Source organism: Arachis hypogaea, chromosome 6 (assembly GCF_003086295.3).
Source record: "Arachis hypogaea cultivar Tifrunner chromosome 6, arahy.Tifrunner.gnm2.J5K5, whole genome shotgun sequence".
In the NCBI taxonomy this organism is placed as follows: Eukaryota; Viridiplantae; Streptophyta; class Magnoliopsida; order Fabales; family Fabaceae; genus Arachis; species Arachis hypogaea.
The window spans coordinates 104,559,426-104,700,243 of NC_092041.1; the positions used below are offsets into that span (position 1 = coordinate 104,559,426).

Consider the following 140,818-nt stretch of genomic DNA (forward strand, 5'->3'; position numbering starts at 1 on the left):
CATCAGCAGAATGTGTAACAACCCAACTTCCAGCATGTCATGACTAATGCTAGCCGTCAGGCGCTACTTCACGGCTTTTCTTAAAGACTCTAGCCCTTATATTACATATAAACATATGAGTCTGTAGCGCTAGTCGAGATCACGTGTCAGATATATAGATATAGTGAAATAGGTATTAGATAAATAGATAAGATATACATGAAGCATAGAAAATACAGAGAACATAGTAATATCATACATATATGCTCGAAGGCTCATTTAGTACATCATAATTCACATTGTGTTACGTCGTTACTTATTCATAAAAATATTTACAAACACCATATTTATACTAATAGGCCTCAACTCACAAGAATCACTTTAGTCTGAGACCCGTTCTAACTTGTTTATATAGGTGTTTACAAAAGTACCTAGCCCTCTAAAAGTCTATACAAAGTGAGGGCAAAGACTACTACCACTACTGCTACTATTATAACTATCGTTGGTGATTCTTGGCAGCTGAAGAAACACGGAAGTGCTGTGTGAAGTAAAAGAAGTCGCTCTGACTCTCCGGTAATGCTACTGCTGCTCGCTAGTCCCAAGGCTGGAAACTTAAAGAAGATCTCGTGGGTTTGCATCTCTTATGTAATTCAGTTATTAAACCTTTTACACACTAGAAAATATGCACACAATGGCAGAAGCACAGCTGGTGATGGTGCAGTTTTGTTTTGGCCGAAAATGTCGCAAAAATATCGAAATTCAATCACTTTGAGCTCGAATCTCTCTAACTCCTTAGGCGTGCTCCATGAGTGCTTCGAGAGGAGTCATCTATACATGGAGGAGAAGAATTCATCATGGCTACTATTTTTAAAAAAAGAAAAGAAAAGGAGAAAAAACAAGAGTTTATCTAGCCGAAATTTCGATATAAACGCAAGGATTAGCGAAAACGGGCAAGAGTTTGTGCTTGTATGGTTTGAGTTCTTGAAGAACATACGAAGAAAAATGGAAGAAGAGTTGAAATATGGGCTGGGGCATAGAGAATAGGTGAAATAATTTTCTCTCTTTCTCTCTCAAGAATTCGGTCAAAAGAGTGTAAAAATTTTAAAGTATTTTGTGAATTTTGTGGCCAATGCTTCTTAAAAAAAAAAATCAAAGTCTTGCTGAATTTATGATGGTAAAAGTGGCTGAAATTTTTGTGGTCAAGGGCTGGGCTTCAATGAATAAGGGGCGTGAAAACGAGGAAGCTTGGTCAGCACTTGCTTGTCGAGCTTATCCATAGTTAACCGCAGTTAGTTACTCGAGGTTAAAAACACAACAGAGAGGGGTGAAAGGGTGAGATAGTTTTAGTCCATAGGCTGAGAAGGAGAGACAAGTTACTTGAGTGGCAAGTAAGAAGATTTTGGACCTCTAGGAGTCGTTTACGGAATACTAGTCAGAAATTCAGTTTGGAGTAAATTTTACCGTGTGGTAAAATAATTCATGGCTAAGATTTATTCTTAAAAAAAGAAATCATAAATGGATGGCTAATATTAATCTTGGGACATAATTACCAAAGTAGAAATTATTTTTGCCACTGGTTTTGAAGTTTTCTGTTACAAGAGTTTTTCTCGGCACACACAAAACCGTCACAAAAGAGTGAATTTCCGACTCAAAAAGTCTCTAGTGAGAAAAATAAACTAATGGTAAACTAATATTTATTATTTACTAGTCAAACTTGACTTAGGGGGATTAATTACCCTCATAAAGTCAATTTTGACCTTATTAATGTTCTTTTTATATTTAATTTTTTATTTTTTCTTTAATTTTATTTTTTTTACCATTAGGCCAGCCTCATTATTTCTTATTGGGCCGTGGTTTAGAATTTTGCAAAATAAATTTTAAAATAGCCAATAAAAGTCTGTTTACCAAAAATCGGGTTCTTACATTCTTCCATCCTTAAAGAAAATTTTGCCCTCAAAATTTTATCTATGCACAAGGAATTACAAGAACATCTATGTCTTGTGTTATGTTTAAGGTTCTTAATTAGCGTAACACTCACCTCAAGCGCAGTGATCGGGTCTAGTGGCACTTGTGAGTAGTCACGGTAAAATTCCGCCCTATTAATGAGGTCTAGAGGCCCTATCTGTAATCCTCTTGCGGCAGTCCTTTGCTAGATGTCACTCCTTATTGCAATAGTAACATATATTTGTACCAAACCGACAAGGCTACCACCATGACTTTTTCCACACTTCGGGAATATGAGGCCATCTTGAATTTGCTGAGGTTGTTCTCCCTTTACCCATCATAGGTCATGATTATTTTTACTACTATTGAAACGAATGGGAAGGTCGCCTCCAGCTCGGTTTCAGTGTTGTTGCTGCCATTTAGATTTGAAATCTCTACCCCGAGGGGCTAGTCTCCTATCGAAACTTTGTTGTGCAGCCTCTCGATGATTTACTCGTGCAACTGCTAACTTCTTTGAATATTCCTCCGCCAGTTGACTCTTATTGACTAATTCAGCAAAGTTCCTGATCTCCATTTGACCCATTAAGGCTAATAGCTCCTCCCTGAGATCTCTCTCATAGTTAATACACTTTCACTCCTCATATTCTACAAGATTTCTATGGCACAATTTTGAAAATAGGCACAAATCCTCGAATATCCGGGAGTACTCAGCCACCGTCATGCTTTCCTGCCTCAACTGAAGCAATTCCAACTCCTTGGCAGTGCAGGCGGACGGAGAAAAATACTTCTTGTAGAACTTAGTGCGAAAGTCAGCCCAAGTGATCTCAGCGCCTCCTTGTCCCAACAACTGGCTTACTCCCTGCCACCAATATTGTGCATTGATGCGTGAGCATCTTTTCTATCTTTTCCTAGTAAATTTGCATCTAATTTGTTGAGTTTAATCAAGAATTAATTATATTTTAGCCACTATGGATGCTATTTTGAGTTTTGTGCAATACTGTTTATTTTAGGTAACATTCAGCTAGATTTGATAGAGTTTCTGCAGTACAAGAATAAAATGAGATGGCTGCGAGGATTGACACACAAGCGTGCCTGACGCGTGCGCATGAATTGGAGGTATCCATGGTGACGCGTGTGCGTGACTGACGCGCACGCGTGAATTAAAGATTTGCTCAGCGACGCGTTCGCGTGACCGACGCGTCTGCGTGACTCGCAAAAAAGACCATCGACGCGTCCGCGTGACTGACACATACGCGTGACATGAGCTACGTGCAGAAAATACAAAAAAACGCTGGGAGAGATTTCTGGGCTGTTTTGACCCAGTTTCCAGCCTAAAAAACACATATTAGAAGCTACAGAATGGACAAATCAAGTGGTCCCCACCCATCAGCTGAAGACTTGTTAATTAATTCGAATTTAAATTCAAATCTTATTTTTAGGAAAAGATATTATTTTTAATTTTAGATAATTAGATTTTAAATTTATTAGGATTAGTTATAAATAGGAATTTAGATGCCATCAGATGGAACACTATACATTTTACCAGAATCCTAGTTTTCTTCTCTGAACCATGAGCAACTAAACCTTCATTGTTAAGGTTAGGAGCTCTGTCTATTTGTATGGATTGATTCGTTTGATCTTTCTAATTTAATCCATGTTTTGATTTATATTTCAATAATTGTTTTCGTTCTTTATTTTTTGAACTTGGGTGGAACGGAAGTATGACCCATATTCTAATTGAGTTCTTGTAAAACTTGGAAAAACTCTTTACTTGAACAACAACTTGAAAACATATTATCCTGAATTTCTAATTGTTTGTATTTAACAAGATACGTGACATATAATCCCCTTATTTTTGGATAATTAGGATTTTTGTGGCATATAAACTGGAATTTGATCATTACCTTCTAATTGGATTTAATTGACCAAGGAATTGGCAGTTAATGAATTTTAGAGGAGATTAGGAAGGTCTAAGGAATTAGGGTCTAGTCACATATAGTTTTCCATGAATTAAATCATACATGATTAAATTAGTTAGTAAGAAAAGTTAATCCGGAAAAATAGATAACTCTGAAGCCTTAACAGTTTTCTCCATATTTTATTCCCAACTCATTGCTGCTTGTTTTTTGAAATTCTTAATTTACTATTTAATGCTCTTTGAATACCAAAACACTCTTTTTCTGTTTGTCTAACTAATCCTATCAAACACTATTGCTGCTTAATCCATCAATTCTCGTGGGATCGACCCTTACTCACGTAAGGTATTACTTGGTACGACCCGGTGCACTTGCCGGTTAGTTTGTGGTTGTAAAACACCGCACCATGCATCCCCCTTTAGCATGTAAGTGGCGAAGTCCACTTATTGTACTTCAGGGACATGTTACACCTACAGAGTCCGTTCTATGGCAGGAAACCAATCATCTGTCCTAGTCAGGTTGGTGGTTCTAAAGAAATTGGGAGGATTAACTTTAAGGAAAGATGCCAAAGTCATTGGCCTATCCCCCTCGAGTACGCTATTTTCCAATACATTTCCATTTTTATGGCCATTCTCATTACGGTTCCTTGCTGTCTTCCATTCTTTCCACCACTCTGTTGGTTGCAGCGACGGAATCGTGCACAGCTGTATCCATTGCGTTCATGGATTCTAACAAGGCGGCCGAGTCAAATGCTGGCTCGGAACTCAGACTCAATTGATGGGGGCTATGCTTGTTTGCAGACATTGAGGTCCTGTTAACACCAAACGATCAACGTTAAGGTGATCAGTCTTAACATATCCAATTTAAGTGCTAATATTTTCTAAATGAATGCTCACAGACCATCATGAAAAATGTATCATTAGAGATACCCTAGTAGCATGGAAATACACAAGTAAAGCATGCGGTGAAGCATGGTCAGTCCATCCCCAGGCTCTACCAAAGACAAACTGCTTTAATACAATTTGTAACGACCCAGCTTCCAACATGTCATGACTGATGTAAGCCACCAGGCACTACTTCAGGGTTTTTCTTAGAGACTCTAGACCTTATATTAAATATATACATATGAGCCTATAGCACTAGTCGAGATCGCGCGTCAGATATATAGATATAACGAAATAGGTATTAGATAAATAGATAATATATACATGAAGCATAGAAAATACAGAGAACATAGTAATATCATACATATATGCCCGAAAGCTCATTTAGTACATCATAATTCACATCGTTTTACCTCATTGCTTACATGAAAACATTTACAGACTCCATATTTATACTAATAGGCCTCGACTCACAAGAGTCACTTTAGTCTGGGACCCGTTCTAACTTGTTTATATAGGTATTTACAAAAGCACCTAACCCTCTAAAAGTCTATACAAAGTGAGGACAAAGACTACTACCACTACTGCTACTATTATAACTACTGGTGGTGATCCTTGGCAACTGAGGAAATACGGAAGTGCAGTGTGGAAGTAAAAGAAGCCGCTCTGACCCTCCGGTAATGCTACTACTGCTCGCTAGTCCCAAGGCTAGAAATTCAAAGAAGATCTCGCCAGTTTGCATCTCTTATGTAATTTAGTAATTAAACCATTCACATACTAGAAAATATGCACATTATGTCAGAAGCATAGCTGGTGATAGTGCAGTTTTGTTTTGGCCGAAAGTGTAGCAAAAACGTTGAAATTCAATCACTTTGAGTTCGAATCTCTCTAACTCCTTAGGCGTGCTCCATGAGTGCTTTTAGAGGAGTTCTCTATACATGGAGGAGAGTAAGAATTTATCATGGCTACCATTTTTAAAAAAGAAAACAAAAGGAGAAAGAACAAGAGTTTACCTAGCCGAAATTTCAATATAAACACAAGGATTAGCGAAAACGGGCAAGAATTTGTGCTTGTATAGTTTGAGTCCTTAAAGAACACATGAAGAAAAATGGAATCAGATTTGAAATATAGGTTGGAGCACAGAGAATAGGTGCAAGAATTTTCTCTCTTTCTCTCTCAAGAATTCGGTCAAAAGAGTGTAAAAATGTGTAAAGTATTTTGTGAATTTTGTGGCTAATGCTTCCTTAAATAAAAAATCAAAGTCTTGCTAAATTTATGATGATAAAAGTGGCTGAAATTTTCATGGTCAAGCGCTGGGCTTCAATGAATAAGGGGCGTGAAAACGAAGAAGCTTGGTCAGCACTTGCGTGTCGAACTTATCCACAGTTAACCGCAGTTAGTTACTCAAGGTTAAAAATATAGCAGAGAGGGATGAAAGGATGAGATAGTCTCGGTCCAGATGTTGAGAAGGACAGACAAGTTACTTGGGTGGCAAGTAAGAATATTTTGGACCTCTAGGAGTCGTTTGCGGAATACTAGTCAAAAATTCGGTTTGGAGTAAATTTTACCGTGTGGTAAAATAATTAATGACTAAGATTTATTATTAAAGAAATAAATCATGAATGGATAGCTAATATTAATCATGGGATACAATTACCAAGGTAGAAATTATTTTTGCCATTGGTTTCGAAGTTTTTTGTTACAAGAATTTTTCTTGGCGCACGCAAAACCGTCACTAAAGGTCAATTTTGACCTTATTAATGTTCTTTTTCTATTTAATTTTTTATTTTTTCTTTAATTTTGTTTTTTTTAACCATTGGGCCAGCCTCACTATTTCTTATTAGGCCGTGGTTTAAAATTTTGCGAAATAAATTTTAAAATAGTCAAAAAAGTATGTTTACCGAAAATCGAGTTCTTATAGAACGGCATATTAGAGCACAAACATAAGCATATTACCACAATAGGGTTGACACTTTTGGCTGAAGCTGGTCTTTCCATGAAATTTTGGGGAGGGGCATTTGTGATAGCTGCTCAGCTTATTAATTTACTTCCCACTTCAGTTCTGAATTTTGACTCACCATCTCAGAGACTATTTGGAAAAGCTCTATCTTATTCAATGCTTAAGGTATTCGGTTGCCTATGCTTCTCTCACACGAGGCCGTACAACAAAGACAAGTTGGAATTCCGATCAGAGGCCTATGTTTACCTAGGACCATCCCCACATTATAAGGGATTCAAGCGCCTCACTAAGTTGGGCAAGATCATCATCACGAGAAATGTTGTGTTTGAAGAAAGAGTATTTTCCTTCAAAGACGAGAGTTATGGCTTCACATCTGCAACAACTACTCCGACAGTTCCAATACAACATCATTCAGTGCCTTCAATTCTATTAATACAACCCTTACCTCTAATTCTTACACCAACTACACAACTCTATCCACCTACACCTACACTACTATCCAAACCAGCAACAACCATTGTAGACCAGCCACAAACCCATGAAACTCCAACATTAGATCCATCCACAATCAACCCTGATCCAATTACTACTTCTTTTCCTCTAATTTTTCAGCCCACAACCAACGCACACCCAATGCGAACAAGGTGAAAGACTAGGAACAACAAACCCAACACCTTCACTTGCATCAAAAAACCTCTTAAACCAAAGTTACCAAAGGAAGAACTGACCATTCCTCGTTGAAAACAAGTCATGGATGAAGAATATGCAGCATTGACGAGAAATAACACTTGGGACATTGTTAAGTTTCCTCCAAACTGTCGAGCAATCAGAAATAAGTGGGTGTTTAAAATGAAAGATCACCCGGATGACTTTATTAACAAGTACAAAGCAAGGCTCGTGCTCTTTGCTGTCACCAAACGCCTGGTTTCGACTTCAAAGAGACATTCAGTCCTGTGATTCATCTAATGACAATTAGAATTTTGTTGACTTTCGCCTTGTCGAAGGGTTGGCTAATTAAGCAAATTGATGTTAACAATGTATTTTTGAATGGGGAGTTGCAGGAAGAAGTTTACATGAAGCAGCTATTTGGATATGAAGCTGGAAATGATAAAATGGTGTACAAACTAACTTGATCCCTATATGGGTTGAAGCAGGCACCCAGAGCATGGTTCACTAAGCTCACTAGCTCTCTTCTCAGCCTTGGTTTTGCAGCTACCAAATCAGATGTTTCTCTTTTTCACAGAACCAAAGGTAACTCCACAATTTTCTTATTTGTCTACGTGGATGACATTATCGTAATGGATAGCTTAGCTGCTGTGATTTCAGACTTGGTTAAGAGCTTAAATGCTTGCTTTTCACTCAAAGATTTAGGGGATCTTCATTATTTCTTATGGATTGAAGTGAGGCCAAACCTTGATGGTCTCTTACTTACACAATCTAAGTATATTTTTGATGTGATAAAGAAAAATGATTGAGAAGATTGCAAGCCATTACCAACACCTATGACATTAAATCTTAGATTAACCTCCACCAATAGTGCATCTTTTGAGAATCCTAACCTCTATAGATCCATCGTTGGTAGTCTGTAATATATCACTATTACTCAGCCCGAATTGGCTTTTGTAATTAACAACTTAAAGTGTGTCAATTTATGCAAGCGCTAACTGAAGTTCATTGGAAAGCTGTCAAGCGCATTCTACGGTATTTATAGGGCACCAGTACCTTAGAACTACATCTCCAAAAGGTCTCAGATTTTATCATTTCAGGGTATACCGACTCGGACTGTGCGTCTAATATGGAAGACAAAAAATTCACGGCAGGTTTCTGTGTCTATATGGGTCCGAGTCTCATTTCTTGGTCATCAAAAAGCAAATTTCGGTCTTTCACTCTAACACGGAAGTTAAATACTGAGGAATTTTTAGCCTTGTCACTGAATTATTGGCAATCAAGAAGCTTTTGCTTGAAATCAACATAAGCCTACCAGTACTAATGATTCACTATGACAATCAGGAAGCAGTACTCTTGGCAGCCAATCTGGTTCAGCATTCTCATTCAAAACACTTTGAAGTGGATTTCTATTTCCTTAAGGACCATGTCGCCAAGGGGACTCTTTAAGTGGAACATATTCCAGGTGATTTGCAAGTTACAGATATTATGACCAAAGTTATTTCTTCGAATAAATTTTGAAATTTAGAGACAAACTCAGGTTGCAAAGTTTTAGCGGCCTGAGTTTGAGGGAGGATGAAAAAGAATTAGCTAAAAACTAATTATTATTAATAAGGATAATAGATGTCAGTGTCAGTTGTAACTAATAGTAATTAGTGTTGTGATTAGTACAACATGTAAACCAAATCCAACTATATACACTCATGTAATTGATTCTTTGGCAATGAAATCATTTTTTCACTCTCTGAATTATGATTCCTATTCTTTCTAATCTCAAGCTCTCAAATGTGAAATCTAGTACCTTTCATTAATAAAATTTAAGAGTTTTTATTACTATTTGAATAAGTGTACGAATAGATTTTTTTTAAGTGTTCCAAATTAAATATTGATTTAAATTTGATCATACACTAACTTAAAAATCTTAGATATTATGTCTTTGAATGTTTTCAAGACTACGAGACTCAAAGCACATACCAACTTAATAATTATTTCAGTCGAATATTATGTAAAATCCGATGATTTTGAGTAATTTTCTATAGTGTTTATAGTTATATAAGGACAATTTACGTATTTAAATAAAATCAGAGAAACCTTTACTCAAATACACAAATCAAAAAGTTGTTACGTATTTGTGCAAAATGCATTATTACATAAACCGTGGCTGGCAGGAACGGATTACGTGTTAAAACAAAATGATCATAAACCGTGGTATGCTACCACGGTTTATGAATGCAAGAAAATCTTCATAAAACCTTGCTGCCAGCAACGGTTTATGAAGGAATGGTAATTGGCATAAACCCTTGTAGCCTACAACGGTTTATAAGGAGAGAATATCTATATATATGTGGGTGAGATTCAACCTGCATGAGAGATACATTTTTACATATATTTTTAAAATATAATATAGATACATTTTTAATTATATTAATAAGACGATTAATTTACGTCTGAATTCACAATATAAGAGTAACACACGTTGAAGAGGATAAAAGTGTGTTTCAGTACTTTAAACGATGTTCTTTGATGTTTGACAACTTTTTTTTTGAACGCCAACTTGATTTTGCATCCCAAAAGCTCGTTCATTAGAAGCAAAAAATTATAGCTTCTGCATTTACTCAATCCACGTTTAGGTTGTTGCTTGTTATTATTGGATTTTTCATAATTTTTTCTAAATAAATGCTAAGAATATTAAAATAATTATTCTAATTTTTATGCACTGTTTACTATTTTAATTTTTTATAATCTGTATTATTGCTCCTATTAGAAATAATAAATTAAATAAAAAATTAATTATAAATAATAATAAAAATCTAACTTGTAAAAAATTAGAACCTAAAATAATAATAAAAATAAAATTATTAAGAATACTTGAAAAGATTACTAAAATATGTTATTTTATATATTATTTTTAATTTAATAAATAAATATTACTTTTTACTATAAAAAAAATACTTAAAACGTTGTCCATTTTTATATGTTATTTTTAATTTTATCAATAAATATTAATTTTTATTATAAGAATAAAAAATTATAATATACTAAAATAGAGTACTATAAAAAATACTATATAAAAGATACTAAAAAATATAAAAAAATTAAATATATTTAAAAAAATAATATTATAATTTAATATTATATTTTTTTAGTAATTAATTAATTATTTATCTAGAAGTGATTTTAACTAATATTATCCAAACAATATTTATTTTATCAAAATTAATTTTAGTAAAATTTGCCAAACATAAATCATGTTGGCACAAACTCACTTCTACCCAAAATCAATTCTACAAAATCACTTCCATTCAAACTCCAGTTTTCCCAACGTGAATCCAAACACACACTTAAAAGTTACTGTTGATAGGAAAATATTTTTGATGAAAATAAATTGATTCGGAGTAAGTCAGAAAGAAATTTTAATGCATTTTGAAAATATTTTTAAAGCAAACGTGGGTTGAGTAAATACAGAAGCTAAACGTGGGTTGAGTAAATGTAAAAGCTATAATTATTTTAATTATTTTAATATTCTTAGCATTTATTTAGAAAAAATTATAAAAAACCAATAATAACAAGCAACAACCTAAACGTGGGTTGAGTAAATGCAGAAATTATAATTTTTCGCTTCTAATGAACGAGCTTTTGGGATGCAGAATCAAGTTGGAGTTCAAAAAAAAGTTGTCAAACATCAAAGAACATCGTTCAAAGTATGAAACACACTTTTATCCTCTTCAACGTGTTTCACAAAAGTTACTCTTATATTGTGAATTCAGATGTAAATTAATTGTCTTATTAATATAATTAAAAATGTATCTATATTATATTTTAAAAATATATGTAAAATCCTCCGTGACTCCACCACTCAAACATGAGTAAATCCTCCCACCCTCTCTCTCAAACTCTCTCAACTATGAAGGTTTCAAAAATTTTTATTGCTTCCAAATGATCCGTGTTGAGTATCACCAGATTATGTATATATATACATATAAACGTAAACCGTGGAAGCCTAGGAGGTTTTACGTTTAACGCAAAATTTCTCATAAACCGTGGTAGCCACCCACGGTTTATGCCTAACACTTTTCCTTCCTAATCCGTGGTTGGTGGCCACGGTTTACAGCCAAACTTTTCCTTCCATAAAACCTCTTTGCCAGCCACGGTTTATGTACAAATCAGAAACCGTAGTTGACTCTCACGGTTTACATAATAATGCATTTGATTTGTGTATTTGGGTAAATGTTTCTCTGATTTTATTTAAATATGTAAATTGCCCGTTATATAATGTATATAATAAGTTAATAACTTCTCTCTAACTCTAAGTAAAGGAAAAAGAAAAAAAGAAAGAGCGAAATTATATAATTGGTCATTAATTTCACCATTAAATCACTAGTTTTTTATCTGATCATAGTCTTATTAAAATCCCTAAGAGAGTAGATGTTGAGGAACGAAGGCGAGAAGAGGAGCCATAATTAAATAATCATATAATTATATAAATTTCTATTTTTTCTTTTTTTTCGTAAGTGTTTTTTTAAGTTTTGTTTTTATAGTTTTGTATCTAATTAAACTTTTGCACTTCAAGTTTTTATTGTACGGAGATTTAGAGATTATAATAATGGATGAAAAAATATATTGTAATTATTAAAAAAATATTTTTACTAAAATTTATTAAATTTACATTTGAGAGAGAGAGAAGGACGGTAAGCTTATCACTCTCATCCCATGAGGTGCTAGTTTTTTTTTTTTTTTTGTTGACTTCATGAGGTGCTAGTTTAATGCCTATTAGCACTATTTTATAAATTATTTTGTAATAACTGTCGATTTGGTTAATAAAAAAGCGACACAGTATCATTTGAGTTATAACTTAATCTTTTATCTTTTAGAAGTTGAGACAATTTAATCTCTTGAATATACTATTTTTTAAGAAAAATTAAAGACTATTTTTTTATTTTAAAAGAAAGTAATTAAAAGATTGGGGACCATTGTGGTAGTGTTAGGGGCCAAAATTTTCCTATCCCATAATTTGAAAGGCGAACAAAGTAAGCCATATCCATATAATGAGATAATAATTAATATTGTGAATTTCAATTGAGTTAGGCGGGGCCTATTGTTGTAGTGTTGGCCCACCCTAAAAAGGGTTCAACTCCATAACATACTACGTTCCATTTGATCCATAAACTGATAAAAGCGCGCACACACTCTTCTCACGTTACATTATTTTCTATCTTCGGCCTCATCGACTAAGCATTCGTTCATGCACGCCGACACTGTCCACTGTGAGAAACAAAAACAATGAAAGCAAGCATTTTTGCGTCTCGAACCAATCCCAATCACCTGCAACCCCTCAAATCACCATATAATCCTAACTGCATTGTTAATTAGCCATTTAGAACACTCCTTCTTTATTTTATCCTTTTCTTAATTCTCTCTCCACGTAGCTTTCGTGGCAACACCAAATTACGTGCAAGAATCCCTTGCGGTATGTTGCATTTCGCTTATGTTTGTGTGTGTGTGTGTTTCTTTTTTATATATTCATATATATGATCATAATTTCTTTTCTGTCATCACGTGTATGATCTATGCAACAATTTTATTTTAATTTATTTATTTTCAATTTTTTTTTTCAATTCAAGCAATGTGACTAGTGTATGGTTTCTTTTGATATCTGTGATCAAAGTCATGCATATATATCGCTTACCCTACTCGTGTACCGTGTTTTGCACTTTTAAATTCTTCAGCGAAGTCTAAGAAAGAGGGTTTTTTCCCATGCACATGCTATTTATGTATGAACAATAATGTTCACAATTTTCTTTTACACACAATAATAGAATACTCATCATAATAACAGTACTACACTTTATAATAACAAATGTATTAGTATTCTAAATATTTAGCTATTCAATGTTTAATTTGTCCTTGCTACCGTGAAGAGCTACTAGTAATTGAGAATTTTTTTGTCGTTTTAATAATTTTGGAGCACTATAAATGTTCTAGCTTAGTAGATTCAGGTGAGGGATTAATGCTGCAAATTCATCAGCAGCTTCTCTGTGTTATAGATATCATATGGCTATGGATGTCATGAGTGATAATCAAGTTGGTTTCTCATGTTTTTGACATGTATTTTAATTTCAAGGGTATATAAGACACCATATACAGATTCAACCCCAAAATGAGAGATACTTAATGTGTAGATGCCATAGAAGACAGTGAATGATAATATGGGAACTCCCATGAGAAGGTAAGACTTCCATTATTTGTCACATGGAATGAATATTCTTTGTAATTTTTTTTCTGTCTTAACAATTTGAATTGTCTGTGTAACTTTAATGTCACGAGTTCAGGTTATACTGTCTGCATTATATTTTTTGGGTGTAAATTCTGTATTAACGTGATATGATATGCTTATATATGTAATGGATTTTTTTTCCTTGAAAGGGTAAAAGAGAAAAGAGGGAGGAGAAATTAAACATGATTGGAATAGTACCTTGCGTTATATATATATATGTATGATTTTTTTCTTTTGCTTTTTTTTTTTGGTGGTAGTGGAAATATTAACGAGACAATGAGGCTTACTTTAGCAGCTTTAGTTGGAATTGTTTTTGGATTTTCTCTAGGAGTATCTTTTCCAACTGTATCATTAGTTAAGGTGACTCCCACTCTGTCTCTCTCTCACTCTCTCTCTCTCTTTTCCTATACGAGCAATGCTAGGGGGCAGCAATTTTTGTGATTGTTAGCCATCAACTAGCCATCAATGATGATTTGATGGTGCGAGATTGGTATGAGATTTCATCCAATGGCTCACCTTCCCCTGCTGGTTACATGCTGGCTAAAATTCAATAAAACTGCTGGCCCCCTAGACTTTTCCTATATATATATATACAAACTATATTATTAAATTAATGTAATGAATTTTGCACATAAGTTCTAAATTTTATTAGATGATTTTTGTCACCTATGTACTCTCTTTCCATGCCTTGATCTTACATATGTTAATGATAAGTACACGGGATTTCCAACCAAATCAATCTGGGATGCATGGGCTTCATTGAAGGGAAACAAAAGCATGTTGCATGCGCATCACAACATAAGTGATACAAAGGTATGGTTCTACTGATGATGGTACACTTATGTTGGAAACTATAGGCACCAGCATTGCACTGATAAGGTAAATAATTTTGACTCTGATGCAGATCTGGGTAGCTACAAATCCTCGAGGAGCTGAAAGGCTTCCTCCTGGTATAATCAAACCTCAGTCAGATTTCTTTCTTCGTCGATTATGGGGCCAACCCAGTGAGGTGTGTATACTTATATGCACATTTTGTGAAAAACAAAAGGAAAATGCTTCACACTCATATATATGACAATATGAGCTATTGACAGTTTTATCTTCGCCTATCTGACTCTCTTTTTGATGGAGGTGGCACTTGCAGGACCTAATTGTCAAGCCAAAGTATCTTGTAACCTTCACTGTTGGATATAATCAAAGATACAACATTAATGCTGCAGTGCAAAAGGTAATTTCAGTTTCTCCCTTCCATCATCAATATGTATTGTAATCTGTGTTCATCCACTAACCATTGCTTTTGGTGCCTCTCTTTGATTATCACAGTTCTCTTCAAACTTCACGATTGTATTGTTTCACTATGATGGGCGGGCTAGTGAGTGGGATGAATTTGAATGGGCAAAGAGAGCTGTCCATATCTCTGCAATCAAGCAAACTAAATGGTTGGTAAAGGATGCATTATGGATCTTTACCTCTTATAAACTCATTTTTGATATGAACAACCTTAAAATTTGTTTCAAGGTGGTATGCAAAACGTTTTTTGCATCCTCACATCGTGGCTCCTTATGAATATATCTTTATTTGGGATGAGGACTTAGGTTTGGAACATTTTGATGCAGAGGAGTAAGTCTCAAGAAACTCATCTTGTATGTTACTATAGGTATTAGTGACAATTTCGTAAATTTGAGTTTCATTATTGCTCCAGGTACTTAAAAATGGTTAAGAAACATAACTTGGAGATATCACAGCCCGGTCTAGATCCAATTAGTAGTTTTACATGGCAGATGACAAAGAAAAAGGATGAAGGTGAAGTCCACAAGTAAGTGGAAAATCTTTTTATTATGTGTTTTAATAAAATGTGGATTTTGATTTGAATAAAACTAGTAAAACTACCTCAATGATTTTTCTTACTCTTTCATTTCTTTACCTTTGGTTCATTTAGCATGATGCTAAACTATCAATTATTCTTTCTCCCCTGAAACTATATTTTATTAACTTGGTGTAGGATGGTTGATGATGGCGGGTGGTGGCAATGTAGTGATCCACACTTGCCACCTTGTGCTGGGTAAGCAAAGCCAATACGCAACTTTTCTTCTCTTCCATTCTCCATCTTACATATATCCTTCATTCTTTCTTTTGATTCTTTAAATGCTTATCAGATTTGTGGAGATTATGGCTCCTGTCTTTTCTTCAGATGCATGGCGTTGTGTATGGCATATGATACAGGTTTATGTCTAAGTTTTGTATCTATATGAGCATAGATTATATTACTTACTTATTATCATTATATAATTATATCAATAATGATAATTACGCTTTTAACAGTGGTAGTACTAGTACTTATTATCTGTTATTCTCCGTGTATTATGTGCCGCAGAATGATCTAATTCATGGATGGGGCCTCGATTTTGCTCTAAGACGATGCGTTAAGGTTATTATTGCTAGCAAGCTAGTTTGTCTTTGTTTGATATGAATTTTTGGGTGAAAATTAAGTATTGTTGTGCTTGGTTGCAGATTCCTCATGAGAATATTGGAGTTGTTGATACTCAGTGGATTGTCCATCAAAGTGTTCCATCTCTAGGGAACCAGGTGAATGAAGCTTTAAAATGTTTCTTCCAAATCACAACACTTGCTTTTACATGGATTAAGTAGTCCTTTCTTTGTTTTCTTCAATAGGGGCACGCAGAAGATGGTAGAGCACCATGGGAAGGGGTATGTATGCATTTCTTCCTACCACAATTGGATTATGATTATTCATGTTTTATTTTTATTATTATTAATATTATTTTGCATCAGGTGAGAGAAAGGTGTCATAAAGAATGGACATTGTTTCAAGATCGTATGGCTAATGCAGAGAGAGATTATTTTCAAGCAATGGGAATTATTCCACGGAACACGACAGGTAGTTAGGGACAGGGGATGACTGTGCAAAAGAAAAGTAGCTTCGAAAATTACAATATTACATTACATAGAACTAGAAGTCACGTTTTTATTCCATTCTTTTTATTAAATACCTTTTTACGAGACAATTCCTGCATGCTCCATAGATGTATCACTGCGTTCTTTCATGTAAATAGGACGCAACATTTTGGTATACATTCGCGCTTTTCAAGACTTCGTTTATCGTTTCACGCATTATATTCCAAAGAATTAATGATACATTGTAGATAGAAAAGCAAATTTCATAATGTATTCTACAAAGCCAGTAAAAATCGCATTTAGTTATATATTGTTAAAATTTTATAAAATTGTGACTAACATAAATTAGCCACTAATATAGGAGTATAGGACTATGATTAATCGGATCGTTAGTTTTATAGTTTGTGACGGTTATTTTTTTAGCAACGATTTTTAAAATTGTGGAGGCTTTTAGCTAGACACAATATAGTAGTAATTAGCACAGTTAAAATTATGGCTAAAATTTGCAAATGAAAAAAAAAAAAGAATTCATTGACTACCGTTAAATTTTGGTTAAAATTTATAAATTTGTCATAATTTCAATTGGGGTTAACTATGAAGATTAAACTATATATATTACATATATTCTTGTTACATTAGATTTGACAATGACAAAATAGCTTTTCGTATATATACGAAACAAAAAAAAAATAAACAAAAAAAGTTTATTAATCACAATTTTTTTTTATAATTATATGATATCTATTAATATTATTTTTTAATAAATACTTGTAGTATATAATAATAGATAAAGATTTACATGTAGTTGTCTTTATATGAAGTTAATAAGTTAAAAAATTTTAGATGATATAAGTCAAACTTATCAAATCATCTAATCGTTTTTAAATATCAACTTCACATGAAAACAACTGTATGTGAATTTTCACCAATAATAATATAATAATACAATAAATATAAACTAATTAATAAAATATTAAAATTTAAAAATGATAATTATTTTTATAAAAACAAAATAAAAGTACTTATAATAAAAAAATAATTAAATTTTATATAATTATTTAATTATATCAGATTAATCGGTTCGACCAGTGACTCACCGATTGACCCAGTGACCTAGTAACCTTATACCGGTTTAGTTCTGATGTCCATTAGACTAGTGTGGAGCGCAATAATTTGCATGAGTTTAATGCAGAGTAGACTTACAATTACGTTGTTCAAAAAATATTTTTTATGTTTAGGCCTTACAAGTAAGTGGACAAACTTCAATAAATTATTATGGTTTCTATTTTTTCTTTTTCTAATACCATCCAATATAAATGGTTATAAATGTGTGAAACAAAACATCTTCATTTATTGAAATCAACTATCTTTTGTGAAAAAAAAATGATCTATTTAAAAAAAAATTATAATTTAATTCTAATAAATAAAAATCTCAATCTGAAAATACAACGATTGAATTTTGTATAATATTTATTATTCAATACTAAATATTTTTTCTATAATATTTGTATAATAACTAATAGATAAAAAAAGAGTATGATACATATCAAATTGTTTTAATGTTTAAATTAAATAAATTGTATTTTTAACTGCGAAACAAATTTTTATTTTATTTTGCGAGAATATCATTCTTTTATAATAGATAATAGATCATTATATAATGATTTCTTTAATTACATCTAAGTGAATTATTTTTAATTATTCTTAAAATTAATAATAAATTATCTAATATAATTTAGATACATTAATTTATAATTTAAAATTATACACTATTTTATTTACACTAATAGATTCTAAATATCAATATTAAAATTTAAAAATTATTAGTTCAAACTACGTCTAACTATTACATTTAAAATAAATCTAAATAGATCCAAAATAATAATCAATTGTTATTGTGTTTTTAAATTGAAATTTTTTATTTATTAGAATTAAATTATAAACTTTTTTTTTAAACAAATCATTTTTTTTGCACAAAAGATAGCTGATTTTAATAAATAGAAAAGATGTTTTGTTTCACAAATTCATAACTATTTATATTGGACTAGTATTAAAAAAAGAAAAATTAGAAACCAGAATAATTTATCGAAGTTTGTCCACTTACTTGTAAGGTCTAAACATAAAAAATATCTTTTGGGTAGCGTAATTGCAAGTCTACTCTACATTAAACTCATGCAAATTATTGCGCTCTACACTAGTCTAATGAACGTTAGAACCGAACTGGTATAAGGTTACTCGGTCACTAGTCGAACTGGTTAACTCGGTATAAATAAATAATTATATAAAATTTAATTATTTTTTATTATAAGTACTTTTATTTTGTTTTTATAAAAATAATGATTATTTTCAAATTTTAATACTTTATTAACTAGTTTATATTTGTTGTATTATTATATTATTATAGGTTAAAACTCACATATAATTATTTTTATGTGAAGTTGATATTTAAAAACTGTTAGACGATTTGACAAGTTTGACTAAATATCATCTAAAATTTTTCAACTATTAACTTCATATGAAGACAGTTGTGAGTCTTTACCTATTATTATATACTACAAGTATTTATTGAAAAATAAAATAATATTAATAGATATCATATAATCATAAAAAGAAAAAATAAATTGTGATTAATAAATTTTTTTGTTTATCTTTTTAATTTGTATATATTTAATAAAATTTATAGTTAAATAAAATATCATTAATTTTAAAATGAGTGACTTTAAAATTAAAATAATTTGAATATAAATAAAATAAAAGATTATTATATATATTATAATTTGTATATATAATAGTAAGAAGCATCTTAGCTTAGTGGAGAGAGCTGGAGCGTCCTAGTTTCGTCGAGCAGTTCAGTCCGATCAGAATCTATTGTATCACTACCTGTGCGGTTCAGTTCGATCAAAACCCATTGTATCACCACCTGTTCTCTTTTTATTAAGCTGGAGCATATGAAGTACGGTAGATTTGAAAAGAGCTAAAACGTAACAGAGCAGTTCGATTCGATCCGGTCTAATTAACCATTAGTCAAAGCAAAATTATTGTATTATCATCTATCCTCTTTCTATAGGTTAATTAATTTTTGGTCATTTTTAGCTACCATAAAACTTTTCAATAACAATATATATAAAAGATAACTAAGGTAATGCTCAATTTTCCAACACTATAAAAAAGTCTTTCATTTTTTTAAATAATAAAATTAGTTCCTGAATTTATAAATTGTTTCGACTCTAATCAATTGTTGCTAATATAATATTGACATAGAGTGTCATTACAAACTCGAATTCCACAGCCTTAAATGCTTAATAATGACTCGATAAAGTGTTCATAATAACTCCACGAAGGCCCAAGGCCTATAGCCTCTTACTATCACTCAATTCAGCGCATATCTAAAGTTTTGTTTGGTTGGAAAGAAAAAAATAAAAAATAAAAAATAAAAAATAAAAAGAACAAAAGAAAAAAAATAAATTGAGTAAAATTTTATTTTTTTAAATATCTTTAGATGAAAGAAAAATAAAGAGAAAAAAATAATATATAATATTATAAAAAAATAATTTTATTTTTAAATATTTTAAAATATATTAAAAAATAGAAGATAATATTAGAATATTAATATTAAATACATTTTTTTTATTTTTCATCTATTATTGACGAGAAAAAATTTTCAGTAAATTCTACTTATTTTTTTACATTATTTATTATTTTTTTAAGTTTTTCGTTCAACCAAATAAAAATAATAACTATTTTTCTTTCAATTTTTTTTCTTTCATTTTTTTTTCTATTTTCACCTCAAACAAACAAACCTAATAGATTTTTGAATTTGAAAGCCTAGAGATGTGCTAATCACTTAGGCGATATGATAAATCACGAACTTATAAAATCGGTTTCTCCAAGTATGATCTATCTGAACATTTACAAACCCTATCTCTTACGTATCCAATGACTTAGGTTTTATTTGCACCTCATTTTTTAAAAAGATTTTTTTAAATGATAATTTTTATAAAAAAATTTATAAAAATAAAAATAATTTTATATTTAAATATTTTATATAAAAAATATTTTTATTTATCAATTATATTTAAGTTAAATAAGATAAAAATATTTATTTATTTATTTATTACGTAAAAAATATATTTTTAAAAAAATTAAAATATAAATTATAGCTTTTAAAATTTTTTTTTAATTTTTATAATGTTTTTAGTTTTATTATTAAAAATTTACTAAAATATAAAAAATATCTTTTTTATTAATTTTTTTTTATCAATTTAATAACGTTCAACCAAACATTTAATGTTAAAATATCTTTGTAAATCACCTCTACCATTCACACATCAAGAGTCCGAAGGCCGGAAGAAATCTTGCATCCATAATTGACGATCCCAAATATCTGAGGTAACTCACAAACAAGTGTTAAAGTATTATCGTAGCATCTTATAATAATAAGGTGACATATTTAGAACTTCAGTATCATTAAACTAGTGTTTGTGATGAAGATGTCTTTGAAATTTTATAAAAAAAAGCAAAAATAAAAAAATAAATCAATAAATTAGTTAATTAACAAACTAATTAAAAGCGTAAATTTTATAATTAACACTAAATTATCTGTTAATAAATTGGATTTTTTTATTTAAATGATTTAAATATAATATTTATAAAAATATGTAATTTGAAACATATTTATCTATATACATAATATTTCATATTTCGAATACAATATCTAAAAATCATGTGTTTAGACATATTGATCTCTAAGATAAAGAATATTATTTTATCAATTTTTTACTCTAAAAGAACTTAATCCTTATTTTGTAATGCAACTTAAAAGCTTTTAGCCTTTGGTCATTAAGTAGGGTCTATGATATACCGACTATGGATACTAATACAAATACACAAATTTTAAATTTTTATAAGATACAAGAATATACATATATATAAAATTTGAAATATTTTTTAAAAGAAAGGTAATTATATTAAAATATAAATTAAATTTTTAATATTTTATTTTATTTATATAAAGTATTTAAAATATTTTTTTGTTTTAATAAATAATAATATATATTATTCTTAAATTTATTACAATAATATACATGTTAAGAATAAAGTTGGATACATCGACATATGATGGTAATTAAATGTGTCTAAATATGTTCAACGAAGAATTTTTTATTTTTTATTAAGATACTATTGGATACGACAGATACGTGTGTCAGATAAATGTCTTGTTCAAAATATATCCGACACGCAGATACGACAATTTAGCGACATATCCGTGTTTCATAGAATATGAATGTTAAACGGATTAGTCTAGCCATTTTAAGTTTAGTCGCTAAATCTATTTATTTACGAGTCATAATTTTTGGACTATTTATAATCAATTCAATAGTCCGTTTAATCTTTTAATTTATTTTTTAAAAAATATTTTTCTTAAAAATATAATTTTTAAGTGAAAAATTTTAAATAAATAATGTTTTGTTAGTTGATTGAATAAAAAAATATTGGCTAAAAATATTTTTTTAAATACAAATAAATTAAATAAATCGCGTGTTTAATCTACAGACTAACCTATTATCTTTTTTTGAATTAACTAAACTCAATTCATTTAACCCAAAATCCTTTTAACCCAAAATTTAGATGAAGTTAGTTTTAGAAGTAAGTTTGCCTTTTTTTTTATTTTTTTTCCTTAAATTTGTCGCGTAAATAAATAAACTATAGTATTGAGTTATAACATCAATTTTAACAGTCCTACCCAAGGTTCTGAAAACCGAACCGGTCATTGAACCGCTCTAAGCACTAGTTCATTGGTTTATAGGTTTAATCGGTTTGATCGTAGTTGAACTGTAAAAACCGTTTTATAATAAAATAATAATTAAAATATAAATAAGCACATAAAAATATAATTATAGTCTAATCTAAACTTTAAAATATCATTCAAATTAAAAGTACTACATAAACCAAATGTTATAATCTTATTCAAATACAAATTCAAAGTTCAAAAGTCAACAAACAACCAATCAAACATAACATAGCAGCATCAAAATGATCCAAGTTTGTCATCAATCATCAAAATCCTCCATAATTTGCTGCAGATTTGCCTCATTGATTTCATCACCTTCATTTCCACTACTTGGACCAAAAAAAGCAAGTGGTGCAGCATAAAATGTACTAGTACTACCACCACCACCACCTTGATCTAAATCAGCATCAATCTCATCTAAATATTACCAAGTAGGTCTTGGTTGATACTTTCTTCCATACCTAAATATTACCAGCAATCCAACCCAATAATCTCAACTCTCAAGTTCACAATAAATGAACAAACAACATCCAAATTTCAAAATCAGAGTATACAAACAACTGAACAAGTACAACATCTCAGGTTCAAAAAATTCTTATAAAAGAAATGTCACAAGTGCAAATAAATAAATAGAGATGCTCAACAACAACTGGCACACAATTAAAAAAGAAGACTCAATGAATTGAAGAACTGAACATAATATAATGTAGCCATTCTTATCTTTAATTTGTCGATCCAACCACAATTTTAATTTTCTCTTAGTCCTCACTCTGTTGTACACTGAGAAAATGAGAAGCATTATTTCAAAACTTGTTCTTATTATTTTTGTAACTGTAACACTTGATCATCATGTTGTGAAATGCCGCACTCTTAAGTCTTAACACTCTGAACAAGTACAACATCTCAGGTTCAAAAAATTCTTTGTTCACAAAAGCATCACAAAATCAGTTCATATTTTATCACAGTTTCATGACTTTCATCACAGTTCACAGAGTTCACAGTTTCATGACTTTCATCACAGTTCACAGTTCACAGTTCATCAGAATCAATGAAATCATAAAATCAGTTCATAACACCTTCAGAGAGTAGAGACTCAGAGTTCAGTTCATCAGAGTTCAGTTCATCGGAATCAATGAAATCACAAAATCAGTTCATAACAGTTTCAGTTTTCAGAGAGTAGAGACTCAGTGTTCAGTTCATCAGAGCACAGTTTCATCAGAATCAGATTGCATCACAAAATCATGTTCATAACTAAATTAAAAATTATCTGGAAATGAGGAAATCTGTTGCTTTCTCTCAGAGCTCGAAGGACAACGCTTCAACGCTTCAACGCTTCTCTACTGCTTTCTCAGAGGCAGAGCTCGACGGAGGTGACATGCGAAGTGGCTGAGGGCGCGACAGAGCTGAGCGTGCGGCGGAGCTGACGGCGGGAAGGTGCTGACTGCGCGAGGTATCGGAAGGCGCGACGGACCCAACGGCGCTAGGGAGCTGACGGCGCGACGCTGGTGACGGCGTCACTGTGTTGAAGGCGCGACGGAGGTGAGTGCGTTGAGGTGAGTGCGACGACGGTGAGTGCGTTGAGGGCCTCCTGGAGTCGTGGGTAACTGGGTGGTGTTCTGTTCTGTGGGAGGCTGGAGTTGAGAACTGAGAAGATGGAGGAACGAGGAAGTGGAGGCTGACGAAGGAGAAAACTCAGAAAAGGGAATTAGGGTTCCCTCAGCACAAAACAGCAGCGTATTGAGGCAATGTTAAAAAACCGGCCAGGTCCCGGTTCGGTTCGACCGACCGGTAACCGGCCGGTTCGTCGGTTCAAGTCTGGTTTTCAAATCCTGCGATTTTTCTTATTATCCAAACCGCTACAGCGACCGGTTCACGGTTCGACCGGTTCGACCGGCCGGTTCGAACCGGTTTTCAGAACATTGGTCCTACCCCTGCCATTAAGTACTCCATATGAAAAGTGATTGGGGTAAACAATGCAAGAATCTGTAACGTTACTTTACATTTACTGATTTGCCCTTTTTTAGCTTGGCGACCAAGGATGCAAGGTTAAACTTGTAATTCTGGCCCTTACACGGTTTGCGTCTTTACTCTTTACGAAACTCGACTTTCTCTTTCCGTCTCAATATCCGAACCAATAGGCTCGGTTTTGCTTTGGCTCATTTGTTCGACAGAACAGCACTGACGAAGCACAGGTTCGAATGCACAGTCTCTTCCCATTACCAACAAAAACCCCAGGCTACAATTTCCCGCTCACTCTACCGACTGTCGCTTTCTTTGTCTCTCTGTCGATTGAAAATGGGAAACCGATGCTGAGGCTCAATACTCTCCACAGTTCTGCTTCAGCTCAAGCTTCTTCCTCTTCCTCTCTGCAATGGCTAGGTGAGGTTTAGAATCAGATTCAGATATGGCCACATTGCATAATGTGATACACGTTTTCTTCCTTAGTAACTTTTGTGTGTGTGTGTGTTACGCTTTCATTTTTTTTTCTTAAAAAATCATTTTTGATTTTTGATTTTAACTTAATTGTGGTTTGGATACATTTTGTGGCATTTTATTTTCCTATTTTGGGGTTATTGACATGGACGTGCTTCAGTTTTGGGAAAGCAAACTGTAGTCTGTAGTGTAGGGTTTGACATGCTTGAGTTTGGTAAATAGCTGCTGCTACTTTTTTCTCTTGTTCCAATTAAAGTAAACAAAGTGTTTCTTGAAGTGGTCCTGATTGCTAAACATGATTACATGAATCCTTATTGGAATATTTCAAATGACATTATGATAGTGTTAGTCACAGTATACTATGTTCTTACACAAGAAGTTACATTTTGTGCTTTGGCTTTGTATGAGTCCTTTTTTCTACCCTGATTGAAGCTGTTGGTGAAGAAAAAGCTTTCTGAAGGGAATTTCATGGTGAAAATCTCACTATGTTGTAAATGATTAATAATGAGTATCCTGGTATCTTGCCCTTCTAATTTACTCCTTGCCATGCATTTCTAATTTTGATTACAATCTGTAATATGCTGTGTTTTTGTGGTTATGGAATCTTTAAGCTGTGTTTGTGAATTGAGGTTTAGAAGGGGAAGGGAAAGAAGTGAAAGGTTTGAAGAGTAAAAGGTAATTGAATCATAATTATATGACTCTGTTTCACTCTACAAGCCCTTCTCATTACTCTTCAAATCTTCCTATCCCTTCTTTCGGTAGAAAACCTCATATTGACATTACTGCCTTCTGGCCTCCGGATTCTGTGCAGTACAGAATTCCCTGTGACTGTTTCTTTTTTTCATTTGACTTCATTTCTACTTCTCTTTAACTGTATTGGACCTAGAAATTCGCCATTGTTATTCCTAATTATTTATTCCATTTTCGTATTTATCATGTAAAGAAGCTGAATTTTCACACTTTTATTTAAATCTAGCTATGCTTTTAAAGTTCTTCAGCTAACAATCTCTTCTTCTTTATCTTCCAATGGTATGATGAACTTAGGAATGTTTGCTATTTTATTTGGCAGGAGCTGGCTTATTGACATAGGTGGATTTGCAAAGAAAGTGAAAAGCACTAATTTATCTCCAGCTGATCAAATCAAAGATTGTGGGGCATATCGTGATTGTCCAAACTGCCATTACCGTATTGATAACCGTGATGTACGTTAAAATTCATCATAATATTCATTCTCATTTTATAGTTGTTAGGTAAATTGACACACACAACTCAACATAGAGTCAACATAGAGGCAATGAACTGGCTTTTATATAATAAAGCCTTCAATGATCATTTGTAGTTTCGTTATGGTCCATTCTCTTTTCCCTATATTTTACTTTTAACTTTGGATTTAGCTAACAAGGGCACATGTTAAAGTTACGAATTAAGAAAGTTATTATAGAAAATGTGTAGAGTTTAGTTTTCAATGCAAATGTTGTGCATCTATTAAAATAAAACATTTAACACTTTCTACTAATACTAATCTTAACTTGTGCCCTTTAGTAAAACCCTTTAACTTTTGGCTAATACAATTCCTTCATTTATTTGATGTTGTGCTTGTGTGAGTTTGCAAACTTAACCATCATACCAGGATTGAAGAATTTTGGCATGGGTTTGAATGATTGCAGATGTTTAGTTATGAATATTTCTTCTTCTTCTTCCTTTTATTTTTTTAAATAGGTTTCTACTGAGTGGCCTGGCTTTCCTCTTGGTGTGAAGTTTGATCCTTCTGATGTAGAACTCCTAGAACATTTAGCAGGAAAATGTGGCATTGGAAATGCTCAGCTGCATATGTTTATTAATGAGTTCATTCCAACAATAGAAGAAGAAGAAGGTATTTGCTATACACATCCAGAAAATCTTCCAGGTGAGGTTTCTCTATGCTTTTGCTTCCAAAAATTTAAACATTAAACATGTGAAAGGATTCTTTTCTGTATGCTCTTCACCTTGATACAGAAAAGAATTCTTTCACATTGACCTTATGAGACTTGTGTTTTGCACTATAAAGCAAAACCCAATCAATGTTCAGATCATGTTAATTGAAAGCCATGTTGGAAATACATTACATGTTGCTTTTACTGTTATATGTTGAGGGTTAGGGAACAACAGGTTTTATGATTGCCGAACTTAATGATGTTGCTTTTATGAATGATAATCATTTCATAATCCCTTATGTGTTCTGAATATTGAGTTTTTCTTGTGGACTTACATTGGCCCACTTTTCTGGAGCTATGTCTCTAATCATCATGACTGTTTTATTTCAGGTGTCAAGAAAGATGGGAGCAGTGCCCATTTCTTTCACAGAACAACCAATGCCTATACTACTGGTCAACGGAAGCGTCGAAAGATTCATCATGAATGTTTGACTGAAGAGCATGTACGGTGGCATAAGACTGGTAAGACAAAAGCTATATTGGAGGATGGAGTGCATAAGGGCTTTAAGAAGATCATGGTTCTTTATATAAGACCTAAGAAAGGGTCCAAACCTGATAAAACGAATTGGGTGATGCACCAATACCATTTAGGAACTGATGAAGAGGAGAAGAACGGTGAATATGTGGTTTCAAAGATTTTTCAGAAGCAAACTGAGAAAAATGAGGAGAATCCAGGGGTCGAAGATTCTGACCAGACTGAGAAAAATGAGAATCGATTGGCTGATGATTCCAACTGTATAGCATCCCGAACCAGTCCTAGAACTCCGAAACCAAATCCCCCAAATCCACCTCGAGCTGGAAATTTTGTTGACAATGATGATAATATTGACGAAACTGAACTTCCATTCACTCAGGTAGTAGCTGTATTTCATAATTATTAATACAACTGTTAAATCATCTTCTAGAAACATCAAATGGAAAAGAGAAGTCAAATCTGATATATTTCCTCCCTAACTAGTTCGCACATAATCTAAGGATTAACTTGGCTTTCAACATGTATTTATGTATGACTGATGGAACAAGTTCTACGCTTTGTTTTTTCTTAAACTTGTCCACGTTTAGTTTCTAAAATTTGAACTTTTTGAACTAGGATGTGAAATGTGTCCCACTATGTGATGTTCTGGATCAGAACAGTGCTGGTGACCCTGCATGGCTGGCAGGTGAATCGCAGGCTGTGGAAAACTTCGACTTTGATGGCTTGGATGACATCTTGTTCTGCAATGAAATATTTGATTCATCATCTCTACTAGATGTTTCTGGAACGGAAACCATGATAAATGGATCTGCTTCAAACGATATGCTTGGGAATGATAGTTTATCATACGGAACTTCCGTTCTTGATACCCTTGACTTGGGTACTCCCCCAGATTTTGATCTTTCAGTAAGCATCCAGTTACCCTGCTCCCTGTATCTTTGATTTTGAGTTTGTAAATTTACTAACAAGCTCTACTATTCTCACTTTGGATGCAGAATCTGAATTTTTACTCTCAAGATAGTATTTTCGACTGGGTCGACAGATTATGAAGTGATTTCTGAAGTTTGAGTCCATCTGAATGCATGTTTGTTCAGCTCTTAGATGCTTCAGATTCAAATATAGTAAGTGAAACATAGGTTCTCACGTGATGATTTGCAAGCAGAAATAACAGTATTTGTTTGTCCCTGGTTCTTGAAATTCTGCAAATTTTGTAATCCCATGTAAACACATTTGGGCATTGTTCAGGTGGGTGTATTTTGGTGTTCATGTGGATTTTAGGCATTATTCACGTGGGTTGTATTTGTGTGTCAAATAGCTTTTGTGGTATATGTTGTTTCCATAGCCATCTAAACTTGGTTGCCTCATTCTGTTGTGGTAGATACATCTCTGGTAGCAAAGTCCAAACTTATATAAGTACTTGATATTTGACTGTTTTTATGTCAATACTAGAATAACTATCCGCGGATTCAAATAAATGAGAAGCAATTAATAAATATTATGAAATAATTTTAAATACATAATTATAAATATAAATAAAAAACATTTTTTAAAATAATAAAAGTTTAATTACATGAAAAAATACATTATAAATTTTTGAAAATTCTAAGAGTCGCTAATTATTTATAAAATGTTTAAGATTGTCTTTGTTAAAAACGTTTTATATATATATATATATATATATATATATATATATATATATATATATATATATATATATAGTTTTATTTTCAATGTGTATCTTATATTTTAATAAGTATTTTATGCACATGATTGTTTTTTTTATGTATATAGTATGGTTGTATTTTTATTAATTTTTATTTCAAAAATTAAAGTTTCATATATATATATATATATAATATTCATTCTTTTGATAAGTATAAATATATTGTATGTTTTATTGGATAAAATTAAAACACAAATATTAACATAAAATAAAATAATGTTGAATGACTATTTGAATCAGTTCAAAGGTTAGATTTTTAAACTAGTAATTATTATTTTTAATGATTTTTTAATTATGAATTATTTTTTTAAGTATCTTTGATAGTAATTTTAGGTTTAAATACGATTTTAGTTTATAAGATATAGATCAAAAATTTTTTTGTCTCTAATATTTTTTTTTATACAAATCATCCCTAAAGTTTAAAATAGTTATTTTTACTTAAATATTAAAATTTTTGGATCAAATTACGCATAATAAAAAATAATAAAAAAGAAAAAAAAAGAGAAAAAGAGAGTGTTTCTGTTAAGAGAGAAAGGAAGAAGAAGAAGGGAAAGAAAAGAAGAAGTTGTCCACGAATCCACCTCTTCCTCCGCTTTCGTCACCACTTTTGTACGATTTTGGTTCCTAAGGTAGGAACGATTTAAAACTAAGATAAACCTTAGCGACGATTTTGTATGCAAAAAGAGGTTGAAAAATGAAACAAATTTTCAATCTTTTATCTTAGAAACCAAATTTGTACTTAACCATAATTTTATATAACATTTTTTGTTCTCTTATTTTAAATATCTTATAATATGCAATGCTTTATATTATAATATTAATTTTATAACTCTTTCTCTTTATCACTATTTTCTTGACAAATTTTAATACAATATTTATATCATTATTATGACTTTAAATATTATTTTTAAGGTTATGTTTGTTTTTTAGAATAAGATAAGACAAAACACTAAAAATAAGATATAAAAAATAAAAACACAGAATTTAGTGTTCTTATATTTATTTGGTAATAAAATATAATAAAGTATGAAAATTTAATTTATTCTATTTTTTATTCAAAAAATTTGAGAAGAAAAATATAATAATAAAAAGTATAATTATGAAAAATTAACAAAAATAATGAAAGAAAAATGAAAAATAAGTTGTGTTTCTTATTAGTGTCTCTTTTTTGTTAGAATGGATACAAAATACACTAATTCAATCTCTAAACACAATATTTCTATTCATATTTTATCTACCAAATATGATTTTATATCTCTGTATCTCTATTTTAATGTTCCGATTTTATAAAAAAATGCAGCCTAATGTACGAAAATATATATAAAGTTACTTTGTTAATTATTATAAGAACTGTTATAAAATATTAATTAAGAGGACATTAATATTGTTAAAAAAAATCTAATAGCATAAACTAGTTAATTATTATGAAAATTGTTACAAGAATTTAATATTGAGATTGAAAGGAAGGATCTATTTAGTTTTATAATAGAATGATATATACAATAATATATTTATATAGTAAAAATGTAAAGAATTTATGTATCATGGCTTGAATATAAAATACTTTATTATCAATTTTTCTAAAATATAAATAGATAAATAAATTCTCCATAAATATAGACACAGCATGGTTATATACTTATATTTATATTTATATATATAAAAAGAAAACTATTACTATTATAATAAAGTTATGTTTAAAGCGTAGAATACAGTGTGACACATCCAACATTGACAAATCTAGTTGCTTCCAAAACAATTTAATATTAATCACATTTTATATCAGTATTGTAACTTGTAAGTTTATTATTATTATTATTATTATTATTATTATTATTATTATTATTGTAATTTGTAAGTTTTTTCTTTAAATAAAAAATAGAGAGACTCAAATCCACAATTTTATAGATAAATATGAGGAGATAATACTATTTAAATAATAATAATAATAATAATAATTATTATTATTATTATTATTATTATTATTATTATTATATTTAAAAAATAATAAAATAAAAATGAACTGAGATGAAATAAAAGAACAACATTAGTTTACGTCGCTTTTTATTTTTAATATTAAAGAAAAAAATGTATTTTATTGTATCATGAAGATATGAGATATATTACAAAATTATAAAACAAATATAAAAAAATAAAAAGATCAAATTTAAAAATAAAAATATTTAAAAATTAGATTTATATTTATAATATTTTTATTTTTTTAAAATTATAAAATTAAATCTCAAATTTATATATTCGTAAAATTTTATTTTCAACCTTAATTTTTTTTATCTCCACATGAAAAAATACTCAATTTATTTATATCAATGAATAACGCAAACGCATCATATTTGTCCATTTAAAAACAAAATAGCCTTTCAGAGCGCACAAAACATCTGAGAGAGACATACAGTGACAGTGTGACACAATTACACACGTCACAGTTAGGGGCATAAGCATGGGGCATAATTATTTTGTTTACCGTTCGTCTCCGGTTCCTCCTTCTCCTTCCTCCCTCACTGTTGTTCTCTGTTGCGTTTTCTCTGTCTTCTCCCGAAGCCGCTACTGCCGTTGCGTGAGGCTTAGTCTCTGTTCGGGTCTCAACTTCACAATCGCAGGGAAATACCGCCGCCAGGAGTAGTGGTGGCTTGGCCACGATTGAGGGAACACGACGGAACAGAACGCCTCCTCTCATCTTCGCCGCTTCGTTAACTCGGGTCGTTGCGAGCTTTCCCTTTGTGGAGGCGCCGCTTGCTGCCACCGGGTCGTTCGTCGCGGTCTTTCTCGCAGCTGCTTCGCCTACGACCGGCGCGTCCGTGAACCAGCAAGGCGGCTTTGGGGTCGGTTCCAGATCCAATAGATCTGCCGCCGCTGTTCCGAGTGGTTCTGCGGTTGTGGACGTCGTCGCCTTCCTCAGCTGGTTCTGTTCCCCACTACGTACGATCGCCGGTGTTCAGAGGTCGTGTTTTGGCATTCAGGTAGGTCGATTCCTGAATCAGAATCTCCCATTGCAGATATGGAATTGTTGTTTTGATGCTAAAAACTTATGTAAGGTGTTGAATTAGATTGTTGAATTCTTGAGGTTGTAATTTCTGTATCCGCAGTCTGTAATTTCGTTTGCTCTTGAATTTCGATTGATGATTCAGCTTCTAATTTTCTGATTTCGTGTTCTGTTGATGGCTTTTCTGTTGTGTCTACTATGGAACACTGGATTTGAATTTTTGCTTGAAATTCTGAATCTGGAATTTGATATTGTGATTGATATGTAATTTCGGTTGATGAATTTTTTTTTGAATCTGGTTCTGGTGTTGATATGATAATTTTGGCTTTGAAAATTCTGAAAAAGGATTTTTCTATCTTTCTTCATAAAATTTTGCTAAATAAAATGCATCCCAAAGAGTTTTAGGATCATCAAAGATAATTTCTCTATGGATATAATTGTTCAATCCATTGAGAAAATTCTTCAATATTTCAGCATCATTCAAATCCGATTTTTGAACCTAAGATAAAAAGGCAGTAAAATACTCAACTACACTTCCAATTTGCTCCATTAGAGGTAAGATTGCCAAACCACCATGAAAATGGAAAATGGTGGCCAATGAAAGCCCCAATGTAAGGAGGAAGAATTTAAGAGATAGGAATCAATCACTAAAATCATTCATTGCAATTACATTCTTACTAATTACTATATCTATTTATTTATAGTAGATTAATAACTAGTAAAACTATCTTAATTGGACTATTGGGCTCATTTTTATTCGTTACAATTTTTCATCTAGCCGCAGTAGTATAATTACAGCTTCAATCTTATGTTTTGAGCTGTGTAGCTCAGGCCCGTTGTTTTCGAATCGCACGTCGTGGAGGAGACGCCTCTGCTGTTATGTTGAACCTGCAGCAGAAGAAAAGCAAGGCTGACGGTAAGTAACACTAGAACTAGAAATAGTTATGTTTTGAAATCAGCAGAAATGGTGCATCAATGTGTTCGCCTTTTCTTGTTTTGAATATAAGCTATTCCAATGGCCGCTCAAGATGATCCCATGCTGCTTCCCACCCTCTCTCCTCCCAACACCTACCAAGCTGTGGTCAACGGCGGCACCTTTGACCGATTGCACGATGGCCACCGCCTCTTCCTCACCGTCTCTCTCTCTCTCTCTCTCTCTCTCTCTCTCTCTCTCTCTCTCTCTCTCTCTCTCTCTCATTTAGAAAGTTCCAGATTATATGTCTATGTAATGTGAAATGTTGAAACTTTTTTAGCAGGCTTCAGCAAAATTGGCAAGGCAGCGGATTGTGATCGGAGTTTGCGACGGACCTATGCTTGCAAAGAAGCAGGTTAGCCTTTTTTGTATGTTACACTTTACATATAACAGGTTCAACCAAATCTTGATTTGGATGTGTTTATATAACATTTAACTTTTTTGAACCGGCTGATTTGTTGCAAGGTGGATTTTTTTTTACTCTCTTAGTTCAATTGAAAATGTGAACCTTTTTTATTTGCTCCACGCGGTTGTATCTTTAAATTTAATCAGGTAAGGTTTGTGTTATGGAAAGTCATGGCTAAAGAGCCTGTTACTCCAGGACATGATCATTCATTAGTTGAGACTTGAGAGTTAGCACAAGAAAGAAACGATCAGCCTTTGATTGTTTCATTTTTTCCCCTTTCGGTGTCATCTTCTCTCACTGAACTCTTGTAACTTACTATTGGTGTCTGAGTCAAATTATTTTCGGATTGATCAAATTAATTAGAAAAGTATGCTTGAATTCAAATTATAGAGTAATTTCAGTAGTCAATGTGCAAAATTTCAAGCAGTGGAACTGAGTATCATGCTTAAACTGACGAAACTGTTAAGCACTTAAATTTTTTGTCTCTTGAAATTTTTTTGGTAGAGAATTCAGTTTTGAAATTTGGGGATTATTTTTTTATTTTTACAAAAGCTTCTCTATTAAATTGTATAGGAGCTCATTAATTTAAACATTGTATGATTGAGCTTGTTAAGTGGTAACTATAAGATGAAAGATCACCTTATTACCAAGTTATAATTTTTGGTCTGTGGATTATACTCACAAAAGAGCCTCTTATCTTCATCTCTTCAGGTTTTGCTTTTGCTTTTAGATTTGAAATTTCCTTATATGATCCTTCTCCACTTTGCAGTTTGCTGAACTGATACAACCCATTGAGGAAAGGATACGCAATGTTGAAACCTTCATAAAGGTACAGAGGCAATGGCAGTTTTCCTTACGCTCTTACATATAATTATTAACCAAGAAAAGTTTACCCTCTTCATGAAGGGTGAAGTTATTTTATTATTTTGTTGACATATGCATGTCTATTTTAAGTGGTGTGCCTTTGTATTGTTCTGAGGGTGGATGGGCAAGAAAATGAATGATGTCCTAATCTGCATCCATACGTCAATTGCATAGTATAATTAGTATTTAAGATTAATGTGAAAGAGAAAAAAACAGTTATATAAATTTTTATTTGAAATTGGTTTGCAAAAACATGCAGTCTATCAAGCCAGAACTGGAAGTGCAAGCTGTACCAATCACAGATCCTTATGGACCTTCTGTCGTGGATAGGGATTTGGAGGCTGTGGTTGTAAGGTTTGTAATTTGCAAGCTTGTGTTATGCCATTTTTATTTGTTGTTTCCTGATGTTACTGATCATGATAATTAGAGTGTTGCTCTGATAGATAACTGAGCAGGTTCATAAACAGAAGTGATTTTATGACTTTCAAGTTGTCATTACTGATTTTTTCATACCTGACTCGACTTGGTTATCTTACAGCAAAGAGACAGTGCCCGGTGGACTAGCAGTAAACAGGAAAAGAGCTGAAAGAGGCCTTTCACAGTTAAAGGTATAGCTGTTTATTTTATTTTATTTTCTATGACATATTATAAATTGTTTATGTGGATCTTATGCAGATTGAAGTTGTAGATTTGGTCTCTGGAGGTTTGGGTGAAGTTAAGCTGAGTTCATCGATGTTAAGGAAGCTTGAGGCTGAAAAAGCCAACCAGCAAAGCACAATATCACATACTTAGCAACGAAGACTTTGTTGAGCTTATACATATATTATTTTTCAAACGTAGTTTACACTTCACACTGCCCACGATTGCAACATGCAAGTTTTTGTTTCATCAGAGTTCAGAAAATGGAACTAACAACATTTTAGGAGGGGGGAAAATAGGGAGAAACTTGCAAGTCCTTGAGATGGAAGAACTTTTCTCCCTGCAGATAATAATATTTGTATCATTGAACTTATTTAATGAAATGTTATTTCAAGCGAACGTTGATTTTACCCATTTTAAGTTTTTAACTGAGTGAATTTTTTCTACGAGAATTAATTAAGTATCTTATAACGTAAAATTATTTAAATGTTAATGGCGTAATAACAATTAACTCTAGTAAAAAATTTTTATCCTTTTTCCTTCTCTCGTTTACTGGGTTTTCGAAATCAATTTGGAGAATATTTTTCTACTTCTAAGTTGATCAAATTACAATAGAGTTTAATCTCTACACAAGATATTAAATCAAGTATGTCACGATGTAGACATTAGTATTTAGTTATAGTATAATCACTCTTGCAAATAATTGTTTTTTATCTAAGAAACATTTGATTAGATGTAAATTTAGAAAAATTTCAAATGTACCTAAACCCGAGTAATAAAATTAGACCATGATGTGCAAATAATGGTTTTAAATTTTTTTAAATCAACGGTATTGACTGCTTGGCGGTTGAAATTGTAACAGTTACGGGAAGAGTGAACAGGAGAGTATACAAGGCAACGAATACTTTAATTTTGAAATTGTAATTCTGAAACTTATTCACATATGCATGCGTTTGTGTTTGTTTCACGGAACTGACTCTCAGTTTGAAAATTGCATTCGAAGTGATTTTTTAAAGGTTTGATCTTCAACTTCTTCTTCAAAGTGCATGCCTTTTTTGGACACTGCTTCTTAAGTTCTTTTTTTTTTTTCATACGTGGTGTACAAAGTCTTTCTGGAACCGCATTTCTCCATGCATGGCGCTAAAGATTTGATTTTTTTATTATCCATTTCCTTAATTATTCTTGGCTCTTTGTGCATTGAAGTGGCGGTTGTTTCTCATGTCTATTTTTTATAACTTTGTTTTTCGTAGATCACTTTGGGCCCATACATTGAAGGACAGTAAAGAGAGAACTCTCGCCTCATGTGAATTTCAATTAATTCTAAATTTAAAATGTAATCGGTTATTTAAATTTTAAAGTTAATTAACTGTCATTCTAATCACAACGTGTATTATATAGGAGGACTACACTAATAGACTGGAGGCTGCGACCCAGAAATCTCAAACTAGCGGAACAACCCCGGCTCCAATGTCTCGGTCATTAATCTTGATAAGGTTTGGCGCGAGACCGCCTCTGAGTTCTACAAGAATCACGTTTATATTTTAGGGTCGTTATTCACCAATAGCCTTCGCACCTCCACATTGACGGCTTCATCTGCCTTTATCTCTGCCACCAGCTCTGCCAATTTCGAAGAAGTTATTGATTTAAGGGAGAAGGTGCAGAAACTTACACAAGAGCTTCACCAACAAGCTTAGCAATCTGAGGAGTGGGAGACATTGTTGCCATTAGGTCGGAGCTAACAGAGAAGTTGAAGCGGCTAGAGCGCTTGAGAGACCTGATGGAGGTGTTCAACGAACGGATACGCATTGCTAGTGGGGTATCGGCATCAGCACCTAGTCCACCGCCTCAGCAAAGAAAGACAACAACGACGCCGATTATCGAGATTCGTAAAATTTAAGGATTTAATTTTTTTCAGGTACCGTTGAGGTACCAACCTCCAAGACCTCAAAAAGAAAAGCTGAACCATTAGAACATCAGAGAAAGAAAAAGACACAAAAAGCTTCACCAAAAGTCAAGCAAACCAGCAAGATAACTCGAAGCACTTTTATTTTATCTTCTTTAGTATGAGTTTTCATACATTCCTTTTTAAACATATATTTTATATATAGGAGGACTCTCCATGTCAAGAACCTACGAATAAGCCTGCTGACTTATCTATAGAGGACACTCCCACAATTCAAGCAATTTCTCTATCTCTTCGAACACTTCGAGTTCTAACAAAATTGCCACAGATTCTATGCACTCTCCGAGCTCACCAACTCAAGAAATTGAGGTATTTCGATAACCTTTAACTATTTTATTTCACTAAATTATGTTACCAAATATTAACACGACTTTCAACACTTATAACTTAACTATTACAGGTAAAAAAATCCACTAAAGAGCCACCCTTAGTTTCAAACATAACGCCTACCAAAAACAAATCTCCTGACAAGAAGAACAAAAAACCTTCACCATCCTCCTCATCAAACGGACATGTCTTGTCGCATTATTTGCATGATGAAAATGAAATCAATCAGCCTGTCAAAGAGGTAGATTCTAAAAACCAATAGGAACAAGGGAATTTTCTGAAAGCTCAGATCATAAAAATGAAGCTTCTCCTAAAAGAATTGATGTCGATGTTATAGCCCCTTCTTCTCTTTTCATTGAAAACAGTCCAACGAGAAAATCAAAAGAAGATATTAATCCTGCCTCCCATGTTGATCCTCAGGCTAATGAGACATCAAACCTTGGTGATGAAGCTAATCCTGGTGTTGACACACACCAATAATGCAAACAATCTGCACCGAACCAAGCTCTTCGCCTTTAAAAAGCTTATTTAAAAGAACTTCTTTCTGTTGTTTCTAATTTATCCCACAAAATGAAAGTGACTCTTCAATCTTTATCCATCAACAAGTCACCAGAATTTTAATTTCCAAAAGAGTTAACTCCCTAAGATCTTGAAAGTTTAAAGAGGCTTCTTCATCTATCGAAACACACTGTTGATGAGTGGTTGAATCAGAATGATCTAAATAATTTGTTCTCTAACATTCTGAGCTCAACTCTCGAGTATCGAGTACCTATCAACTTCTCCGAACAAGTGAAAAAATTCAAGAAAATTATTCACAATTTGCTCATCTCTCACAACAAGCTTACTGACTACAAGAAAGTCATTATAGAGATCGAGACAGAATCTGCACAACTTGAAACTTTGTATGCGTCATCACAAAAGACTTATCACAAATACGAAACAAATGTTGCTCAAGCAGCCTATACTCTTGAACAGCTGGTTTGACGAAGAGAGAAACTTGAAAAAGAATTTGTTCAAGTTCGCATAGACAAAGCTCTATTGCGAGGTCTTTTCCTCAAAGCAAAGCTGATAAGAGAAAAAAAAGACTTTAATTGAGAACTATGCGAAATGAAAATCACTCGAGCTGAGATCAAAAGAAAATACGAAAGTTGTAGATCAAAAGAAAATACGAAATGTTACAACTGAAAGAACATGAAAAAATTCTTGTCTATACCTCGATTGATGAGAAAAGAGTGTGTTTCAAATTCGACCTGGAAGAGCTTTTGGAGCCCTATCTATGAACAAATCAAAGCCAAATTGCTTTGTATTTATTTTCATTTACACTTATGTTATCTTTATGCTATCAACATTTTGTCTTTTATTTCAAATATTATCTTCTAGAGATCGATATTGTTTTAAATATTTTTCATTAATTGATTCAACTTCAACACCAATATTAACATATTTAATTTTATAAGCATTTTCTAAATACAAATTGATCACTTGATAAGGTCCTTCCCAATTAGGGGACCACTTTTCATAAACCCTCAATTTCTTTTATATGGTAAAATAGCCTTTAAGACTAATTCACCAATATAAAAAATTTTTTCCTTCACCCGTCGATTATAAACATGAGCTATACTCTTTTTTTGACAGATAAGATTATCGAATGTTAGAATACGCTCACCATCCAAATTATTTAGTTCATCAAACATTGTATTCCAATAGTCTTCGATTGAAAAATCATCTTGCCTCATCACTCGCATATTATTGAAATTAATTTTTAAAGGTAACATCGCATCATGACCATAGACCAATTTATAAGGGGACATGTTTGTTGATCCTCTTGCCGAATTTCGTGATACGAGCTCTATGGGACAAACTAAGAACTATCATATGTCAATTGGTCTAATTATAAGAACAACAATTAAGAGAATAAAAAAAGGTTTTGCAAACATGGCTAAATCATTTGTTAAGGAGATGCAATAAGAATTGGTCAATGGTTAACGATTATGAAAAACTAAACGTCTTACTATTTACAAGTTGCATTGAAAACTCTCCCTAGTCAAGTTGGATCAAATAGACATTACTTTATTAGTATTTTTTTTGGATCAAATAGACATTACTTTAAGACTTATTGTATGTTTATTTTATTTTGTTTTTGTTTATTCTAGATCCAATTATAATTTGACCCAAGTATCTTTCATAAGTACCGCACTAAATTTTTTAGTGGGAGTACGTACTCCTCACTGCGCCGCCTCCATGGTTACACCTTTCTTTGTCTTTTCTTCGTCAAACTCTTTTCCATCTTCTTCTATTTTTTATTTTTTTCTTAATTTCTTTTCCACTTAGCTCCCTAATTTTCGTTTTTTCTCCCAATTCATTGCTCTTTTAATTCATTCCATTTTCTAATTTACTCATTCCATATATATCTTATGTCTCTTTGGAATCATTGAATACCAATTCTGATTTTCTCTACACCATGAGCAACAAATCAGAGACTCAAAACCCTCATATAATTGCTATGACGGTGGAGGGTGCCAGCCTTTAACTGGCACCCAAAGAAATATGAAACTGCTCTTGTGGAATTATCAGGGTTTGGGGAGACCCTTGACAATCCACAATCTTAAAGGGATTTGTAAATCCTACTCCCCCGAGGTTGGTTTTATCTGTGAAACAAAAAATCAATCTCGACAAGTTGAAGGAAAACTAAGATCTTGTGGTTTCAAGGAATGGTTTATTGTAGATCCGGATGGATTATCAGGGGGTTTGGCAATGGCATGGAGGGATGGTTGCACTGTTCAGATTTTACAGCATGGTCGATTTTTCATTGCGGCATCAGTTCTGACAGCTGGTTCTAATGATCCATATGGTGTTCTAGGTGTTTATCTCAGTTCAAATGATCAACATAGAATGGCTCAATTTGCTGAATTAACTTCAGTCACCCAATAGTTCGATGGTAAGGTTGTGTTAATGGGGGATTTTAATGCCATTTCTAATCAATTGGACAAAGAAGGTGGGGGTGCTAAATCTCCTTCTTCTATTGAAACCTTTAATAGTTTTATTGATGATAATTTCCTGATTGATATTGGTATGGTCGGAAGACCATTCACTTGGTCAAATAGACGGAGGGGTGATGAGTTAATACAGGAAAGACTGGACCGATTCCTGGTAGGAGTTGATTGGCAGCAACTCTATCCCAATGCAACGGTTCTTAGACTGTCAGAATCAGGCTCGGATCATGCCCCTCTTCTCCTAGACTCTAATCCGAGAACTGAGAGATCTAAACGCCGATTCAAATTCCAAGAAAGATGGTGTTCCAATGATGAAATACGCCAGATTGTTAGAGAGGTTTGGCATGAACAGATTGATGGTTCAGCCATGTATATCCTAGCTCAAAAAATAAAGCGTTGTCGGCATAAGATTGTCAAATGGCAGCAAGAACACAGATCTAATTCGAAGGTGGAGATTGATTTACTACAGTCAGAATTAGAGGAACTTCGTTTAGCAGGAATTCATGGAGGCGACATCATTTCAGAAATAGAGGACAAACTTGAAAAAGCATTGCAAAATGAGGAATCTTATTGGAAAGATAAGTCTAGAGTCAAATGGCTCAAATCTGGTGATCAGAATACAGCTTTCTTCCATCAGAAATTTAGAAATCGAACCCGAAGGAATAGAATTTGGCAACCAACTGGCAATGATGGTGAAGTGGCTACTTCAAATGCTGGTAGTGCTTCTGTGGCTGAATCTTATTTCAAGGACATCTTTTCCTCCACTTGTCATGAGAACCCTGAACCTCTGTTTACTGATTTTGAACCTAAGGTTACAGCTCACATGAACCGTAGGCTTCAAAGACCAGTGACTATGGAGGAAGTGAAACGCACAACATTTAGCATTCATCCTCAAAGTGCTCCAGGAGATGATGGTATGACAGCAAAATTTTTTCAAAGCTTCTGGAACATACTTAGTGGTGATGTGTTTCGAGCAGTTAAGAGCTTCTTTTCTGGGGGCAAAATCTTGAAGGGTTTTAACCACACTCAGATCTGTCTTATTTCCAAGATTTCTGATGCTAAAGATATGACTCAGGTAAGACCAATAAGCCTATCTTCAGTCTTTTACAAGATTATCTCCAAAGTATTTGTATATAGGCTTCAGAGTATGATGAATAGACTAATTAGCCCTACGCAGAGTGCTTTTATTAAAGGCAGATTAATCTCTGATAATATCCTAATTGCTCACGAGTGTATGCATTACTTGAAGAACAAAAAAAGGGGTCTCGAAAATGAAATGGCGCTAAAATTAGATATGAGTAAGGCATATGATAGGGTGGAATGGCACTTTCTTTGGTTTATATTGGAGAAGTTTGGTTTTGACTCTCGATGGATCATGTGGATTCGAGAATTAGTGACAACTGTTTCTTATTCTGTTATTGTGGAAGGACAACCTTATGGTTTCTTCAAACCAAATAGAGGTATTCGACAAGGAGATCCTCTATCCCCCTATCTTTTTCTTTTTTTGTGCAGAAGGTCTCTCCTTCTTGCTACACAAGGCAGAACAAAATAGACTAATTCAGGGTCTTCAGATACATAGGCGATGTCCCAAGGTCAACCACCTCCTGTTTGCTGATGATTCCATTTTATTCTGTAAGGCTAATCCTGAAGCATGTTCAAATATCCTGCATTTATTGAATTCTTATGAAAGCATCAGTGGCCAGAGGGTAAATCTTAATAAATCTGCTGTATTCTTTAGCCACAACACTCCGTCCACTACTCGTACACTACTGGCTAACTCTATGAATATTAATCATATTGGGACTCAGGATAAATACCTTGGTTTGCCTTCTACAGTCTCTAAATCGAAAAAGGCTTCTTTTAGTATGATCAAAGAAAAGGTTCGGAAAAGAATCCAAGGGTGGAAGCGCAATCTTCTTTCGTCAGGTGGTAGACACATATTGCTTAAGGCAGTGGGAGAAGCTATTCCTATTTATACATTGTCTTGCTTTAAGTTGCCTGATGGTTTAATTTCGGAAATTCACTCTCTACTTTCTCAATTCTGGTGGGGACAAAAAGGTTCTGAAAAGAGGATGGCTTGGATTAGCTGGGACACTATGACTCACCCACGAAAAGAAGGAGGTCTTGGATTTAAAGATCTCAGAATCCAAAATCTGGCGCTTTTAGGTAAACAGTTTTGGCGACTTGTAACACAGCCTACTTCCTTATTATCCAAAATCTTAAGAGGTAAATACTTTAGCAATGGTAATGCTATAACGGCAGAAATTGGAGTCTTACCTTCTTGGGATGGAGGAGCATACTGGAAGGCCGAAAGATTGTTGAAAAAGGTCTTAATTGGGCTGTGGATACTGGTGAGGATATCCGAACCTTTGAGGATCCTTGGCTGCCTCCTCCGTATCCTTTAATGATTTCTAACATGCCAAATAGACAGGCTATTTCTGAGTTCTTTCCAAGAGTTAAAGATCTAATTACTGAAGATAGAAATTGGAATCAGAATCTCATTCAAGAACTATTTCCCCAAGACGTTGCAAACAGGATTTTGTCAGTTAAAATTCAGCAGAGTAGGGACAAATTGCAATGGGATTTGAACAAATCCAAGCAATATGATACAGCTTCAGGTTACAGAATTGGCTATTTATTTTACCATCCGCCTCTGGAGCTTTGCCCTAATTATATGCAACAGAAAAAGCCGTGGATTGATCTATGGAAGTTGAACTTGCCTCACAAAATTAAGCTATTTATTTGGAAAGCTCTCCATGGCCGACTTCCGGTGCTTGCTCAGATTCATCACCGCATCCCATCTATATCACCAATATGCCCTTGCTGTCATGAAGCAACGGAAACAGTCACTCATTGTTTGATCGATTGCTCTAGAATTAAAGATGTATGGTCTCAGAGTTATCTTTGTGACTGTCTTCCCCCTCAGAGTTCTAACGACTTTTGGACATGATGGACTGCATCAATAGAGATACTTAACCCGTTGAAGAATGCTGACCGTAATCCTCAATTGCTTGCCATCATTTGCTGAAACTGCTGGAAAGCTCGCAACCAGTTGATTTTTGAAGGTTCTACTTCTATGCCGTCTGCCATTCTAGCAAGTTCTGTCAAGTTGCTCCATGAAATCCAAAGAACTCCCAGTTTAGGTCGTCATCTCCATGAGACAAGCTCTTAGGTGCATTCAATTTGATTTATCATTATTTCTTCTTTAAGATTTTTATTCGTTTTTCGACCACGCACCGTTGGATGAATACCTTCAGTGTAGTGTTTTTGGAAAATCCCCACCTTTTATTATACTGTCCTGCTTTTGGACATCTTTGTATTTCATTTTTTAATAATTAATAAAATATAACCTATTATCTTTGAAAAAAAATTATAATTTGACCCATCTTGTTTTAGTGAACTTATGCATTAGGGTATTGGACGTAAAAAACATAAAAATCTCTAAATTTTGTAGCCACATTTTTTTTTTAATTTTAATAAATGAAAATTTTTTGAATTTTTTTAAAAAACTTAAGTGTGAATAGGAGAAGTAGAGTGATTCTCTTAACTATTATATCAAAAAATTAAATTAAAATAGAAGAGTCTTTTTTTTTAATTTTTTTTAATTCTAAATTTCATTCTGTATCATTTAATATCAAATTTTAGGTACTAAATTAATTTTTATTAATTTATATTTATTCTTTTTTATCCTCATAACCAAAAAAAGTTATACGTCATCATCGTTCATTTTTTTTTGGTTCTGTGTCTCTGTTTTGGTTCCTTTGAATATCACAAAAGAAAAAAAAAAGTCACGCATCGTCAATTCGTCCTTGTTAGCTTTGTTCCTTTCGTGCTGATTAGCTTGTGTATTCTTTGTTTATTTGTTTTTCCTTCTAAGACTTCTAATCTTCTTTTCTCGTTTCTGTGGTATTCTTTTTTTATTCCTTATTTTTCTTCTATTAGAACTGTACCTGTCTTTCTTTTTTGATAAAATTGTGAAAGAATAGGGAAAGCAAAGAAAGAATTTTTATTGATTATTGATTGATTGAATTGAACATGTGTTATAAACTATGAGGGTAAAACTAAATATATATAAAGTATTGTCCTATGAAAGATAAAAGTAAAGATAAGATAAGAAGAGAAGATAACATAAAGATAAGATAAGATAAAATAATAAAGACTAAAATTAGAACTGAATTTATGTATTTTGTTGGGCTGAATTTGTGGGCCACAAGACTTCTTTATTGTTGTCATGGGCTAATATAGAAGAGTAGTTTAATACGCCCCCGCAAGCTGGTGGATGGAAGATGTCAATAATCCACAGCTTGGATAAGTTCTAATGAAATTGTTGAAGAAGACGCGTCTGACGTAGTGACACGGAGGAAGATGCGTGCGGTGGAGCTTGAGCTGCCGCGGCAAAAATATAAAAGGAGATGCTGTACTTGAGCAGCGATCTTCAAAAAATGCGCGCAGCGGAGCTTGAGCTGCTGGCGGCAAAAATATAAAAGGAGATGCTGTACTTGAGCAGCGATCTTCAAAAAATGCACACAGCGGAGCTTGAGCTGCCGGCGGCAAAAATATAAAAGGAGATGCTGTGCTTGAGCAGCGATCTTCAAAAAAATGCGTACGTATGACGCAATAACTTCAAATGGCGCATAGAGCGCGATAAAAAAAGAGGGCGCGTGGAGCGCAATAAGAGTGCAGATGAAACTACTAAAACATATGCAGATTAAACTGCTGAAACAAAATGCAGATATGACTGCTGAAACAGAATGCAGACGAAATTGTCGGAAGAAAGGAGGCGTAGACGGAATTGCTGGTAAAGAACCGGGGTAACCAAAACTAGGGTAGGATTTTCACTTGGATGCCTTTAACAAAGATTGGTTGGATCTTGAACTGAATTGGAAGATTGATTATTCATTGTGAGAGGAGGTTGAAAAAGATGTAGGGTGATTTCTCACCGAAAGATGATAGCTTATGTATCCTCTTCAAGGAGGATACCAATGCTCTGATACCATGATAAAATTGTGAAAGAATAGGAAAAGCAAAGAAAATTTTTTTATTGATTATTGATTGATTAAATTGAACATGTGTTGTAAACTATGAGGGTAAAACTAAATATATATAAAGTATTGTCCTATGAAAGATAAAAGTAAAGATAAGATAAGAAGAGAAGATAACATAAAGATAAGATAAGATAAAATAATAAAGACTAAAATTAGAACTGAATTTATGTATTCTGTTGGGCTGAATTTGTGGGCCACAAGACTTCTTTATTGTTGTCTTGGGCTAATATAGAAGAGTAGTTTAATGTTGTAAACTACTAAAGTCACTGTATGGTTTACGACAATCTAGTCGTATGTGGTATGACAAACTTTCTCATCTTTTGCTATCTCATGAATATCACCAGACCTCATCTGATTATAGCCTATTTGTTAAATTCATTGGTGATCAAATTTCTATCCTTCTAGTCTATGTTGACGATATTGTTCTCACTGGTAATTCCATTTCTGAACTTGCTACCATTAAGTCTATTTTGCATCAACACTTTCGAATTAAAGACTTGGGCCCATTAAAATATTTTTTGGGTATCGAAGTTGCTCAATCAGAGAAGGGAATTTGCTTATCTCAAAGAAAATACTGTCTTGATCTTTTAGAGGATTCTGGTTTATTAGGTGCTAAACCTGCTTCTGTTCCAATGAATAATAACACAAGACTATATCAAGACAAAAGTCCCCTACTATCCGACCCTTTTGTATATCGCCGTTTGGTTGGCAATCTTCTCTATCTCACCACTACTCGACCGGACATCATGTGTCTTTCATTGTTTTTCTCCTTACTTTTTGTTCGTCATTTTAGTTAGCTTATTGTTCTTATTTTTTGTTATTTTTCTTTTTCAACAATATTCAGTTAAACAAAAAAATCTTTAAAATTTAAATAGTAACATTTTTGCAAAGTAAAAAAAAAAACAAAAAAAAGAGTTATATTATCTTAAAAAAATATAAAAAAAATCACAAATTTTTTTTAGATAATTTAATATTATTATTATTTTTATCTCTTTGTATTTTGTGTTTTTTGTCTTTTTTTCAGTCTTTTTCCTTTTATCGCTGCGTCAAATTTTTCTATTTTTCTTATTTTTATTTGATTTCTAAAGTGCAACAACCAAAGAGATTTAAGAGTGGTTAACAACAAGAGTGGTGAATTTAATAAAGGATAAAAATCAACTTTGAGAGTAAACACAAGTGTTCATCTTTGAGTGAAACACGTGAGAGAGTGATTGTGAGATCTTTTCTATAACGTTTTTATTTTTACAGATTCATTGTTATGGTAACTCACTCAAAAGATATTTTAGTTGACATAAAGATAATGCAAAGGGTCATTCAATACTTAACTAATCGTTTGAATGAATTGGAGAAATGGAGGCAGGAGATGGCATAGACATTGTCCAAGAGTATTAAACATCGAACTTTTAAGAATCAGCATCAGAATCATGTACATTCTGATGATAACTTTGATGGAGCTACAACACATCGACACAAAAGTCAAGATAGTAATATCAATGCCATTAAGATGTTAATACCACCATTCAAAGGGAGAAATGATCCTAAAGTTTATTTGGAGTGAAAACGTAAGGTGGAAAGAATTTTTACTTGTCATAATTACTCAAAGGCAACGAAGGTTCTCTTGGCAGCAATTGATTATGCCCTATTTTGGTGGGATGAACTAGGTGAAAACAAGACGGAAGAATAAAGATCACCCTATAGAGACTTGGAATCATATGAAGCACCTCATGAAAAAGAGATTTGTACCTTTGTACTACTACAGAGAAGTGCATCAAAAGTTACATCAGTTGACTCAAGACTCCAAATTTGTTGAAGACTACCATAAAAAAATGGAGATGCTTATGATCACTGCCAATATAGAAGAAGATACCAATGTTACTATGGAACAATTTATAGGTGGTTTGAATAGAGCGATTACAGATGTGGTAGAGTTACATCATTATATAGAGATAGAGGATTTAATCAGTATGGCAATGAAAGTGGAGAGGCAATAACAAAGAATAACACCAAAAGAATTGTCTCATGCTAATCCAAAGTAGCTTCACACAGATTCTTGTAGTGATGACACAACAAAGACTTAGGGTACTAAATCCAAAAGGAAGTTATTTAGTGCTACAAAGAAGAAAGGTAATTCTAACTCTTCTTCTTCTGCTACTTCTAGGCATACAGATATTAAATGATTCAAGTGTCATAATTTGTCTACCGGAGTAAAATTTTAGAGATTAATCTGTGTATTAATTTTTCTTGGGGACTAAAATGTCCATTTTTTAAATCCTTGGGACTGATGGGTAATTACTCTTTTTTCTATATTCACACTATTCTTATGACATGTAGTCTTTTCTTTTTTTTCACTCACTTTTGGATCTTTTGCTAAATTCTTTTTTTTTTCATAGTCTCTTTTCTCATAGGTTTTTCTTTACCTCACATCCCATGATTTTTTGGTATCCTATTGAAGCTTTAATTGATCAAGATAAACCTCTTTAGGTGATAATGAAAAAAGAGTGATCTTACGGCCACTAAAATAAAAAAAGAACTGATTCATGTAACCAACATGGAATGCTCGACATCCGAACTACCAAAGTCTTTCTAATAATAAATGACAAGCTTGCATTGATACGACATCACACAATACCTCATCATCATATTTTTCAATAGAGAACACAACTATCACCTGCCTGTCAACCTTTATCTCACCAGTGTTATTCAACCACAGCAATGTATATAGTTTAGAATGTTGAACACATGTCAAACCTAATTTCTCCACCATAATAAGCGTACTAGCCACATTAGTCTAACTCTCTCTATCAATAATTAAATTAGGCACATTTTCACCCACTAAATATCTAGTGTGAAAAAGATTTTGACATGTAGTGACCGACCTAGAAAATTTATATTAAGGGGACAAAAATAATATACATTACTATCAAAAGATATATTAATCCAAATTAAAAAAATAAAAGTGCACATTAATTATTTGAATATAAAAAATATAAAAAATTACATATAATAAAATAAAACGAAAGATATTTTTAAAAATATTTTTTCATTACTATTTCTAAAAATAAAAAATATATATTCTAAATTAGTAAATTGATCAATTGACTTTAGAAATTTATATACAACATAATTACATATAATAAAATAGAACGAAAGATAAACAAATTAATAATAAGGATCACTAAATTGAGAATAAAATAAAATATATAAATTTATGAAGAGAATAAAAAATTAGATTAATATCTAAACTATAATTGTTTGAATTAAAATTTACAATTGAAAATATCAAAAAGAGAAATAATAAAATTAAAAGATACATATATAGAGTCATAGAGAGTTATATAAAAAAAATAAAATATTTAAAATTTATTTTTGATAAAGAGAAGATGACCATTAAAAAAAAGAATATAAAAAAAGGTTAAAAATATGAAACTAAGAAGATAATTTAAGAAAATAAAGGAGTGGTGACTATTGGAATTTGAGAATGAAAAAAGAATAAATTTAATTAGGTTAAATAATAGTCAACATAATAGAAAGATAAAGTGAATTTGAGATTTTAAATAATTAGGCTTCATTTATTTGAAGTGAAGTTATTTAAAATTTAAAATAGAGGCATATATATATATATATATATATATATATATATATATATATATATATATAATTAAAATGGGAGTGGGGGCAAGTAACCCCATTTGTAGCATGTAGGTTTGTGCTTGATGACATGCATGATGAATTATATGGTGCATGCATATTTACTAAAATTGATTTGAGAAGTGGGTATCATTAAATTAGAATAAAACAAGGGGATGAATGCAAGACTGCATTTAAAAGAAAACATGAGTTATATGAGTAGTTAGTAATGCCTTTTGGGATAATTAATGCATTTAGTACTTTATGCGTTTCATGAACTATGTTTTGTGAGAATTTTTGAGTAAATTTGTTATTGTTTATTTTGATGATAGTCTCATTTATAACACTTGTTTGGATGATCACTTATCACATGTTTCAGCTATTTTGGTAGTGCTTCGCAAAAAAAAAATTATATACCAATCTTAAAAAGCACACTTTTTGTATTGTATTTCTTGATTTTGTTATGAGTGCGAGTGAAATTGAGGTTGATGAGAAAAAGGTGAAGGCTATTCGTGAATGGCCAACGCCTAAGAATATTTCTGAGGTAAGAAGTTTTCATAATTTAGCTGGATTTTACAGGAAATTTGTGAAAATTTTTTCTACTATTGCTACACCTCTCACAAAAGTTATAAAAAAGATGTTGAGTTTAAATGGGAAAAAATAAGAAATTGCATTTCTTACTTCAAAAAATCTTTGTCTTCTGCTCCTATTCTTGTTTTATCTAATTTTGATAAAACTTTTGAGATTGAATGCGATGCTTCTAGGATTGATATAGGCGCTGTTTTGATGCAGGAAAAGCGAGTTATTGCCTTCTTTAATGAAAAGTTGAATTTATCTCAACGTAAATATTCAACTTATGATAAAGAATTATATGTCTTGGTTTAAATTTTGGAGGTTTGGTAACACTACCTATTACCTAAGGAGTTTGTGATCAAACGGATCATGAGTCTTTGAAGTACCCAAAGGGACAAGGTAAGCTTGATAAAAGATATGCTAAATGGGTAGAATTCATTGATGCATTTCCATATATGATTGCATTTAAACATGGTAAGGAAAATATAGTTGCTGATGCTTTATCTAGGAGATATAATTTGATTATTATACTTACTTCTAGGTTATTAGGATTTGAGATTTTAAAAGAGTTGTATGCAACTGATTCTAACTTTACTGATATTTATGCCTCTTGTGAACTGATGCGTGAGCATCTTATCTATCTTTTCCTAGTGAATTTGCATCTAATTTGTTGAGTTTAATTAAGAATTAATTATATTTTAGCCACTATGGATGCTATTTTGAGTTTTTGTGCAATTTTATTTATTTTAGGTAGCATTCGGAGGGATTTGATGAAGTTTCTGCAGAGAAAAAGAAGAAACCAAAGAGATGACCAGCGAAGACCGACGCGGACGCATGGCAAACGCGACCGCGCGGAATGGAGAAATCGCAATGACGCGATCGTGTGCCTGACGTGAACGCGTGGACTGGAATCTGCACAAATGACGCGAGCGCGTGGACGACGCGGACGTGTCACATGCGCGATCTGCAATAATTCAGAAAACGCTGGTTACGAATTTTGGGCTGTTTTGACCCACTTTCCAGCCCAGAAAACACAGATTAGAAGCTGTATAATGGACAAATCAAGTGATCCCCAACCATCAACTGAAGATCTGTTAATTAATTCAAATTTAAATTCAAATCTTATCTTTTAGGAAAAGATATTATTAATTTTAATTTTGATTTTAAACCTATTAGGATTAGTAATAAATAGAAACTCTGTACATTTAGACGGGTACCAAATGGTTATCAGAACCCTTATTTTTCTTCTCTAAACCATGAGCAACTAATCCTCCACTGTTAAGGTTAAGAGCTCTGTCTATTTGTAATGGATTAATTCATTTGATCTTTCTAATTTATTCATGTTTTGATTTATATTTCAAATATTTGTTTTCGCTCTTAATTTTATGAATATTGGGTGGAACGGAAGTATGACCCATGTTCTAATTGAGTTCTTATAAAACTTGGAAAAGCTCTTTACTTGAACAACAGCTTGAAAACATATTATACTGAATTTTTAATTGTTTGTATTTAATGATATACGTGACATATAATCCCTTTATTTGTGGATAATTAGGATTCTTTTGGCATATAACTAGAAACTGATAATCACCCTCTAATTGAAATTAATTGTCCAAAGAATTGGCAGTTAATGAATTTTAGAGGAGACTAGGAAGGTCTAAGGAATTAGGGCCTAGTCACATATAGTTTGCCATGAAATTATATCTTGCATGATTAAATTAGTTAGTGATAAAAGTTAATCTGGAAAATGGGTAACTCTGAAACCTTAACTGCTTTCTCAACATTTTATTCCCAACTCATTTATTTGTCTATCCTTTTGATATTCTAAGTTCAAACTTAAACCTTTTGAACATCTCAAAACCAAATTTTGCTTGCCTAACTATTCCAATCAACCAATCATTGTTGCTTGATCCATCAATCCTCGTGGGATCGACCCTTACTCACGTAAGGTATTACTTGGTACGACCCGGTGCACTTGCCGGTTAGTAAGTGTGGGTTATAAATTCCGCATCAAGTTTTTGGCGTCGTTGCCGGAGAGATTGATAGTGATTAACAACTATTAGTTATTTGATTGCTTAAATTAGGCGTTTTAGTTTTAATTTTTATTTAAATATTGTTTTATTATTTTTCAAAAAAAAACTTTTTTTTACGTTAATATTTTTTTTCCTTTTACACTTCCTTCTTTTTTTTTGTTCTCCCCCTCCCCTGTCACGTTTTCCTTCTTTCTTTTCTTTTTGTTTTTTTTATATAAAAAAAATAAAATAAAAATAAAAAAATAAAAAAATAAAAAAATAAAAAAATAAAAAAAATTTCAAAAAATTTTTAAATAAATAAATAGCATCAATATTTTTTTTAATTTCTGAAATTAAGTTTGGTGTTGACTATTTATTATTTTTCTTCTATTTATTTTATTCAATATTTTTATCTCTTTACACAGGTTACCTCACTGGGAATTCTCTACACTCTGACGTAGAGATTCCCATTCTTTTTTGTTTTCTGGTTGTTTATGCGCAGGAACAGAGACGAAGAACATCTCTTAGACTTTGATCCTGAACCTGAAAGGACTTTCAGGCGACGTTTACAACAGACAAAATTGTACAAGGCTGCAGAATCCACTATGAATGCTAACAATGCTGATAATCCCAATGCGGCAAACCCGAATGGGAATGAGCAACAAAGGAGAGTGCTTGGCTCCTACTCTTCTCCTACCGCAGATCTTTATGGAAAAAGCATCGTAGTGCCTCCTATTGCTGCGAACAACTTCGAGTTGAAGCCTCAACTGGTCACCCTGGTGCAACAAAACTGCCAGTATCATGGTCTCCCCCACGAAGACCCAAATCAATTTATTTCTAGTTTTCTGCAGATTTGTGATACTGTGAAGACAAATGGAGTGAACCCAGATGTGTACAAACTAATGCTCTTCCCATTTGCTCTGAGGGATGGAGCAAAACTATGGCTAGATTCTCAACCCAAGGACAGTTTGGATACTTGGAACAAGGTGGTTACTGAGTTTCTCACAAAATTTTTCCCACCAAAGAAGCTGACTAAGCTTAGGATGGAGGTTCAGACCTTCAAACAGAAGGATGGTGAGACTCTGTATGAAGCTTGGGAGAGATACAAGCTACTGACTAGGCAATGCCTTCCAGACATGTTCTCCAAATGGACACAAATAGACATATTTTATGAAGGCTTGGGTGAAATGTCCAAAATGTGCTTAGACAATTCTGCAGGAGGTTCATTGCACAAGAAGAAGACACCGGAGGAGACTATTGAGCTGATTGAATTGGTTGCAAGCAACCAATATTTATACTCCTCTAATAGGAATCCTGTGAATTCTGAAACCCCTCAGAAGAGAGGTGTGTTGGAAGTAGATGCTATTAATGCTCTTCTTGCTCAGAACAAGCTGATGTCTCAACAAATAAATCTACTTACTCAATAGATGGGTGGCATGCAAGTCTTAGATATCAACACCCAAAATCCACCACATGAAGTCTCCTATGACATGGCAGGTAATTTTGTGCAAAATGATAACTATGATTATGCTTAACCTTCTTTTGAACATGTGGATTATATGAGGAGTGGTCCTAGGAATCCCAACAATGATCCATATTCTAAGACATACAACTCGAGATGGAGGAATCACCCAAATTTTGGATGGAGGGATCAACCTCAAAGACTTCAGAACTTCAACAATAATTCTCAGGACGGTTTCTAACAGAACAATAATTTCGAAGCAATATTGACAGGTTTTAGACAGAAAACCAGAGCATCTATCAAGAACCTGGAGATTCAAATGGGTCAAATAGCCACCAGAGTTAAAGAAATTGATCAGAGGACCACTAATAGCCTTCCTAGTAACACAATTCCAAATCCAAGAGAGGAATGCAAGGCTATCACTGTGATAAGTGGACAAGTGGCAAGTGCAGAAGCACAAGTTATGCAGGAAACCAGAACCTCCATTAGAAATTTAGGGGTGCTAGTAGACCAACTGAGCAAGCAAATACTTGAAAGGTCTGCAAGTGCATTTCAAGGTGACACAGTGGTGAACCCAGGAGAAGATTGCAAGGTTATTCAATTGAGAAGTGGTAAAGTAGCTAGTTCTGAGACCAACGTCAATGAAGAGCCAGTTGAAAAGGATGCTCCAGAGGAGAAGAAGGAAGAAGTGGAGCACGCCCCTCCAAAGCGTGCAGACAACCCATTCCCAAACTCTCTTGAAACTTATCCTATACTGCCAAAGGCTCCTGAGTACAAGCCTAAGATGCCATATCCTCAGAGACTTCAAAAGGAGACCAAGGACAAGCAGTTCTCAAAGTTCTTGGAAATCTTTAGAAAGTTACAAATCAATATTCCTTTTGCTGAGGTTTTGGAGCAAATGCCTATCTATGCCAAATTCATGAAGGAGCTGTTGTCAAAGAAAAATCGTTTAAAGGGAGATGAGACAGTAGTCCTAAATAAGGAATGTAGTGCTGTAATTCAGAATAACTTGCCAAAGAAGATGCCAGATCCAGGGAGCTTTCAAATTCCATGCACCATTGGGAGCACAACCTTTGAGAAAGTTCTATGTGATCTGGGGGCAAGCATAAATCTAATGCTCTTATCTGTGATGAAAAAGCTGCAAATCCAAGAGGCACAACCCACAAAGATAGCATTGCAGATGGCAGATAAATCTATGAAGCCTGCATACAGATTAGTGGAGAATATCTTGGTCAAAGTGGGTAAGTTCTTCCTCTCAGCAGACTTTGTGATTCTGGACACAGGGGAGGATGAGAATGCCTCTATAATTCTAGGAAGATCATTCCTAGCCACTGGAAGAGCTCTGATTGATGTAGAAGTGGGTGAATTAGTGCTTAGAGTGCATAATGAGCAACTGGTCTTTCATGTATTCAAAGATATACATCCAACAGGTGAAGAAGAGAGGTGCATGCAGGCTGAGGTTATTGATCCAAACCTTCAAAAATCGCCTGATGATACACAGCAGAATCTACAACTCAAACCTCCCTTGGTAACAGTCAATAAAATTTCTCCTGACATCAAACCTAAGTTTGGTGTTAGGAATGTATCATCTACCAAGGAAGAGGTTCCCAAAAAGAAGAAAGTACCCAGAGGATGGAGAAATAAAAAGATCCCCACTGAAGGTTTCTCCCCAAGAATGAAGGTAGTATTGACCAACAATCCAGCATGGGTTTATACAGTAATCAGAATCCTCTCTCTGGAGCATATTGAGCTATGTTATGGAGATACAGGAAAAAAAGTTCAAAGTAAGGGGTGAAGAGCTGAGCCCCTATGATCCTCCTCCTTAGAGGAGCTGACCATCAAGCTAGTGACGATAAAGAAGCGCTTGTAGGGAGGTAACCCGATAATTTCGTATCCTTAGCTATTTTTAATTTTCGTAGTAGTAATTTTCTTATTTAATTTTTATTGAGTTCTTACTAATTTTCTGATCATGCTGCTATTTTATCACAGGAACCGAACACCTCAAGCTCTATATATTTTAAAAAAATTATTGCCACGCGACGCGACCGCATCAGCGACGGGTCCGCGTCGCAAGGAGAGGGGAGAAAATAAAAACGAACAGAGAGTCATGCTGGAGCATGGCTGGAGGCGTGCCAGTGGCACAAATCGCCCCAGGCGACCGCATCGCCGACGGGTCCGCGTCATGTGGGAATATTAGCCTCCCACGCGACCGTGTGACGCACGCGACCGCGTGACCCACGCGGCCGCGTGCCCTGATTTTCGACGTAAAAAGGGTGCACAACCAAATATTGTGCTAGAGTGGTGCTGGCTTGGTGCTAGACGCATAATCCCTATCATGCGAACGCGTCGCCGACGCGTCCGCGTCATTCCCTTCTGAAGCCACTTACGCGATCGCATGCCCCACGCGATCGCGTCACCCCAAATTTGGCAAATATTTAAATTCGAACAGAGAGTTGTGCAGGCGCGAGGCTGCACTCGCGCCCGAAGCATAACATGGGTCACGCGACCGCGTTACCGACGCGACCGCGTCAACTAACTAAAACGCAATCACGCGAACGCGTGCCCTACGCGTTCGCGTCGATTGCGCCACACTAGTTCGCCGCCCAGTTTTCTTTCTCTCTCTCTCCCAATTCTAATTCTCTCTTATTCTTTTATCCTTTTATTTTTTCATAATATTTGTCTCTTCTATTTTCAGTTCTTATTTGCTTGAGGACAAGCAAACCTTTAAGTTTGGTGTTGTTGGACGCTGCGCTTATTGGTTTTCTGGCACAAAAGGGAGGCGAATCATCTTCACTGAGGAGCACAACCTGAAGAATAAAACGACCACTAGGATAACTAAGGTGGTTGAGTTCCTTTCATATTTTTTTTCCTCCCTTCTTTTTCTATGTTATCCTTTTATTTTTTCATAATATTTGTCTCTTCTATTTTCAGTTCTTATTTGCTTGAGGACAAGCAAACCTTTAAGTTTGGTGTTGTTGGACGCTGCGCTTATTGGTTTTCTGGCACAAAAGGGAGGCGAATCATCTTCACTGAGGAGCACAACCTGAAGAATAAAACGACCACTAGGATAACTAAGGTGGTTGAGTTCCTTTCATATTTTTTTCCTCCTTTCTTTTTCTATGTTATGTTCCGGTTTTCTGCTATTTTGTTTTGTTTGTTGCATGATCCTTTATTAGTTAGAATCTTAGGACTAGTTTAGTTTCTTTTTTTTATTTTATGCTAAAAAGATGTTTCATGTACCACTCACTGAACTTGAATCCAAAAAGAAAAGAAAAAGAAGTGATGTATTGCATGATAAATTGAGTATAATTCTAAGAATAGTCTTATTTACTTAAATATGGTGGTATTTTCTGTGATTTTTGAATGCATGATATGAACAGTGCATATTTAAATTTGAATCAAGAGATGTTGATGTATAAGGAACAGGAATTTAGAGAATTATTATGACTTCTCTGAAATAAATAAAAATTTAATCCTTGAAGCAAAAGAAACAGTAAAAGAAAAAATCATTATATAAATAAATAAACAATAATAAAAGAAAGGTCCAAGGCTCTGAGCATCAATGACTAGGGAGGTCAGACATGATTAAAAGCTCAAAGAGTTGTTTCCCTAGTCATATGCTTGTGGTGTGATTGTGTCAAGTAATCCTTGAGACAGAACACTTAGAGTCGAGACCAAGTGCGTTTAACAGAGTATGCCAAAGGCTTTGAGCACCACTGTCTGGGAGTAATTGAAAGAAAAATCAGAACTCAAAGAGAGTTCCCCAGTTAAGTGCTTGTGGTGTTTCGGTGTCAAGTAACTCTTGAGACAAAACATTTAAAGTCACAACTAGGCTCAAGGTGCAAAGCACCAAAGAAAAATAAATTAAAGTAAATGTTGCTGTGTTCAAGGATTAAACTGAAATGTAAAGATCAGAGAATTCATAATATCATCCGGATTCTAAATCCGAATGACATTAACATTCTTCTGATTCAAAGGAGAGTGAGATGCCAAAACTATTCAGGATTGCAGTTGTAAACCCCACTATGAGAAGAGACATGAGCTTAATCAAACTCTCATTCTCATGCAAATTCACATCCTAAGCTTATATTAGTTTTGGTTGCTTGAGGACAAGCAACAGTTTAAGTTTGGTGTTGTGATGCGTGAGCATCTTATCTATCTTTTTCTAGTGAATTTGCATCTAATTTGTTGAGTTTAATTAAGAATTAATTATATTTTAGCCACTATGGATGCTATTTTGAGTTTTGTGCAATTTTATTTATTTTAGGTAGCATTCGGAGGAATTTGATAAAGTTTCTGCAGAGAAAAAGAAGAAACCAAAGAGATGACCAGTGAAAACCGACGCAGACGCATGGCTCACGCGACTGCGTGGAATGGAGAAATCGCAATGACGCGATCGCGTGCCTGGCGCAAACGCGTGGACTGGAATCTGCACAAATGACACGAGCGCGTGGACGACGCGGACGCGTCACATGCGCGATCTGCAATAATTCAGAAAACGCTGGTTACGAATTTTGGGCTGTTTTGACCCACTTTCCAGCCCAGAAAACACAGATTAGAAGCTGCAGAATGGACAAATCAAGTGATCCCCAACCATCAACTGAAGATCTGTTAATTAATTTGAATTTAAATTAAAATCTTATCTTTTAGGAAAAGATATTATTAATTTTAATTTTTTATTTTAAACCTATTAGGATTAGTAATAAATAGAAACTCTGTACATTTAGACAGGTACCAGATGGTTACCAGAACCCTTATTTTTCGTCTCTAAACCATGAGCAACTAATCCTCCACTGTTAAGGAGCTCTGTCTATTTGTAATGGATTAATTCGTTTGATCTTTCTAATTTATTCATGTTTTGATTTATATTTCAAATAATTGTTTTCGCTCTTAATTTTATGAATATTGGGTGGAACGGAAGTATGACCCATGTTCTAATTGAGTTCTTGTAAAACTTGGAAAAGCTCTTTACTTGAACAACAGCTTGAAAACATATTATACTGAATTTTTAATTGTTTGTATTTAATGGGATACGTGACATATAATCCCTTTATTTGTGGATAATTAGGATTCTTTTGGCATATAACTAGAAACTCATCATCACCCTCTAATTGGATTTAAGTGTCCAAGGAATTGGCAGTTAATGAATTTTAGAGGAGACTAGGAAGGTCTAAGGAATTAGGGTCTAGTCACATATAGTTTGCCATGAAATTATATCTTGCATGATTAAATTAGTTAGTGATAAAAGTTAATCTGGAAAATGGGTAACTCTGAAACCCTAATTGCTTTCTCAACATTTTATTCCCAACTCATTTATTTGTCTATCCTTTTGATATTCTAAGTTCAAATTTAAACCTTTTGAACATCTCAAAACCAAATTTTTCTTGCCTAACTAATCCAATCAACCAATCATTGTTGCTTGATCCATCAATCCTCGTGGGATCAACCCTTACTCACGTAAGGTATTACTTGGTACGACCCAGTGCACTTGCCGGTTAGTAAGTGTGGGTTATAAATTCCGCATCATGAACATGGTATATTTAACAAATTTTATAAACATTAAGGTTTTCTGTTTCTTGGTAATATAATTTGTGTACGTGCTTGTTCTATTAAGAACTTACTTGTTCTAGAATCACATAATGAGAGTTTGATGGGTCATTTTGGTGTGCATAAGATTTTGGATGTTTTATCTCAACATTTTACTAGTCACACATGCGTCAAAATGTTGAAAAATTTTGTGCTAAATATTTGCATGTAAATAGACTAGATTTAAGTCTTTGTCACATGGTTTGTATACTCTCTTATCTCTTTCTGTGCATCTGTGAGTTGATGTTTCTATAAATTTTGTTCTTAGTTTGCCTAGAATTAGAAAAGGTAGGGATAGTATTTTTTTGTAGTAGATAGATTTAGCAAAATATCTCATTTCATTGTATACCATAAAATTGATGATGCAACAAACATTGTTGATCTGTTCTTTAGAGAGGTTATGCGCTTGCATGGTGTTCCCCAAACTATTGTTTCTGATCGTGATACAAAATTTTTGAGTCGTTTTTGAAAAATGTTGTAGGGTAAACTGGGCACAATTATCATCCTCAAACTGATAGTCAGACTGAAGTGGTAAATCGAACACTAGGGATCTTGTTGCATGCTGTTGTTGGTAAGAATTTGAAAATGTCAGAAGATTGTTTGTTTTTTATTGAGTTTGCTTATAATAGGACTATTCATTCTTCCACAAGTTTTTCTCATTTTGAACTTATTTATGGTTTTAATCTTTTAACTGTTTTGGATTTGTTATATTTGTCTTTGAGTGATCTTGTTAACTTGGATGCAGAAGGTTAAGATGAAAAGGTTAAGATAATGTTCTTGAAAGAATGTGAGTTGATTGAAAAGAAAAATGGGTTGACAGCTCAAAAGGTGAATAAAAGTCGAAGACATCTTGTCTTTGAACTTGGTGACTAGGTATGGGTTCATTTGAGAAAGAAGAGATTTTCTACTCAAAGAAATCCAAGTTAGACCCTACGGGTGATGGTCCATTTCAGGTGCTAGAAATGATATACTTACAAGATTGACCTTTTAGGTGACTATAATGTGTCTGCTACTTTTAATGTCTCTGACCTATCTCCTTTTAATTTGGATGCATATTCGAGGACGAATCATTTCAGGAGGGAGGGAATGATACGAGCTCTGTGGGACAAACTAAGAACTATTATATGCTAATTGCTCCAATTACAAGAGCAACAACTAAGAAAATAAATAAAGTTTTACAAACATGACTAAATCATTTGTTCAGAAGATGCATCAAGAATTAGCTAAGACAATGGTTAACGATTATCGAAAACTAAACGTCTTACTATTTACAAGTTGCATTGAAAACTATCTTTAGTCAAGTTGGATTAAATAGACATTCTTTATTAGTATTTATTTTAGGACTTATTTTATGTTTATTTTATTATTTTGTTTTTGTTTATTTTAAGCCTAATTATGATTTAGTCTATTTTGTTTTAGTGAACTTATGCATTAGGGTTTTGGAACTAAGAGATATAAAAACTTCTAAATTTTGTAGCTATTTTTTTTTTAATTTTGATGAATAAAAATTTCTTAAGTTTTTTTGAAAAATTTGAGTGTGAACAAAAAAGATAAAGTGATTCCCTTAATTGTTGCATCAGGAAATTAAATTAAAATAAGGAGTCTATTTCTTTGATTTTTCATTTATCCCAGGTTTCGTTCCATATCATTCTTATAAGTCCATAAAACTTGACTTAACGTCTCATGCTAAGTACGCGTTTTCTTACCAATTTACTTTTATTATTAAATTAATCAAAATTTTATTTGCAACCTCAATTTAACTATTTGTTTGTGCATAATATGGAGTTGAAGTTATCATTGTTACATTTTTTTATGCTGCAAAATTTTTAATGCGTTGGTAAGTAAACATGGTACTTTGATTATTGCTTAAAATTGAGGAATCTCAAAAAGATGAATTATATGTTTCTCAATGGAATCAATAAGTTTATTTTGACCAACTTCTACTAAAGGAATAACTTTTATCCACTTAGTAAAATAATCAATTAATACCAAAATAAACTTATGATTCTTCGATGATGGAAGATGAATTATACCAATCAAATCTAGAGTCCAACCTCTAAATAATCAAGATTTAATGATCGAATGTAATTTAAAAGCAGATCTTTATTGTAGTACACCATATTTTTTATATTCTTATAATGTTCAATGCAATCTTTAATCATAATCGGTCAAAACATGCACTCGATCATGCGGTAACACCCATTTCATTCTTTCCAACGCTGTATACTTGCTTTTATGTACAATATATATCTTCTATTCTTAATTTTCATAAATTTTTAATCATAATTGTAATTTTTTAAATTATTGTAGATTTATTAAGCTAACAAAAATTAAATTTATTAGGTTTAAGTAATTAAAGATAGAAGAATATTAGAAATAAAAATGAAAAATGGGGAGCAATGTTAAATTATTTTAGAGAGAAATAAAAATTATGAGAATATATAACACTTTACCTCACCATAACGAACATTAATTAAAAAAAAGGTTATAGTACATATATATTAAAATAAGATACTAATATAGATTATTATACATTAAAATATAAAATATATATAAAAAATAAATTTAATTACACATGTATTTATACAAAATATACAATATTTAATTTTAGTAATTAATTTAAGTATAAAACTAGTATTTTTTTTAAAAAAAAACACTTTTAAAAATTTGTGAATGTTAAAATAAAAAAATTGGATAAATATTTTGAATTGATAATACTTTCATAAAACAAACAGTAAATTCTATCATGTAGAAGAGAGATTCTTTTTATATGTGTAGAAATTTGTTGTTATTCTCCTAGTAGAACAAGTATATAGAGAGAGAGTGTAATTAAAGTTATAATGAAAGACAAAAGTTATTGTGCAGAATGTAGACCCCACTGCAACTGCAGTGAATGAATTAAAATATTTAATGATGTAAAATTGATTAGCTATTAATTATGAATGATAATGATGGACTGATTTTTGTTTTTTTTATTTAATGGATTTAAGATTTTGGGCCAAGCCATTTTTTTTTTTCTGAATTTGGGTCTTAATTGACTTTTTTATGAAACACGAAAATAATAAATATAATATCTTATAGATTTGGGGGTTATTTGAATTTTTTTTGCTTTGGGTCTTAAAATAATTTTTTCTATGTAGACGTAGATGTTGATTGATTTTTTTATGAAAAGTAGACATTTTTTTTTGTCATGGAAGATGTATTTTTATATTCTTAAAAATATTAGTTTAGTCTTATTTTTACATGTTATTTTTATTCTAATACTCTCAACAATCTTATTCTTAATAATGTTTTGGACTATAATCATTCATTATTTATGATTTTGTTATTAGTTATATGGTTAATTTTTGTAGTAGGATAAATAATTTATGTTATAAAAAAATTATAATAGTGCACAAAAATAAAATGCTTTAACATTTAGAATTTAATTTTGGTTCATTTAGGGTTTATTTTGATGATAATATTTTTGGTACGTCATAAAATTTTTGTGTTATAACAATTGTAAATCGATGATAGAATTTAGTGTTTAATTAGAATTGTTTTCGTAAACCTTAGTAAAAATTCTGAATATATTTAGTTAATATAGTTGTTGGAATTTCAAAATATAATTTATAAACTTTACGAAAAAATGAAATATGTATATTTTTTTCATGAGTATTTTACTAAATGGCATATATATATATATATATATATATATATATATATATATATATATATATATGTATGTATGTATGTATGTATGTATGTATGTATGTATGTATGTATGACCGAAGAGATTAAAATGAGGGTAAATCATATAAACGAATCGAAACCCATGAATTTGATTTACCTTGAGTATGGTTCATATAAACGAACCGAATACGTTCTAAATTTATATGAATGTCCAAAATGTAGAGTGGTTATATGAATTTATTGCAAATTTTTGTCAAAACCATTAAATCGAAAACCATGAATTTGATTTACCTTGAGTATGGTTCGATTCTTATAGTTTCGATTTTTCTCCATGGAAGCTGCTCCTGTTAAATCAAATATATTCGATTTACATGAAATAGTCTTCACTAAAATATTTTTTCATAGTAAATTGATTCCAATGAATTCGATTTACTAGTACACCTACTAATTCGAATCATATGTAATTGAAACATTCATATAATCGGTTTGCATTTAGGATATTCATGTAAATTTAAAACTTATTCGGTTTATTTATGTGATTTATCCTTAAAATGATTGTTGCTACTTTTATACATTCAATTAATTAATACAGAGATTTATTATCAAATGTAATATGATATCATTCTTTCATGATTCATTTAGGTGAATTTTATATTTTTTTTTACTTTTTTTTATATTTAATTCGTTCTAAAATTATGAAATGATAAGTATGGTTATAAAATGAATCCTTTCAAAAAATGAGCCTTAAATTTTTTTTAAAAAATAATTATTTACTTTGTATTCATAATATTTAAATAAAGTCTAACATATTAAAATTAGATTAAAAGTTATTTAAATTCTTTTTGTTGTTTCATTATTTTTAAATTTGTGAATAAAATGGTTTAGTTATCCAAATTTGTTGTTACTTGATTTAGGGTTTAGTGTAAGATACTTTAGGGTTTAGGTTTTAGCATAGAAAACTTTAGAATTTAGAAATATATTGTTTAGAATTTAGGGTTGGATGGTTTAGAGTTTAGGATCGGATAGTTTAAGTTTCATGATTAAGAAATTAGAATTTGTGGTTTATGTTCTAGGGATTAAAATTAGATGGTTTAAGTTTTTCATTTTAAAATTGGATTGCTAAGTATTTTAATATTTAATGATAAGGAGTTTAGTGCTTAGGATTGACATTTTCGATAAAATTTAAAAAATAGATACAGTGTTAATTACCAGATTTTTTATGCTTAATATTAATTTAGTTGTTAATTCATTTATGTGTAGGTTAATTTAATAATAACGTAAATTATGTGTAGGTTAATGGTTAATGTGAATGAAAATATTTAAATAATTGTTATTTAAATTTTTATTTGCTAGTAAATTATTTTTAAAATAAAGATACGATGAATAAAAAAAATTAATCAACACCTACATCTACACAGAAAAAATCAATTAAGACAAAAAAAAAATTAATTAACCCAAAACCCACAAAATACTATATTTATTATTTTCGTTTTTCATAAAAAAAGTCAATTAAGACCCAAATTCAGAAAAAAAAAAACTTGGCCTGACCCAGAAACTTATTTCTATTAAAGAAAAAAAATCAAAAAACCAGCCCATCATTATCATTCATAATTAATAACTAATCAATTTTACATTATTAAATACTTTAATTCACTCACTACAGTAGGGTCCACAGCTGCACTAAGATCAACTTTTGTTTTTTATTATAGCTTTAATTGCTCTCTCTCTAAGCACTTGTTCTACTAGAAGAATGACAACAAATTTTTATACATATAAAAAAAATCTCTCTTCTACAGGATAGAATTCACCAAAACAAAAATAAAAAAAACAAACGCAAAAGGAGTCATCTACATTCAAGTATTCAACACAAACCATCATGGGCATTAAGCAATAAAACTAAACATGATTTATAAACTAAGCCACCAGAGTGATTGTAAAGTATGTCTATAAATTGGGATATATGTATATACTATATACATACATTGCCGAAGAGAAAGTATTTGAAGTTAAATATACAGTGGTTTCTGTCGAACTATATATCTTTTTTCAAGCTTGTTCGATCTGTTCTGATCGAATATCCTCTAAAGAATGACCTATATGAAAAATAACTATACATCATTCAATTAGAGCTTCCTTTTTTTGTGTGTTAAAATACACTATCAATATACAAGGAAATTAAAGTTGTGATATTGAATTAGCCAAATTCTCTTATGCAGTTACCAGGCAACAAGTACTTGTACTTATCTGCATTGTTCAACAAATAGGCCGGAAGATGCACGGCCGAGTAGGAATGAGGGATCGGCCCCATCTTCCCGATGATCTCCCTGAACGTGTACTCTTCGGGAAGCATGTCGAACAAGTCAGCGCCTCTGCATATAATATCCTGAATCCTTTCAGGGCTCAAGTAACGAGAAAAGCGCACCCGGTCAGTATGGCTGTAAGCCTTCATCTTGAATATGAATTCGCTGATATGTCGAAAACAGAAGCTGCAATGCCAGCCTGCATCCGACAACAACAACTCACCCTGTCTATAGTGTGCATACCTGGTCTTTCCAGGCACATACCTATGAATGGAAGCTCTCCAACTCTTGTTGTCCACAAAGAACTCATAAGAGTAGAGGTAGTTCCTTAACTGAAGGTGAAGAACTGAAGGAATATCGTCGCACCACCTCAAGAGATTAATTGTGTGAGCGCTGGGAATCTCATCAACATCTGACATGATTAAGAGATCATCATCTTCAATGCCGGCTATCCTTAGAAGCTGATCGAGCGCAACTCTTTGATACGCCTCTTCCACGAAGGGATTTTCTTTTTTCTTGAATCTTCCTCCAATTACTCCATATGTCAGCCGAGGCTCAACAAACTTGAACTTGCTCCTATTTCGAGCAAAAACCAGAGGCTTCATTAGCCCTGTAAATGTTGAGTTCGATTCAAGGAGTACAAACTGTGTGATATAGGGATACATTTCGTTCCATCGAATGGTAAGCATGTCGATTTCATTGCTAAACAACACTGCGTCGAAAACTCGCCTTGGGGATTCGCGAATCCCCCATCCGTGAAGCTTGCACAGAGACTCCATCGACACATCATCGTTGTAATAGTGAGGGATTTCGTGGAATGGCCTTGGAGGAGAATCCCAGAGCGGTCTGAAAAAGTATGAAATTTTTTGACCGTGCAAGTACACACCTAAGATGCTCAATGGAAGAACCAGAAATAGAAAAATCACAACCTTAAAGTCCAATCCTAGCGACATGCACTTTAGCCTTGATATGCTTAATGCACCATGAGATCCCTGCTACATACAAAACAAAGTTGAGACTCACCTGCAGTTGTATTTAATTAAAAGTGAAAATTCGCATACAGTTATCTTTACATGAGGTTGATATTTGAAAACTGTTAGATGATAATTCAATCAAATGATCTACATGTAAGTTTTCATCTTAACTAAATTATTATCTAATCATACGCGAAGGCTGCAGGTGAATTTCCACCTCTGGTTGCTCCAAAAAGAATGAAATAATTCAAAATGAAAGAACAGCATTCAAAATTATCATCATAAATAAACGCCAAAATCGGCACTCAGGAAACGTGCGTGCACTTTAAACCACAAATACACACAAATGAACATGTGATACAAATATTCATATTATTTCCCTTGTTCAACCTATTTAGTAATACCAACAAAATCAGCGAATGAAGAATAAAATAAAATAACAAAAAAATCATTGAGAAAAATGAGTGATAAATTCTTTCTTTGATTAAAAGGATGTTTTTTTTTTGGTATTCCTGAAAAAGAAAGACCAAACATAACTCAAGCTACCATTTCGCATCGAGAACATTGAGCAACAAATAAATATAAAAAAAAAGAAGAAAATTTCTGAGTAGAGAAAAGTTTGGTTAATAAAAAAACAAGTACCTGGTCACAAAAACCTATGTCATCAGTTTTCTTCGAATTATAATACCCTTCATCCATGGTTCTGAACAACCCACAAAAAATTCCAAAATTTCTTTTTTGTGGGTTATCAACTCTATTTTTCCTTTCAGTTAGAAGATACGAATATTCTCATGAATCTCATGCCCGAAATGGCAGAAAAAAAAATCGGCAAGGAGGGATAAACCCAGAAATTATATGATATTTGAGGCTTGTTTCGCTTGTAACGTCAATAATAGACGTTTAGTTTGGTTTTGCTTCTAAATATTGAAGGATGAATGAGGAAAGGGATTTTTCATTTGAAGTTAACGGTTTTGTGTGTGTATATAAATAGTGGTAACCACCAAGGTTAATAAGTAATTATAAATTACCTAAAATAAAAGAAGTTAACAACAAATTATTCTCATTTTGCTTTTCTTACATTTTATTTTATCTGTTCTTATCCAAAATGGGTAGTTAAAAACTAAAGTTGTACTATTTTTAGCCCAATTAAATTTGTCAAGTAGATTTATTCATCAGAGTTAAAATGATTGAGAAAGAGTTACATATTGTCTTCTTTTCTTTCTATTACGAAGTAACAAAAATAGATTTTATTAGTATTATTAGTATAAAAGTATCTGAATTTTGAACTGTACATAATTTTTAGTTTAATGACATAGAAAAATGACACAATTTTAATTAAAAATAAAAAATTAGTTAAGTAATATATAAATGATTTTGAATTGTAAAAAAAATTGAATCAATGCACAAAGAATACAACGGTTGTGTAATAACTATTCGTGGTGAAAAAGACATGGGTCAAAAGCAAATTTTTTATTTTTTAATCTTTTTTTAATCAAAAGCAAAATTATTCAGGTGCAACAGAATTATATGAAATTGGAAACTTGCATGCCATTGTTAACTAAATTTTTATCTAATAGTTTTCAACTATGAACTTCACATGAAAACAACTAACTGCATGCGAGTGTTTAATTTATACGAGAGAATAGAAACTTTGATCCTTAACTGAATGCGTTTTGGAGTTTCTTACAGCAGTTTATCATGGACAAATTACAAGCTTTGATCAACAGGGGGAAAGAGTTGCATCCTTTTATACAAATTGAAAAGAACCAAGGAGACATAACAACACAAAGTAAAAGATAGAAACTATTCCAAAGAAGGAAAAAACAGACATTAGGATCAAAAGAAATCAATATCTAAATAGTTACCAGAAGGCTTGACACCAGGCGGCTTTTCCGCTGCGAGGGCCTTCATGGCCTGCCTTGGCACCTCTGGAGGACTCGCACAGCGGATCAGCGCCCAGTTAACATTATGAAAGAACGGATGTTGTTTTATCTCTGTCGCTCCGCGTCGATAGGCCAGCCGATTCTGCGGCTCTTTCACGAGTAAACCCCGGATTAAGTCCCTGGCTGCAAAGCTTACTGTAGGGGTTTCTGGGAACCTTAAGGGCTGGCCAACAACATTAAACAGAGTTGCTCTGTTTGCTGAGCCTTTGAATGGTGTTCTACCAAACAAAAGCTCATACAAGAATATCCCAAATGTCCACCAGTCTACAGCACTACCATGTCCTTCACCTTTGATTATTTCGGGTGCCAAGTATTCGTGTGTTCCTACAAATGACATTGATCTCGCATTCGTGGGCTCGGCGATGAGCTCAGGGAGTGGGGTCACCTGATTATGCACATCATTCTTTTGTTTTGACTTCTTTTCTTTCTTCTTCGACTTCCCTCTAAGGAAGCGCGGCGTAAAACATGAAGGCTGGATGCAGTCAGGCTGCATCACGCAAGTCGGCTCAATGCAGGCCGGCTGAACACAATATCCTGAGGTTTTCATTTCCAAGAAAGAGTTTGTGGACTTTACAACAGTAGGACTGACTGCACACCTTAGAGAGAGATCGAAGTCCGACAGCATTATATGACCGTCTTCCCTCACCAACACGTTTTCCGGTTTAAGGTCTCTGTAGATGATTCCAAGCATGTGCAAGTACTCCAAAGCAAGGAGAACTTCTGCCACATAAAACCTGCACAGTGCAGATTAATAGGAAGAGTATAATTAGTATGAAATGTTTGATACTTTGTATGAAAATGCATCAATTTGCAACATGATGAATAGGACTTCGGACTTTGAACCGACTTCCACCAGCTCACCAAGCATGCGAAGAACATCAGATTGTTCTTAGCCTTTCAAAAAGAATTGTAAATCAAAAGGAAAGACAGCATTCACAAGAACTGAAGTGAAGGCTAACAAAATAAATGGTGGGTTGTAATGCAAGACGAATAAACACTAAAGCATCTTGTACAATTACTCAGAATGTCACAATTATGGACAAGGATGAAGAAACAACTAAAACTATGATGGTAGTACATGCAAGCAAGCCTAAGGTTTGGTTTTGAAAAACTTTTTACTTTTCGAAAGTAGATTATCAAAGGGGGCTTTTGAAAGATGACTTTCTAAAAGTCCATCTATGTTTGGTAAATCAAATTAAAGATGACTTTTAATAAGCACAAACAAGAACAATTGTGTTTGATAAAATAGCTTTTAACATTTAAAAAACTACAATAGACACATATATAAGAGTAAATTTGGATATTTATTAATATATGAAGTTATGTTGGAGTTTTTAATTTTGATAAGCATATGCTAACTTTAAAAAACTCTTCTTTAAATGCTATCAAAAGCATCCATGTCTTTTCAAAGCTGAAAGCACAAGTGTATAGTCTTTTTATTTATCAAACACAAAACGAAGAGCTTGCACCTCTTCAAAAAAAAAAAAAAATTACCGAACAAAGCCTATTTCTAGCCAGTTTGGGAGACATCCTTAAACAGAGTCGAAAAAACATGAGAATTTCCATATACATGAAAACAAATATCTTGGATACTTGAAAATCTTATAGGCCATGTTTTGTTTAAAGTGTGAATTGCTAGGATGCTAGACACTGGATATTCAAAATTAAATGATCATTTGTATTAGTCACTGATGGCCTCTCATCATCTTATGATCATTATTCTAGTTTCCATGTTCTCACAGAATATGAAGGATCAACACAGTTTCCATCCTAGTTCCATAGAACATTTGCATTGATAAATCAAAGGAATATACTAAAGACTAATTGCAGGATGGAATGCAGAAAAGAATAAGGAATTGCCAACCTGGCAGCATGCTCGGAAAAATACTTCCCCGGCTGTCTTTGTCTGAGTGCATGCAGATCCCCGCCGGGGCAAAACTCCATTACCAAGCAAGAGAATGTCTCTGTCTCAAAGTGAGTATACAAAGTTGGTAAAAAAGGATGATCAAGAGACTGCAATATCTCTCTCTCCGTTTGAGCCCTCTGGAGCTTATTGCGATTCGCCAGCTCCGTTTTGTTCATTACTTTCATAGCAAAACAAGCCCTTGTGCCACCTAACTCAGCTAGATATGCACTTCCTATGTCTCCACACCCCAATTTCTTCAACAACCTGAAATGCCTCATTTCCAAAGCTCCATCCCGAGCTCGGACAGCTTGAATTGCTTCCCATCTTATATCATTTGCCTTATGGGGTTTATACAAAGCACTACTGAAGCTACTGGTGCTGCTCTCATCACTAACATCACTTCCTGTACTCCCTCTACAGATGCTGCTCTTCCTGCTCTCGTTGAATTCGACCGAATTCACAGCTTCTCCGCTTTCAACAGACTTATCAACACTTACACATTCACTCACTCCAGCAATTGTAGAGCTTTGTTTGGCTTCTGAATAGAAACTATTCTGAGGGCTCGGACAACAAGTAATCTCCGATTGATCAGCAACTCCATTCAATGCACCAGATTTGTGTTTCCCAGATTCCATTTGGCTGCTCAAATCATAATTCTTGGCATCTTCAAACTTTGGTTTGATGCACAATTTCTTTTCCATTGTGACAATGTTCTTCGCTAAGCAACTCTCAACTGTGTCATTGAGGCCGAAAGTATGAGGAGCGGTCGAATTCGGAGTCCCAGATGTCGAAGGAGGATCATGATCTACCCCAGAAACTGAATTCTGAACCTCTGGCAAAGACTCAATTTCATCAACAGCTGACTCCATCAACAAATTCTTAACTTGCTGTAAAATCAAATGCAACCCAGTAAATTAACAAAACTACCAGTTACGAAATTCTCTAAATAGCAACAATTGGCGATGTTTGTTGAAATAAAAAGCATTGAAATGAAGCAAAATGAAATCCAAATGCCGAAAATTGGGGGAAAAGTTCAGAATTCAGACAACTGCAAAACCTATAACCCGAAAGAAAACATCGGGAAAAAAAAATACATAAGAAAACCTATAAAAGGCTTCGAGTAAAACAAGGTTTTCAGACTTGGACAACTATTACCAAGAAAACCCGGTTTCTTCTCTGGTCAACATGAACAAAACAGAACCATAACTTGACAAGTCCAACGCCTTCTCCTGATGCCAATAGAAACTAAAACAAATAAAACCGAAGTTAAAGCGTGTTAAAATATCCAGAAACTAGCTTCAGCTTTTTCCTTTGATTCCACTGCAGGAACAGCTATTATAAGCCACCCCAAAAGAAAGGAAGCAAAAGGGTACACACCAAGACATACAGATAGGAGAGAGAGAAAGAGAGACCACAGAAAAAAAGGTAAAGAAAGAACACGAACCTTATCATCAAAGGAGACACACTGCAATGTTATGCCAGAAGAAGAAACCTTGTTCCATGGCTATAGAACAAGTTCTGAAGAAAGTGAAACAACTTGGGTTTGGTGTCTGTCTTTGCTCTTCTAGTCCGTAGAACATGAAACTCAGATCCGATCCAAAAGAAGGAGGAAGGGACACTTAACAAATAAAAACCGTAACAATAATAACAATAACAACAGAGACTGTTGATGTGCTCGTTTATAATTTTTGGCCTTTTAATTAAGTGGTGAGTTGCAGGGTGCTTTTTATTATTATTTTTTGGCTTTGTGAATTGAGAATTGCAGAAAACGAAGACAACCTCGCAAGCAAAGCTACGCGGGGAAAAAATAAAAGTAAAAAATAAAAAAAGTGGTGTTCCTTATATAAATGGTTATGTTCCCTCCAGACGAAACCCAATCTCGTCAGTTTCTTGTTCTTGTTTTTGCCTTTTTCCATGTTTATCTATCTTTTGCAAAAGAAACTAATTAAATTATGTTTACAAAAATGTTTTCAGACTTACTTTTCATATAATAGAGTTTATAGGTTTAAATTAAATCAATTCTATGAAGTTAAAATTTAGAAAAAGTGATTTTTTTTAAAAGTTTATTTAAAAAATTAATTTGCTCGTTATAAAAAAATCAGCCTTCAAATTAGTTATTACTTATTAGTATAAAATATATATTAAATATAAATTAAATAATATATATTTATACAAAAATATAAATGAACTGATTTTTATATACACAAAATATTTTTGTTATAAAATATGTAATTTTTGACTTCTTAGACCATATCTCACTGATTCTTAATATCCATAAAGTTTGAGGCTCCTATTCGATTCTTAAGTTTTATAAGTGATTTTTATCACAATTTAAAAGATAAACATATAGTTACTCTTACTCATAGAACTTTATGTGCAATCATCATACACTCGCTTAAGAGAGATTAAGATTTATCTTTCACATATTATCTTGTAAAAGAAAGAGTTTTGTAGCTCTTTTAAGTGTTTTGAAGTTGTGATTTCTTCTAAGTTTTTTTTAGAGCTAATGTTTAAGATTGAAGTTTGTTACACAATTGTTTTAAGCGATTTTTCAAGCACCCACTAAAGCCTGATATATAGTAGAAAGTTCCTGACATCTTGGTGGGAAGAACTCGACATAGATAAAGATTTATAGTTTCAAAGTAGTATGAAAAAATACAATTCTTTAAGTGTTTGGGGTTCGCTTGCAAGCCTTTTGTAAGAATTAGTACAAGTACATTTAATTTAAGTTATCTCTATTCCAAATAGTGCAAAAAATATTAGTACGTGGTTTAAATGTTTAGTATTCGCTTACAAGCATATGAAAAGTTGAGATAAGTTTCTTTTAGGCAAAAATTTATCATTAATTTTATTATTCAATTCACCTACTTTTGAGTATATTTTTCCTTATTGAGTAACAGCAGGACCATTGTTTAAGCCATCTTCATCGTGGTTGAAGAAAATTCGATCATTGGTATTAGAGTTCTGTAAGTATTAGTACAAAGCATCCAACAAAAAAGTTTGGCCTCCAAAGCAAAGAGCTATTGCTAAGACAAACAAAAATTGGGATCATACAATGAATTTCCAAAATGGTTGTATTCAATGGAGACTCATCGATCAAACCAATGTTATGTTTGTGGTTGGAGGCTTGGTTGAGTGGCATATCATATGCCTCCTTAACAACCAAAAAAAACTACCGGACCAAAAAAAAAAACCTAATGTTATGTTTTATTGAGTGTTGTGGATATTTTTTCCTATGTGAATAGTAAACCCCTTATCTCCATCAACAGTATCTACTTGTATGACAATATATTGTCAGTGGCATTTGCAGTTGACAAGGAAGAGACGAAGGAAGCTAGTCGTTTCATGACTTACCTCATCCAACAGGACATGCGTTAATCGAGCATGTTAGTGATTTATGAAAAGTACAAGTCAACTGATTTTGCATGGAGCGTTGATAAAATTGGTTGGCAGAAACCCAATGGTGCATGAAACATTACTGCCAACTTCATATAACACTTTAAAAACAAAATCTTATAAAAGATACTTATTAATGCAGCAAATTCAAAATAAAACAGGAATCCACTCACTACTTCAATCGGCTGAGGGAAAAGGAATTTTCTATTATGTAGTGGCTTGACGAAATGCCTAGGGAACACTAGGCTCGATATTGTGACGCGGGGAGTAGGTTTGGATGGATGACACAAATATTTCTAATTACATTAATGTTGCATCAAACGCCATGCAGAATCTTCCAATATATGCAAGTGACAGGTTGGAGACTCAAGCAGAACTTGAAAGCGAGCATGTGAATTATCACAAATAATGATTAAGGTCATTGAGTTCAAATTGAAGAACATAAACACCATGAATCTTCATTAGTTTGATCGTTCCGGAGAAAATTTTACGATGGTTGAATTAGTAGTAGTGTCAGATTCTAGGCAGCCGGTTTATCATGTGTTACTCCACAAGGCAAATATGACAATGAAATTTTCAAACTCTTCAAATTCCTTGTCACCATGTGCTAGTAGTCTATTCCCACGCACGACTAAACTTGATAGTGAAGTGACTTAAAAATGCATGAAAAGGGAGGCTGATCTTACCAAGATATATGTTTCTGAAAACATAAACTTAAGAAAGCGTATTAAGTCTTTGGACTTCTTGTGAATTGCAAAAGACATTAGTTAAATTTTAAAGTAGGTTAAGAAAAACCTGTAAAACAACTCCTGAGGTATGTAGTACACTAAGAACGGCTTCCAAAATAGTTTCTAAAGTGTGTTTGATTGTTGTCTCAACATAAATGGAACATAAATATAAATACATAAGAATATATAAATATAAAAAAATACTAATTTTATATTGTATTTGGTAAGTTAGATAAGACAGAACACACAATTTATTATTATATTAAAATTTTAATTTTATCTTTATTATTTTAACATAACCATAATTACTTCTACCTTTTTTATTCTTCTTTTAAAATTATTGAAAACTATCACCACCTTTAAACCAAACCTAGAAACTACAAAAATCTTACCCAAACTAAAATTCAATATGTATAATAATAACAAATACTTCAATTTCAACTGAAATGAAAAAATACACAGATTTAATTTTTTTAATAAAAGATAAAAAAAATCAAACTCAAAGACTACAGAGGTTGAGATGATAAATGATGAGATACAAGCAAGACAATGAATATTAGATATTTTTAAATGAGTCTTCTCAAGTACCACTTTGATTTAGATAATTAAAGTGATCTAAATATTTTAGATAGAGAAAGTATAGAGGACCAATATTTTTATTGAAATTTGGCCAACACTTAACTATTTAAAAATAAATCTTTATTCCAAGATGTAAATTTGTGTAAAAACTATTTAGATTGTGTTTTTCACCATGATAAAAGTCTTCTAAGCTAGCTGTTCTATAATATTTCTATAAGTTGATTACTAAAAGCCAGATTCTATAGTATAAGAAATTCTAAAGAACTGATTTACTGATTAACTATTCTCTCCATTCCAAATAATGTTACAAAAAGGAAACTAACTTTTTATAACTCATTCTAATATCTAATAACTCAATTTTATAAGGTTAATTGTTATATTATAACCATCATTCTACTATTAAAGGAGAATGTTATAATATTGACTATGTATAAGTCTAAGGACATCATACCAAAAGAGACCACAATAAGGCATCAAGCATCTTATTATGAGAGTAACTCATAAAAAGAGCAACTCACATAAGTTCATAACATCATAACCTCGTAATATACGCACTACCAAATATGTGCACTAATGTATGATCTTTAACTTAGTTTCTCTTGTGACGATCCATACCAATATAACTGGAACGTCGGAGTCCTTCCAAGAACACTCCAGAATTGGGAATGACGAACTCGGAATAGGAGGATGGCGGCAACATCGTGTCTCCAACCTATTCTCTACAATTTTATTTGGGTAACTCATAAACTCGGAAGAGCAAAAACACTTTTGAACAATGGCGCCGTCTGTAGGAACACGTCGCTTGTCACATTCTTTTCATTCTAAGTTCTACCTCAAGATGAATTTAGCACAACACATATTCACAAGATGAACAATATAAAAAAAAAGAACAAAAAATACATGATTACAACAGACAAACATTAAAAATACATAATACAAAAGATTTACAAAAAATATGGAAAGATTTACACATTTTAATTTGTGATCATATTATTATATGCTTCAAAGGTTTATAATTACTAGACCAATTAAATTATGTGATTTGAAAATTTAGTAAATAGAGGTGTTCGATTTATGGTTTAATTCGACTTTTAAAAAAAATTATTCAATTTATTTTTATATTAATTTTTTGATTTGATTTTTTTTTATCAAGACTAACCAAACCAAACCAAACCAATTGAAATAAATTTGGTTTAGTTCGATTTTTTTATTTTTACATTCATTAAAAAAGTTACATATTCTAATCATATATGGGAACTAAAACCTTCTTAAAGCTATTTTCAAATCAATGATATAGAATACATAATGCCCAAGACACTTGGTCTAGTGACATGGTGCTGATTTGCAAGACAATTGGTTTCTATTTAGTGCTTTATTGTCATCAAAATACAAGACAATTGATTTCTATTTAGTGCTTTATTGTCATCAAAATACAGTAAAAAGAATTTGCATATCTCTGGATACATCCTATACCTGTCATGATAAAAAAATAAAAATCAAGGAACACTACTTAATATCTAGAGATCGAAGTTTACAAAATTAAAAGACAAATTTATTTTTCATTAAAGAAAAAAATGGTAAAAATTTTAATTAAGTTCCTTGAAGTCATGAATCAATACAATTTGTACTCACATTTTTTTTTAAATTTGTACACATAAATTAATAAAATAATAATTTAATATTTATATTAGTCAAATAATGACGAAAAATACTAAAAGTTGTTGACACCTAACAATTTTGGGTAAAGAACTAAATTGGTTCCCTAGGTTTGGGCGTAATTCTGTTTTGGTCTTTAAGGTTTAAAGTGTTTTATTTGAATCCAAAAAAATTTCATTTAGCATCAATTTAGTCCCACAGTGAGGTCAAAATTAAATAATTAACAAAATGTCCTACATAACAACAGTTCAAAAACAAAATCGATAATTTGGAAAACAAGTACAAGCTCCAGAGGCACAAAATCAACTATTGATGCATCAATACATTTATTTATCATTTTCTTTAGTTTTATAGAAAATATTTTATTTATATTATAAAAAAATAATAAATAAATGTATTGATGTATCAATTGTTGATTTTATGTCTTTGGAGCTTGTACTTGTTCTCCACATTATCGATTTTGTTCTTGTACCGTTGTTATGTAGAACATTTTGTTAATTATTTAATTTTGACCTAATTGATGCTAAATGAAACTTTTTTGGATTCAAATAAAACACTTTAAACCTTAAAGACCAAAACAGAATTACGCTCAAATCTAGGGACCAATTTAATACTTTATCCAACAATTTTTTATAAAAATATACGTGATAAATAATTTGGAGACCATTCTAGCGTTTATACTGGATATGCATATCTGTACTGGTTTACTACCATCTAGTTTACAACCACGTCAAAGGGAATTCGTCAGCCATGATTTGTAGAGCTCTTTGCTACTTTTCACATTCATTTGGCTGTTCATATAAACGACGGAATTTTCACATTTAAAAGAGAAAAAAAAAAAGAATTGCGCAACTTATGCTGATAGGTCTCCTAGACAAACTTTTAGTCCACTGTGTCGTGTTTAGTCACTGCGATGCAATATTGCAATTCGACAAGAATTTCCTATTTTCTTCCTTTGTTATATATTCTATTGTATTCTTCCATGATATTTGGAGGAAAATGTGATGCTTTTTTCACTCCAGTTGCTTTATATAGCTGGATTTTACGAAAGATTCATCCCCTGTTATGCGCAAAAAGATTTATGAGCATTCTCTTCTTCAAAGAAAACTTAGTCTTGTCAGCTCCATCAAGAGCCATTGCACGTGTAGCTGTTGCTTCTGCGTAGCTACAAGACTAGTGCAGAGAAACGACAGCCAGTTAGGATTTGTGAAGAGACTCCATAACCAATAATCGAGTCTTCAATTATTATGCAAGAGTAGTATCATAGAAAACGATATCAGAACTAATGGCTTTTCTTATTCAATTAAAAAGAATTCCTTATTTTTTTAATTTTAAATCATTATAAAAGGAACATTTTTGTGTGTTATCTCAAAATCGTAACAGTCAGCGAAATTAAGGAATAATCTAATTTTGCACTCACTATCGAATTTGGAGATGATTTTCTTTTTACCATAATTTCGCAAACAATGCCAACAAAATTGAGGAATAATATATTTTATCAAAATTCTGCTGTTGCCAGCGAAATTGAGCAAGAATATTTGCATAAAAGTGGTTTCAAAATAAATAAATGTAACAGAAACAAACAATTGGACAACCGTTGCCTGCAAAATTAGGAGACAACGCACAAAAATGTAATTTCTTCTACAATGATTTAAAATTAAAAACAACACCCAAAACTCAACTGTGTATTAAGAAAACATCCTTCAACAAAGGATTGGTTATAAGCATGCAATTCCATGTTGCATCCCTAAGTATACTAACAATGAAAAACACACTAAACTTCTAAAATTAGAATGAAATCAAAGATCGAGAACCAAATTAGAATTACGGACAATATTAACTACAAACAGTTTTAAGAACATAGTGAGATTAGGTTGAAATTTCATTTACTACCCTTGCTGCATGTTTGTGGTCGTCATTGGCTTCTTTGCTGAAAGAGATAATATATCTAAAAACAATGAATTAATATATTTTGTGTTCTTTTCAAAGACATTAACAAGACACAATTTATTTTTTATTTTTTCTTTCATAATTTTTATCAAATTTTTATAATTATATTTTTTATCATTATATTTTTCTTCCTAAGTTTTTATGTACGAAAGAAAAAAAGTAAATTGAACTTTTATAATTTGTTTTAGTTTATCACAAAAACAAAATAGAAAAACACTAAATTTGGTATGTTAGTCCTTTGTGTCTTATTCTGTTTTGTCTTGTTCTCAAATCCAGAAACAGTCTAGGTGTTCATGGCTGGGTCAGCCAGCAGAGTAAAAGGATTGGGTCTGCAAGGGGGTGGAAGTGGAATTGATAAAGGTACCCTTTGCAATCTCAGACATTTACATACTTGCATAAAAGGACCCCTTTACAACTTTAACTCATTGGACAGACCTATCTAAATTAAACATCCCCCAACCAATAAGCAAATAAATCCCTCTTCCGAAACAATTCTTAGAGAGTTAACGAATATGATTGTATTGTACAGTGTGCACCAAAATGAAGCATAACGCAATATGATTGTATCCACACAAACCCACAGAATGAGATTACAAGTCATATACATAATTGATATCAATATTCAACGAGTGAACACAAATTACAGAAAAAGTAAACACTATACAAATACAACGTTCAGAAGTGTGATGTATACCTGTTTATTTTAAAATCAGAAAAACATACACTTGCTTCTTCTTGCAACATCCACAAGGCCAAATCAAACAACAACTTGAATGAATTTATTCGATGCCCACATTCTTGCAGCGTCAGAAAGCTTATATTCTTCAACCTGTATTCTTCTCAAACGAGGAGAATTCTTCATGAACATCTCAATAGCCTCAGATTCAATCCCAAAACAATGTACAATATCTACAGTCTCGAGCCTCTTGCAGCTCCTAAGGATGGAAACCATAGCCGCACCAGTGAGTCTCTTACACCCTCTCAGCCGCAACTCAATCAAATTCACGCAAGAAACCAACATCGAAATGAGTTCCTTGTCGATCAGCATCTCGCTGTGGGACAAGTCCAGTTTCCTCAAAGCCCTCAAATGCTGCCCCAATGTTGCAAGCAACCCATGCTCTCTTTCCACAACATCACAATTTATCAGCGCCAGTTCCTCAAGCCCGTTACTCGCCGCCGCGATCGCAAGAGCCTTTAGTCCTTCTCCGGTGACAAGGCAACAGCTCTGAAGCCTGAGAGTTACAAGGCCTCTGAAATTCGCAGCCACCGCGAAGAGGTGGCTGTTGTCGAGGTCGAGTGGCAAACGAAGATCGATTTTTCGAAGATTGGATCTACAATGAGTAAAAAAATGAAGCAAACCCTCCCTGCTTCCACCGTCATAGACCAATAGCGAGTTGAGAGAGATGCAATTCTCTGAAAGCTTCAAGAGAACCATGTCAACCACAGTCCTGCAAGTTCTGAGCTCAAGTTCTTGGAGACCCTGCAAGGATTGACCGAAGGAAGAATAAGAACCACCGATACCTTGGCAGCTCCGAAGCTGTAACCGCTTCAGATTCTTGCAGCTCCTCCATAGCCAACCGATTCCCCAGTCATCTCCACGGATTCCGACAAGACAGAGACTCTCCAGACCCAAATTAGAATCCGAAACAGCAAAAGAATCGTGATCACTCACCCAACCGCCATCAAGTGAATCGTCTGAGGACAAAACGATCGACAAGTCCCTCAAGCAAGGGAAAGAGAGGAGCCAGGTGAGGGTAATAGGCCTGGGGAGGGTAACAAATAGGGAAGTCAAACGGGTGCAGGATTTGGAGAGGGAAGAGAGGGAAGGGAGAGAAAGAGGGCCGGCGAGGAATCTGAGGTGGAGAAGGGTGGGGGAAAAGCAGGAATTGGAGACGAGAGAAAGAAGGTGGGAGGTGGTGGAAGGGGAAGGGTCAGAGGAGGAGAGGAGAGAGAGGGAAGAGAGGGAAGGGTGTTGGGAGAGGAGAGAGGAAAGGGAAGGGAAGAGGTTAGGGTGAGGGATGAGACGAAGAGAGAGCGAGGTTGTAGAAGAACGGTAGAGGAAGAGCCAGCGCTTGCAGACAAGGGAGACCGAATACGAGGATGATGGGGGTAGCCTCTGGAAAATCTCTTGAAGGAGTTCATCACACAGGACTGTATCCATGTCTTCTTTGGTTTCTGTCCGTGTGTGTGTTTTCTTTTTTATTTATTTAGCAGGTGAGGGGAGGGATGGATGGATGGATGGATGGATGGATTAGGTGAGAGGAAATGAAGTGAGGTTGAAACTTGAAGGGTGAAAGAAGGCGAAGCAGCTTACTTGGAGACTTGAGGGCGTGTAAGCCACATCCTCCTATTGGGATTTGGTATCCATTTCTGTCAAACAGGAGCCGCTCTCACGTGTCAAACACTACGCTTCTGTTTTCTTTTTTTCCTTTTTCTTTTATTCCCCTCAAATTAGGATTAGGATTCGCCGCCTTTCTTACAAATGTCAACCGCGCACGGCGGACGGGATGCTGCTTCCCCTTCCTATTTTCAAATCCTCCTGTTTCAATATTGATTTTAGTCATCGGGTATATTTTATATTCTCATTTTCTTTTTCCTCGTAGTCTTTTCAAGTATCCGGAATGATACAAATTTAGCCACTCTAGTTAGCTGGTTACACCAATTATTACACATCTAACACATATTTAACCATAAAATACACTAAGTAAATACAGATTAACTAGTTAGCTGGTTACACCAATTATTCAATAAATTTAACCGTCAAATATACACACTAAGTAAATACAGATCAAATATTTAAATAAGTCTCTAAAAAATTTAAATATTTAAATAAGTTTCTGAAAAAAAAATCTAATTCCAACAATATATTCTCGGATAAAATTTTGTTCTTTAAAGACATTTTAAAATTATTTCTATCAAACAGATTGATTTTTTTTTTTAAAAAAGTTCACGTCTATAGTAATATTTTTAAAATTTATCTATTTTGTAATAAAATTTATTAAAAATTTATTATTAAATATTACAAATTTAATTAAAAACTACAATTATCTGAAGAGAGTAATTTTTGAAAATTTTTAAAATAATAAAATCTATTTTTTACAAAATCTAAAACATATGATATAAAATTTATTAAAAATTAATTTAGATATTTTTAATCATAAATATATAACACCGAGTTTACAAATTTAAGTGTATGTTATTATTTTCTATACTAAAATTTTCTTAAAGAATTTTAATTTTTAAATGAATCTACATTGAGTAATATTATAGAGTGAACACCCAACACAATCTTTATCCATTTTAAATTAGGACAGCAATTTCTGTAAAAAAAAAAATTCATATCCCTTGACCAAATTTGACGGAAAAATCCTGTGTGACAGTTATATGGACAGAAAGTAAGCGGCCGGGATCATTTAATACAACGGTATGAACACGATACCAAGGCAAACCTGGCACTGATGTGGTGAAGTTAGTGGTGTTGGACGTGCACTCGAACCAACTTAAAAGCCTACCGAACTCCATTGGCGGCCTCTGTAAGCTTAAGGTCTCGAACTGAGTGCCAACACTTCAACAAACTGATACAGCTTCTAGTAAACATTGGTTTGGAACTGAAAAAGATAAATAAGTTATCAGTGAATTCCGACAAGCTCATCTTCCTTCCACGCTCCACCTCACACCTCACCTCTCTCAAGGTCCTCGACATCCGCCTCAATTGCCTCCGCTTCTTCTCTGACGACCTTGAAAATCTCATCAGCCTCAAAACCCTCAACATCAACCAGAACTTTCACTTCCTCCTATTGGAACAAGGGGTACTAGAAAGAAAGATGAAATGAAAAATGAAATCAGTGATTCATTAGTCAAAAGCCTAATTTACAATATTGTGAATGGATATATATAGGCCCAATCACTAAGCGTTTCAGATACACAAACAAATAGTAATGGTCTCAACAATGGCTTAATATTCTAAGTCTTAATATTCTCCCTCAAACTTAGAGGTGAGTCAGACGAAAGCATTCTAAGTTTGGATTTGAAGAAGTTGAAGCTAGTTTCTGGAAAGGGCTTCGTAAGGATGTCAGCGACTTGAGCTGAGGAGGGGATGTGATTGACAAAGAGTTGCTTATTTGCTACCCATTTTCAAATAAAAGACATGTCAAGGGTAAAGTGTTTGGATCGTCCATGGAGGACAAGATTAAAAGCATGAGATGTAAATTTTCCTCCATTATCAGTTTGAATGCATTTAATAGAGTATCAAGTGAGATTTTCATTGAAAACCTTGTATTATTTAAAGGCAGTGATGGTTTGGGACTTATTGAAAAGTAAAAAGATAGAAGTGTAGTCAGAGTATGCATCATCAATAGATAAATAAAATCGAAAACCGGATGAAGAAAGGACAGGGAAGGCACCCCAAAGATCAGCAAAGATGAGTTCAAGGGGATGAGTATAAGAGTGATGAGACGAAAAATGAGAAAGTTGGTGACTTTTGGCCTTGCAACATGCATCACAAAGAGATGCAGCAGTGATATTATTAGAATAAGGAATGGAGGCATGTTGGAGACCTAAGGCAATAATTTTAAAAGAGGCATGAGAAGGGCGTTTATGCCAAAGAACATGAAAGACAGTGTTAGTATAACAAGTTTTTGGTGCATCGAGAGAAATAGTGTCAGGGACATTCACATTATAAAATTTGTAAATACCATTTGTTTCAGAATCATGCAAAAGGATTTGTTTAGAATGAGAAGATCTAATACAACAATAATGTGCATGGAATTCAAAATACACTCCATTGTCCTTAGCAAACTTTTGAACACTGATGAAATTTTTAGCAATGTTGGAAACATGTAATAAATTAAGTAAGACAAATTGAATATTAGAAGAGGGTGAAGTTAGAGTAGACTTACCAATATGCTTTGAAGGTTGTAATAGGCTTAGAGAAGGGGGAGGGTTGAATCTATGCCTTTCTTTTATGTTGCTAAAATAACCCTTTAAAGCAAACTTTCAATTCTAATTCTATTTGAACTCAACAGCGAAAATTTATGAGACAATTTATTTTTATCTTATGAATATCAGAAAATAGAACAAAGCAGAGAAGAGAAAATGTGACACCATCATGTATCCTGGTTTAGTTGCCTTGTGCAATGCAACCTACATCCAGTCTCCACCACAACAGTGGTGGAATTTCCACTATAATTAAAGTATTATATACACCAATTCCACAGGATTGACACAATCCTCTCACACTCAAGTTCTAACCTAACTTGACATTGGCTATGCTAATACCTAACTCTTCACTCTTAGTGCTCACCCAACTAAGAAAGAGGTACCTCACAGGTACTAGATACAAGACACAAATTTACCTAAAGAAATCTGAAATTAACTATAGGATTTTCTCTCAAGTGTATCACTCAGCCTCTTTCACTTTGGCTTTTACTTGAGCTTTCTCAATATGCCTTTTCACTCAAGAAATTACAGAAAGATAAATATTGAAAAATAAAATACAATCTATAAAAACATGAAGGAGATTGACTCTTCAACAGCCTCTTTGCTATGTGATAAACCAGATTTATATGTCTGTGATTCAGTTCTTCATTTTTGGTGGAATGCTTCTTTGAAAGAAAGCACTATCCAAGTAAAGGAACTTCTTCAAAGAACTTCTTCTCAGAACACAACTCACCAAACTCTGGTTCTCTCTCATTGTCTCTGAATGAACAAAAAATCTTCTTTTATCTCCTTGCATGTTGCTGATTCACTCTCGCCTAGGTCAATCCTTGCGCTGTGTACTTTGCCAACCCAGTCGTTCACTTTCTTCCAATTTTATTCAAATTTGGGACTTTGGTTCTGACCTGCTTTGTTGACCGAAAGTCTCAAGACAGAAAACATGAAAAGTCTTTCAAAGGTGACCACAGATCTTGGCCATTGAAACAAACTACTTGGTCCCCAAAATATATTTTCAACCGAAGATGCACATCAGCGAAGAACAGAAATTCTCTTTTCCATGTATCCCAATATGGAGTTGCAGAGAGTTGAAGATGAAGATAAGAAATTAAGATGCATGTAAAAAGAAATAAAATCACATTTAACTTCTAACCTATTCTTGATACAGATTGATGTGGGTGATTAGACATCTACCATTTGCTTAACCTTCTCTTTCTTGCTTCTTTGGTGAATAGCTTAGGGAAGAAGCTCTCTCTCTCTCTCTCTCTCATTTTTCTGATTTCTGACCAAGACACAGTTGCTTTTGAGTGAGAGCAAGTGAGAGGGATCAGCTTGGAGTGATGGATACGGGCTTGGATCGGTTTGATTTGCTTGGCCCGTTTTGATTTCTCAGCTTTGTTTCCTTTTGGACTTCGTTTGTGTTATCAACTCACCAGCCTTGTATCATTTTCCATTCAATTTGGGCTGAAGCTAAATATTTAATTTTTGGCCTGCATCAATTCAACCATAATAACCAAAACTAATTAGTTAATTTGCCCAATAAATTAATGTTTGTCATCATTAATTAATTTAGTTAATTTCTTAACTCAACAATCTCCCCCTTGACGACAAACATAATTTAAATAATGATAAAAAGGAAATGAATTTTATTTAATTTAAGAGACTTCCCTTTGAGTGATGTTCCTTGCTTTGATGTTGCTCCCCCTTTCTTTTTCAAATTCAGCTCCCCCTAGATTTATGCTTTTTTTTTCTTCCTTGATTGAATTTACTTATAGAGAACACCATATATAAAGAACTACACACAAATATTTTGACTAAGGAAGATTAAACAATCAACACTACAAATCTAGCCCTATAATGAACATGTTATGTCAGCAGCAAAATCAAAACATCAAGATTAATCAAGGGCAATCTATCAACATATGAAAGCACGTTCCAATGGTCATGTCAATACACTTCCTGCAGCAGCATATTTACAAATAAAAAATTATAAATTATATGCGCAAAACTATCAGCAGCAGTCAACAAAAAAAAATTTCACAAAAAATGACAGTAGCAGCAGTAGCTTCAATAAAATTCAACATTCAAATTCAGCATTCAAGCTATTTAGCACCTATTACCTATTACTCCCCCTTTTGTCACCAAGGGCGGATAATAAGCAAGATCAACAAAAATATCACCTTAAATCCTGCAAGAAACTGTCAAAGCACAGTCCAAAATATCAAATAATTTAAAAAGAAATGTAGCATTAGTTATGGTTATACAGTCATCCAGAAATAACAAATATAAGTTCCAAAGTATCAAAAGAGACAGTTTTTATGAGACAAAAAATAGTAGCAATCAGTAGCAGCCTGATAAGACAATCCTAAGCATCAGAACCATTTCCCTCAGAATCAACTTCTTCATCAGCATCAGTGGCATGGTCTTCATCCTTTTGTAGGTTGTCAATCAACGTCATGAGCACAGCCACTCTATCTCTTGACTTTCGGAGGAAATTCTCATGCTTGCTCGCTAGCCTCCTTTGCTCCTTGCTCATGAAAATCATGTGATTTGATTGTGAGACAAACTCTTGTACTACATCGTTGACAACATTCAGTATAGCATATTTTTGTTCAGTGCTCATGGAAGTATCTTCGGTGGAAGGAGGAGGAGATTCCTCAGGAATAAAGTCATCATCATCATCACCTAAGACCACTCTCTCTGAACGAGTAGGTCCCTTTTGCTATGTCACTGAACGACCCCCTTTTAGATATGAATGTTTGTTTTCATATTCCTCATTGGACAAGTCAACACCAAAGAGCTCAAAAATACAGGTTAGAAACATGCCATAAGGTAGAGCTTTGTCTTTCTCACTTCTAACAGAACCAAACATATATCTAACCATAAAATTAGCAAAAGAAATCTCTATTTTTGTGATCAGGGCATACAAAACAAGTGTGCTTGTGTAAGAAACCCTTTGATATAAACCGCTCTGAGGAAGTATTATGTGGTTGATAATTCGGTGCAACTGAGCACGTTCATATCCTAGGGCTTTGTGAGTGGCTGTGATATCATCAATTAAAGAAACATGTTCACAAATGTGAGCCAAGGCATCATTATATGAAATACCAACTCCTTCATCCCACTTAACAGAAGTATAAGCACAAGGTCCAACATCAGTATACTTCAATTGATCACTGATTGTTTCATTATTCAAGACAATGTCTCGGCCTTTAACATAGGAGTGAACAGTGCCCTCATGATATGTCAGATTTGCATAAAACTCTTGAACCAACAGAGGATAAATAGGCTTTTTGATGTTAAAGAGATGATTCCAATCCAAAAATTCCAGATTTGCAACAAAAGGAAAACCTTTCTTTTTCAAAGTTGGTAAGTTAGCAAGAAAAGAGGGACACAGGGTACGGTACTTAACGACTCCTTCAAAGAAATCATAGTTCATGGCAGATTTAAATCTATATGGATTATAGTTTGAGTGAGATGTCATGAAGTGAGATTTATGAGCAAAAGGATCAATGTCTGGTTCTCTAACAGATTTGAGAGGAAGGTGAGTTTTACCTCTTTGAGAGCGCAAGGGAGCCGACCTAGGTTTAGGCTGAGTTGGCTCGGGAACTGGTTCTTCAGCAGCAGGGCGTTTGTCTTTGGAAGAGCTTGGTTTCGAAGAACTAGCTTTTGAAGGAGGTGCCTTTGGTGGTGGCGTTGTCTTGGCAGAGGCAGGATATCTGGGTGTGGTCTTGGTCCGTGCCATTGGGTCAGTGCGTGGAGGAGAGATAGGAGGAGAAGGTGAGGGAGTGAAAGTCTAATCTCTAGAACGAGTAGAGGGCTTTGGTTTTGATGGGAGTTTGAGCACCTTTTCTCATGGAGGTCTTTGTTGAATTGTTTTCTTCCTCATGTGTGTGGTTTCTGGATTTTGAAGGAAGATATGCAATAAAGATAGTGGAGGAAACCAAAGGGTTTGTGGAGGAGTTAATGGAGGGAAGAGAGGGAGTGTTGGTAACCGTACCCAAAAGAAACTTTCACAAACCATGCAACCGCATCACCTTCTGATTTGACTTGAAATGACTTGACATCATAAAAGAGAAAGATTTGATTTTATTTAAATTTAAAAGGAAATCAATTTAAAAGAAAACTTTTGGACTTCAAGTCAAGATAAAATTAAACCAACATAAGAACCTTTTTGGACAAAAATCTAAAACACACAAGCCAACAAAAATAATTATATGTAACATTCATATTGGGCCCAGAGGTGGTTTGAATTAAGGAAACAAATAGGACCACCCAAGTTCAGAATTATGAGAATGGCTCATATAAGTCTGCACGTGCAACAAGCCCAGAACGCGCTTATTGAAGTGAACATTCTTCACTTGCCCAGAATTGTCTCATCCCTGTTTATGAGACAAAAACTCCAACAAACATATCATCAACTTTCAAATAAAGAATCATGGCTTAAGATCCCTAGACTAGTCTTAAGCATACAGAATCTGTCCTCAGCAAGTGGTTTTGTAAAAATATCTGCTAATTGCTCTTCCGATTTAACAAATTGAATGCTAATATCTCCCTTTCGAACATGTTCTCTTATTGAGTGAAATCTCACTTCAATATGTTTAGTCCTAGAGTGCAAAACTGGATTTTTAGAAATATTAATGGCACTCATATTATCACATAACAAGGAAATATTTTCAGCACTTAATTTGTAATTGACAAGCTGTGTTTTTAACCATAAAAGCTGAGAGCGGCAAGAAGAAGCAGCTATATACTCAGCCTCTGCAGTGGATAAAGCCACTGTAGACTGCTTCTTACTTGACCAAACATTCAAGGACTTTCCAAGGAAGCAACATAAGCTTGAAGTGCTCCTTCTATCAACTCTATCACCGACAAAATCTGCATCACAATAACCAACTGCAGAAAAATTATCAATCTTAGGATACCAAAGACCAAAATTGGATGTGCCATGAACATATCTAATGATCCTCTTAACTGCTGAAAGATGAGATTCTTTAGGTTTAGATTGGAATCTTGAACACATTCCAACACTTTGCACAATATCGGGTCTAGAGGAAGTTAAGTACATAAGAGAACCAATCATTCCTCTATGCCTAGTCTCATCTACATCTTTCTCAGTTTTTCCCTTGTCTAATTTTGAATTAGGGTGCATGGGAGTTCTCATGGGTTTGGCATTATCCATACCGAATTTCTTAACAAGTTTCTTGGCATACTTCTCTTGATGAATGAAAATACCTTTTTCAGTTTGTTTAATTTGCAGCCCAAGAAAAAAATTTAGTTCACCCATCATACTCATGTCAAATTCACTTGTCATGAGTTTCCAAATTCAATACAAAGAGATTCATTAGCTGATCCAAAAAGAATGTCATCAACATATATTTGGACTAAAATGAAAGAATCATTGGAATTCTTGATAAATAGAGTAGTGTCTGTGGAGCCTCTTTGAAAATCATTTTTCAAAAGAAAAGAGCTAAGTCTCTCATACCAAGCTCTAGGAGCTTATCTCAAACCATAGAGAGCTTTTGATAATTTAAAAACATGGTCAAGAAGCTCTTCATTTTCAAAACCTGGTGGCTACTCCACATACACTTCTCTATCTATCAAACCATTTAAAAATACACATTTCACATCCATTTGATATAATTTAAAACCACAAAATATAGCATAAGCTAAGAGAAGTCTTATGGCTTCCATTCGGGCAACAGGGGCAAAGGATTCATCAAAGTCTATTCCTTCTTCTTTGTCATATCCTTGTGCTACTAGCCTCGCTTTGTTTCTTGCAATGCTACCATCCTCTCCTAGCTTGTTCCAAAAAATCCACTTGGTGCCGGTCACTTTCTTTCCATTCGGCCTTGGAACCAATGTCCACACTTGGTTCTTCTCAAATTCAAGAAGCTCATCTTCCATTGCCTTTACCCAAGATGGGTCATTAAGGGCTTCTTTGACATTCTGAGGCTCCATTTGAGAGAGAAGGGAAATGTTTGTTCCTTCATTGTCCTTTCTAGTTTAAGACCGAGTTCTAACTCAATGAGAGACGTCCCCAATAACAAAATCCTCAGTATAGTTCTTCAAGAATCTCCATTCACAAGGTTTGGTTAATTTTGAGGCAGATTCAGTCACCAATGAATTCTGGGTACTGTTGGTTTCAGGGTCTCCTTCAAATTCATGAGATAAAACAGAATTGTCTCTTAATTTTTTAGCAGCTGCAGCTTCTGGTTCAGGTTGACCAGAAGTTTTTTTTCATGATTTTGTGTAGTTTCACTGTCCTTTTGAGCTTGATTTCCTGCATCACAGTCTTCCAAAATACTTTGCACCAAGTTAGTATCACAAAATGTAACATGTATGGATTCCTCAATAATCTTAGCATCTTGATGATAAACCCTATATGCTTTACTAGTTGTGAAATATCCTACAAATAAACACTCATATGCCTTTGGATCAAATTTTTCCAAATTGTCTTTGTTATTTAGAACAAAAACATTTACATACAAAGATATGCAAGTAGTCCAAGTTTGGTGGGTAACCTTTCCAAAGTTCATAAGGGGTTTTCTTCAAAAATTTTCTTATGATAGTTCTATTCAAAATGTGGCAAGCTGTGTTAACCGCTTCAGCCTAAAGGAATTTTGGAACATTGCTCTCACAAAGCATAGCTCTTGTCATTTCTTGTATGCTTCTATTTCTTCTTTCAACAACACCATTTTGTTGTGGTGCCCTTGGACAAGAGAAGTTGTGAGATATTCCAAATTTCTCACAAAAGAATTCAAATAAATTATTTTCAAATTCAGTTCTATGATCACTTCTTATAGAAGAGATCTTTAAATCCTTTTTATTTTGAATTTTCTTGCAAAAGATTTCAAAAGCCGAAAAAGCTTCATTTTTGTGTGCAAGAAATAAGACCCAACCAAACCTAGAATAGTCATCCACAATTACTAAATCATAATGTTTACCACCTAGGCTTTGAGTTCTTGTTGGACCAAACAAATCAATGTGTAGCAACTCAAGTGGCCTTTTAGTAGAAATGTCTTCCTTTGGTTCAAATGAATTTTTTGTTTGTTTTTCCATTTGGCAAGCATCACAAGTGATGTCTTTGTCAAACCAAATTAAAGGAAGACCTCTCACTAACCCTTTCTTTACAAGTTTGTTTATTTGAAACATACTTGTATGGCCCAATCTCTTGTGCCATAGCCACTTTTCAGATTCTTTAGAATGAAAACAGGCTACATTTTAATCCTTTAGTTCATCAAGGGTAATTCCATACATATTATTAAAACGCTTGGCAACAAAAAGCACTTCATTAGTCTTTTCATTTACAACACAACATTCCAGTCTTTTGAAAGTCACTAAATATCCTAAATCACATAGCTGACTTATACTCAAAAGATTGTGCTTTGACAAATCCCGTTTTGACGGTTTATCTTGTATTGATTTTAGGGGATTTTATCACCTTTTACCCACATTTATGCAATGAAATAGCATTGTTTTGTATATTCTCCTTTAATTGTGCTCAAGAGTGAAAACATGCTTTTTAGGACTTAAAATAGCTAAATCTAATTCTCCTTGATTCCATTAGATGCCTTGATATGTTTGTTAAGTGATTTAAGGTTTAGGAGGCAAAGATTGGATCAAGGGAATGAAGAAAGAAGCATGAAAAGTTGGAGAACTCATGAAGAAATGAAAGAACCGGAAAGCTGTCAAGCCGACCTCTTCGCACTTAAACGACCATAACTTGAGCTACAGAGGTCCAAATGATGCGGTTCCAGTTGGGTTAGAAAGCTAACATTCGGGACTTCGAAACGATATAAGATTTGCCATAGTTTCTATATATATAAGGACGCGTACGCGCCCTGTACGCGCACGCGCCGTTGGTGCACGTGATCACTTCATGCAAACTCGTGGCTAGCGAATTTACAAGCCTTGTGGGCCCAATCCAACTCATTTCTAATGCTATTTAAGCCAAGGATTGAAGGGGGAATGAGGACACTCTCATACTCTCATACTTTAGAAGTTAGTTACCATTAGTCATAGTTTAGTAGTTAGAATTAGTTTCTAGAGAGAGAAGCTCTCACTTCTCTCTAGAATTAAGATTAGGATTAGGATTAGTTCTTAGATCTAGGTTTTAATCTTTGCTTTCTTCTACTTCTACATCTCAATTCCTTGTTGTTAGATTCATTCTTCTTCCATTCTTTGGTTGTAATTTCCTTTATGTTGTTCTTGTATTTTGTTGTAGATCTAGTATTGTTCCTTCCATTTTCTTTCAATTCAATAAGAGGTAATTCATAATAATTGTTCTTCTTTACTTTTTTATTGTTGATCTCTTGCAATTTATGTTGTTTACTTTTATTGCCTTTTATGTGTTTGTTGAAATGCCTCTTCTAGATATAGTATATATTTTGTTCCTCTTGGCCTAGGTAGAGTAATTAGTGACTCTTGAGTTATCTAATTCCTTTATTGATTGATAATTGAAGAGATTGCTAATTGGTTTGGAGTGCACTAAAGCTAGTCTTTCCTTGGGAGTTAGCTAGGACTTGTGGCTCAAGTCAATTCATCCACTTGACTTTCCTTTATTTAGTAAGGGTTAACTAAGTGGTAGCAATGAACAATTCTCATCACAATTGAGAAGGATAACTAGGATAGGACTTCTAATTTTCATACCTTGCCAAGAGCCTTTTATAGTTGTTAGTTTATTTTCATTGCCATTTACCTTCATGCCTCTTATCAAAACCCCAAAACAACTCAAACCAATAACAAGACACTTTATTGTAATTCCTAGGGAGAACGACCCGAGGTTCAATACTTCGGTTTATAAATTTAGGGGTTTGTTACTTGTGACAAACAATCTTTTGTATGAAAGGATTATTGCTTGGTTTAGAAACTATACTTGCAATGAGAATTCATTTGTGAAATTCTAAACCATCAAAAATCCAATCATCATGCTTCAATCCACATACCAAAAATACATCATCAATGAAAGTAGAGTGTTCATTACCTACTTTTTCAACATCAATAATTTTACCTTTACCATCATCTCCAAAGGTCACAAAACCTCCATCATACTTGTTTAGTTTGATAAAGTAAGTTGACCTTCCAGTCATGTACCTTGAGTATCCACTATCCAAGTACCACATCCTTTTTGTTCTTGGATGCTAGGAAAATCTGCATGAAAGACTTCAAGTAACCTTAGGTATCCAAATTAATTTGGATCCTTTGAAGTTAATCCATCTTGGTTGCCCAAGTGCATTGAAATCACAAACAACATTGTAAATTTTGTTTCCCACAACTCTCTTTTCAGTGAAACATTGAGAGTATGAGTGGCCAAATTTTTTGCAATTTATACAATGATTTTCAGATGCATGTTTCTGAAAATGATATGAGCTACCATGTTGAAAATGATTAAAGGGCTGAAATTTTCTGGTTTTTTGGAGAGGTGCTTTCTTTTTTGACAAAATGATTTTTATTGAAATTATTCCTCTTTGCAAAAGTGTTCCAACAAGAATTTTTTGGAACCTTTGGACTTTTTGAATATGAGGTTTTGTTGTGAAATGGAGTATTTTTGAAAGCTACCTCATTTTTCGAATTGAAGCCCAAACCTGGCCTAATTGAAGTAGGTTCAGTTCTTGGTGAAGGCTCAGTTTTATTTGTGTAAACTTCATCAAATTTTTCTTCAAATATAGGAACATGTCCAATACCAGATTTGTTGAATGTGGATTTGGTATTTGATGAAGAAGTCACAAATTTCATAGAGGAATCATTAAAAACTGCACTTTCCTTGGTTATATAACCTAAACCATATTTTTCAAATAATGGTCTTTGGCTTGCAAGTAATTTATCCAAGTTACTAGAACTTTGAGCAAATTTTGCTAAGTCACCATTTTTCCTTTTAATCATATCATTTAATCTTTCATTTTCAGCAATTAACTCTTGAGAAGGATCCAAAATGTGCTTTCCTTTTAATTTTTCAAGTTCAGATTTTAGAAATCTATTTTCTTCAATAATGTCCAAAGCACATTCAGTTTCCTTCAATTCTTCTTTTAAGAATCATTTTCAGCTTTTAACACATCTTTTTTAGATATGCACTTATTGTACTTATCTAGCAGTTTTGAGGTGTTTAGAGTGAGATCATCAATAATGGCATGTAAATCATCTATAGACAAGTCATAGTAATTTACCTCATCAAGATTATTGTTTCCAGCCATGAAGGAGTCTTTATCTTCACCTTCGGACTCTTCTTCTTCATTGGAGTCATTCTCAAGATCCTCCCAAGCTGCCATGAGCACTCTTTTCCTTTCTTTCTTTGCTTTGTCCTCCTTCTTGAGTTTTAGACAGTTTAGCTTGAAATGTCCCGCCTCCTTGCAATGATGACACGTCACTTTGCTCAAGTCCATCTTGTGTTCCTTTGAGCTTGAATCATTGTACTTAGCCCTTGTTCTTCATCATCCTTCTAAGTCTCCTAACAAAAAACATAAGCTCATCATCTGAAATACCATCACTAGACTCACTTTCTTTTGGTTCTATTTTTGACTTGAGGGCTATTCCCTTTTTCTTTGAGTCCAGATTTGTGTGTGTGGTTTCATAGGCAATGATTTTTTCTCTCAACTCATCATAGGTTATAGGGCTTAGGTTGTTGCTCTCGGCTATGACAGTGGCAGTGGTTTCCCATTCTTTTGTGAGGCTTCTAAGGATTTTTATCACTAGAGTTTATTCTGAGTAGTTTGTACCCATAGCATCAAGGTTGTTGATTATGATCGAGAATCTCTCAAATACTTCATCAATGCTTTCTCCATCCTTCATGTTAAACATCTCGTACTCTTTTCGCAGCATATCAATCCTTATTTCTTTGACTTGTTTAGTACCTTCGTGTGTAACCTGGAGTTTTTCCTAGATTTCTTTGGCTGTCTTGCATTTAGACACCTTTCGGTACTCTTCAAAGCTGATAGCACAGTGAAGAAGGTTAATGACTTTAGCATTCAGCTCCATCTTCTTCTTGTCGTCCTCATTCCATTCAACTTCTTCTTTTGGAGTCACCACTCCATCAACATTTGTTTTTGTTGGAATCTTGGGATTGTTCACAACAATCTTCCATATGTTGTAGTCAATGTATTAGATGAAGATCCTTATCCTCTCTTTCCACTAGGCATAGTTTTCCCATTGAAGAAAGGAAGCCTGTTGTTTGACTGGCCTTTAGTGAGGGTGTAGGCAACTGTGGTTGTGCCCAAGTTATTCGCCATTGGATCTTTGCTCCAAGCGGTTAAGCTTGATTCTTGAGACCTTAGCTCCTGATACCAATTGATGGTTGTAATAGGCTTAGAGAAGGGGGGTTGAATCTATGCCTTTCTTTTATGTTGCTAAAATAACCCTTTAAAGCAAACTTTCAATTCTAATTCTGTTTGAACTTAGTAGCAGAAATTTATGAGACAATTTATTTTTGTCTCATGAATATCAAAAAATAGAACAGAGCAGAGAAGAGAAAAGCTGACACTATCATATATCCTGGTTCAGTTGCCTTGTGCAATGCAACCTACATCCAGTCTCCACCGCAACAGTGGTAGAATTTCTACTATAGTTAAAGTATTACATACACCAATTCCACAGGATTGACACAATCCTCTCACACTCAAGTTCTAACCTAACTTGACATTAGCTATGCTAATACCTAACTCTTCACTCTTAGTGCTCACCCAAATAAGAAAGGGGTACCTCACAGGTACTAGATATAAGACACAAACTTACCTAAAAAAATCTGAAATTAACTCTAGGCTTTTCTCTCAAGTGTATCACTCAGCCTCTTTCACTCATTGGCTTTTACTTGAGCTTTCTCAATATGCCTTTTCACTCAAGAAATTACAAAAAGATAAACATTAAAAAGTAAAATACAATCTGTAAAAACATGAAGGAGATTGACTCTTCAACAGCCTCTTTGCTATGTGATAAACTAGATTTGTATGTATATGATTCAGTTCTTCATTTTTGGCGAAATGCTTCTTTGAAAGAAAGCACTGTCCAAGTAGAGGAACTTCTTCAAAGAACTTCTTCTCAGAACACAACTCACCAAACTCTGGTTCTCTCTCCTTGTCTTTGGATGAACAAAAAATCTTCTTTTATCTCCTTGCATGTTATTAATTCACTCTCCCCTAGGTCAATCCTTGAGCTGTGTGCTTCACCAACCCAGCCGTTCACTTTCTTCCATTTTTACTCAAATTTGGGACTTTGGTTCTGACCTGCTTTTTTGACCGAAAGTCTCAAGACAAAAAACATAAAAAGTCTTTCAAAGGTGACCATAGATCTTGGCCACTGAAACAAACTACTTGGTCCCCAAGATATATTTTCAACCGAAGATGCACATCAGCGAAGAATAGAAATCCTCTTTTCATGTATCCCAAAATGGAGTTACAGAGAGTTGAAGATAAAGATAAGAAATTAAGAAGCATGTAAAAGGAAATAAAATCACCTTTAGCTTCTGACCTCTTCTTGATATAGATTGATGTGGGTGATTAGACTTCTATCGTTTGCTTAACCTTCTCTTTCTTGCTTCTTTGGTGAATAGCTTAGGGAAGAAGCTCTCTCTCTCTTACTTTTCTGATTTCTTACCGAAACACAGAAGTGAACGTTGCTTTTGGGTGAGAGCAAGTGACAGGGATCAGCTTGAAGTGATGGATACGGGCTTGGATCGGTTTGATTTGCTTAGCCCGTTTTGATTTCTCAGCTTTATTTTCTTTTGGGCTTCATTTGTGTTATCAACCCACCAGCCTTGTATAATTTTCCATTCAATTTGGGTTGAAGCTAAATATTAAATTTTTGGCCTGCATCACTTCAACCATAATAACCAAAACTAATTAGTTAATTTACCCAATAAATTAATGTTTGTCATCATTAATTAATTTAGTTAATTTCTTAACTCAACATGCTTGATCCGAATACATGTTCTATCACTAATGGAGACATGATCTAAACCACCATATTTGGAGCTAGAAATTAAATTTTGTTTATCATGAGTGAGATAGTTTGAAGCTGTAGAATCTGGGTACCAGGAATTATCTTGAACAGAAGAGGGTGTGGCAATTAGGGCCTGAGGATTGTGAAAGGAGGTTGATGGTTGAGAAGAATAAAGAGAGTCATTAAAATTCTTATTAAATCAGAAATAACACGGCCAAACTCCATGACCTAATTGACCGCAAAGTTGACATTGAATTCGATTTAGAGTTTGCCAAGAATTGTGCCCTCCACGAAAGAAGCGTCCTCCTTTGCCTCGACGCCCACCATTGCCTCGACTTAAATTTTGAGATGTGAAAAACGATGCTTGTCAGTTTGGAGTGGTAAAATTGTTACCTGACTTTAAGTTTGGGTGAGATTCGCTTGATCTAATGGTGTTTCTTCTTTGGTAAGTTGTTCTTGCATTTCATCTTGTGCCATGAGGAATGCTTCAAGTTCAGGAATGGTCCATGGTTCTTTTCTGCCAAAAACGAAAGTGCAGAAGGCTTTGTAGTCAGAGTTCAAACCCTCAAGAATAGCATCAACCTGTTCATCAATTGTAAGGGAAGAACCAATTATAGCAAGATGGTCTATAATCTTTTTTATTTGAAGGAGATATTCAGTTGCAGGAAGGGTGAGTTTCTTGATGAATTTTAATTGGGTCTTGAGTTGTTTGATGCGGAATTTGGTGTGAGCCACAAAATATGTGTTGAGACAATCTCAATTTTGATGAACTTGAGTACATCTAACCATACGATTTTGAAAAGCAATATCCATTAAAGACAACAGCCAAGTCTGGATCACATAATCTTGTTCAATCCATGCTTGATAGGTGGCGGATTCATTTTCAACAGCTTTGTCAGCTTCTGTGGCAAATTGGGTTGGGATTTTGGTTTCATCGAGATTATTTCCAAATTTTTTAGAAAAAATTGTGGACAAGACAATTTGTTTTTATGGAAGAAAAGAATTTTTAGTTAATTTGTCAGCAAATGGAAAAAAGGGAAAGGGAAATTTCTGGGTTTGATTAGAGGTGGAAGCCATAGGAAAGAAAAAGAAACAAGAGGGAAAAGAAAATGAAGAGTGAAAAAGCTTCAAGTCCAAATCGGTGCTGCTCTTGATACCATATTGGAACAAGGGTAATAGAAAGAAAGTTGAAATGAAAAATGAAATCAACAATCTTATTAGTCAAAAGCCTAACTATTACAATAGTGTGAATGGATATATATAGACCTAGCCGCCTAGGAGTGGCAAATGGGCATAAACCTGCTGGGCTGACCTACGTAACCCGCCAAAAAAGGCGGGTCGGGCTGAAAAATTAGGACCACCAAATAGCAAAAGTCCGCTTAACCCGCACCGCTTAAACTGCGAGATTTGGCAGGACGGACTTTCCTGCCGGACTTAGTATTTCTTTGGCAAAGAAATATTTTTGTAATTTTTTTTTGCCAAAATCCAACTTCCCCCAACCTAACTTACAAGAAAATGAAGGTGAAAATTGAGTGTTTTGGATTATGTTTATTTTGTTTTGGAGATAATATTTATAATTATTTTGGATTATGTTTAATTTATTTTTGAGACAATATTTATAAGTATGTTTTGGATGAAAATTTGGTTTATAATTATGTTTACTAGATATTTATAATTAGAAAGACTTTAATATTTGTAAATATAAAATTATAATTTTTTATGCCTTTAAAAATTATAAATTTGTTAAAATAATGGTGAAATTATATATTATTTAATAGTTAATAGTAAAAAAAATTGGTGTGCTCATTCCGTGAGTCCGCAGTTAGGCAGGGCGGGACGAGCCAACCCGGATTTCGGCAGGACGAACTTCTCCATTTGCCACCCCTACATAGGCCCAATCACTATACGTTTTAGATACACAAATAAATAGTAATAGTCTCAACAATGACTTAATATTCTAAATCTTAATACCTTCGCTATCTCCCTTACTCTGTTGGCCTCTTCTTCTTTCTCATCGAACTTGACATCAACTACAAGAGGATCACCTCCTTTCCTCCTTCCATTGTTGGCCTTATCAAGCTCCAAAAGCTCTGTGTCGATGATAATCTGCTTATGCCACCGCCATCGAAAGTGGCGGAACAGGGTTTATATGCTGTGAAGGAGTACCTTTGCCAGAAGATAAATTCTTTGTGATAGCTGTCGTCGTTGTCGTTATGAAAGCCCATTGTTATCTATATTATTTTTTATTAGTTTAATATCGATAGTGTTCCTGTGTGGATAGCCGATTCCAAGGTATAGCTATAGCTAGTTGAGTTGCAAGTTCAAGCTCGCCTCTTCTCAGACTAAGTGGATTATGCGTCAGCTTCCTCCAAAAAGGCGTCGGTAGACACCTGCAATGGCACTCCAATGTTCAAGTAAGTAAGAGTGTGAGTAATAAGGATGATATTCAGAGTTAATAACGTACCTGTGACCTAGTGAGTCACTTATATCTATAAAGTTGTATTTAAAACGGTAATCGGCATTTTCGTAACTATTTTGAAGTGTTATGGCTGACCATGCGGCAACAGGAATTGTATAGAGAGATTTGCCGATATATTTTTATATCGAATTATTTGATTTTATTGGATAAGTCGGTTAAGAGAGCAAAACACGCACTCCACATACTACTGATGTAAGATTATTTGAGCCGAGCTATAACGAACGAATCAAATAGTAATTAATTATAATAGAAATACATAAAGAATACATAACGTTATCACAAAACAATTTTTTTTTTACAGTAAAACATTATTACTTCTTTTTTTTTATCAAATGGCAGATGTCTCGCTTAAACTTCTCACCACTAGAGATTTTAGTGGGGAATTCACGTTGTCCTGATCCAGGAGTGCTGGAAGTTGAGGCGCGAGATACGATAATGCTTTTGTGTTAATGGTGTGTGCTTGAAACAACACAGTCCATGCATACACGTTCGGGCATGGCGAAGGCAGGTACCTATATAATGGCGAATGCCAAAATCTTAATAGGGCAGCGAATTTTTTCTCATAGAATTGAAGGTTGAGGGATGGGTTAAGAGTTGCGTTTTGAAAGATGCTTTGAGTTTTGATTTAGAATTAATAAGCACTTTTATATTTTTGAGCTTTTTTTTTTGAAAAAATAGAAAATAATGTATATTGTACTTATTATTATATAATAGTCATTATTATTAAAAAATTTATTTTGTAATTAATTTTATGTATTCTTTATATATTTTTGTTATAATTAATTATTATTAACATTAAACTAATAAAAAATAATATAAATAACACTCATCACGAAAAAAAAAAAAAGTCACGAATTCAGAAACTGGTCAGGTATGGAACTTTTAATAAGGAAAATGCTATGTGTCCTTTAAAATTCAGCCTTTATTCAGCTTTTAAATTTAAATAATATTATTTAAATAAATTTTAGTTAAAAGACATTCCTAATTTGTAGCTAAACATGTTGTAATTAAAATTAATTTAAATTTCAAATACTAGAATTTCTCTAACTTCCTACCTACTTCATAAAATAGTTATTTTATTAGTTTTTTATTTATTTGCACGTCCCCCTCCCCTCTCTCGTGTACGTTCTTTTTTTTTCTTCTCTCTTCTTTACAAAAATTTTCATAGAAGAGTATTATTTCTCTACAGGTAAATTTATTATTTCATATTTAACATTTTATTATTATTATTATTATTATTATTATTAGATGAGTCGTGCTATTTTGTTTCTATTTCGAGTGACTTACATACTAACTCAAAACTCATTCATCATTATTTTAATAAGATTATATTAATATTTGAATTAAATAATAAATAATCAGTGTATATATCAATATTCTTTTCTTCTTCTTTATTTTTTTCTTTCTTTCTTTCTTTCTTTTATTTTTTTTTTGAATTTTTTCATTGCTTATTTGAATATTAACGCTTTTAAAATTATTAAAATGTATGTTCGTAAAAATTAATTTTTTTCAATTGTAACACATCTAAAATTATTAAATTATACATAAAATATTTTTAAAACACATCAAAAATTATAAATCTAAAATTTAAATTTAAACATTAAAAATAAAATTAATTTTTTATATCTTATTCGAGAAAAACTCATCTAATATTTCTCTTTTTTTAATACTTAGATTTTTTCGTTACTTATTTTAATATTAATGCTTTTAAAAGTATTAAAATGCTTGTTTGTAAAAATTCGATTTTGTTTTCAATTGTAACACATCTAAAATTATTAAGTGATACAAAAAATATTTCTAAAACACATCCAAAATCATAAATCAAAAATTTAAATTTAAACATTAAATATAAAATTAATTTTTTTTATATCTTATTCGATAAAATTCATCTAATATTTCTCATTTTTTTATTATTTGTTGAATTTTATCGTTACTTATTTGAACATTAATGCTTTTAAAATTATTAAAATGTATGTTTGTAAATATTGGTTATTTTTCATTTATTACACATCTAGAATTATTGACTTATATACAAAACATGTTTGAAACACATCCAAAATTTTAAAACGGTTTAAGATTTATTTTAAAATTTTAAATTCAAAATTTTGAATTATAACTAATTTGATTTTTGGATGTGTATTTAAATTGTAATTATAATATATTAATAATTAAGTATATTAAATTTAAAATAGAAATTTAAAATTTAAATTTAAATTTTAAATTTTAGTTTTATTTAGTTTGTATTTTGAATGTGTATTTAATTTTAAAAAGACACTAAATCTATTTAAAATTTTTAGATATGTTTGTTTTATTTTTTTTAAATTATTGTAATAAAAGGCTGAATATTGTACAACTTTTAAAGGATACCTAGTTGAACTGTTTTAATAAAGGAGAAACTAGAGATCGCGAGAGCTATAAAAAATGAGAAGCTTTCATAATGTCAAATTATAAACTGTCAGAGAGAATTTTTTTTGATAAATTTGGCTAGGAAATATGATGGAAGGATCGCGATAACTCACTTCTAGGATAAATAAGAATCAACATAAGTGTATTTTTTTGTTAAGATCTTTTTATCCTAATTTATGATAGACAAGTTGAATATTCACTTTAACCTTATGAAGCAAAAAACAAAAATATTAGGAAATAAAGTGAGAACTTAAAGAGAGTATAATTAATGATAAAAACTCTCATAATTGTTTTTAATGATGGATGATTTAATATATTTGATGGAGGACAAATACAAAGAACGGAGATGAATAATAACCTCCTTCTAAAACTCCGTTATATAAGATATGTACCTAAAAAAAGTAAAATAAAAATCCTATGTAATTTAATAATTTTTCGTGTAATTTTTTTTACTATACAATAGATTTAAATTTCAATCATTTTACTAATATATTTTACCTAATCAATTTAATATTATAGACTTAATTTTCATATATTCATTTTTATATTTTTTAAATGATCTTTTTTAAAAATTATTTATTAAAATAAAATAATTTTATATTTAAATATTTTATATAAAAAATAATCTTTATTAAAAATATAAATTATAATTTAAAAAATAATTTTGTATTTTTTTAATTTTTTAATTTTTATTATTAAAATTTTATCGAACATATCTTTTATTAATTTTTTTAACAACTTAATAATTTCCAAACAAATTATACATCATTTTTAAAAAATTCATTTGCCTACATTGCTTTTAACTAGTGAAAAGATATAACACCCAAAAAACACCAAAATAAATATTTAAATGATTATCTAAAATACAATCCCTTTATATTAAAATTTTTAAATTTACTCCCGTGTTTTATAATTTTTCACCATCAAATTTAGAAAAAAAAATTACATATAAATTGTATTTCATTCGAAAATACTAATAATTAGCAAAGAAAAAGAAATTTGACGCAAATAAAAGTTCAAACTAGGCCATTTTTAGTTTTTAGTTTTTACTCTACCAGTAGCAGTAGGGAAGCATTACATAGGTGTGTGGCTCAGAAACTGTAGAGGGCGGTAACATTTAATGTGCAAAATTATGAAAATATACTACTTCTAATAACTCTGTAAATGCCAACTTAAAACAAAAGAGAAGAAAACAAAGACCCCATCGATGCAAAGTGTAGGCGATTATTTTTATTTAATCTTCATGGTCCCAGATTTCAGCAGTACTCCTGAAGGGGCCTGCACTCTTGTTGACGAACAGTTCTTCACCATCCAGAACACGGCTCTGCATAAATCAATACACTTGAATGTAATGATTTTGATATTTGAGTACGGACATTCATAGCATAGTTACAATAAGATTAGTACCTGAGAAGGCATATTGCTGAGAGCGATGAAGTCTTGCTCTGGAATCTCCCAATTGAAAACACTCATGTTCTGTCTCATTCTTTCTGGGTGCGTAGATTTTGGGATTACACTTGTCCCTCTCTGAATGGCCCACTTCACCAATACCTGCCCCGGTATCTTGTTCAGTTTGTTTGCTATTCTATCCACCAACTGATCGTGAATCAAATCTCTTCCTCCATCTTGGGATCCAAGTGGTGAATAAGCCTATTACACAATAAAATATCTTATCATTTGTTCAATCACATTTATTTTTTTAGATGATTATATTCACGCAATTAATGATATTTGTGCTGTGTTAATTACAGTGACATGGATGTTGTTGTTCTTGCAAGCCTCTAGCATCTTATCATTTCTCCACCCGGGATGCATCTCCATCTACAACAAAACATCATTCAAAAGTTAATGAGAACAAAAGTGACAACGCATTATCCAATAATTGATAATTGTGGCTCTTCATAGATTTATTACTTGGCATACTGAAGGCATTGTTTCAGCAATGCTCATTAACTTATCAAGCTTTTGGAGAGTGAAATTGCAGATACCAATGTCTCTAACAAGGTTTTCCTTCACAAGCTTCTCCATTTCTCTCCAAACCCCTTCCATGTCAAATTCCAAAACTTCTCCTTCTTTAGGAGGTGTGCTGGCACCATCTTTCAACCGAAATGGCCAATGAATCTGCATTATTGTTAATATTACATAATTATACTCCTTTTCATCCCTTAAATTTGATCAAATCACTTGCAACAATAGAAGCTTAATTATTACCAAGTAAAGATCAAGGTAGTCAAGTTGGAGTTCTTGAAGGGTGTTGTTAAGGGCAGGTCTAACCCTTTCAGGGGTCAAGTCAGTGCACCTACAAAATTTATAATTTCACACACACAAAGTCCTGAGAACTTGCATAAAAGTGATGTTATTTGCATGTAACATTGTAATTAAAAAAGTTTTGGGACTGTAAAATTTTTGCAATTACTTCAGACAAAGTTTTCTTAATCTGGTCCCATTTTCAACACATTCCACACATAAATAACGCCTAATGTAATGTAATTAATCAGGACAATTGAGTTCACTTAATGAAACAAAGTGGTGGCAATTTTATATATATACCATAACTTGGAGGTGACAAAGAGATCCTTCCTATCCACTCCTGCTATCATAGCAGATTGAAGTCCATGTCCAACCTGTAAATAGATAGATATTGATGACAACCAAGATCAATATATGAATGAACTGAAAAATTCAGAGTAGTAATTAACATACATCTTCTTGGACTCCATACTGTGCAGCAGTGTCTATATGTCTATAACCAGCCTGCAAACAAAGGTGAGATCATATAAGACTTAGCTTCACATGAATTCGAACTCTAGCTAAGTGTGATAATTTGGTTTTTAGAAAGAATTTCCAAATTGAAGTTTAGATGATCTTAATTCAAATCGTGTAACACTGATTTGTTCCATAAAAATCTAGTATTGCAATGCAAGATACCAATATTTTTGGGATTCTGTCTAATAAAGAATTTGATTCATTCTCTTTATTGCTTTATCTACTCTGTTGCATAAGTTTAATTTTTTGTTCTTATTCTTTCTTTTTACATTAATATATGTGAACACGAAAACAATACCAAAACTTAATTCATTTCTTGGAAAGCTTAATTCGTCACTAAATAAATGTTCTAGGGTATGTAAGGACAATGCTATAATACTTACAATCTTATTTTATATATCTTAGCACCTAATTTTTAACATCAGTAATTAATAATTTCAATCAAATCCAAACGATTTAATTATCTTAATGCTATTACGTGTGCTAAGTTCAAATGGATCAGGGAAAAGAGATAGGTAGGTACTTACCTCAGCAATGGCAGTGAAAACAGAATCAGAGGCTTTTGAGCCAGATTTCCATGTTCCTAATCCAACGGCTGGCATGCTGTGACCACTCAAGAGGGTATAGAACTTTGCATTTGGGTCTTGCGGCTTCACTGCTTTTGCCATCTTGTGTTTATTAATTTGTTTCTGACATGTTTTATTGTTGTTACGATGATTATTAATATCAAAGTAGAAAGATCCTTTCTTGTAGGAAGTAGGAACAGGATCGGTGAAAACCACATGGTGCATGTGCATGATGGACACGTATATGACATTTGAGGCTGCGTGTACATTCTAAGGTTCTAGCGATTCTTCCTTATTAACACGTTTCACGCTTTTTCTCTCCAGAAATCTCTTCATGCATCGTGCTTCTGCCCCAAAGTATGAAAGTATCACTTGTATACTATTAATTAATATGGAATTAGTTGTTGACTTGCCACGTATTTTGATAGGAGAATGGTAAATAAACAATAACTATCTTAAACAATATAAACAATCACTAATCAAATAAAAATACATTACATCTTAATTTAATATTATTAATTAAATTTACTCTTATAAATTTTAATATTATTAATTCATATTATTTACACATTATTCAAAAAAATTATTAATTATCTCTTAATTGCACCTACTATATTTAAATTTTGAAAGCCAAAATCACTTTTGCGGGGCGAATTTATTTCTTTCATGAAATTTTTATAAGTGAAGTAAAAATTGCTTTTCGGTCCAACATTATTATAGTCAAGCAAATAAGTTCATACGGTGGCGTCAAATTGGATGAGTTTATTAGTTATCATATTTCACTTAATTAAAGAATAATTTGCTAACAAATTATATATTAAATAAAATGTGGATCACAATGAAAATAAAGACGTGATGTCTCTTCAGTTACTAAAATAACTACCACTTAGAAATAAGGTGAATTATAAGATTAAATTGGAGTTAGGAGCAACACTATTTGTCTCGACACCATATAGAATAACATAGCCAGAATTTAAGAAGTTGAATAAGCAATTTAAAAATTTGCTAGATATTAGATTCGTTTGTTTATCAAAAATATTTTATAGTGCACCAGTTTTATTTCAAAAGAAATACAATGGTTGGTTAAGATTATGTATCGATTATCGAACATTTAACAAGGTAACCATTAAGAATAAATACTCTATTTTTTTAATAGATGATTTATTTGATTAACTTAGTAGAGCTAAGTGATTCTCAAAACTAGATTTAAGGTAGAATATCACAAAATGGAGACTGTCGATGGTGATGAGTTTGAGACCATGTGTGTCACGAGATATGGATCAGATGAGTAATTGGTGATGTCTTTGGCTTAACCAATGCTCCTCCGACTTTTTGTATCGTGATGAACGAGATCTTTGGTCCTTATCTTGATTGGTTTGTAATGGTATATCTGGATGACATTGTTGTCTATAGTAATACCTTGAAAAAATATATAGAACACTTACAAACCGAAGATTCAAAATCTTGTGAGAAAATAACACATATGTGAAGAAGGAAAAGTGTTCCTTTGCAAGGGACGAAATCCACTTCTTAAGACACATCATTAAAGATGGAACTCTTTGCATGGATCAAAGAAAGGTGCAGGCTATCAAAGAGTGGTAGCCGTCAAACAAGGTATCTGAATTGGGGTCAATCCTTGGGTTGCCTAATTACTATCTGAAGTTTCTCAAGGGATACTCCACCAAGGTTGCACAATTAACTGATCTTTTCAAGAAAAATCACTCTTGAAAATTGTCGAAGGATTGTTAAAAGACGTTAAAAGACCTTTAATGAGTTGAAGACTACTATCACAGAAGGACTAGTACTAGCACTGTCCGATTACTCAAAAGTATTTAAAGTCCACACTAGAGATTCTGACTACGTTATTAGAGGGGTTCTGATGCAAGAAGGACATCCTATTGCCTTTAAGAGTCGCAATTTGAATGATACAGAGAGAAAATACACTGTCCAAGAGAAGGAGATGACCGCGGTGGTGCATTGTCTGAGCACTTGGCATCACTACTTGTTTGATTCACACTTCATCGTCAAGACAGACAATGTAGCTACAAGCTACTTCCAAACTCAGAAGAAGTTAAGCCCCTAAACAAGCTAGGTAGTAAGATTTTTTAGTTGAGTTTGATTTCAAATTTGAATACAAGTCAGGTAAGACTAATGTGGTAGCAGATAAGCTGAGCCACAAGGCTGAGTTGGCAGCCATTTTCATGGTCAAAAGAGATATTGTGCATGCCATCAAGGAAGGATTGCATCATGATCCATTAGCCAATAAGTTGGTAGAGTTGGGTAGAGAAGGTAAGACCAAGAAATTTTGGGTAGAAGACGACCTTCTCTACACCAAAGAGAGAAGACTATACGCCCCTAAGTGAAAAAATCTAAGAAGAAAGTTGGTGAGAGAATGCCACGACACCAAGTGAGCTGGTCACCAAGGACAGCGAAGGACCTTGGCACTCATTGAATCTTTCTATTATTGGCCTCAAATAATAGATGAAGTAGAGAGCTATGTGAAGACTTGTCTTGTGTGCCAACAAGATAAGATTGAAAATAAGACACTAAGTGGGTTGCTGGAACTTATGCCTCTGCTATAGCGACCGTGAAAAAGTGTGTCTTTAGATTTCATCTCTGCTTTACTAAAGTCTGAAGGGTTTGGATCTATCCTCATGGTAGTAGATCAATTTTTGAAGTATGCTACTTTTTTACCTACTCTTACTAATTGCACTATAGAGAAAGTAGTACGACTATTCTTCAAGAATGTGGTGAAATACTGAAAATTACCTAAGAGCATCATCAATAATCAAGATCCACGCTTCACAGGATAACTATGGACAGAGTTGTTCAAACTTCTTGGATCGGAACTTCACTTTTCGACAAGCTTCCATCCTCAAACTGACGGGCAGACAAAGAGAGTGAACGCGTTACTCAAATGTTAGTTGAGACATTTCATAAGCACTAATCAAAAGGATTGGATAAAACTCCTAGACATTGTCCAGTTCTCATATAATATACAAAGGAGTGAGTCCACAGAAAAGATTTCGTTCGAGATTGTGACTGGACAACAACCGCTTACACTACATTCTCTTTCCTCCTCTTATTCAGGAAAGAACTCTGAAACTTATCATATGATTAAGTCTTGGAAAGAACAAGCAGATTTCACTTGTTCTTACATCAACAAAGCTACAAAAAGGATAAAGAAATGGGAAGATAAGAAGAGGAGGCATGCAAGCTATCAAGTGGGAGATATGATAATGATTAAGCTTCTTCCACAATAATTCAAAGCTTTTCGCAAGGTTCATAAGGGTTTGATCTGCAAATATGAGGAGCCATTTGAAATCATTCGGCATGTTGGAGAGCTTGCTTACAAAGTACAATTCTCTCGCTCTATTCATGGAGACCGAAAGGAACTAAGTAGAGGTGATTTGAATCGAGCTCCACTCATGGTAATTAGATCATTCAACAAAAAGATTGAAGAGATCCTAGCAAATCCGGTTGTGCGACGAAGAGGAGTACCACCAAGTATCCAATACTTGATCAAATAGAAAGGACTCTTAATAACAGAGGCTAGTTGGGAAGCTCGTGAAGATCTGTGAAAATTCCAAGAACACTTAGAGTGCTATCATGAATAAAACACGACGAGGATGTCTGTGCAATAGGTATGGGAGAATGTCACGGTAAATTTTAGAATGTTAGATTTAACGGTGTTTGTATAATTTTCTAGAGTGTTTGAGAATTCTCTAGATAGTTTCAAAATATTCTAGAATGCCTTAGAAGGTTCCGAAATATTCTAAAAGATTCTAGAAGACTCTAGAAGGTCATAGAGTATTCTAGAAGAGTGTGGATATATATAGAAGTATGAAGAGTAGTATGGAATGATCTAGAAGTATTTAGAGAAATGTGGTAGGATAGATATTTATAGTGAAGGTTCTGGATGATCAATCTAAATCGTTGATTAGATTTAATCATAATAATCCATTGAGGAGGTGGATGACTATAAATAGGGATGAGAGTTAGAGTTTGGAGGTGTGAGTCATTTGTAACTAGGGATGGCAAACGGGCCTAAATCCGACGGGTCGACCCGAGTAATCCGCTAAAAAAGGTGGGTTGGGCTGGAAAATTAGGACCGCCAAAAAGCAAAAGCCCGCCTAATCCGCACCGCTTAAACCATAGGTTTTAGCAGGGCAGGACGGGCTTCCCTGCCAGGCTTAGAGTTTTTTTACGCAAGGGTGTATTTTTACAATTTTTTTTTGCCAAAATCCAACTTCTCCCAACCCAACTTACAAGAGAATGAAGATGAAAATTGAGTGTTTGGATTATGTTTATTTTGCTTTGGAGACAATATTTATAATTATGTTTTGGATGAAAACTTGGTTTATAATTATGTTTATTAGTTATTTATAATTACAAAGACTTTAATGTTTGTGAATATAAAAATTATAATTTTTTTATGCCTTTAGAAATTATAAATTTATTAAAATAATTGTGAAATTTTATATATTATTTAATATTTAATTGTAAAAAAAGAAGAGATTTGGTGGGTTTAGCCCACCAGACCGCCAACCCGCAATTAGGTAGGGATGGGTGGGATTTTAGACCGCTTCACTAGGCGGGGCACGGCGGGGAGGGGCGGGCTTCCCTGCTTGCCACCCCTATTTATAACAAACACTTGAGTAATAAAGTGTTCTTTCCACCAAAGCTTCATTTCTCTTGTATTCTTAGCTTTCTTGCTAAGTATTGAAGGTTAAGCTGATTTAATCTTAGCTCAAGAGATTGAGTCCGAGGGTCGACACGGTAGCGTTGGAGTGTGTCCAAGGCCGTGACAATTTGGTATCAGAGCAAGGTCCGAAAGGGAGCACAAGTGGTTTGTGGGTATAGCTTCTAGTGTAACCATGGAGCATGTTGAGTCTCAAAGGAGAAGGGATGCTATTCCTTTTCAATGAAGAGACAAGAAGATGTGTTCTTCAAGTGAGCCTAAAGGTAAAGACTCTAAATTCTTAGAAAAGAGAGTTTCTATGTTGAAGAATATTTTATCCTCTATGGATGAGCATTTCCAAATAATAGAACATGATAAGGAGACCTTCGCGGCTCATGTGTTGGGATAACTAAATGCTTTCAAAAAAAGCATGCTCCAAATAAAAGAAAAGCTTGGAAAATCTTTGAAACTATTCGGGGAGGTTCGAGTTTAGTTTGAGGAGGCGAGATCCTGACCAACCAGTATAAGGGAGACAACAAAGATTGATCTTCTAAAGTCGAAGGAGTTCAAGGGCGTGAGGGACGCAAGATCACAGAGAAAGGACTTTTTTGCAAAATTTGCACAGGATCTACTGTTAGTATCTTCTCTGATTCGTGGGTTCCTCCTTCACATCCTTTTAATCCCCCCCTTTGTGTCTGGATGCATTTGACCTAAATCAACCATTTGTTCAGGTGAGTGAGCTGTTAACAAATAATAAAGAGTGAAATTAACAAATTCTTGAGAATTTATTTCCAATTCACATCAGGAAACAAATCTCAACAATCAAAATTGGAGAATAGGAGGATAAAATTATTTGGTCTCTGCACAACTCAGGGAACTATGAAGTCTCATCTGGATATAGAGTAGCTTACCACTTTTTTCACCTGTTGAATGAGTTCTACCCGAATCTTCTCCAGCGTTGAGATGTGTGGCAAGATTTCTGGAAACTGAAGCTCCCCTCCAAGATCATGCTCTTCCTCTGGCGATCTATTCATGATCGTATTCCGGTGATGGAGCTCCTCCACAAATGAATTCTAGGAAGATCTTCAATATGCCCCCCCGCTGTAACAATGGCGTCGAATCTGTCACTCACTGCATGTTCACTTGCGAGAAAGCTAGAGAGGTGTGGACGAAGATCCTATTTAATGGAATTAACATTGGAGAAGATGCTGCGTTTTTCTTCCAGTGTTGGACAGAAAAAAAGCAATACTTGACTCTGAACCCAGCAGATTCACGACACTTCTTGGTGTTGGGAGTTTATTGCTGGAATATATGGAGAGTGGGGAACCATTTCATCTTTACTCGGATTCATAGAGCCTTACGGAATTTGATGGTTTTGCGAGGAGCATGCCAGAGAACTTGGCTTCAGTTACTATGTCTTTTTGGTCCAATCTCCTGAATTAGGAGTTTACTTTTCTATTATGTCTGAATTAGGGATTTACTTCTTTTTCTCTATTATGTTGTTTTGCTCACTGTTTTTGAGCATTGAGAATACCCGCTTCTCTTTTTTTATGTCTCATATGGACATTATATTTTTTTAATGAAATAAATAATCAGCCTACCTTTGAAAAAAAAAACTTGGATTACGTGAGGTATTTAAGAAAAAATCATGAGAAAAAGGCAAAAGAGACTAAGAAAAAAATTCATAAATTAGTTCATTTGTGTTTTACTTGGCATTTGGTTTTGAGTCATTTGGTTTGGTGCTCTAGGGAGTTTGGTTTGAAGTTCCATAGGTCTTGGTGCAGGAGTTTGGTATAAGTTTCAATTTTTTTTACGTTTGTAATATGAAATTAAGAAAAAACAACTATTTGTACCAATGAATTTTACGAACGCTGACAAAAGTACTTATCAAACAAGGAAACTAATATTATACCCATGAAAGATGGGTTTTGTGTGACAAAAATACCCGAACTCTAATCTTTTGTTGACTTTTTAATAAAATCTTCAAATTACCCCAATCCTTTATTTTCGATTTCAACTCCATCACCACCAAAATAACGGGGACGGCATCAGAGCCCTCCGCCTGCGCCTCTACTGCATAAAACGAGGAACGCTGCCGCTCCCTTTAAATCAAATCTCTCCATCTCATGAACTTCTGCCAGAAATAGAGATTTATGCGCAGGTCAAAGCTACTGATAAGCAGAATTTTCCAAAAATCAAAATCCAGAAGAGGACTGTCAGAAAAGGATAGAGAAGTGAAACACAGTGGAGTTTAAGTAATTTAAGTAATCAGCAATAATTAAAAACACAAACTTACACAAAAACTCAAATCATCAGTAACAAAAAATTGATTCCAAAGCCAGAAAATCCAAAAACAAAAAAATTAAGCAAAGAATCCCAAATTCAAACAGAGACATAACCCATTCTCCCTCTTGTAACCCTTACCTAAATCAGAACTAATGGTGTATGCCAAGTGATAAATACATATTTCATGGTATTTATTTGCTCTAATGGGTGGATTTTATCAATTTTTTCTACGCTTATTCAATGAAATAGCTTGGTTTTGTAAACTCTCCATAAATTGTGCTCAAAAGTGAAAACATGCTTTTTAGGTCTTTATTTGTTAAATTTTATACACTTTAATTCCATTTGATGCCTTGATGTGTTTATTGAGTGATTTCAGGCTTACAAGGCTAATATGGATCGAGGAAGTGAGACAAAAGCATGCAAAATTGGAGAAAATATGCATGTGTACGCACAGGTGGAAGCGTGCAGTCATGTGTATGCACAAGTCACAGCACGTGACCTCATTTAATGCAATTCGCTGGCAGAGATTTTTGGGCCTCTATAACCCAATCCAACTCATTTCTAAAGCTATTTCAACCCTAATTCAAGAGGAAACAAGGGGCAGTTAGGTTTAACTTTAGTAACATGTTTTAGGTTATTCTAGAGAGAGAAGCCCTCTCTTCTCTCTAGAATTAGGATAGATTTAGTTAATTTTCTCTTAGATTGATGCTTTAACTCTTGTTTTGATTTAGTTTCCTTACTACTTCTTCTTCTATCTTCTTACTTCTTTTAGTTTTACTTGTTATTTCTTTTATTTGGTTATTTTATTGTTAATGAAATCTTGTTAATTTGAATTTCTATTAATGCAATTTCATGTTTTTTTATTTATTGTTATTTAATGGAGTTGTTATTAGTATTTTTTTGCTTTTGGTAGCTTTAGAATTTATTATTATTGTAATTTAATATGATTTTATTTTTATGCACACCAAGTGTTTCATAAAATGCTTGGCCTAGTTTTAGTATAGTTTTTCCTCACTCTTGGATTAGAATTGAGGACTTTGGTAACCTTAAGTCATTGATGTCCCTTCTTGATTGATATATTAAGGTAGTTAATTGATTTGGGATTACCAAGAGATTTCTTAGCACTTGAATTTTCCTTTCTCTTGATTATTTGCCTTGAATTTGATTCCTTTTGATATTTAGTTATTGCATGCTTCTTTAATTCCTTACTATTTATATTACTTGCTTCTTGCCATCAAAACCCCAATCCCTCATAGCCAATAATTGAGCACTCTATTGCAATTCATAAGGTGAACGACCTGCAATTTAAAATTCTCAGTTATTTTGTGTTGATTGTGACAATATCTTTATTTAAACTTTAGTTGAGATAATTGTTGATTTAGACTATACTATCAACGAAGTGATTCTTTTATTGAGAAATTCTTGATCAACATTAATTCTCAAATCACCAAGCCTGTCGACGCTGCTGAGCTATGACTGGCGGCTGCTACTTAAACTCTACAAGAAGGCGAAGCGCTGATTGGAGATTGATGACGCTTGCTCCATCGACATCAACCAAGGACGCTGCATTCAGCTTAATGGATCTTTCTCGGCATGAAGACATAATTGTTACGAGTGCTGTCGGTGGCAACTTTGAGAAAGTGCGGTTTGGGTTCCTGATTTGGCTGCCTGAATCTGCGAATCTTGTTGAGCCTCCTCTATTCTTTCTCTTTCCCAACACAACAAGGTAACTTGGTCTCGATGTCGACCATTTGAGGAAGGAGAGGAGCTTGCTGTCGTGCGATGTTGGGTTTGTTCCATATTGTGAGAAAGCGAGAGAGAAAGGGGTAGGGGTGGAGAGGATAAAGACAGGAGTAATTTGAGGATTTTATTAAAAAGTCAACAAAAGATTAGAATTTGGGTACTTTTGTCACATCAAATTCATCTTTTATGGATATTTTTTCATGAGTATAACGTTAATTTTCTTATTTGATGGATACGTTTGTCAGCGTTTGTAAATTTCATAAGTATAAATAATTATTTTTCTTAAAATTAATTATTGTAAAATTTTATCATAATTGTGGTAGAAATTATACACTCATCTCTTCCTATTTTTTGCATGCTGTTTCAAGTTTGCTTAAATTTATAAGATAAAGTGAAAGATGTCTCTTATATATTTTCAGAAAACTTAAAACCTATATTAAGAAAATCTCCTACTCTTCAGAACAAACTGGTTTTGAGTTTAGGAAAATCTCCTATCTTCATAACATAAACATGAACGTATATAATAGCTGAGACATAAATGTTACTATTAATGACCATAATAACAATGGTGAAATAGTTAATGTAGGCCCAAGAAATCACAACTCTCAACTAATTGCATAATTTGAAACATAAGCATTTTGGTAATCTTCTCAAAAGTTAAGTGAAAAAAAAGAGTTCTTATATTCAATCTCTTTTTTAGATTTTAACACATAAAAGCTCATATATCAATTAGTTTTCACTCACTTTTTAAGGAACACCAAAATGGTCCTAATAACATTCTTCCCAACCCGTCCAATGTTTTTTTCTCACCTAAATGTACAAAGTTTAGGTCTGAAGATCTGTGATCACACACACACTTTATATATATAAATATATATATATATATATATATATATGATGAGAAGGCTCTGGCAGAGTAAGTGAACCTTTTTCAGCTGCCTTGAATGAACCTAGTTGATACTTGCCTTCTACTCAAATCTCTTGTAAGCCTTGGAAGTTTTGATAAGGAGTTGGCTCTAGCTAACCCTCCAAGAGCCTTCCATTCTTCATTGACATTCAGCTCTACCCCCACTTTTCCGGCCACTGTCTCGTTGTCTTCGTTGCTCATCGTTCGGTTGCGATGAGGGTGTTTGCTGAGATGTTTGCCAACCCTTTTGGACTGCGAGTGGGATAACACCGGCTGCTCGCCGTCCAGGAACAAGCATATAACTGCGCAATCATCTACCTTGGAGCCGGGATACCGGTATCTCCATGCTCGAACGGCTCTTTTTACAAGCAATTTGGCTGCTACGCTTCTGCTTGGTGCTGAAGCAACTATGTTGATAACTTCATTGTTACTCAGCACATCCCATACCTGCAAAAAAGAAATTACATGGTTGTTTTCTTAGATACTTGCATGATCTTATGTTTTGTTCTGCATTTGTAGAATTGATTCCGTGAAGAGTTTATTTTGTCATAACAAAAAGTAACAAATTTCAAAAATGCAACCTGCACACCAAAAATCAACTACTATAAATTTTATATTTCAATGTGTATTTATACTGAAACTTTTAATAGCTGATTTTTTATGTACACGTAGCATTAGTTGAGAAACTTCTAGTCTAACTAGGAATCCAAGATCCATTGTAATTGATATGACCTACCCCATCACTTGCCAAGACCACAAATTCATCTTGCTTGGAAAGTTTCCTGTAAAATACATCAGGAATTGAGATGAGGCCATAATCTTTGAGGCAAAAGTCTCCGAAGGATCTGGACATAGCTAATCCAGGGCAGTCATCATCAGGCATCCATATTCGGCACACGTCGGGTTCTTCCTCTGCCGCGAAAACTCTGCCTTCACAGCTCATGATCCTTGTAGCTTCACCTAACAGAAACATTGAACAAATATTGCTATGCTTATGCTTAGGCTTAGAGGCTATTAGTTCTTATGAAAAAATGTCAATGACAAGTCCTACTTGGAAGATCAGGTTTCAAATCCACGGTAAGTTGAATAGGAACACGTTGATCTCTCTCTCTAGTACAAAGAATCGCGCGAGAATCGCCCAAATTTCCGATTATAAGCTGATCACCCTGAAATTTGAGCCAAAAAGTGATGCAAACTTAATTCCATCATAACCAAACAACATCTTAATACAAAAACTAGGATTCTTTTGGTTCGTCTTTTTATTTTTTATTTCGGTAAAATATATTTTTTTTCTTGAAATTTAGCAAAAATTTTAAAAATACTTCTAAATTTTATTTTGTTTCAATTTTGTCCCAAAAGTTTTTGATTTGCACCGAATATATCCCTAATAGCTAAATTTTCAAAAAATTTAACACCAATCTAACAAAAATGCATGAAAATTATGCTTGATTTACTTATGTTCAAGGTTGTTCTTATGAAATTGTTGTTGAATTAATCCTAAATTTTTTGAAAAATTAGTGGCCAGAGGTATAGTTGATGCAAATCGAAAACTTTTAGGACAAAATTAAAACAAAATAAAACTTAGGAGCATTTTTAAAATTATTGCCAAATTTTAAAGACAAAAAATATACTTTATTCTTTCTATTTTTATTTTAATTATAAAAAATTTTAATGGCTAATAATTTTAATTTATATTGACAAGTATTTTAAATTAGCAGTCCAATCATTTTAAGCAACATGTTTAGATATTGTTAATTAACTAATTATATTAATCTTGTAAAATTATTGTTTAATTATTTTTCGTTATTAAAATTTTATAAAATAAAAATTGAAAATGAAAACACAAAGTAAAGGCTAGAATATTTAGTTGTACCTGTCTGATGACAGTAACGGCGGTGCAACCGCTGCAATAGCTGTCGGTATTAATGTCCTTGGCAAGGTAATCATCCATTTCCTTGAATGTCTTGATAAAGCATCCCTCCCATGAAGCAAGGGACATGTTCTGGTTAGAATCATCAAACGTGCTTGTATCTGCATCACTATCATCATAGTAGTTGTTGGCCTTTTGTTGTGCCAATTTGATTGCTGCAGACAGCTTCGAAGGTAGATTGTCGCGGATATATTGCGATACTTTGTGCCCTAGAGGACCATGCCCATCAAAAACACCACAGAACATCATGTCTTTTTCTCCTGTATAGTCCTAATCACATTCCACATATCCATTAAAAAGATCATCATCATTTGCTAAAAATGCATCTGAATTGTGAAAATTTCAAAACCTCAAATGAGGTGATTAAAAATCAAATTTTCACCACATGCAAACGATAAAAATATATATGAGTAAAGTGCAGATAAGGATACGATGCCAAGAGGGTCCATATTGAAAAGTCACATTTAATGCTCATGCATGTTGTGTAGGAAAGATCCACAGAACATGGGTAATTAATTCATTTATTGATATATGATAACACGGTCATTAATGACAACACCAAATAACTTGAAAAAAAGATAAATTAAAAATAAGAAAAGTCAAAGTTGATGATTAATGTAATAATCAAACAAAAACCCGTGCAAGATAGAACAATTCCAGGCAACAATGCAAGAATCCAAAGGAGGAAAAAAATGAATAGAATGATAATTGGTACCTCCCAAACAGTCATAGAATCTTGATTGACACCTTTCTTACCCTGTTGGCAATACATTGATACAAACCTAGAGCACCCTTTGAGCCTTATGATTTCACCACCATAACCATATTCTATATCATTGCCCTCATAATCAAGCTCATGTTCATCTCCCAAATCGCTCTCAACCTTCTCTCGAATACCAAGCTCATGGCTGCAACATCCTCCCATTCCCAACGCCTTAGGATTAAGAACAAGAAGATTTCAAAATTTGACACCCCCACAAGGAAATATTTATGGGGATAACAAATGTCGAAGTGAAGAAAAACAAAACTTTAAAAAACAAAAAATCCTCCCTTCCTTATGAAGGGTGCAATTAAAGGAACAAAGTAAGGCTATAAGGCTTCAGGGTATGATGATTTCACAGGTAAGAAAGGTGAAGAAGAAGAAGAAATTAAAAAAGGGGTTAGAGAGAAATTAAAAGATAAAGTTTGTGTTTGTGTTTGTGTGAAGAATGAAGATGGAGAGGGCTGTCATGGGCATGGTTTTGGAGAAAGGTTGAGAGTTGCATTCATATTATTGCCTGTCTTCGGTGGTTTTGTTTGTTGTATGTCTGTTATTTCTTGTTCCCTCGTTGGCACCATGCCCATGTTTAATTTAGCGTAAAAAAAAAGGTCCTGCTACACAAATCTTAATAATAAAAACTAAAACAAAAAAAATTAAAAGGAAACGAAAAACAATAATAATATGGCTAAGTGTCTAATTAACTATAAGAGGGGAAAAAAGTTCCAATAGTACTCATCCATCTGTTACAAAATATGCCAACAGAAAAAGATTTCAGTTTTTTTGAATTATATATATATATATATATATATATATATATATATATATATATATATATATAATTTTAATATATTATCGACATAAAATACTTTTATATATACATCTAGTTATATAACATATTGTGCATTTATATAAATAGTTATATTTTTATATTAATTATATAAATAATTATTTAAAAAATAAATATAACAAAACAATTGTATAAAATATTTTACATTATTATCGTTGCATATAATTTGTTTACACTAATAATACATTAATTAATATTAAATTCCGATCTTGAGGCATTCAAATTATCTGCAAACAATCTATACCAAGTTGATGCATTGAATTAAATTTTGGATGTTCTGAATTGTTAAAATATCTAGTACTTTGGAATGGATGTGTTAGAATTTAGTTGAATTAGTCCATATTGTTTAGGATAACAAATGGAGTGGATGGCCTAGACTATAAATATGAAGCTAAATTCTCCATTTGTTTTTACACCAGTCGAAAACATTTTAAACTTGTATCTGATTTTTCTTTTTCTCTGTACTCTTTGATTAGAGAGTGTTGTGAAATGTAATTAGATATTTGCTTTGAGAGAGTGTGGGTGTACTGGGGTGCCGGTGTTAGAGAGAAAGAAGTCTATGTGTTGTAACAATTTTCACATACTGATATTCTCTGGTTGTCATTTGACAACGGCCGTGGTTTTTTCTCCGGTAATTGGAGTTTCCACGTTAAATTCTTGTGTTGTGATCGTGTCTATTTTATTTCTCTGTCAAAGGTGTTTTCTCAAGGGGGAATGGTGTATTATTCCCAACAAGTGGTATCGAAACTTCGGTTTGGTGGGATTTATTCTTAGTATGCTCTGTGGTTGCAGCCTAGTCTGACCTTCCACATCAGAAAAGAATTTTGTCCTGTAGCTTGAGGTTAATCTTTGGTTGCTGTTGTTGTTGCTGGAAGGCAGTGTGACTCTGTCAGAGTGCAGTTTGGAAAGGTTCTGGCAAAGGAAAGACTTAGTATTTAAGTGTGTCCATTGTGACCCACCTCTCTTTCTTGGGGACCCTTCCTAGTGCACGGTCTACAGTTGAGTTATACTATTCCAGTATACGGTTGCAACAATGTCAGGATATTCAAGTGCTGTGAAGCTTGAAATAGAGAAATTTGATGGAAGAATCAATTTTGGCTTGTGGCAAATACAAGTCAAGGATGTGTTGATACAATCAGGTTTGCACAAGGCGTTGAAGGAGAAGATCTCTAGTATGAAAGATGATGTTCTCTAGAAGACAAGAAGTATCCTCATGGTATTACCGCACTGCCATGGATAAGGATAAGTTGTGGCAATCGGGTCCACAATTGCATACGGGCATTGGTTGGCGTTGAGATGCAAGGTGTATAGCGGAGTTAGGTCGATGGCTGAAGAACTTCCAGGAAAAGCCAATTTGGAAGTTGCACCATGAATTTTCAGCAAGGTTTCGATCTGTACCAAGGCAAAATGTTTGGAGTGGTCTAATTCCAAGTGAGTATTCTTTCATGGTGGAGTATGATAGTTCTCTGAACTATGATTGTCGGTATAGACAATGGCAGCAAAGAATTGTCGGTGTTGACAATGGAAGCTGAAGATGTGTGACTATTTCAATCAAGGTGGAGATTGTTAGGATTTGGTTGAATTAGTCCCACATTGCTTAGGATAGCAAATGGAGTGGGTGGCCTAGGCTATAAATATGAGGCTAAGTTCTCCATTTGTTTTTGCACCAGTCGGAAACATTTTAAACTTGTATCTGATTTTTCTTTTTCTCTGTACTCTTTGATTAGAGAGTGTTGTGGGGTGTAGTTAGATATTTGCTTTGAGAGAGTGTGGGTGTATTGGGGTGCCGGTGTTAGAGAGAAAGAAGTCTATGTATTGTAACAATTTTCACATAGTGATATTCTCTGGTTGTCATTTAACAACGGCCGTGATTTTTTCTCCGATAATTGGAGTTTCCACATTAAATTCTTGTATTGTGATTGTGTCTATTTTATTTCTCTGTCAAAGGTGTTTTCTCAAGAGAGAATGATGTCTTATTCCCAACAGGATGGAGTAATTAAGAATAAATATTGAACAAATAATAAAATTTATAATAAAAAAGATTTAATTGGAATATAATAATGGACTAACAGTTTTTATATTTTAGTGCAATGTTAATTATTTACTTATTTTAGTCAATTTTGTCTTCTATAATCTATATTATCATTTATAAACCTTCGAATTTGATTAATTAACGGTTCAATATATACTAATTAATTTCATAACAAAAAATAATTAAGATTTGCTGGTCTAACAACTCATTTTTTTTGTAGTTTTTTCACCCCTAAGATAAAATGATAAGTCAATAGCAATCTTAAAAAATGTCATCCGATCCTATCACTATTTTAATTGAATAAATACTATATACATAAAGAATTTTGCTAATATAGTTTGTGAAAAAGAATGAGAATAAAATAAAATTGGAATAATGTATACAATGATTATGAAATTAGATGATTATACTAAATTGTAAAATCTTTTTGGACCTTTTGTAAATCTGTTGGATACATTAACATATATATTTTTTTATATATGAAAAAGTTTGGGGGTAATCAAATTAAACATGGGCATACATTTTTTTTTGGCTTTTTTTTAACATTTTCAGTAATTTTGACTATAATAATTATATAAATTCTTAATATAATAAATATATAATTATAAATATTAAATTAAATAAGATAACCTTTTACATTATTTTTCTAACATTTTCGTTGATATACTACCATGTTGATATTAGTTATTGTTCAACTTCTCTGTGGACCATAATATAACCAATCAAGTATATAATGATTATGAAAACTTCCCAATATTTAAAGCTGTATTTTTCAAATTATGAAACTTATTTAGTTTGATAACAACTGATCAAAGAAGCTGATTGGTTGAATGTCACATTCTACGTACTTTTATTTTAGAAATTGTAAGTATGGGATAAAATTTAATTTAGATTTTTTGCAGCAATTAATTATATATCAATGGTGACTCTAAAATTTGGAATTTTAAAAATATCTCAAATATATATATATATATATATATATATATATATAAGCTGTGTTTAAAAAAAAAACTAAAAACAAAACATTAAGATTAAAAGATAGAAACTAAATTAAATTTTTGTATTATATTTAATTTAAAATATACATAACTATATTTTAAAATAAATATAGAAACTATCAACCAATTATAATTCAACTAGTATAGTTTTTTTAATATTCACTTACAGATCACAAATTTAAGTCTTATTTGTAACTTAAAAAAAAATAAATAAATATAAAATCTGAGAAAAAAATAACTAAAATACCCCTCTTATGAAACTATGAAGTATGAACCCACACACGGACACCATCCCCACCTTCTTCAATCCCTCTCTTTCATTCACTGAACCAAACTAAGAGAAAACAAAAGACCACTTCTTCTCTCTGTGAATTAGGGTTTCTTTCTTTAATCATCTTCAGTTTTTCGATTATACCTGTGTTTCAATGCTTGTTAGCTCTATCACCGTCCAATTACACAATGTGCAATAGAATTGTGATTTGATTGTTTGGCGAATTTGGTATTTTTTTTAGTTTGATTGTTTGATTCAGTTTTAATCACTTCCTTTTTTTTATTATATGCGTAATTTATAGCATGGACACAGATATAGAGACATGAACTTTTAGTATATGTTCAATATTTGTTTGTTAGGATACAAATTTTGGATACATTAGTATATATATATATATATATATATATATATATATATATATATATATATATATATATATATATATATATATATATATATATGTATGTATACAAAATACATATATTTAGTATTTTTTTAAAATATTAAGACAAAGAGACACAATTAATTGGATACAAATTTTTATACTTTTATTCTTTATTATTTTTATACAATTTTTTTTATTTTTATTCCTTATCAATTTTTTACATTTTTATTCTTTATCATTTTTTATATTTTTATTTTTTATTAATTTTTATAAAATATAAAACTTTTTAATTTTATTGTGTTTTATTCAATATTTTATCAAATACAATATATATACATTAATAATTTATATCCATATTTTTAATATTTATGTTTTTATATTTATCTCTCTAAAAAGATATAAACTAAACGCTGTCTCATGTATCATAAGGACACATGTTAAGATTATAAAATAAAAAAAATTTTCAGTAAAAATATAAAAAATTTAAATTTTTAATACATTTGTTTTATATTCATTAAATAAAAAAATTTAAAATTTTTTACTAATAATAAACTTATTATGTGCCTAATAATATATATTAGCTAAATCTAAATTTTATATTTTTAAACTAAAATTTTAATTTTAAATTATCAAATAATATTGAATCTTAATTTTTTAGTTTCACTCTTTGTTCCTAAAAACAAACGGTATTGTACATCATAACTTTTCTTTACTCTAACCATTATAGTATAATATTTTGGTTTGAGTGTGTAGAATTAACTTATTGTAGGGGATATTTATCCAAAGGAAAAAAGAGTACTCAGGGGCGGAGCCTCTCGTATGACGAGGGGAACAATGGCCTCTTAAATTTCAATTTTTTTTATAAATTGCGTATAAATTTTGGTTTAGTTCTTTTAAATTTTTTATTTTAATTTTTTTTATTCAAAAGTTAAATTTTGGTCTTTTCTCAAATTTTATGTTATTTTTGTCTTTTTGAAAATAATATTATATATCTAAATTTTTTTATAAATTAAATTTAGTTAAGTTAAATAATAAAATTTAAAATAATATTAATTATAATTGATTTTTATTATGTTAGACTAATTTAATTAAAAATGATTAATAAAAAAAATTTAGATGTGTAGTATTATTTATAAAAAATATATTAAAACTTATTTATCCAAAAAAAACGTAGAGCTATTTGTTTCATTTATTTATTTATTATTATTATTATTGTCTCAGGAAGTGGATGTCAAATTCTCCCGACAATGGAAGAAATTAATTTAGCTTAGAAATGAAAAGAAATCTTGGTGTCTTATTTTTTAAAATAAAAGGTTAAATAAGGATAAAATTAAAATATTTTTTATTTTCGCAAAAAAAAAAATAGACATAAAACAAAGAATTAATATTCAAAATAGTTTCTAAAATTTAACTCCCGATTTAATTTAGTCCTTTAATTTTTAATTGATCATTGTATCTTGAAATTTTAAGGCGTGACTTAAACTGATATTTCTATCTATTTCTATCTATTTCTATCATCAGAAAGATAATGTGATACGATTAAACAACTTTATTTTACTGTTTTGTGTCTAAACAAAATCGTTTTATTATTTCTCCCCCTCTTTTTCTTCTTGTAATGTCTGAATCTCTCGTCACCTCATTGCTATCACCCTCAATCATACATTTCGAACCCACCATCCTCAACAAAAAAAGATGGTCAAATAATCAATTCAATTGAAAGAACTTAAAATCCGAACGCAAACCTCAATTCAAGAGCTTAAAATAGGAGGTACAGTAAAATCAAACTACAAATTTTTTATCAGCATAAAATTTTCACTTTATTTATTTTCATTAAAACTCTACCTATGTGTTTGTGGCAATGGAGCATCAAATCAGTGTAATTAGGACGGTTCGTAATATTGAGATCGAAGGATTGTTGATAAAACTTCGTCTAGTCCGGTCGTATTTAAGTGAGGAACAGTTTCAAAAGTTAATGCATGTTGCAGGTCTTCGAAAAAATATTACCAAATCTCTCAATTGTAAAAGATGAAGAGAATGAAAAATTCGATGTGAAGTGAAAAAAGAAGCAGAATGTTCACAACCATCTTTCATTTTCATCATATGCTAAAGCATCTATGAATTAATTTAAATGAGAAATGTTGCTATTCATTTAGGATCGTTTCATGTACAGATGAAAAAAACTTACCTCTATTACTAGTTTTTTTGTATATGCTGCTAAATCTATTATGATTAACAGCTTGCAAATAACAACTAATTAATAATTGTAATGTATTATGATAATATGAATTGATTGAATGTTTTTTACATCATTTTTTGAGGAGCCATGCGAAGCTCGAACATTAAGGAGGAGTTATGTGGGGTTGAAAATATATGATCGAAGATGGTGACAATAGGATGGTGGAAGGTTCAGATATTGAGAAAGAAAAAGAAGAAGGAAAAGAGTAAAATAATGTTCTTTAATCGTACATTTTTTTGTGACGAAAATAGATAAAAAAATTAACTTAAACTACATCTTAAAATTTTAAAATATAATTTGAATCAATTAAAAATTAAAAGATTAAATTAAATCGAGAATGAAATTTTGTAAGTTATTTTAAGTATTAATAACTATTTAACTCTAAACTAAGTGACAGCAAAAATATTTAAAATATCTTTTGGATTCTCAATAAATGCTATCTATAGTCCAATAATAGTAAATTCTTTTGAATCAAAGTGTTCAACAATAATACGAATAATAATATTCTATTTTTTCCAAAAGAAATGCTACGTCATTAAAGTTTGAAATTTTTTAAAAAAAACAATTAATAATAAAATAAAATACACATAAAATGAAAGAACTTATTTATTAAAGAAATTAATTTCTCTCAAGATTTCTGGTGGTTTTCTGACACCTTTATTTAACAAAACGTGTTATATTATCCAATATCCCACTTGAGTTTTGTGTCCCTTATCATTGCATCAAGGAACAATAAATTTTGACAGTTAATGCCAATATAAGCAGATATAAGCATTAATGTAGAAGGAGACTCAGTCCATGTTAACAAGTCTATTATTTTGTAAAGGAGTCGCCAATGTATTCCTCCTCTTTTTTTTAATTTTTAATTTTATTTTCTTAGAATGTGATAGAACTTCCTTAATAGTTAATGCCATGCTTAATTAATTTTAGAGTAATTATTTAAATTAATCTTTAAAATTTTTAAAATTGGACATTTTAATTTTTGAAATTTCAAAATATACAAAATAATTCTTAATGTTAATTTCCATTAGACAATAAAATATTAATCATTAACTGCTGACATAGAATATTAATTTGCACACATGACCGTTAAGTATCTATATGTATGTGCTGGACAAATCAGTCTTCAGAGTAAAATATAAAATAATTTTTAAAAACTTTAAAAAATTTTAAAATAATCCCTAAAAATATTTAAAAATTTCAAAATAGTGGCTTCAAATATTTTAATTTTTTTTAAAAATCAATGTCTTTGTTAGAGTATAATTATGATTAATTAGATCAATTAGTATTATTTAATATATCTGAATATTTATTATAGGATATTACGTCTTTATTATTCGATTCTCTTAGCACATATAAATACTCTTTTATATTGTATCATTCCACACAATTTGAATACACACAAACCTTTTTTTCTATTGTTTTTCTTCTCTTACTTTCTAACATGGTATCCTCCTTGAAGAGGATAGGTTGAATCACCGTAGTTTTTGCATTTTTTTATGCCATTCTTCTTTCTTTTTGTCACTCCTTTGATACTTTTTCACCTTACCGACTAGCCTGTTTTCTCTGTCGTGTATTTTTTCGGGTCGAATAATCAAACATCATTGTCATCCGCTGCTTACCTATTCTCATGAAAAAACCATATATTTTTCATCACTTTCTGATAGTTTGTTATCTTTTTGCACTTTGTCACTTTACAACAGTTTGACAGTTTCATTTGCGTTTCCTTGTGACAGTTCTGTCTGCGCTTCCTTCCGGCAGTTACATCTGCACCCATTCTATCCGTTTATGTATTTTTTATTAGTTGTTTCAAATAAGTTTCAAATTCAAGTTGTCACTTGAGTTTGAGGAGGGATGTTAGAGTATAATTATGATTAATTAGATCAATTAGCATTATTTAACATATCTGAATATTTATTATAGGATATTGCATCTTTATTATTTCGATTCTCTTAACACATATAAATACCCTTTTATATTGTATTATTCCAGACAACTTAATTACACTCAATAATATACCATCCTTTCTCCAGTTTAGTCTCTTATTTCTAACAGTCTTATAATATTTTTATTAATCAAAATAATAAAATATTATTAAAAATATATATAATAAATAAATAATATAATAAAATATAAATTAAAAGATAATTTTATTTAAAAAATACTAGCGAGTTATCATAATTTTTGTTGCCATCACTTTTAGTTATCAACCCAATTCTTTTATTCTAGTAATTTAACAACATACTTTAACTCAAATTTTTCAACATTGATGGTTAACTGTCAAAAACAATAAAATTCTAATGAGTCTCTAACATTCCTCTTTTGTTTATTAACACTAAAATATCATAAAAAATAACATTATTTAACAATTAACTATGATACCAACATCCAGGTGATGTAGAAAATATAATAATAACAACTAAATCTAAGAGGTCATTGCATTATAAAAGTTATTATTTATATACCTAAATTTCTAAAATATTAACACCAAATAAACTTAGAAAAATATTCATAAGCCAAAAAAATTCTTGACATAATTGTTAACTATAGTAGCACAAATAGCTTTAACTGTAAATTTATTTTATGCAATATTATAACAAGTAATAGGGGTGTACATGGTCCGGCCAGGTCTGAAGATCCGACCCGGACCTGAATATTTTAGGAGCTAATTTGGTGTAATTTCACCAAATTTATAGGGCCGAGATGGGTCTCAAAAATAGACTCAGTCATTATTTATGGTCGGGTCTGAATCAAGACGAACCTGGTTTCACCTGTCCCATGTGCACCCTAAGAGAACTAAAAAAGATATATATGTTTTAAATTAATTCTAATATTATGCTACATTAATTATAAGCTTATTGTTTTATTTTTAATTATACTTGTTGAATTAGAAAATAAATCAAAGAAGTATAAAATTAGAATTTATAGACAAATTCAAGTTCAAATATGGATATTAACTTCTCAGTAATAAGTTTTTTCTTTATAAATAAGTGTATCATAAATAAATTTCTTTATAAATAAATTCTTTTATAAATTATTGTTAAAACTTTAAAAACCCGATTTTCATCTGGTTTGGATCCGATATAATTGTAGCCCAAAAATGTTTAGGTTTCATCGGATTTAGAGTCGGGTTAAGATCTAAAAAATGTTTAGAACCGAGTCTGAGTTAGGACAAATCTGATTTCACCCGACCCATGTACACCTCTAACCAGTGAAACCCAAAACTTTCAAAGAAACATGAACAAAATACTTAGATTTACCAAGACATTTATTTTTCATGTATTGTAAAGTATTAGAAGTTTCACATTGCATTGAAATTTTGTAAATCATTCACATTTTGATCTTATAAATTGACCAAAATTTACAAATTTGAATAAATATATGACTTGGTTCGTATTGCATGCAAGTTTTAAAATGTTACTTTCATAAGCATTTGCATAAATATTTTCAATTATTTATATAAAATTTTTTATGTTAAATAAAAATTTTTCTATCTGTTCAAATTAAACAATATTAGCTTATTCTCTTTTTCATCATTAAAAAATGATCGTAAAATATGATACTTATAAATTAAATTAAATTAATATTTTACCTGATCAAAATTAAATATGGGTTTATTTATTTTAAATTATTTTTTGAAAAAACTTTAAATTAATTTATAATTTAATATTTGAAAATATATAAAAAAATTGTATATACAAATAATCAAATTAGAGATAAATAAATAACAAATTTTAGAAACTAAAATTTATTAATTTAAAAATAATTATAAATAAATAATGCGAAAGAATTATTTTAAAATTTTTTAAATTTTTTAGAGACTGTTTTGATATTTTTTAAATTTTTTAAGGATTATTTTGTATTTCATTTTAGGGACTTGTCCAATTCGCACACATAAATACTTAATAGTTATTTCACGTCAACAGTCACCATTAGTAATTAACTAAAGAAGACTATATTGTCTAACAAAAATAAATATTAAGTACTGTTTTGTGTACTTTAAAATCTAAATAATTAAAATATTTAATTTTAAAAACTCAAAAACTAATTTGGGTAATTATTTTTAATTTTAATATTATTTTCGAACAAAACTAAAACGTAAATGAACATAATATATTGAAAACATAAAAACTACTTAAAACATTTTTTATTTAAATTAAAACATAAGAACTTAGGAGAATTTCAGTAATTTTTTTTATTCATAATGCGAAATTCAAATCACATCATGTTGCATGCCGTAACTTCTTTTAATATGAATTGGTTTTGTCGAATCACATGAATATAATTAAGAGGGGGCATAGATTTAATTTGGTCCCTAAATTTTTCTCTGAAATTAGTTAGATCTTTGAGTTTGAGATGATTACTTTGGTTCTTGTGTTTTGTAATGATGAATCAAACCGGTCCTTTCGTCATTAATCAACATGATATTTTTGTATAGTTAACTATCATTGTCGTAGATTATTAATAGTTGAGAAAGTTTAGGAGTCAGTAAATTTTGTAGTTTTTATTCATTAAGTAATCATTAATGATATTTTTAATGGTGTGAGATTACATTTAATGGTATAAAATCATTCAATTTTCATTTGATGGTTAAGTAGTGTTGGCCAGAATTTAACAAAAGTACTAGTCCTCTAACACTCTTCATTTTATAAGTTTATCCTCGTTGAGGGACCCAAATAATTAAGTTTTTTAAGGGATGAAATTGAGTTTGACACTTGGTAAAAACTCACCTGAACTTTACATGAAGTTGATACTTTAGAGCTATTACATAAAAATTTAGTCAAATTAGTTAAATTATCTAATGGCTCTTAGTTATCAACTTCATGTAAAATCGACTGCACCTGAGTTTTCACCTTGACACTTATGTATCACGTGAATTAACTAAATAAACTGCTACAGTGATAATTAGTCACTATAGAAGGATCTCGTTTCTGGAAATAGGAGATAGAGGAGGTGAAGAAACGGTATTGACACAAGGGAGTGATGCACGTTGCCTTAGAATTTGATAGTTGGTTTATAAATTGATACAACTTTCCTTGTTTTCGTTTTCCTGCTCTGTATGCTTTATGTTGTTTCTTGATTATGAAACTTTACAAGTTATACTTGCTGCTGTAACTCTTTTAAGTTTCTTCAATGATTTAAAAAACAAAAAGAAAAAAAGCTCACTATAGAAGGAAGTTTTTCTTTTTTGTCATAGCTATAGATGGAAGTTGAAGAAAGTCAAAATTTGCAGTCCTTTTGAAAATTGTTTGGGATCCTGCAAAATGTAGAAGAAGTATTAAAACTAACATATAGAGAGAAACTGATATAAAATAGAGGAGGGAGAAATTTTTTTATTCATGCATTGAGTACAAGAATTAGAAACTTCTTCAAGACTTTGTGAATCTTATGAAGTTTATAAACAGAAATTATCAAGCTAGTTTTTTACTGAATTGTCCAATATGTTATCCTCTAATTATTCACTTTAACTTATTTTTAACTAACTAATTCAGTTACATATTACATTGACAAGAAATGAGGAGCTTTATTTTTTCGGTTAGAGTAGGTGAAAGTATTTATACTTTCTTTTTTTTGGTCCTATATGTTTTTTTCTGTTAGGTCTGTTGTTGAACAATTATATTTGAAGGATTATTATTCTCTTCGGTCTAGAAAAAGGAAGAGATTTTGATCACATTGCACAGTAATAGTCCATTGATATTAGGATAAGATTTAAGAAAATATTATTTTGACATTCTCTTCATATTTTTTTTTTCTTTTACAGCTTTTAATTAAAATAAAAATGTAAATATTAAATTGATATTTGAAAGATTTTGATGCTGACAAAATGGCTGGTACTTAATTTTTGTTATTAACAAAATAATTCTTAAAAGATTTTAAAACTTGATAAAATCATCCAACCATACAAAACAACGTCAAAGTGAATGAAAAATACTGATGTAACCGTCAAAAAAATTCTAATGATGGAAGATACCTCCGGCAACGTTCTTGGTCTTCTTTTTTGCCATCGTGTAAGAGGACGTAGCGGCGAAGAACTTTCATGACGGAAGAAACACGGAAGGGATACAACAATGTGTTGAAGAAGAAGCGGTGAACACGAGAATGCAACGAGGTACTGCCATAACAGAAGCGGACACAGCGGCATACCATGGCAGTCTGGCGAAAGGGAACGCAAAAGGGACGCAGCGGGTGTAGAAGAAGAAGAAGCGGCAAACACGAAAAACGTAGTGAGGTGCAGCGACTACCATGACAGTCTTCTTCTTCAGTTGCCAAGGCAGAAGGAGGTGCAGTGACATGTTGAAGAAGAAAAAGCAGCGAACACGACGACGACGGCGAAGAAGGTCGCCATAAACGTTGTCGGAGCTCTCTGATATCATTGGAGTTCTCTTTCCACGGCCACATTAGTATTTTCTGTTTATTGTGACGTTATTCTTTTATGGTTGGGTAATTTTGTCAAATTTTAAAATTTTTCAATGGCTATTTTGTCAATAACAAAAATCAAATACTATTTTATCAGCGTTAGAATTTTTCGAATACCAATTTAATATTTACCTCTAAAATAAATAAATAATTGTTAAACTACCTATTATATCCTCAGATGTGTTTTCAATTTTTTATTTCCTTCTTCATCTTTCCACCACTTTCACATCCTTCCTCACTAATCCAGCTTCCCTCACTGTACCCCCACCCTATCCCTACTCTATTGTATCATCTCTTATAATTGAAGATATATATTAATAATAGTATTATAAAAGATAGCATACGTGATTCTGTAAATTTTATTAGCATTTTACTTTGTTAATTAGGTTTTTTTTAAGTATTCTTTAGATGCTCTAGTATATATAACTTATCAGAATAAGTTTATTAAGAAATAGATATTTGGTGTTTTATCTAGTGAATAAACTTATATATATATATATATATATATATATATATATATATATATATATATAATAGTAATAATAAAGTGTGTGTAATTTTATCTCTTAAGTATCTCTTTTTTCTTTTTTTATAGTCTCTCTTTAATATTATGCTTGCTCCATTCTTTTACTATTAAATTCTACAAGTTTAAACAGAATCTTGTCATGGTACAAGAATATAGAATCTATAAACTCTGCTCACATTTGTTTTAATCTTAAACATTTTTATTCTATTAAATATATTAATTCAGTTAAAATTGTCATGTCAAATGATTCACTACAATCTTATGTGAAACATTTTTTTCAGTTAATTTTTATTTAATTAAGGCTCTTTAGGTGCCAAAATTTAAATGCAATCTTATTTCTATTTCAAAAATTACTAATATCTTATCTTTTTGTTTTATATTCAATGTTTATAATTGTGAGATTCACGAACAGTCTACCTTAAAGATGACTGAAATTACTTATCAAAAATCAAGGCTGTACACAATGTATACTCAAATAAAGATGGTTGTTAATTTTAGCAAAGAAGAAAAAATTTTGCATGCTATAATAGAAAAATAAGACATACATACTTCACACACTTCACAAAGTGTTCTTTGGCACTATAAATTAGGCCATATTTCTTTTAATAAATTATAATAATTAAAAAAAATACATCAATTCATCTCATATATAAATAATAATATATCATGTAATCCATGTCATTCTACAAAATAAAAGAGGTTATCTTTCTCTAATAATTTAAATAAATATGATTTTTACTTTGATTTGATTCATGTTAATATTTCAAGACTTATTGCCACATTCTCCATTTTTTGCCATAGATATTTTCTCATCATTGTTGAGGATAAGAATAGATTTACTTGAATTTTGTTTATAAAAAATAAATCTAATTTATTCTCTTTTAAATAATTTTGTTGAAATAAACTACACACACAAAAAATGGTAAAAGTCATTAGAATTAATAATGACCAGGAATTCTTTATAACTTTTTTCTATTAAAAAAATTTTACGTCAAAAGAGTTGTATGAAGACACTACAGTAAAATAGAATTGTTGAAAGAAAGCATTAAGATATTTTAAATGTGGGCAGGACTATCATATTTATAGTAACTCATGCTATTTACATAATTAATAGAGTACCTTAAGTTACAATCAAACACAGCTCACATCAAATTCTTAATGGCACCATTCTAAATTTAGCTCATCTAAAAATTTTTTGTTATTTAATTTCGGTTTCCACTTTATATGCTCATGAAAAGAAATTAGATCATAGAGTCTGAAAATATATCTTTTTTTGGATATAAATCAAGGACAAAAAATTATATTTTGCTTGATATTAAAACAAAGAATGTTGTCATTTCTCGAAATATTATTTTCTATGAATCCTATTTTTTTTTAAAAGAGATTTTGTCTTCACATGATCAATTTTTAGGTGTACTCTTTAAATTCTAATTTTCTCATTTTAGAATCAATATTTATTTTGATTCTTTTGCAATAGTGAAAAATCAAATAAATTGCTCAATTTAAACACTTTTTCCAATTCCCAAAACAACCCACTAACAATATCAATGGATTTCATTCTAACAGAAATTCTCCCATCTAAATCTCATGCACATGCGTCTAATTATAATGCATATTCTAATGAAGAAATTCTCTCATTCGAACCTCATGTATCGGTATCTAATTATCATGTATTATCTTCTCTTAAATCTCACTAACTTGAACTTGCATCTCATGATTTTTTTCCTGTACAACTTTTTATTTTTGAAGCAAATAATTTGAATCCTGTTACATCATTAAATAATCTAAATAACACATTACATGTTAGTGAAGTCCGAAGATGATACACGCAAAAAAATAATCATTCTATTTGCAAGAGTACTATTACATATAAGTTAATATTTTAGCTCAGCGATCTCTAACTTCATTTAAAGTGAAGTATCCGATATCTAACTATGTGTCTTACGTCACACTATCAACAAGGCATAAAATTCTTTCGACTACTATATCCTCTGCCACAAAACCAAAAAGTTATGAAGAGATCATCCTCTATAATTGCTGGTGTAAAGCAATAGGTGTTGAATTGAAAGTTTTTGAGGAGAATAAAACATAAAAGTTGACTTTTCTTCTTTTTGAAAAGAAGGCAACCAATTGCAAATGGGTTTTTAAGACCAAGTTCAAATTCGAAGTAGAATACCACAAAGCAAGACTAATTGCTAGAGGCTTCACACAAACGGTAGATTTTAACTATTTTGATCTCTTTAGTCCAATTATCAAGCTCACTATTTTAAGAATATTTTTGGCTATTGCTACTGCTAAAAGATGGTATGTCCACAAGTTGGATGTCAGTTCTACTTTTTTCCATGAAAATTTATTAGAAAAAACGTACATGAAACCTCCATTAGGATTGGTAGTCCTAACTAGTTTAATTTGTAAGCCAAAAAAATTTATTATATGACATGAAACAGGTTAGTAGGTAGTGACGTCAGAAGCTGTACTTTGTTCTCGTTGAAAATAGATATACTCAATCAAAATTAGATAGTTATTTGTTTATTAAACTATCTTATTCAGACTTTAGATGTATCCTTATCTACGTGGATGGTCTGGTTTTAGTAAGGGATGATTGGAGAGAAATTGTTAGGATAAAATGGTGAATGCTATGGTGCCTAAGTCATGATGTCTAACTTATTAAAAAAGGCAAAAAAATAATATTTAATAAACTTTTAAATATTTTAGTTTTACTTTATATATTTTATTTTTTACTTATAAAAGTAAGTTAGGCAATTTAGGTACCACAATGAAAGGCACCATAGAATCCACCGGATGAAATAGCTCCTAGATAACGAGTTTAAAATTAAAGATCTTGGCGAATTAAAATTCTTTCTTGATTTAGAAATTTTTATAAGTCAACAAGGCATTGCCATGTATCAACGAATAACTTTTGAATTGCTTGATTAATTTTGAATTCATAAATGGAAAACCAGCCTCCACAATAATGGATATACAACACATTTATCTAAATCTTTAAGAACTCCTCTTAATGATGTTGCTCCTTATAGACGGCTAATTGGACGTTTAATTTACCTTACCAATACACAATTAGATATATGTTTTGTCATTAGCAAACTCACGAAATTCCTAAACTATGTCACATCAAAACATTTTCAAATTTCTCTCCAAGTACTTAGATATCTTAAAGGTGTTCCAGCAAAAAAGTTCTATTTTTCACCTCTAATAATCTCACACTCACTGCCTTCTCCGACTCCAATTGGGGAGCTTGTATAAACACTAGGCTTTTAGTATATGGGTTTTGTTATTTTTCTGGGAAGTCGTTGATTTCTTAGCAAAGTAAAAAGTAACATACTGTGGCTCGCTCCTAGATTGAAATCGAATATAGAGTAATAACTCTTACCACTTGTGGAGGAGTATGATTTTAAAAGACTTTAGAATACTTCTCGCTCATCTTATTGTTACGTAATATCACTACTAACCCATTCTTTTATTAAAGGACTAAACATATGGAGATTGATTGTCATATTATTTGTGATAGAGTTCAAAAAAACTGATTAAACTCCTTCTAATTTCTTCAACAACCCAAATTAGTCCTAACTAAATTACTCTCACCTAAAAATTTCTTCTCTTGTAATGACCAAGTGAGTTTCATCAATTTTCACGTCCCAACTTGAGAGAATGTAATTGAGGCAATATATTAATAATAGTCTTATAAGAGTTAGCATATAAATTATGTAAATTTTGTTAGCATTTTACTTTATTAATGGAGTACTTCTTAACGGCTTTGATGTATATAGTTTGTTAGAAAATAGGTGCTTAGTGCTCTAAGTATTGAGTAAACTTATATATATTGATAATAGTAATAACAAAGTATGTGTGATTTTATTGCTCAATTATCTTTCTTTTCAACTTTCAGAATCTCTTTCTCATATTTTGTTGACTTCACTTTTTCAATATCCAACTCTACAGGTTTGAATATAATTTTGTCATCTTTTTTGAACATGTTTTCTGTGAGTTTTTATATGGACACACAGAAGGGTTACAACCCATCGACGGTGCCACATTGCTCTTGTATGAGGTTGGGCCATCGTTGATGTCATCTAACGATGATCTTGATGAAATAGCTAGATGTGCACAAAAATAAAATTGAATTGTATTTAATTATAATTTTTTGTGAAACAAACTTAAAAAATACTTATCGAATTATTTAAAATTGTGAGCATTGGAAACTAATTCTTAGTTTGGAAAATTCTAACATTTATTTTAGAGGAACGCTTTTGAGGTGTATAACCATTTTAGAATGATTTTTAAAATAACTTATGAGGTATATAAATAGAATTTAATTTGATATACTATTAGTGTAAAGTAGTTTTACACAAGATGCTAATTATGTAATGCCACATTGTAACATTTTACGATACAAAGTCTTATATATAATCGTAAATTAGAGGTGGTGAGACATTACGATGCTAAAAAAAATATAACATACATATATTCGAAGAATAATATTATAACTAAGAGCCTATGAAAGAAGAATAACAAAACAATAATTGTTCACACCCGAAACATTAAAGATAAACAACGTAAGATATATATATATATATATATATATATATATATATATATATATATATATATATATATATATATATATATAATTAAGAATAGATACATAAGTACTAGTCTCGACCTGTGAAGAAAAGATTGGCTAGAATATTACAGAACCAAAATATACAAAATACAATTTATTTCTCCATAATAAAACCTCTAAGAGGAATATACAATATAATATTCAAAAGCGGAAAAAAGATACCACATAAAGCAAAATAAACTTCAAAAGATGACTTCTTCGCTTCATCAAGAGTCCAGCGCACTCAATGAAGTGTGTCACGTCCTGTTATCTGAAAAACAATAATTTTCACAACGGGTGAGAATCCGAAGGTTCCCACCAGGGTAATAATTCCAAATAGAGACTGTGTAAAACGGCATGAACCCGCTAGGCAATCCTAGTCTCCAATTATACAAAGGTTCAAGCCTAGGATTCTTGTAATCCAAACAGGGCTAAGTTACTAAGTCTCAGCCCTCATTAATTATCTCTAGCCTCAGTTATGCCCAATACATCATTATCTTTATTTTTAATATCACAATTATTCTATTCAGTATCAAGTCCTTTCGATCTTATTAGTCTCATATAGTTATCAAATTATCATTGTTATTCTGTTTATCAATATTTTCAATCTCATGAATCGTAATAATCTCATTGGTCTCAATAGTCTCAGTTTTCTCAACAGTCTTAAAGAATTATCAACGATTTCATTAGTCTCGATACATCATCATAATCTCAATGTTCTTAATAGAACTAAACACAAGTAATGAGATTCAAGTACAATCAAAAGGAATTACAACAAGTAGGGCAAATAGCAGTTAAATAGAAATAATCATATAGGTAAACCAAATACAATAAGAACACTCAAACAATGTCACATAGATGCAAATGATGCAAGACTATCTTACTGGCCATGAACTCACGTGTCGGTTAAACTACCAGAACCCGACACATTCGGTAGCTAACCCAGACATTGTCTCTCGATTGCGTATCCCCGGAAAGAAAAACATAACTAGGCTTATCAAAAGCCGGTCCCGGAGGGATAGTTCCCTATCACCTTCTCACTGGAGGCATCATTATTTCTTAGAGGGAGAGTGCCCTATCACTTATCTCAAAGGGAGAGTGCCCTATCACTAATCTCAAAGGGAGAGTGCCCTGTCATCTTACAATCAGAGAGAACGTGGGCAAAACAACCCACCACATCTCCAAAAAGAAACATTCTCAACTTATCACAAGCTAGTCTCAGAAGGAGAGTGCCCTACCATTTCTCTCAAAGAAAGAGTGTCCTGTCACTTGTGTCAAAGGGAGAGTGCCATGTCACTTGTCTCATTGGGGATATCATTCCGTCTCAAAGGAACAGTACCCTATCACCTTCTCCGAGTCACACCGCGACTGCGAGCAAGCAAGATGAGATAACCGTCCTTACCTGGTACAGGTGCGGGGTGCCAAATCAATATGCAAGTGGGATAAGACCACCATCCTTGCCAATCAAGAATCATTATCAATTCTCAAACACGCACGCAGGATAACACTCAGCCACTCGCCCACTCCATCCATACACAGTCAACATCAGTGTCTTTAACCAATTTTACAAGTTATTATATTTATTAACCACATTCTTTTATCCATTATCAAACTTAGATTCGTTAATCTCAATTCATTATTAAGTAATTAACTTCATTTTCTCATGAGCGGAATAATACCACCATCCCCACTTAACCCGAAGCAAGTGGAACAGAGTCACGGTCCTTGCATCTTATCCAGGCAGGTATTTAAAATCTTAACCCAGAGCAAGTGGGACAAACAACAATCCTTGCATCTTATCCGGGTTCCTTAAATCCTAATCCGGAGCAAGTGGGATAAACTACAACCTTTACATTTTACCCAGGTGTTTCAACTCTCAATCCGACCAAGTAGGACAAACCACAATCCTTGCATCTTACCCAAATGTCAATCACTGATCATTAACTTTAATCAATTCCACAAATTATTAGATTTATTAACCTCAATTCGTTATTAATTCCTTAAGCTTAAGTTCATTAACCCCCAACCTTTTATCAATTTGCCAATTTCTTTAACACGTGAGCGGGATGACACCTCCGTTCTCACCGCGGGCGGGATAAAATCACCATTCCCGCAACATTTTCTCCATTCAGCTATATGTTTATTTTGGGAATAACTCAATTTAATTTATTAGACTTAGCCACACTCTATCCAAAGTTTAAAAATAAGTCATCAGATACTCTAGGGGTTTACAAGCTTGCCAGAAAAGACAAATAATAAAAAAAAGGATCTGTGCGTACACATCACCCTTGTGCGTATGCACAACCTGCAAATTCTCTCTCGCACGTATGCATCACCCCTCGTGCATACGTATGAGCTGCAACACTCATTTTGAGTTGTGCACACGTACATTAGGCCAAAATCTTGATTTTTTGTATAATCTCAGTTTTCAGATTTTTGGACTCATTTTTAATTGTTCATAACTTTTTACTGGCTTTAATTTAAGCTAAAGTTTAATCAATTTCAACCTCCAAGTGCCAAGGTATGCCCTGTCAAAGTTGGTCAAAAATCGATTTTTACCAAATTTTACTTAAGTGCCAAATTCATTAATTCTCAATTCAATTCAGTTCAAAACCATCTCAAAACCATTTCTAGGCATCCTCAACCTACATTTATCAATTTTTTATCCTTCCTAACCATTCCAAACCTAATCAATCCAATTCAATACCATCAATCCATTCCAACATTTATTCCACCAATAATCAAAACTAAACAATCAATTGTTCAACTAATTCTCATCAATTTCACAATAATTCACAATATAGTGCTTATACCAACTTACCATAATTTACCAAAAAGGGGATACCTCACGCTATCACAGCCTCTGGCATAATTTTCATATCAAAGCCTTTCAAACGCAATCAACCACAATATTTATCCAAGCACAATACATATTCAACTCAGACATACTCATTTCTCAAATTCACATTATATCACAGCAATTAGTCAATCATCAACTAATAATTTTTATTCAAACCTATCTTAAGGCAATTAACCTAGATTTTTACATAACTTTACATAATGCCTATCCAAAACTAAAACCCGTACCTTAATGACAGTGTTTTCAAACAACTTGGATTTTCTTCTCAATCATACCTAAGCCTCAATCAACGGCACCAAGCCTCCACCAAGTGCTCCATAATCATTCCAAGTGCCAAAATTCATACCAAGATCAACCAAGAACCCAAGCTATTCCATATTATATAATTACATCAATTTTCTCAACATTTCAAGCTAGGATTTTCATATAAGGGGGAATCAAAGGAAAAAGAGTCCCCTTACCTTAAGCATCATAAAAATCTTAACACCACATACTCAAAACATGACTTGGGAGGAAAACTCAAAAATAAATCAAGGTTTTTGGGAGTACTCATATAAAAAGTGGTATAAAATTGAAGAGCGCAGCGAGATGGTCGCATGGCCATAAACGGATCTTCAATCGGAGCTACGATTTAAAAGTTATGTGAATTTGAAGTTGCAAAGTAAATAGTATTTAGGGCTTGTTCTTCTCACTCTCTTCTCCTCTCTGCGTGCTCTCTTTCACTCTCAAGGCTAAAATGAGAGTGAACGCTGATGGAATGAGGGTTATATGTCATAAATTTTGTGCCCAAGTGAGGCCCAATGAAAATCTTAGCCCGTTGGCCCAACATAGGGTCAAAACCTTTAAGATAAGTGTTCGGTCTTATGTTCTAAATACTTTTCTTGTCTTTTTTACAGTTATAATTTTTTTACTCGCAGCACCGGATAGATTTAAGCCGGTACAGTTGATTTTAGCACTGGTACACATTTTTCTGCAATCATTTATATTTTTGTGCTCAATTTTATTTTCTAATCCCTTTTGCTCACACTCAATTTATTATTAATTATTTATCTGGGTTTTACGCACGTAAATAAAATAACTACCTTTCAAATTAACTATGTAAATGATCATCTAAAAGAACAGATATAATTATACGACTATATAAAATATTTTACACTATCAATACATTAAAATTAAACTCATATAAATAACTCAAATAATATAAACAAAAGAGATAGAGTTCAAAAGATGTACACAAGAATATATCTTGATATAGCTAAAATGTTTATCTTTCACTAAAAGTCTTTTTTTACAAGTGCTACAAGATATTCTTTCCTGTAGCTAAGCTATGATGACTTGGATCACCAATGATCTAAGAACTATTAGATTTTATTACCTTAATCTTCTCAAACTAAGCTTAATTCATATCAAACAACATGATATAAGAACACTTCCTTAATTGTAATTTTGAAAACCAAATCGAAGTGGTCAGTTTAATCAGTTTATAGGTGTTAAAAATTTCTGTTTTTCTAAAAGTTTTCATTATAGCAGACACCTTGATCCACCAAAGAAGTAGAACAGCATTTATTCGTGATGAGTTCTTCATTATATTTACGTATTATTGCAATAATACACAAAAATATCAAATAAAAGAGTTAGTACTCTATAAGATTACAATATACCATACTAGATTAGAGATTGGAGATGAGAGAAAGAGTGAGACAGAGGGTGGGAAACACAGGGTGGGTTAGAACTAAGGAACATGCAAAAGATCCCAGGATTTGGAATCGAGAAGAGTATCAACGGTTGGAAAATGAGTCTTTCTCTATCTTTGATGATAATCTCCTTGAAGACATTTTGAAGGATGAATTATTCCATCTGTTTAATTAGACTAGACGCATTAACGACATCTATGTATCACGAAAACAAAAAGGTGGTAATATGTATATATTTGCGTTCATCTGATACACAACGAAAGGTGGAGCTCTGAAGGCTATAACAGAAATGAATTGTATGAGGTTGAGAGGGAAGATTGTGTACGTAGGAGAAGCAAAGTATAGACAAACAACTGAAACAAAGGTCCAAAAGACAGCTCAGGAAGGAGGTGATAGTCGGAACAAGACAAATTCTCAGTCTTAGGGAGAAGATAACCAAAGGCAGGTAGAAAAACTAACAAGGCACCAAAAAGAATCAGACCCGCATGAAAATGGGTGGACGAAGAAAGTGGAAGTATCGGTGGTGAAAGAGAATCTGGACTGCTACGGAGAAGTCTGGTCGGCGGTACGACGAAGGCAATTGATTTTAGTTCCTTGAAGAAGATGATTGGAAAAAAATGGCCTCAAGTTGTCCAAGTACGGAAACTAGGAGCATATAAAGTTCTTTTGACTTTTGATTTTGTATTGAATGTAGAAGAAGCATATACGTTTAAAATGCATAGTCTCTTGCAATTCTTCCATAGTATATGGAGATGGGATGAGACGGAGCGATGTGAAACTCAAAGAGTGTGGTAAGAATGCTACGGAGTTCCGTTACACGCGTGGTCAGCAGATACCTTTAGTATGTTAGGAGGCCAATAGAGAAAAGTAGTCGGTTGTGACAAAGTGACAAAATCGTGCATGTCTTTTAGTGTTGGACGAGTGCAAATTGATACTTGTGTCATGAATATGATTAATGAATAGGTCCATATCACAATAGGTTTCAGTGGATTCGATGTGCTAGTGAAAGAAGTTGGACGGAGGCTTTCGGTTTGAATTGTTATGAAGAAATTAATGAAAAATGTGACTATAGCTGTGAGCAACGAAGAACAGTTGCAGAAAGGGAGTGTGTGGGTACGAGCTTAAGGAATGCACGAGCTACAAAACCGGCGATTTTCAATGACCAGGCAGCCGATGTGGTGATGGGGGAGCTGAGAAAAGACAAAGAAGATAAGGACAGGTTGGTAATTTTTGAAATTATTTTGAATGAGTTGATTAATGATCGTTCAAAATAAAATCAGGTAAAAATGGTAACATATCAACCAATTTATAAAGGAATTGAAGGAAGAGTGAATTGTGTGGGATGTGATTATATTAATTATGAAGCTAATTCTAAAAATACAGTTACATGGGTTTATGAAGGTAACTTTAATGGGCTGGTAAGGAAGGGCAAAAGGAATAAGAAAAAGAAGGTTCTTTGTAGGCTTGGTGCTAGGCCCAACAATTCAAGGATGTCCCAAAAAGGTAGGAAAGGATCCCTGAGTCCAGTCTCCTCAATCAACCGATTTGGTGATGTTGGTTGGGTCTAGAATATGGATCGTGCTTGATGGAAATAGAGCACGGTTTCCACGATAGGGATGGGCAAGCTAGGGAAGGATCTACGGCAAGTGTGCAGGAAGCTGCATCTACAAAACTTGCGCTGGAGACCGGCACATAGATGACTGAGGGAGATCGAATCAGTGTTGAAGGAGAAAAGTTAAAGGCTGGCCACGACAGAGGAGGCTCAACGTGGCAAGGGAGATGCGCAACCCTGACACCACCTATGCTGGGTCGTGCGATCGAGAAAGAGTTGGTGGCAAAGAACCAAGCCGCTACTCTCCCGAGGTGACATTGAATTGAGGGACTGGTGGGTTGGGTGTGTATGTTAATGACGATGGTGCGGAAGACATTGATGAAGGAACGGGTGATAGGGATGACATTATGAATGATACTGGCATGGATTCCGACACAAAGGGAACAACAATGACAAAGAGACCAGAGAAGCTATCGGAACACGA

The 140,818-nt window shown here is 32.6% G+C and overlaps 8 protein-coding genes, 2 long non-coding RNA genes and 1 pseudogene across 18 annotated transcripts; 4 read left to right on the plus strand and 7 right to left on the minus strand.

Annotated features, from left to right (window-relative positions):
- Positions 1–13,794: 13,794 nt before the first annotated feature.
- LOC112698273 (uncharacterized) lies at positions 13,795–16,604 on the plus strand. The gene is made up of 13 exons (XM_072196471.1): positions 13,795–13,993; positions 14,294–14,436; positions 14,528–14,632; positions 14,768–14,851; positions 14,947–15,062; positions 15,142–15,243; positions 15,326–15,439; positions 15,626–15,685; positions 15,780–15,846; positions 15,998–16,051; positions 16,135–16,209; positions 16,297–16,332; positions 16,417–16,604. The coding sequence occupies exons 1-13, from the start codon at positions 13,840–13,842 to the stop codon at positions 16,528–16,530; spliced, it is 1,224 nt and encodes a 407-aa protein (XP_072052572.1). The 5' UTR covers positions 13,795–13,839; the 3' UTR covers positions 16,531–16,604.
- A 5,829-nt stretch (positions 16,605–22,433) lies between these two features.
- On the minus strand, positions 22,434–24,053 carry LOC114924158 (uncharacterized). The gene is made up of 2 exons (XR_003810921.2): positions 23,583–24,053; positions 22,434–22,791 (listed from the first exon to the last, which is right to left on the minus strand). It is a non-coding gene; the product is annotated as an uncharacterized lncRNA (long non-coding RNA).
- A 393-nt stretch (positions 24,054–24,446) lies between these two features.
- On the plus strand, positions 24,447–28,686 carry LOC112697286 (SUPPRESSOR OF GAMMA RESPONSE 1). Its single transcript, XM_025750396.3, has 6 exons — positions 24,447–24,709; positions 25,833–25,965; positions 26,483–26,669; positions 27,067–27,590; positions 27,827–28,117; positions 28,207–28,686. The coding sequence occupies exons 1-6, from the start codon at positions 24,702–24,704 to the stop codon at positions 28,258–28,260; spliced, it is 1,197 nt and encodes a 398-aa protein (XP_025606181.1). The 5' UTR covers positions 24,447–24,701; the 3' UTR covers positions 28,261–28,686.
- A 2,595-nt stretch (positions 28,687–31,281) lies between these two features.
- Positions 31,282–35,216, plus strand: LOC112697287 (phosphopantetheine adenylyltransferase). 6 transcript variants are annotated; one of them, XM_025750401.3, is made up of 8 exons: positions 31,282–31,912; positions 32,762–32,851; positions 32,943–33,070; positions 33,192–33,263; positions 34,084–34,143; positions 34,438–34,532; positions 34,717–34,786; positions 34,854–35,216. In XM_025750401.3, the coding sequence occupies exons 2-8, from the start codon at positions 32,815–32,817 to the stop codon at positions 34,968–34,970; spliced, it is 579 nt and encodes a 192-aa protein (XP_025606186.1). In that variant the 5' UTR covers positions 31,282–31,912; positions 32,762–32,814; the 3' UTR covers positions 34,971–35,216. The 6 variants fall into 6 exon arrangements, with proteins under 6 accessions (XP_025606186.1, XP_072053601.1, XP_025606183.1 ...); XM_072197500.1 differs by having other exon boundaries at positions 31,288–31,912; positions 32,754–32,851; XM_025750398.3 differs by having other exon boundaries at positions 31,324–31,912; positions 32,767–32,851; positions 33,189–33,263.
- A 1,876-nt stretch (positions 35,217–37,092) lies between these two features.
- Positions 37,093–38,459, minus strand: LOC140173507 (uncharacterized). Its single transcript, XR_011862582.1, has 2 exons — positions 38,321–38,459; positions 37,093–38,172 (listed from the first exon to the last, which is right to left on the minus strand). It is a non-coding gene; the product is annotated as an uncharacterized lncRNA (long non-coding RNA).
- A 25,546-nt stretch (positions 38,460–64,005) lies between these two features.
- On the minus strand, positions 64,006–66,313 carry LOC112697289 (uncharacterized). Of its 3 annotated transcripts, none has more exons than XM_072197502.1 (2): positions 65,994–66,313; positions 64,006–65,400 (listed from the first exon to the last, which is right to left on the minus strand). In XM_072197502.1, exon 2 carries the CDS (start codon positions 65,328–65,330, stop codon positions 64,272–64,274), a length of 1,059 nt encoding a protein of 352 aa, XP_072053603.1. In that variant the 5' UTR covers positions 65,331–65,400; positions 65,994–66,313; the 3' UTR covers positions 64,006–64,271. The 3 variants fall into 3 exon arrangements, with proteins under 3 accessions (XP_072053603.1, XP_025606187.1, XP_072053602.1); XM_025750402.3 differs by having other exon boundaries at positions 64,006–65,369; positions 65,994–66,310; XM_072197501.1 differs by having other exon boundaries at positions 64,006–65,372; positions 65,994–66,309.
- A 667-nt stretch (positions 66,314–66,980) lies between these two features.
- LOC112697290 (protein kinase PVPK-1) lies at positions 66,981–71,158 on the minus strand. 2 transcript variants are annotated; one of them, XM_025750403.3, is made up of 4 exons: positions 70,645–71,120; positions 70,356–70,445; positions 69,159–70,087; positions 66,981–68,028 (listed from the first exon to the last, which is right to left on the minus strand). In XM_025750403.3, exons 3-4 carry the CDS (start codon positions 70,067–70,069, stop codon positions 67,188–67,190), a joined length of 1,752 nt encoding a protein of 583 aa, XP_025606188.1. In that variant the 5' UTR covers positions 70,070–70,087; positions 70,356–70,445; positions 70,645–71,120; the 3' UTR covers positions 66,981–67,187. The 2 variants fall into 2 exon arrangements, with proteins under 2 accessions (XP_025606188.1, XP_025606189.1); XM_025750404.3 differs by lacking the exon at positions 70,356–70,445 and having other exon boundaries at positions 70,645–71,158.
- A 6,892-nt stretch (positions 71,159–78,050) lies between these two features.
- Positions 78,051–80,086, minus strand: LOC112697291 (F-box protein At5g51380). The gene has a single exon (XM_025750406.3). It carries the CDS (start codon positions 79,668–79,670, stop codon positions 78,267–78,269), a length of 1,404 nt encoding a protein of 467 aa, XP_025606191.1. The 5' UTR covers positions 79,671–80,086; the 3' UTR covers positions 78,051–78,266.
- Positions 79,669–98,300, plus strand: LOC112805856 (plant intracellular Ras-group-related LRR protein 6-like; annotated as a pseudogene).
- A 2,967-nt stretch (positions 98,301–101,267) lies between these two features.
- On the minus strand, positions 101,268–103,742 carry LOC112697292 (aldose reductase). Its single transcript, XM_025750407.3, has 8 exons — positions 103,550–103,742; positions 102,960–103,010; positions 102,807–102,880; positions 102,468–102,555; positions 102,171–102,377; positions 102,006–102,077; positions 101,664–101,906; positions 101,268–101,580 (listed from the first exon to the last, which is right to left on the minus strand). The coding sequence occupies exons 1-8, from the start codon at positions 103,688–103,690 to the stop codon at positions 101,491–101,493; spliced, it is 966 nt and encodes a 321-aa protein (XP_025606192.1). The 5' UTR covers positions 103,691–103,742; the 3' UTR covers positions 101,268–101,490.
- Positions 103,743–112,792: 9,050 nt separating this feature from the next.
- LOC112697293 (probable protein phosphatase 2C 65) lies at positions 112,793–116,667 on the minus strand. Its single transcript, XM_025750408.3, has 5 exons — positions 115,851–116,667; positions 115,079–115,405; positions 114,257–114,371; positions 113,942–114,165; positions 112,793–113,652 (listed from the first exon to the last, which is right to left on the minus strand). The coding sequence occupies exons 1-5, from the start codon at positions 116,058–116,060 to the stop codon at positions 113,230–113,232; spliced, it is 1,299 nt and encodes a 432-aa protein (XP_025606193.1). The 5' UTR covers positions 116,061–116,667; the 3' UTR covers positions 112,793–113,229.
- Between the last annotated feature and the right edge of the window lie 24,151 nt (positions 116,668–140,818).

Excerpts from the sequence above, each read along its gene's own strand:
- LOC112698273 (XM_072196471.1), top strand. The coding sequence starts at position 13,840 with ATGTATGATTTTTTTCTTTTGCTTTTTTTTTTTGGTGGTAGTGGAAAT. Across the intron at positions 14,852-14,946 it reads TTAATGCTGCAGTGCAAAAG|TTCTCTTCAAACTTCACGAT; the intron begins GTAATTTCAGTT and ends TGATTATCACAG. Across the intron at positions 15,440-15,625 it reads GATGAAGGTGAAGTCCACAA|GATGGTTGATGATGGCGGGT; the intron begins GTAAGTGGAAAA and ends AACTTGGTGTAG.
- LOC112697286 (XM_025750396.3), top strand. Across the intron at positions 25,966-26,482 it reads ACCGTATTGATAACCGTGAT|GTTTCTACTGAGTGGCCTGG; the intron begins GTACGTTAAAAT and ends TTTTTTAAATAG. Across the intron at positions 26,670-27,066 it reads ACATCCAGAAAATCTTCCAG|GTGTCAAGAAAGATGGGAGC; the intron begins GTGAGGTTTCTC and ends GTTTTATTTCAG.
- LOC112697287 (XM_025750398.3), top strand. The coding sequence starts at position 32,815 with ATGTTGAACCTGCAGCAGAAGAAAAGCAAGGCTGACG. Across the intron at positions 33,264-34,083 it reads CTATGCTTGCAAAGAAGCAG|TTTGCTGAACTGATACAACC; the intron begins GTTAGCCTTTTT and ends TCCACTTTGCAG. Across the intron at positions 34,533-34,716 it reads TTGGAGGCTGTGGTTGTAAG|CAAAGAGACAGTGCCCGGTG; the intron begins GTTTGTAATTTG and ends GTTATCTTACAG.
- LOC112697289 (XM_072197501.1), bottom strand. The coding sequence starts at position 66,050 with ATGGATGAAGGGTATTATAATTCGAAGAAAACTGATGACATAGGTTTT. Across the intron at positions 65,373-65,993 it reads ACATAGGTTTTTGTGACCAG|CAGGGATCTCATGGTGCATT; the intron begins GTACTTGTTTTT and ends TTTTGTATGTAG.
- LOC112697290 (XM_025750404.3), bottom strand. The coding sequence starts at position 70,069 with ATGGAGTCAGCTGTTGATGAAATTGAGTCTTTGCCAGAGGTTCAGAAT. Across the intron at positions 68,029-69,158 it reads TTTTCCGAGCATGCTGCCAG|GTTTTATGTGGCAGAAGTTC; the intron begins GTTGGCAATTCC and ends TGCACTGTGCAG.
- LOC112697291 (XM_025750406.3), bottom strand. The coding sequence starts at position 79,670 with ATGGATACAGTCCTGTGTGATGAACTCCTTCAAGAGATTTTCCAGAGG.
- LOC112697292 (XM_025750407.3), bottom strand. The coding sequence starts at position 103,690 with ATGGCAAAAGCAGTGAAGCCGCAAGACCCAAATGCAAAGTTCTATACC. Across the intron at positions 103,011-103,549 it reads TTTTCACTGCCATTGCTGAG|GCTGGTTATAGACATATAGA; the intron begins GTAAGTACCTAC and ends CTTTGTTTGCAG. Across the intron at positions 102,556-102,806 it reads TTTGTCACCTCCAAGTTATG|GTGCACTGACTTGACCCCTG; the intron begins GTATATATATAA and ends TAAATTTTGTAG.
- LOC112697293 (XM_025750408.3), bottom strand. The coding sequence starts at position 116,060 with ATGGGAGGATGTTGCAGCCATGAGCTTGGTATTCGAGAGAAGGTTGAG. Across the intron at positions 115,406-115,850 it reads ATTCTATGACTGTTTGGGAG|GACTATACAGGAGAAAAAGA; the intron begins GTACCAATTATC and ends GAATGTGATTAG. Across the intron at positions 114,372-115,078 it reads CCGTTACTGTCATCAGACAG|GGTGATCAGCTTATAATCGG; the intron begins GTACAACTAAAT and ends CTCAAATTTCAG.